This window comes from Ornithodoros turicata, chromosome 2 (assembly GCF_037126465.1).
Source record: "Ornithodoros turicata isolate Travis chromosome 2, ASM3712646v1, whole genome shotgun sequence".
In the NCBI taxonomy this organism is placed as follows: domain Eukaryota; kingdom Metazoa; phylum Arthropoda; class Arachnida; order Ixodida; family Argasidae; genus Ornithodoros; species Ornithodoros turicata.
In genome coordinates this window covers 38,877,828-39,022,006 of record NC_088202.1, presented here as the reverse complement: position 1 = coordinate 39,022,006, position 144,179 = coordinate 38,877,828, and the positions used below count along the sequence as shown (strand labels likewise).

General features: G+C 46.4%; 4 protein-coding genes across 6 annotated transcripts; 2 read left to right on the top strand and 2 right to left on the bottom strand.

Moving 5' to 3' along the window:
* Nucleotides 1–27,623: 27,623 nt before the first annotated feature.
* Nucleotides 27,624–30,524, bottom strand: LOC135384547 (uncharacterized). The gene has a single exon (XM_064613744.1). The coding sequence runs from the start codon at nt 30,522–30,524 to the stop codon at nt 27,624–27,626; it is 2,901 nt and encodes a 966-aa protein (XP_064469814.1).
* A 17,892-nt stretch (nt 30,525–48,416) lies between these two features.
* On the top strand, nt 48,417–51,275 carry LOC135384546 (uncharacterized). The gene has a single exon (XM_064613743.1). It carries the CDS (start codon nt 48,417–48,419, stop codon nt 51,273–51,275), a length of 2,859 nt encoding a protein of 952 aa, XP_064469813.1.
* An 18,821-nt stretch (nt 51,276–70,096) lies between these two features.
* LOC135383377 (peroxisomal biogenesis factor 3-like) lies at nt 70,097–72,536 on the top strand. Its single transcript, XM_064612857.1, has one exon. The coding sequence runs from the start codon at nt 70,255–70,257 to the stop codon at nt 71,341–71,343; it is 1,089 nt and encodes a 362-aa protein (XP_064468927.1). The 5' UTR covers nt 70,097–70,254; the 3' UTR covers nt 71,344–72,536.
* A 1,053-nt stretch (nt 72,537–73,589) lies between these two features.
* Nucleotides 73,590–113,385, bottom strand: LOC135385294 (uncharacterized). 3 transcript variants are annotated; one of them, XM_064614518.1, is made up of 10 exons: nt 113,078–113,385; nt 109,467–109,509; nt 104,773–104,934; nt 102,134–102,240; nt 101,802–101,940; nt 97,432–97,776; nt 95,636–95,722; nt 94,338–94,687; nt 82,331–82,536; nt 73,590–81,829 (listed from the first exon to the last, which is right to left on the bottom strand). In XM_064614518.1, the coding sequence occupies exons 1-10, from the start codon at nt 113,291–113,293 to the stop codon at nt 81,763–81,765; spliced, it is 1,722 nt and encodes a 573-aa protein (XP_064470588.1). In that variant the 5' UTR covers nt 113,294–113,385; the 3' UTR covers nt 73,590–81,762. The 3 variants fall into 3 exon arrangements, with proteins under 3 accessions (XP_064470588.1, XP_064470589.1, XP_064470590.1); XM_064614519.1 differs by having other exon boundaries at nt 73,590–81,768; XM_064614520.1 differs by having other exon boundaries at nt 73,590–77,166.
* Nucleotides 113,386–144,179: the final 30,794 nt, after the last annotated feature.

The window sequence follows — 144,179 nt, the reverse complement described above, 5'->3', positions numbered from 1 at the left end:
GAAACGGTACAAGTGCACTGGAGTAGTCGGTTCCACTTGTGGAGCCATATCCATACTATTATTATCATTATTTTAAAATCAAATCAAATCAAATCCAAATGAGAAACACAAATGTTCCGTTCATTAACGGTACGCGACTATTACCTGGAATCTGGTTCCTAACAGGCTCACAGTGCGAACGCGTCAAAGCACGAAATGGGGCTGAATAAGCCAGAATTTCAGAAGAGAACGTCAGTACCGTTGCCGTGGTGAAGATTTTCTCACCGTCTCTACACAACGGTAATTTCATAGTTTCGACAGTTCAATTCGTGACACTACCAATGAAATAATGCGGAACACAATATGTTATGGCCGCCGAGTGACCTGCGCGGTGCCTGCAGTATGCTTCTGCAAAATCCTCTTCGTCAACAATAACCGGTTCATCGTTTAAATAAGGATATCTGAAAATCAGAATTGACACTCTGCACGGATGTTGGATTAACGCAACTGACGTGCGGAATACTCTGGCAACGTATTACGTTCATTGCAATGCTGTCAGGAACGTACCGAGGCTTACCACTGCGCAGGTATAACACGGCGCCGCAATATAAATTGGATGTCGCGAACAGGTGACACTGCCATGATGATGCGCTATGAGACACCGAATTAGGTTTCGTGGTGCCTAAAGGCGTTTCGAGGCGCCGATAGCGTAGACGGGCAACACAGCGACGTTTCATCCCACTGCATTTTGTTGTCTGTCGTCGCCAGGTGTCTTTTTGCAGTTAAAGTCTTTGAACGCGGTGCAAATACTTAGCGTATACGTCATAGAGTGAACCTCTTTAAACGTTTGTAAAGTTGCCTGCTACACATTGTAGCCGAAGCCTTTTGGCGACATTAGTACCTGTCACGCACCGCTTAGTTTTGTTTCTTTCTGTCATTAGCTTCTGTGCCTTAGAAAATGTTTAGAGGGCAGTTGTGACAGGTATGTGCAGATCATTACATCCACTTCGTTCCAGAGTATTGAAGAAAGGATAAATATTTTCATTCGTGTCGGGCTCAGCTGTCGAGACACAGGACCTTGAACTCATACTCGCTTCAAGCTCTGACGTCAGAGAAGCGGGAGCTACGGTCATTCCCATTGGTAAATGCAAGCGCGTCGCGCTACGTCACTGGCGGAGACGCATGCAGTGATGGCAGAGCCCGATGAGTTCCGGTATTCGCGTCCCGATTTTCTACACTTCTATTTCCTATTTTCTGTGGAACTCGGAACGCAGGTCCACATCCTTGCAAATAATTATAACAATTTATCCCCATATCTTGGGACGAAGTGTCGCAACCCATTTCAACGTTCCGCTGTACCACGTCCCAAGACCGTATAAGATAACGTTTCTGTAACCCCACTATAATTTGCCTGGTTTCGTCCGTTGTAACTGCTATACATTTTATACAAGGGTTGTCCCGTCTTACTGCTGAACAACAACAACAACATAGATGAATGGATGATGATGATGTGGGATGTTTCCCTGCGTTGAGTGCAGGACCCTACCCCATTCCAAAAAGGTTCACATGAAAGGATGACGAGGGAAGGAAATCCCTACAGTTCGTGAAGGAGGCTGCTTACCGCTGAAATGCTATCGAAACACTACGAAAACATTAGTATGCATTAGAAACGCAAGTGAGCAAGGCGTGCTTTCGGCTATCTAACCGCGGCTGTTGTGCTAATGCCAATCAATAGAGAGTTTTAGCAAACCGTTAATAGCGTGATTTGCGACGAACCAATCAATGGATAAGAACCTGAGTCACGCACGACTGCAATTGGCTCCGATAAGCATGGTAGCTTTACCAATGGTTTGCTAAAGCTGCCTAATAGTTACACTGTTACAGACGGTTGTACATGTCACGCAGTCATGTAAGGCTGTCTTTTGCCTTACCCACGGTTACACTCGACTGTCCACCTGTCGGGCTAAAAATACCTGCATATATTTCGTATTTAATCCCATCCATCACAGGCGCCATACGTAGCGGGTTTTCGACGGTCGTTTACCGCGATTCATATCTCCCATTAATGCTCAAGATCGCTCACATGTGGTGCACTTGAGGAGGGCGAAGGAAGCAAGCTATCGGTCAATCTATCCCCGAACTGGAAAAACCGGCTGGAACTGGAACAGATTTTTCTATCAGCGTGCAAACACATGCGGCTGCTGACGGGAAGTGTAGGGGAGACCGGGGAGGGCTGTGACATTTTTTGCTTGTGATTTTGCCGTGATGAAAGTACGTTCGTCAGGAAGACGAAACCAATTGTGGATTTTAGAGCAGTTCTTTGGCTGCACAATTAGATATTAAACTAAAGTTGGCTTCAAAAACAGCCTGTACAAAACAACACTCCGCGTGGAGGTCGTCAAGCGTGACAATAGATTTCTACCCGAGAGACGTCATCATGACGTTGGTAGACAGACCGAAACCGAAACAAATCGGAAGGGGAGGGCACGGTTCCACGAATGTGCACTTGGTCGCGTCCCTTTCAGAGACCATCGTAATCCCCTCGAAACCACGGCTTGCGGGCGCGACCTTGTTCGCCACTAGTTTTGAACGTAGTTCAACTCTACCAAATTGGTGGCGCTGTCGAACACTATGGCGTCATTTGTTTACAAACAGGGAGATGTCTATACGTCCCAGGAGCGGGGCTGAGGTTGCCACACGGACTGGGGAAGGTTGCCTCATCTGCGTTCTCTCCTAATGTTTATTGTGGACATGTACCGAATAGAACGCCTCTTTGCAGTGCATACAAAAAGCAAGCTAAACGAGAAGACAGCTCACAGCTCATGAACACCTGCAGAACTCTATGCCCATTCCCTTCTGCAGCACATAGTTCATTTTAGCCCCCGAGAATGGACAGCATCCACCGACTCGAAATCTGCATTGCAAGCTATTGAGAACACAGATATACGAGGTTCGTCCGCACCTCTATTGACGGATGTGCTAATGGCTTACCAGCATGTGCACGACGCAGAACACAGTCTGGCGTTCTCCAGTGGGTTCCAGCCCATTTTGGTGCGTGGGGAATGAACAGGCTGAGAGCGCCCCTGAAGCAGCTCTCTCATCTAGTAGGCGCCCATATTAAGCAAAGTGGCCATCTGAATAAATTCGAGCGCCACCTGAAAAAATCCAGGCGCCATTCAATTTAATGCGGGTGCCATCTGAAATAATCCATGTGCCATTCAATTAAATCCGGGTGCCATCTGAATTAATGCATGGTGTTTTTAAGCACTATAACCGTGTATTCACACGAGGGAGATATCCGCGGAATATTCCAGTGGCAGGAAAAGTAAAAAAGCTGCTGACGGGACTGAAGTTCTGCTGCGTCTTACGTTGAGCATTCGCGCGGCGCCGAGATATCGGGATTTAGAGCGGAAGTACACTCTTAGAAAGAAAAAAAAAAAGGTTTGGTACTTATACCCTTGAGGTGGTAACGGGCTGTCACATATGTTAGTCCAAAAGGGTATCAAAGTTAAACTCCTTGAATGGGTGACAATATTAAACCCTTTTGGCAGGGTGTAACATTACCACATTAAAGGGGCACTAAATTGCAAAAACAACTTGTTCTCAAATGAAAGTCCGTGCTTCAATTAGTACAGTGCAATCACACAGCGATACCATTTAGAAGAAAAACGCAATGGCAACCAAAGAGATCTTCAGGAAGCAAAGATTGGCGGCATCCAATGAGACAGCAGAGAAGCGCGCGCATGCCTATCGTGTGCGTGTGGATTTGGAAAGGGCCGGTCGTAATGTTCCGTACATACGCGGCATGATGCGCGTTGCTGCATTTTTCAACACCGATTTATTGAATTGTAGCCCACAAAAGTTATCACAAATGTTCCACTGACAACAATTATCTTCACGTCCTTAGGACAGCGACACCAGTCCCCTTCGTAACTTCGAACTGCTCCAATGGCGTGGCACGCGTGTGCACGCGCAGCCAGTGCCGCGTGTATGCCAAAGGGAGTCTGGCCATTAGGAGGAGCCTAAAAAAGAGGCTCGACCTGTCAATCAAACTTGGGCGAATTTCATTGGCTGCTGTTTTCTACGCGGGCCGTGACGACACCAAAATTTTCCCGAAAATGGCGGTGTAGTTTGGAACGGCAAAGCGAGAATTTCATGACAATTTTTTTCACAAATTAAGTCAATTTTATTCCGTAAATGTACATTCTGTTGCAATAATCTTGCAAATCACCTTTAAATTACGCTCCAGTGTCGATGCTTACCTGAAAATACAATGTTTCGTCGTCCCTGTTAGGCCTAGTAACGACAGCGAACACAGGCAAGTAGCAAGAAAAACGCTACGGATGGCCAAAAATATGCATTGTGTGACATACTTTTATTCATATACACACCTTTGCCCGTTCTTGAATCAATCTTGTTATGTTTCATAGTTAAAATACGTATAATACCGGCAGTCTGTTCCAAGTTGCGGTTCTGCTGGCTAATCAGTTCTGATAGCAAGCACTTCTGCTTCTGCTATACTTCTGCCCTTCTGCTATTCTGCGTCTGCCCGACATGCCCCTCTGCATCCAGATGGCGCCGTGAAAAGTGGACGCAAAATCCATAATGTTGCTAGGTCGTCAGGGGATATCCTATTCAATCTAATCCAGCCAGTTTCCCGAAAAAGTCGGCACCCAGTAAATACAGGTAATATATAGCTTGGATAGCTTGGGATTAATAGCGAACTGTATTTTGAATCGTGATTGGCCAGAGAGCTCAAAAAGTGAGTGGAGCTCCAGGTAGTATATATATCCGCGGATGGCACCCTTACTGCTTGCCTCTTCCCGGCGCATTTAGCCCTTTAGAGCTACAGTCTGGTATGCAAATGTAACGTATTTAGTTACTATTTTTTCGAAGGAACGAGTAACGTATTTAGTTCCTTTTTTTGGGTAACGTGTACTGCTCTGGTTCCGTTAACGTTGCTCCAGTTGACATCGTTGAAGTTGATACTGCGAATTCGCACTGGTTAATGGCCTGACTCTCTCAACTGTTATAGCGTTAATTCGTTAAGATAATAGAGGCCATGTGCCCTTTTCCAAGTCGTACCCATCAAGAATTGAAAATTTACGCTTTTGCAACCCAAAACTGAAAGTAGCCTAACGAATTATTGCAGTCCAGATCTCTAGGGGAATCAACCAATAACCATACAAAACCACAGTCCATAGTCGTATTTGCGTTGTCGCTATATTCTATTTTCGAAAATGACAACCATCAAGCAGGTACTCATTTCTTGAACAGAAGAGTAGGTTACAAAGAGACAGCTCTATTGGTTAGGTTCCAGGAGGATGTCTTTCACGGACATTAATAGCTTAGCGGATATTAATAGCAATGAGCTTAAATATCAAGAAAGACGATCTGAATCAGATAGAGTCCAGTCTCATGACGCAGCGGCTTTCTCCGACAGCGGTTTCAAGCGTGGGTTTCACATGCACCCTTTGGAACATGGTGAACCGGTGTAAAAACAGTGACATCTTCGTTTCTGTTACCAACTCTGACCACAGGAGCTTTATTCTGATTTGTTAACAGGCTTTATCCGGCCAACGTTTGATCTGGAAGCGCTGGAAAGTCACGTAGAAAGTATAGCTGTCTCCTGTGAACCTGAGACATACATAAAATTCCTATCGCGCTGACCAAGACAATGGCGTCGCCTCTGCTATATTCAACACCCGATTTCCCTTGTTTGTAGAGGCGGAGTGCTCAGTCACACATGTATGTCAGTCTCAGTTTGCTTCTGTACATATACTTATACACAGGGGCGAATGTAGACCCTCGGTTTCGGATCGGCGGTTTCTTTGTCGCAGCGCGTAGCGGGCGAGGGAAGAAAGGAAAATCCAAGGTATAAACTGGCGTTTTGGAGGGAAATCCTCCATCCCCCCCCCCTCCCCGCATCCGCCACTGTACTTACAAGGCTCTCTGCTTGTTGGACGGCTGCATGTGGCCTTCGTGCATCCTCCTCAGGGAATGAATGCTGACGCTTCCCTAACAGCTACCGTGGAGAACGCATGAGAAACCACAGTCCTACATGTTTTGAGTCTCGCACCAGTTCATATCGTGGTCAGTGGTTCTGTCAAAATCTGAATTTGCTGTTTTATTTCTCAGGCATAGCCTCCGCAAAGACCGTACCCCAAGAAAATGGCATCGACAGAAAGGATGTCGATGCAGCTGTTGTGCCCGTGACAGCAGTGCCAAGACCTCCACCCTTGTCGCTAAGTCCTGGCACAGAAGACACTGCCGAAGACCACGCGATCGGACTGGGTCACGATGAGTCAACCTACAGGAGACTGTGGTATCCGCCAAGACGCCCGCCTGGCTTCGTCATAAGGCCTGGTCCAAGACGTCCATGGTGGAGACGTAGATTTGGGTGTCGTGTATAACATAAAGAACACTGGCGCTGTTGACTTCAGAACATGGTACTAGCCACCACTAGTATAGTTATCCGTAATCCGTAATCATTATTTATGCTCACCAACAGCTCATACCTTGGACTGTGTTGCACAGGTACAATTTACACAAATACGCATAAACAGCCAAATAATATAACATTTTGTCATCAAACTGCGTTCAAGTAAAGCCCCAAACAAGAACCAAAGCCACGAACTAGTAAAAGTCGTCATAATAATAAAATTATAATTTCAGCACATATCGTACTGATTGTTATGTTAAGTGAGACAATTTTATGTAAAATAACTCGTTATATGTCCCAAACATTTTCGCACATTGCCCTGTTCGTGCGATGTGACTGAAAAATTTGAGTTTATCCGTAGAACACGAATAAAGTATTATGCACGCCATAAATGTCCGTCGTAGTCTCTGTTACTGAGAAAGAGCAGCACGTGAAACATACCACGTGTACTACGTATGTATTTGTCCCTTCTATGTTGTTCCAGCCTCAGAACATCAGTTCTTTCATGTACTACGGACTACACGATTCTCAACTAAAGGCAGAATGACTTGAACATATTCGTGACTAGCAGTGCTGTAGCCCAGAACGCACGAATACGTCATTATTGGCTAATATCAATGAAAAATCAACAGTGTTTGTTCGAGGCAAAGCTTTGTTTGAAGGTTTTCTTGAAACGTGCACATTCTTCAGAGCTAAGAAATGAGAAACAAACAGACCGGGCAATAGCAGGAAGCACGACGAGCAACTAAGGACCGAGACCAGAGTTGAACCTGAACCGAAACTGAACTGCATTGAACCCATACCATCTTTCTTTTTTTTTTTCTACTGCTAAACCGAACCGGAACAGGACCGAAATAAATCTAACGCGGTTGTTTGTTTGTTACGAGGCGTATAGAAGTTAGCCTTACTAAACTGCTTGCTACTGGCTCGCGAAACGGTTCAGAACAAATGTTTGCTCTATTAACAAGCCAGCCCCCAGTGTTTCCATAGCAAAAAAAAAAAAAAAAAGTAACGGAGCTTCGATTGTTGTTCCACTTCGTTTTGAAAACCTTATTTCGAGACAAATTAGGTGCTCTCACGAATTAACGAGCCGAAACGCATATGAACGATGGCTTAATGCGGTACTAAAATCCTAAAATCCTTCCGTTCCTCTAGTCTGAAGAAGAGCCTTCGCTCGAAACGACACTCTCGAAACGACACTCATTGCTCCCCTCTTCGGTACCCACCCTCTTTTTTTTTTTCGGTGTTTCAATGTGGCACTGTTTTTCTTACAGCGTACCTAGATCTAGAAGAACGTAGTGGGTTGAGTCAAGATCCACTTTGCAAAAGTAACAACAAAAATATATAACACTGAATCCTTCCTTTACAAGCTCCTAAAATTAAAGAACAACTTCAGTAATTTATATTTTTGTTGTTACGCATACTAGATCTCATAGGAATTCCTTTCTTTTTTTTTTTTTTCTGGCAAACTTCAAATTCCGTAGATCTAGGGAAATTTTCGTAGAGTTGGCAACACTGATTTTGTGTCATAACCGTTGTCGTCTATGTTGATTCGGTAGTTGGCTATTTCGACGTACGGTGGCGTCCTTATGACGGTACCTGCAGGCAACTCCCCGGACTCCGCCATGTTGACACCTGTGTACACCATCCTGGTGTACGGAAGCCCAATTTGCGTGGCGATGTTTATCTTGATACGCAAGGTTTGATTTCCACGATTCGTCTGCAGCTTCAAATCCCGTGTAAAGGCGTTGTCGTGTACCACTTATATGTACTAATAATGATAATGTAGCACTCTATAGCAGAATCGCATTTTGTCAGACGCAATTCTATGTTCATACTCGAAAAGTAGATATGAACCGATAGGGGCACCACCGTCCTGATGAAGCGATTATTAATATACAGCACTGGGTGAAGCGATAACCATGCCTCCGTGCGTCGAAACAGCCAACTACTGAATCACCATAGACAATGAAGGTGACGACACGAAATGGAAAACGGGATTGCCAAACAAGCGTTGCTTTGCAACTGTCTTGCCTTGCTGTCTTGTCAGCTTACTGTGCTTGTCAGCTCTCTTGCTCTCTCGCTCGTAGTTGATACTTGTGCTTGATTGTACTTTGCTCTTTAGCAATGGATAGCTTCCTAGGCCGTGTCTACCGGATCGTATGCTTAACGCTAGCTACGTTCATTATCATCTGTGCTATATACGAAACTAACGTCGTATACCTCGTAGTATGGTGTACTTGCGCTATCGCTCTAGTGCTACTAGCCATATTGGACTACTGTTGTTGAGATAACGAGCTCTCCGAGGATCTTATCCCGCAGCTAACTGTAGATCACAGTGCGTCAGCGTATCCACCTAGTGGATGGGAGTCTTCTAACACTAGCACTAGCATCACGATAGACTAATGTCAAGTATTACTACATAATACTACTAATACTACCATAATAATGATATATAATACTATATGCTATATTATTACTATATGATATATATTGCTATATATTTTCTACTATGGTATATATTATAGAATAATGTCTGATACTATAGGATATACGACTATATAATATGATAATAATTATGATAATACGCTAACATATCCTCTGTGATAGTAATTATCACGACGGACTCTTGTCTGATACTATAGGATACTGCAATGTAGTACTACAGGCATGTTGAGTCTAAGAACGGCATTGTCAGTGCATCCTTTTCTCCCCATATTTAACTAACAGTATAAACATAGGTTTTGAAGTGCTATATATAAATACCTCCTTTAGCACCCGAGATGCCGTTCTTAGGTTCAAGACGACTATGCATATGCCAATTCCCTATTCCTATTTCTTGGTGGGTAAAGAGAACAACGAAACGCATATTTGCAGCATATACGCTGCTTGAGCTTATGGCTCAAATGCTGCTCTTGTTCTCTTCCACCAAGCCCCTTGAACACTGAATTTGGAACACCAAACTGAACACCTATGCAATATGAATAAGATACCATGATGGCGTATTCGACATAAATATATATATATAAAACAATAAATAAATAAATGGGTGTTTACGTCGCGAGACAACTGAGATCATATATATATATATACAAAGCAACAAATATATAAAAACATATATGAATAATATGAATAAATAAAATTAAATATATATCATAAACAACAACAACAAATAAATCGTGACTATGACCTGATGGGGTGAGTCGCCACTACAGAGCAGTACACTACCCCATTACACGCGAAACATTAGATGTGAGATATGAGAATGAAGTTATAGTTATGTGCAAGTACATGAGCTCTCCTCCACTGGCTGAGCCGCGTTACGCCACAAAAAGAAAGGAATAATTCAAAAAACACACACATGAAAGAAGCACCAATGGTCATTGAGATGCAGAGGAGTACACTCTACAGAGTCCGGAGGAAAAGTGTAGAAACGAGGAACTCCAAGAACATCAGAAGACATGGACGGTGTTTCACATGGCTCTGACATGGGCCAAGCATTGCAGCCAGGTTGAACGTCTGTCGGCTAGCAGTATTCAGCTGAGCACAGAGTTGCCGCCCGTCTGTCAGGGCTCACATTCTGTAACGACTTGCTCTATGTTCGCTACGACGCCACATTTGGAGCATAGGCTGCTGTTACAGTATCCGATCCGGTACTTGAATTGCGGAGCGAAGGCTACGTTGAGACGAAGCCTGTGCAGGGGGGACGTAAAATAGCGTGGTAAACGGTCTGGGACTGAGAAAGACAAAGTTGGATCCACCGAATACATGAGAGGCCTGTCAGTGATGTCCCGACTCCACGACCTGTGGAGTACGAGAAACATATAATGTACCAGATATGGTGTAAGCACATTAAGTGCATGCACATGGTGTAAGCACACATACATATGGTGGAACCACACCATCCACCGATCTCAACCAAGCTGAGATAATGTTTATCGATACTAATTTCTAGTGTTCACTGGTTCGCGATATGCCTACGCCATGGAATTTTGCTATTTAAGTGTGTCAACAATAAAAAATTTCTGCAGTTGTGAGTACGCAGCCTTCCCGTCAGGTTCTCTGTCCTTGTCTCTATGCTGCGTAAAACTAAAAAAAAGCATGCTGTATGAACACACGCGTTCAACACGGCCACCGCCGTTGCTAATATGTCAGTAAAACTGGGAAACATTCTCCTGAGCAAACGTGCCACAATGTTTCTCAAAGAACCCAGTTACGCTGCAACATGTATTTCCAGCGCGTTTCTAGCTACGTCAACACAGACTTCAACGTCACGTAGCGGTTCTTACATGCTTCAGAGCGACGTCTAGGCGAAACAAAGTGTCAATCACCACCGTTATCTGATACGAATTGCCACGGTATGTCTCTTTCGTTTCTGAACCGAGAAATCCCCCCCCCCCCCCCTCTGTAACGCGCACGCCGAAGCCACTCCATAAATACCATAGGCTCTTCCCCTGGGAACCATATCGTGCCACCGCCATGAAGACCTTGTGCCTTCTGCTGCTTGCAGTTTGGGGTAGGTTCCGTTAACTTTTTTTCTGATTCCGTGTTAGCGCCGCGAAGCAACTGTGGCTATGAACGGCGTACAGATGTGGACAGACGGAGAGAGGACAGCAGGAAGGAGTGGGGGACAGGAGGGTTAGTATGCGTCCTGGGCCGACTTCAGGGGGAACTGTGCCGACATTCGTCTGGAAAGTCTTCGGAAAACCCAGGGAAAACCTTAGACAGCACAGCCGGTGGTAGGATTGGTTCCGTTCAGAGCTGTACGTAACGCGTTACAAGGAACGCGTTACTGTTTTTGTAACTAAGTAACGACTTAGTTACTTGCTAACGAATATAGCTAGGAACGTACTTAGTTACAAAAATTGGTAACGCGTTACTGCAAGTTACTCGTTCCTTTTCTTTTCCTTTTTGCTCACTGTCACCAACCACGGCCGCCAGTTGTGGTTTTTCCAGCGCGCATGGCGGTATTCCACGAGTCTCAAGCATGCGGAAAAATCTCCAGCGAAGAGAAAAGGATACCAGAGAGCAACGCCCTTCTCATTGCTCTATAGTGTCCACAGTGTTTCAGCACACTCAATGTGTTCCTTCTTTCAAGTATTCACTGAGCTCAGGGCGTCTAGTGCTTTGTCTCTCTGTCCCGTACTCGGGAACTCATGTCAATGATCATGTGAAGGCCTCATTGTGAATGAACTCCGTTTTTTTTCTCCTGAAAATCCCTCTTACGTATCATCGCCTCCAACTCTGTTCTTCGTATGGTGTACATTTAGCCTTGGGCTTATTTGATGCAAGCCCGAGTCGACAGTATACATGAGACAATACAACGTACAAGACAACATATGTAGGCGATATAGATAGGCGATGCTTTCGTATTACTGCTGTCTGGTATGCAAATGTAACGTATAGAAGTAACTCGTTACTTCCAAGTAACGAGAACGCGTTCCTTTTATTTGTGAGTAACGGGTAACGTATTTAGTTACTATTTTTTCGAAGGAACGAGTAACGTATTTAGATCCTTTTTTTGGGTAACGTGTACAGCTCTGCTCGAGCTCAACTCACTCCGCACGACGGTGCGCTCTTTCTTCCTATGCTAAGAAACATGGTATTCATTCGGAAATCCAACGAATCGCTATCGTCACTTCCGGACCTTACGGGGCCGCGCAACAGCGAGCGTTGGACCGACATGCCGAGTTTGACAGTCATTTGCGACTATAGGGTAAGGTGGGGCAAGATCAGACAGAAATTTGCGATTGAACATGGAATTTTTATTTTTCGTGTTTCTAAAAAAGAAGAAGCAAAAAAAAAAAAAAAAACTAGCCATAGGTACATTCTCAGATGTCTAGAGCTTCTGAACTGTAAATCAGAATGGACGCAGACAGTTCTAATGCAAACACAGAACACGGAATTCAAAAATGCAGATTGTCTCATCTTGCCCCAACCATCGGGGCAAGACGAGACATCACGTGGGGCAATATGAGACATGCCGTGGTAATGAACTATACAGATTAGTGTTTGTAGTCTAAGCACTTACACATCAAGTTCATGAAAGGGGATGGCGCGCCCGTGACTGACTTCATAGGCCACAACGCAGCGTCATTTGCCTTTCAAGGATCATGGAAGCCACTTGGAACATATGTCTTTTTACTGCGTAACATGAGCGTAAAGATAGGGATATAGGGATAGGGACGAACTATAGGGGCTTTCCTTACACAGCCTCATTGATCCCACCGCCCACATGATGTGCAATAAAACCACACAGCACACAGAACGCGTGCGCTTCTGCTTTGCTGGAAATGTCATAGGAAACAGGAAAATTTGCTGGAAAATCCTAGGCAATATGCCAAAAAACAATCTCTGAGGAACAAGCAGAAATCCGCCTAATAGTTGACTTATCAGTTTCTAAATTACATTAAATTTCAATTGCTTCAAATTTAAATTACATTAAGTTGTCGCGTCATGCCCCGTGCATATCATCGAATGCATTAATGTTCCCGTTAAACACCGGATAACCAAGAGTGCCCATATTTTGCATATATCTAGATGAATGAATAAAGAATTAGGATGTGGACTTACACCGACAGAATAAGCCTGCGACACGCTGTTCCACAGCTAACAAGAAAACTGGCTACAGAAAATCGCGCTTTCTTTGTGGGTCTTTATATTCCAGGCAGAAGTAACCGATTTTTTTTCTCTCTTCAATGCAAACACCAATCGGGACAATTCTCACGTGCAATAAAGCGGGCATACAGAACCACCTATGAGTAAAGTTTCAAGCGCATGGAGCAACGCGTCTCTGAGACAGGCGGCGTCGAAAAAAAAAAAGAAAAGGTCTCATCTTGCCCCGTGTCTCATCTTGCCCCACCTTACCCTACTTCCGCCAGGCCGCTGTCGTGTGCGCGATTGTTTTTGCTGGTGGATTCGAATTTGATCCCTCCGTGCCGGATTGTGTTGTGTCTGTAGCGCACCGGGTGCTCGCTCCAGATCGACCAGTGGATTTTGTCATAAATGTTTGCTTCAAAACGGTACTCTCCGATAAGCCTATTGTCCCTGACGCATGTGCATTACATCGCTCAGAGGAGTGGGCCATTGCCCATTGCCAATGCAGCGCCAGTGGCAGCTTGTTCTGCACGCTGGTGACTATCGACCCAAATAATGAGCCGGGGCGCTACGGGAGCGGAGAAGGGCTCGCTGAATATGCTGAGCAAGTAAAAAAAGAAAAAAAAAAGAAAAAGAGTTTTATCGATGGGTGAGAGGGTGTAGAAAAGAAAGGAGGCGCAGGACTTACCCATCGGTATGCATGCATTAATGCGTTTCACCTTTTGTTGCTTCATCTAATGTTTGTATTTAAGAGCGCACCGAAACTCAAACATTAGAGAGCTGTAGTGCATCGTACGCTATCGCATTTGCGTACGCAAGGGATAGCGTAGTGGTTCTGTGCAATACGTAAAGTTCTCTTTATGTATTGCGCGTGCGCGCAGCCATTAACGCAATCCCTTACGCACGCAAAGGCGATAGCGTATTGTATGATGTACTAAAACTCCTTTATAAGAGAGTTTTAGTGTAACGTAACGCTACCGCCTTCGTGTACGCAAGGGATAGCGTTGGGGGTTCTGCGCACGCGCAAACGATAAAGAGAGCTTCGCGCAGTGCGCAGAACCACCACGCTACCCCTTACGTACGCAAAGTTTTCAAATGTTTCGAAGTTTACGAATGCTTTCAAACAGTGCACATTTATTGAGGTTTTCGTGAAAATGCACATGAATTCGACGTTTGACCAAGCAGGGAGCATCCACGGTTCCTCTACGCAGTTGCGATTTACACTTGAAATTTTTACGAGGGGGTGTTGATAAATAAAAACTCGGATATATAAAGGGGGGTATATATAAGTTTAATAAACAGGAGGTGGCGTCCACGCAAGGAGAGGTCAGCCAGACCTATGTCAGCTTGCTACGCCCTGGTGCAGCAAAAAAAAAAAAAGATAAAAACGAAAGTGAAAAACGGCCGTCTTCTTCGCAGTGGGGGGCGAGTGCCCAGGGCCGCGGTTCTCAGTTTACAGCGTAACAAAATAAAGGGCCTGCCAGGCTGCCTGGCCGTATAGCCTTACGTGAGCTATTCCTAGTCAAACGTTAGAGGCCCAGCTCAACAAAGAAGCCACGTCCGGGAGCTCGTTCTTTCCCACAAACCAAAACGCCCATAATTCACTTCGATTTCGCTGAAAACTGAAGAATAGCTCTGCCTACCGTAATACAAGCTACCACTGCGTGCGTGGTGACCGCTGGCAAACGTGCAGTTTTGCTGTGGTGAGCGAAGACTTTGCGCCACGATTCAGCACACTCGCTGTTAGCTTCACCGTCATTGAAGAGCGGCTTGACGAGAATGTTCCTGTTGCCGCTAGTATGATGTACGTGTCAGATGGTGCGACGAGGCATTTTAAAAGTCAGTATAGGATTTATGAGTTCTCAGAGTCTACCTTTTTCTGTGTGTAAGCGTACTGGGGTAGCCAGTTCGATTTCGTCGAAACTCACATCCATCCCCCCTTTTTTTTTCTTTATCACATCACCATCACTATCTACCTTTTTCTTTTGGTTCCGTGTTAGCGCTGCGAAGCAACTGTGGCTATGAGCGGCGTACCGACAGACGTGGACAGATGGAGAGAGGACAGCAGGAAGGAGTGGGGGACAGGGGGTTAGTATGCGTCCTGGGCCAACTTCCGGGGGAACTATGCCGACATTCGTCTCAAAAATCTTCGAGAAAACAAGGGAAAATCTCAGACAGCACAGCCGGTGGTAGGATGCGAACGCACCACCTCCCAGTTTGCAGCACGACCTTGGCTACCACCAGCGAACAGGACGCCTTAATCCGCTCGGCCATGCTGCTAGTCCAAGTGTACCTTTGCAAGTGTGACGTGGCTGTTTACAAGAACAGGCCACGGCAAAAGTGCTCGCGACGGCATCGGTGGAATAATCAAGCCCCATGCCCCGACATATAACCTGCGTTCACATGAGCAAGATGTCCTCATTCGAGCGCAAGGTATGGCACTGGTTACAGCGCGTCCATTTACTCCATCCATGCGCTGATGGCGTGGCTTCTTTTCGAATAAAAAAAAAAGAATGCGTAAATGTATTGCATCAACCTGGCATACAAAGTTTGAATGCGTGGCAAAGCAAGACATCGGAAAGTGGAGTTCGGGAAACTTCTATAGCGCAGACAACGGACAACAACAGATACACTGATGATGATGAATGGGGAAATTCGCCACGTGGGTTGTGGCCCGCTACCCCAATGCCGACGGGACTGCATGACATGTAAAATGACAATGAGTGGACGAAGGGGATAAATCGTGGCAATGCAGCACATCAGGATTAAAGAACATAAAGGAGACCACTGTCTTGCAGAAAATTCAGGAAAACCTGCAAGGCACGACGGTGTCGCAGGATGTCAGTCCAGGGTCCAAGGATTGTTACCAAAGTGAACGGAGTGACAGTGATTGGCTTTAGTCGGTTTCGCAACCTTTCTCGTTGAACCCTGAAGAGGACACAGTCCACGATCACGTGCTAGATATCTGCTAGCACGGCACACCTGGAGGATAACGTGGTATCAGAGCTACCAAGCCTGTATTTAAAGAGTGGGGTGAAGGCAACAACAGACAATCAACTCAGAAGAGTGTCATAGAAACTGAGTGAAATTATTTATCACAGTGAACACGAAATACTGCGTTCGTTTTCGCAGCCTTGTAGATACAGGTGCATAAACTAACACTTTTGGTTACATAAAGTTGTTCATCTTCTTTCTTGCAATACATGGACAGACAGCTGCCATCCTGCGTTACCGCCATTTATGCGTAAAGCACTGCCCCTTCAAATATGCAGCCACATCTGTTAATCTGCTAATCAATGCAAAAATCGAGCTCACATCAGATCATCCCGGGGGGGGGGGGATATATTTATTAGAACAAAGAAAAACAAGGGGAAGAAAGGTCAGCCAAACGACATGTCGGCTTGGTATTCCGCAAAAAAAAGCAAGAAGACCGACAAGGAGAAAATTAAATAAAAGTAAAATAAAAAGATAATAATTGGAAAATAAAGGATAAACTAACAAAAGGTGAAAGCAAGATGAGATAGATTAAAGACAAAGATGACTTTAAAAAAAGATTAGGGTAATGCGTATGAGGGTGAGAGGTGAGGGTGGAACACTGAAGAATGAGGACTTGAGTTTACAGGCTGTTCATGAGACGTGTGTCGCTGAAGGAACGTCACAAATGCTTTTGTAGGCTTCGAGTAGGCTTCGTCAGAGCGCGGCTCGCTCGAGGGATGTCGAATCTGCGGCACTCGAGGAGAAGATGTGGAATATCAGCTTCAACAGCGCAAGTGGGGCATTTGGGCGACTGGAGAAGGCTCATTTTATAGAGAAGCAGAGGTGTCCTGGTAGCATTAAGTCGTAGTCGGTGTAGAATGGACACTTCTCGACGCGAGCAGTGGTGAGTGGCAACGAAATCCATCGACGGGCCGATGGACCGGCGATGATCGTTTAATCGGACAGCGCCCTCTTGAAACTGCCGAGTGCCGCTGTGGCGGATTGGGCGTATCTGTAATCGACATGCTGAGGCTGAAAGTGGTAGTTGACAGTTATTGACGGGGACGTCCCCATGTGCGCGATGTGCTAAGGCGCCTGTGCTGGTGAAAAACCAAACCTGGTACGTTCAAGTGCGAGGCTCTTACCTTCCATGCTATTTCTTAGTTGCTTTCGTGAATACGGGAACTATTTCAGTGAATTGCTTCACACGGTTTCTTATGCACAATTTTTGTAACCTTACCAGAGCTTAGTGTTCAAATTAAGTGGTCGGTGACGTGTGTTGACACCACGGGAGAACGTTTCGTTGCTGGCTAGCTGGCTTATGTATATCTTGGTTATACATAGAAGCACTAGAAGAACACATCTACTATGAGTGATGTCACACTTGTATCCACACGATTCGCCGCCCAGAACACGACTGTCTCTTGCTGAGGGCCTCTGCCCTTCCCTTTGTTTCAACGCAGGTGGCGATTAACTACCAGAAGAAAACAAATACAAAAGCTCCAAAACAAAACCATCGCTATCTCGTGTATCAGGTAGCCCTCGTGATCAGGATGTAAACGGCTCCCCCGCTCATTGTCGGTGAATCAGAGTTGTACGTGGTTCAGCAAGACTTAGCCCGGAGCCGAATATCTCAGCATCTTACACGTGGTTATTACTAAATTGAGGAATAATCATTTTAAAAAATACGTTGAAGCAAGGCCAGCTGAGCTTCAGGGGCGGAAATCGGAACGACGTTCAGGACTGGGAAGTGCTTCCGAATTCAGGCGGCGCTTCCCCCCCCCACCCCCCGAAGTTCTTTTTAATGCGAGTTATGTCGACATGTACAAGACGTGAAAGACTATCATCTCTCTGGATCATATAAACTTCACGGTACGAAAAACCTGATTGTTGGACACAAGTAGAACTGGGGACCCGAAAGCCGTCTTCGATATCTGTTGATCTGCGCTTTCGTGTCGCTCGCTTTACTGGTTGCTCTCGCTCAGGCTTTTATCGTCATGGAAAGGGCGCATCTATCACATAGGAGCTCAGCCAGTCCACGGAGTAATCTCGTATAAGAGGTCTATAATGGCACTTCCGTGCCACTTCGTCGGGTGATGTGAAACCTAACAGGTAACCAAGGAAAATGACACGTGATAGTTATAATAGAAACTTGGGACAGTTGGTGATGCATGCTATAAGGAGAAGGTGCAACCGAACACAGACGTGGACGAAACGACAACACGAGCAAAAGTGCTCGTTTTGTCCACGTCTGTCTTCGGTTGCACCTTTTCCTTATAGCAGACACGTGATAGGACAGTGTGTATCACTGAACGACCCACAATGCATAGAGCCCCAAAAAGAGTATCCCAAGGCGAGTTGTTATTATGCCGGACGGGAAGAAAACGGGTGCCACCGGGACATTCGCAGATATTCCTTTTGAACATAGGCCTGGAAGGCGTCTCACAAGACAACAGCATCCGAACTACTGAGGAATGCGTGCTTCATCGCTCAGTCTTTTGGACAAATTGCGAATTTAAATTATTCCATAGCACCAATACTCACTTGTCGCGGGGTCAAGCACTTCTGGTCTCATCATGGCATACGCAGTAGGACGTCTGCACCTGGCCGCGGTGTGAACATTGTGTTTCACATACAGGGAAGAACAGCGTGTGTAGGACAACGTAATCCAGCAGTTTCAGGGTTTCTCGGATGTCTGGCAAACCGAACTAGAAAAAGCGAAACAACGTTTGCAAATCCTCTAGATGGCACGAACTCCACAGTCTTAAAAATGATGGTGGTGGTGGTGGTGATAGGCTTGCCGTTGTCGGCCTCACGTATGTGGGCAACGTCACGACTGACGCCCTGGGGGAATGTGCGTCCTGGGCCTTCTTCTAAGGGAACTGTGCCGACATATGTCTGAAAGCGTCTGAGAAAAACCCAGGGAAGACCCCAGACAGCACAGCCGGCACCGGGAAGTCTTAAAAATGAACTTCACCGCATAGCTTAGATCACGCGCGCATAGCACGCTCCTAGCCAACCATGATCTCGAATGATATCGTTATCCGCCCTGACATGTTGGAAACGGGGGGTGTACGCCTTTTTTATGACACTTATGAACAGCATAAGTTTCACAAAAAAGGCGTACGCCTCCCGTTTCCAACAAATCAGGGCAGACAACGATATCATTCGAGATCATGGTTGGCTAGGAGCAGCTATGCGGTGAAGTTCATTTTTAAGAGTGCACTCCTCCTCTTTAAGATGAGCCAACATCCATCACCTCTTTGCCCCACCTGTCATGTATAGAAGATGACGTGCCACACATACTCCTTGCCTGCCAGCGGTACGAAGATCACTAGTCCATGCAGTCTCCGGCGCCCTCTCGCTCATCTAGGTTACCGAGAGCTTTCGCTAGCGGTGCTACTTGGCGCTGCTCAGCACACTGAAGTCACGTCTGCGCTGATACGATTCCTTCGGGAATCTAAACTCTTGGGCACTCTTTGATGCCTCCTATATGACTGTCTGCACAACGATTAGTGAAGGAGCTGTCTTTTTCTGAATTTCTTCATAATTTTCTGTATCTGTGCTGCTTTTATCTTCCTCTTGTTTGTTGCTTTTAGGAATAGCAAGCCGACATCATGGCTAACCTTTCCCTTTTCTTTTCTTTTTTTTTCAGCATTCAACATATCCCCCCCCCCCCCCCCCAGCCACTCTCTCTAGATTCTAGAAAGTTGAGAGTCGAGAACACTTTGGTGAGACTGCTACAATCTGCCAAGAAGACTTCGCAGTTTGGATTTCTCTATTGCAGTGTACTGCAGTGCATGCAGTTTTTGGTATGATGCTGCTGTGTAATAGCTTGCAAATTCCAATGTTTCACCTCGATTACGCACGTGACCTTTGACCTTTGCGTACATTGACCTTTGCGTACCTTATGGACCTTTGTACACATTGATTTGCATGTCACCAAGTTCCAGGAGTAAAGGGCCGATAATCGAAAACCTAGTAATCACTTACGAAGATAAAGCGTACACGAGCCGCGCGCGCGCCCTCATCCAAATGAGAGATTGCTCGTTCTAGCCATATGATACAAAGTATAACACGAAGCAAGGAAAGTGGAGCCCGGGACGGCGCCGGTCTGAAACACCGCACCCGTTGATCAATGCCTCTGTGATGACGTCACATAAATGGCGTCACGTGTCCGATGACGCGCGTCGTTTCCCCGACGATGCCCCGGGACGGCTGAGCAAGTGAAGTTGATCGCCCCACTTTCGACACAGGCATCGAATAGCGTCGAACGGCAGCATGTGCGCTTCGTGCACCAAATGCAGTTCAGACAAATGTGAGGATGGGGTGCGCTGCACGGTATCGAAGAGACTGGGCTCGGAGAGCAGGCATCCAGTGCGAGAAAGATTGGTGCGATTAAGTTCTGCGCCTCGCACGGATACAATTTCCTGTGCACGCAATAGCAACGTTAGCTCGTTTGGGATGATGAATGATGAAATCAAATTTATGCACCCTTAAAGGGAACCAGAAAGAACTTGTCAGTGTTGTATAAAATTGTGGCGGGAAAGTCGCGTTGCGGTTGAGAAAAAGCTCCAATCGAGGCAAGCTTACTTACAAATACTTCAAACGCGTAACTAAATGCTCACTCAATAAAACACTGTTCTTCAGAAATAAACCTCTACCTGAGAAACGTCATCATGACGTTGGTAGACAGACAGAAACAGAAACAGCTCGGACGGGGAGAGCTGGGTTCCACGAATTGTCAATTATTTGTTGCCTCCTATTGAAAGAAAAGTAGGACCGAAGGTCGCGTCCCTTTCAAAGACCATCGTAATCCCCTCAAAATCGTGGCTTTCGGGCACGACCTTGTTCGCCACTAGCTTTGAACGCAGTTCAACTCTACCAAACTCTTGGCGCTGTCGAACACTATGACGTCATTTGTTTACAAACAGGTAGAGGTCTATTGCTTAGTCCGTAGCACTGTTTCGATATATTTTTTGCAAAAATGGCTAGAAAATGCAGAAAGTCGTCGAAAGACCATGCACCTTAAAGGCTGATGTAGCCGAACGTCTTTTGAAAACTTGTAAAAATAAGGGAAAAGGAAGTATGACGCAATAAGTGCTGACAGGAACAGCAGATGGCCGGCTGTATACGCATTGATGATGAAGCGTATGACTTGGTCTCAGATCCCAAATATCCAACGCCTAGCGGACTCAGCCATCACTGCCGTCACTGCATTCATAATTTCCTGATTTTCCTTGGTACTCCTGTATAGGTCGCAGTACGCCGTTGTACACAGGCGCAGCCGCTTGCCGTCAGCGACCCTGTGGTACATCACACAGATTATTTCAACAGGCGTCCGTCCCGCTATTCCGCTTCAAGGAGGACAGCGCCCTGCCGTCCCGACCTATACACCAGGCCGCAAAGGGACGGTGTTCCACCGCAGACACGCAGGGGAAGCAAATCTCGCGGGAATACCTTCACCTTCTGCCGCATCGTAATCCCGGCGGCCTCCTCTCTATATCACCACGCTTCTCAAAAGCTGTAGCTTTAGCCATTGCTTCTATCCTCTCGCAGCTGATGCCTCAGCATTCCATTGAAAAGCTTCCCCATCACATCAAACCCTCCGGGTGGTTGGTTGGTGGCGCGGCGCGGCGTCTTATTGCCGAGCAATCTGCCTGCCGATGTGGCAACGTGTTGCTCGGGAAGGGGGACCATGCGTCCTATAGGTAGACTTCTCGGGGAACTGCGCTGGCATTTGCCTAGGAGCGCACCGAGGAAAACCCAAGGAAAGCGCCTATAAAGCGGGGGGGGGGGGGGGATCAAGTGTATGACTTATGTTGTCACTGACTATAGGCAGCAGAGACAGGACCCACTAGCAGCATGGCCGAGTGGGCTAAGGCGTCCGCTCGTTGGTGGTAACCAAGGTCGTGCTGAAGACTGGGAGGTGGTGGGTTCGAATCCTACCGCCGGCTGTGCTGTCTGAGGTTTTCCCTGGGTTTTCCGAAGACTTTCCAGACGAATGTCGGCACAGTTCCCACTGAAGTCGGTCCAGGACGCATACTAATTCCCTTGTCCCCCACTCCTTCCTGCTGTCCTCTCTCCATCTGTCCACATCTGTACGCCGCTCATAGCCACACCTGGATTTCGGAGGTACATGGCGACTATCGAAAGCCCCAAACAGCACAGACGCGAAAGCACTCCAGAGCATTCGGTAATGGCACTCATGCAGAAGACGACGACCACGACTTTGTGGATAATATGGACCTAACTCTCAAGGGCAAGCTAATCGCATTGGCAGAGCGCAGGTGAAAGATGAATGAAAGATAGCGTTACGTTCCCCATGTATTCACACGAGCGACATTCCCCAAATGCGCTACAGCGGAAGACGCAAAAAACGTCATAGCTTTCTGCTGTCACGTGAGCGCGAGCGCTCAAAGTCGTGTCTTCACGTATACCGCTAACCGTGGGGAATATCCTGCGACACAACCCCAATATATTTCGTAGCAAACGACAGGGAAAGACGCTGGCGGTGTGGCCTTCTAAGTGCGCAATACGCCGCCTTCGATATTCCGGCACCGTGTGAATGCCCACCATGGGGCGGAACTTCGGCTCCGTGAGCAGTGTGTTTGCTTTTTCTACCACTACAATCTTCCGCAAGGATGTCACTCGTGTTAATACACGGTGACAACCACACAAAACGAACGCGATTCATTCGTTGCGTCGTGCGCAAGAAGAATAGGAGGCGTCCCAACGTCTCTTCGACAGATGAGAGAAGCGCTGTGGTGGTGATGGTGGTGCTGGGGTGACGTAGGGATTCGAGGGGTCTGCCTGAAGCAAGGTCGGCGGCAAGGTACTTAACAACGGCGCCAGAGAGCTCATTTTTCTTCCGAAGTCCAGCTTGGTATAGCTCGTTGTGAACTTCAGAAATTGTCCAAGGCGGCTCGTTCCGGGGCATTGCAGATGGCGTGGGCACTACCTCGGTGAAAGGGCGGATGGTGGCTACGAAGCGGGATTCCGTGCGGCTTTTCAGTCTCCCGGATGAGGGCCTTGCCAGCGATGGTTCTGTGTAAGCGCCTAAGTTCTTTGAGGAGCTGCTGAGTGACGAGCAGAAGAAGAGGTAGCGTTGGAGCCTCCGCATACACGGCCTCGTTACGCGGAAAACCAGAAGGGACGGGGGCGTTTCGAAGGCCTTTTCCATGGACCTGCTCCAGGCTCTTAAGCGCAGATGAGCTTGGGCGAGCGAACGGGAGGCAATATAAGATATTGGCAACGGCCGTAGCTTTATGAATGGCCTCCACCGTGTGCTGGGGCCATCCATATGCGGGGCATTCAAGTCGTCGGACGACATTCTGAGTCGGCAGACGTCGAGATTTCATTCTTTTGTGAAAGGCACCCACGGTAACCGGCTGTCGATCACAATGCCGAGGAACTGGTGGGTCATAACGCTTGGTAAGGATGTATCGTGCAAAGAAGGCGGAGGTAGTGGAGGCCACCCTTTTCCGCGCCCTAGGAGCATGGCGTGCTGTGAGCCTGTGACCGGGGAAAGCTCTAGCCCGCGTGCGGTGACGTAGTTATCCACCGCAGTAATGCCATCTTGAATGGCTTGGCTGAGCTGTCCAGGGTTCTCGCTTGAAACCCATACGCAGATGTCATAGGCATAAATGGTGTAGTGTAGTTGTGGAATAGATTCCGGTAATGACTTGGGTAGGCTAGAGGGAACCAGATTGAAAAGAAGACGGCTGAGGAAAAAGCCCTATGGTAAACCGAGATTCTGGCGTCTGGGTAGGCTGAGTATAGCCCCCAGGAGCACCCTAAAAGGCTCATTCAGAACACCGTGAATGAAGGTGGCAGGTCTCCCTCCAATCTCAGCTGCTTGAGAGCCGGCATCACGTGTTAGAAGATACGGCATCAAAGGCTCATTCGATGTCAAAGAATACTACACTGGCCTTCTTTCTGGACTCTGTCGCCTGATCCATATCAGAGATAAAGTCGAGTAAAGTATCTGTTAAACTTAGGTGGGCTCTGAATCCTGTGTATAGCATGCGTTCAGTGAGCTTAGCCAAGCAGGAAGTTGCTGAGACCGGCTGGTAGGAGCGTATGTCGCTGACCGGTTTGCTTTTCTTCAGCACAGGAACAACGACGCTCTTGCGCCACTCAGGTGTGGTGTTGCCTGATGTCCACACCTCGTTGAGGTAGCCCAAAGAAGTCGAAAGCCGCACGGCGGAAGGTTTAGCAGGGCCTGATAATAGGTAATGCCAGCGATGCCCGAGGACGACTTCGCCTTTAGGTGATGTAAAGCATGTTGTAGCTCACTCAGTGTAAATGGGGAGTCAAGGTCGGGCGCCGACACCTGTGGAATGAAGCTGGCGGCAGGGATGTCCCTTCCTTCGGTGAAGTTGTTTGCGAATTCTTCATTGAGATCCTCTACTCAAGAGTTCCTGGCCATGGCCAAGGAAGTGAACGGAGTTTGCTTACTGGTGCGCCCCATTACTGTGTTTGCAACGACCCATATCTTCCTGGCCGATGTGTATTCATTTAGCGACGCGGAGAAGGATCTCCACTGCGCGCGACGAAGCGTATTTGCATAGCGGCGTTAAACTGCGGATACTCGACGATACTCTGTCCTGTTCTCGAAAGAAGGCCTTCGCCGCAGAACGCGCTGAGCTCTTTGGCGAGATGCGCATAGGTGCAAGCATTTCAGGTCCGGCTTTGGGTCATGACAACAAACGTTGCGGGTCACCGATGCACGAGCTAAGCACTGCCCTATGGTGCTGCATATGTCCATGTTATCCGTGGAGAATCCCGCGCGGTATCTGTGCCAGTTTATGACTGTGCACCGCCTCTTAGATTTCTTTTTCTTGCACGCCAACGTGATCTCGATGGGAAAATGGTCACTTCCCCAGGTGTCGAATAAGATGACCCAGTGTGCCGGGACGTCGGAGGAGTGTGTGATAACGCCGATGGCACTAGAGACACTATATAAGCTTCGCTTCAGAGTATCGACACTGAGGTCCAAGGGAGAGTAGGGGCGCCATCTTGTTTCCGCACCACACCGGTATCAACCCCATTTGAGGATCAAAGACGGCTAACTCCCTGTGGGAAAGAGAAGCGTGTACGATTGTTGTGCGATAATCCATGTATTGTCAACCAGAGCGTCCCGAGGACGTCAAGGTGAGCTCAAGGCCGTCAACTGCTGCTTGCAAACGAAAGGAACATTTCACCCGCGCACGATAGATGGCACCGTGCGCATTGCGCGTGCGCGTGGGTAGCGTGGCGCGGAAACAAGATGGTGCATGCTCGCTCTTGGAACTCAGTGTCGATACTCTGAAGCGTAGCTTATTCAGTGACTCTAGATGGCACTAGAGTGAGGGCGACAGCAGAGCCGTATATTAAAAGGGAGTCTGGCCATTAATGGGTCATGCCTATACCTGAAGCTCCGCACACTTTTTCAGCTTTCCGACCAATGAAGTCTTGAAATATGGGGCGCTATCAATCAGCCTATCTTCACTATTTGCCCCCTTATCCAACATGAGCAGCGCCATTTTGGGTGGCAAGTGGATTGGATGGGATTGAAATGAATAGCTCTCGCAATCTGCAAAATTGGTGGATTTTTGGTGCAAATTTGATGAGCGCCACCTAGGGAGTGTAAGGCACGTCGGGAATTGTCGTCTGCTTCCGTCGTTGTACCGCTGCCGGCAGAACCACCTGCTGGGACACACTCTGTTGTCGGTATGATTTTTAATCAAATCTACATGAATAGTTGGAATATAAGAAGCAAGAATGTTTATATGCATGAAATCCAGCAATTAAATATAAGATTGTACAGCACAGCGCCGTTCTTGTTATGATTTCGTTGTGATGTTGTGATCGCCGTGTTCACTAGGCCTAACACCGGCGACAAAACGTATTATTTTCAGTTAGATATCGATGAATGAGCATAAGTTGAAACTGATTTCCGAGAAACTTATATTAGGATGTACATTTGCAGCATAAAATCAGGTTAGTCTGTGAAAATTTTTTGTCACGAAATCCTCGCTTCACTGCGTTTGTCTTCGTCGCCATTTTGGGTGGCAGTATAGTGTCATGGCGACCCCCTTGGTAAAAAGCAAACCAATCAGAGGAGCGAAACTGTGATTGACAGGTCGAGCCTCTTTTTGTGACTCTTCCCAATGGCCGCTCTGGGCGACAGAAGAATGTGGCTTCACCGGTATTAGCTACCACTAGGTTCGAGTCTCCAAGGCAAGCGGCAATGTCCTTGCCGCTGTTTTCGAACCCCAGAGCGGATGGTGGGCATTGAAGTCGCCGCATATAATTATGGGTCCACTAAAAGGCTGTCGTTTGTTATGTACGAAGGAGTGAGGTGGCGTCCCGCTTCCTGTGGCCTGATGTAGATGGACACTACGTTGATCTTGTGGTGGCTGCTACACGTTCCGCCGTGGCTTCCGCACACATTCCGCCGTGTCCTCAGTCGGATGTTTGGATGGTAGACGATGATGTGGGATGCCTCGGAGGACGAAGATGGCCGCACCGCCGTGTTCAAAGCTGGGGATGGCGGGTGAGGTGTACTTGACGAAGCTCCTTATATCGCATGCGTCGGGGACGGTGACTTCCTGTGCAGCCACGTTTTCCTTGGAGTTGCTGACAGCTTGGGACGCAGCCCGGCACAATTCCATTACAGTATTTTGTGGTGTCCCTCCATATTGCTTCAGGACGTCACTGATTGCTGACAGCTGGCAGACTACGATGGGGTCCATTTACGCCACTACTGCGTTAAAAGGACGGTCAGGGTATTTTGTAGAGGAGTCAAAAGTGCTAGAAAGTCCCGTATCCCCTTTGGAACCCCCACACATTGGGAGAGATGATGAATCGCTCTGAAAGCGAAATCGATTATAGTGATGACCACGGGAGTAGCGAACGTCTCGACGTGCTGAGTTTTCGACGGGTTAGTCGCCATTGATTCCAGCTTTCCCTTGGGTGAGCCAGCGTCCCCCTTGGTGCCAGTGCGAGTACGGGGCTGACGCTCATGTGCCTGGTCTGTCGGAGGACACAGGGGATATGGCCCTGCGCGTAGGTTGGACTGTTAGCTAGTCAATGCGGATGCGTATGAACCAGTGGGCGGAGAAGGTGAAACTGCAGAACGATTAGGTTCTGATACGCTTGATTTGGTCGCTTTCTCAGCCTTCTCTGTGCAGGGTTGTACCGGTGGTTGTGGCTGTGATTGTGGCTGTGTCAAAGTATGCTTAGCATTTCTCTGGCGCATTGTCTTCTTGGCCTCCTTGATTGATACTTCATTGGAGCGGCTGAGCCCGTATGCCGCTGTCTCGAGTTTTTGTACGGGACATGTCCTGTCGGTCATCATGTGCTGTCCACCGCAGTTCCCGCACTTGATACAACTTACATTTGCGCGATTGTGAGCCCCGTGATCCCCTGCACACTTTGCGCACACTTGGTCTCGATGACAGGCAGCTCTAACATGGCGTCTGTTGCAAAACTCGCAGCCTCGTTAATTGGCGCGAAGCACAGAAGCAAGAAGCGTCTTTACCAGTTGGGGTCTGGGTTAGAACTGTCTTTATTTACAAAGCGAAAAGACTGTACAAAGAGGGAGAGAACTGAAACCCGATACACGTATATACAATACACGGCGTTACAGTGAGGAGCGAGCGTGGGGGATCGTCCCGAAACGGTCGGCCATAAATTGTCCACCGTCACTGTCCGCTCCTCCGTTCGCGTTGAGTCCGTGTTCTGTTACATCCTCCCGGCCGGCAAAATGGGGTGTTGGAGTTAAGAACTCCTGCATTCCAATAGATACATATGTTGTGCTGCACGGCGCAATAGGGCGCCACCTGGCAAACGCAGGGTACACGAACATATATGGCCGTCCCTTCGTGCGTGATGAAAAGTGCCGTCTTCCCTCGAGTCGCCGACCTAGTGACGATGTCTTGTACTTGTTTATAGAATTTTCACGAACCACCATAATGGCGTTAAGATATGCCTCATGTTGAGCCCGTTTTTTCCAATGCTCAGACGTGTCCAAAGGCCCTCGTCTCCTGTAGCCGGCTGCGTTGCGGCAGTTCGACGTGAATCTTCGAACCCATGCGGTGACACGGATGAGCCTTTGTGGCTTGCTGGCTCGTTCGTTTCCTAGAAGAGATGCTTTCCCAGGGATGAGGTGGACAGCCACTGGCTTCGCGATCTGTCGTTCCTCTTCGACTGCTTTGTAAATCGCCTCGGATGTTGCGTCGTCCGTTTGCAAAGTCTCAGGTGAAAATTTGATCTGCGTTGACGCAAGCCGTTCCGGTCCCCTGAGCCACAGATTACTGTGAGATATGTTCTCGATTGTTGTAAAGCGCGTTAGCACGTCTGCTGGGGTTTGTGGATCCGAGCAATATGACCAGCTCTGGCTGTCATGAAGTCTCTCGCGTCGTTCATTACATGGTAGGGACACAATGTAACGGTCTTCGTTGCGTTTGAGGCTATCTGTGAAATGCCTCATTACTTCAGCACCAACTTCAGTTGGAGAGTTAGGGTCGTCTGTGATGGCGATAGCTTCTAGATCATCAAACCTTGTTAGGCACGCTTCAGCTGTGTCCACCCTAAGCACACAAATGACAAGATTGGCGTTTTGCCGCACGGCAGCTCCTGTATATAATGGGCCCTGGAATGTCCATCCAAATGTAGTTTCGATGGCTGCTAGGCTGTCGTTCGTTTGAGATTTTCGCACATGGCCGGTAAGTAGTTTCCACATTTGATCTGAGCCGAGGAGGAAACTAATGCCGTGGATCGTTGGACAAGCTGATGGTAAAATCTGATCGGCCAGGAAACCTCCGTCGCCGTGAACTTCTTTCACAAGTTCGTTCTCCATAGCTGTTTGAATCAGATCATTGCATATGAACGGTATGGCTATGGCTTCAAGTGTTACTTCGGCCAGTGTGTGTTGGCTTTTCATGCACACTTTGACAACGTTGTATTTTTTGCTGTTTGCAGTTTTGGAGTTGGCAAATGTGTTCAGACGTAGCGTTATCGTACCAATTACGTCCAGCTTGAGTAGTTTAGCGACGTCTTCACGAATGAAGGTTCTCTGGCTGCCTCCATCGATAACTCCGCGGAAGTAGACACTTCTGTCTTCGTGGACACCAAATGCCCTAAATGTTTGGAGCATGACTTCGTTTCCGTTTGTCGGTGTAGCCATGTTTGCTGATAGCACGTTAGCTTCCGCGGTACTCTTTGTATCACCTGCAGAATCTTCGTTATTGTCAGTTGATTTTGTCCAAGTTGGGTCACATAGGGAAGTCGCGTGTCTCCCGTGGCAGGTAGCACAAACAATTCCGGAACGACATTCGCGTGATCGGTGTCCGATTTTAGTGCATCTGAAGCAGCGCTGTTCTTTTGCTAGTTTCCTTTTGCGTTCGTCTAGCGGTATTGAACTGTTGCACTTCACTGTGGTGTGAGCTCCTGATCTGCAGAAGACACATGCTTCAGTCCTTTTCCTAGTGTCATTGTAGAGTACATGCGATGATGGTGGATCTGCTTTGTATGCGTCCTTGCTGTGTCCGTCATTAACGTCCTGCCTTTTATCGGCCATGTTGACACCTTCCATGCTCTCGATTTCTATCCTGACAAAGTTAAGGATACTTTTGAGCTCACCGGAGGCGTCTCCTTCAGCTTCTGACGATGTTTCCGTGCTGCCTGGATTACCCCTTGCGTCGTACAGAAGAAGTCTCTTCTTTTGGCGTTGGTAATCCAGTGCCAGGTCTGTAGGCAAGCTCGAGAGAAGAATCTCGCACATCATCGATGCATAGGTTTCGCTCGTTACACCCAGCGCCTTCAATCCTCGGACGTGCGTTTGAACATGGTCGTACAGCTTGCGAAGCCCGTACACATCACGTGATGATTTGATGTGCGGGAGTGTCCGAAGCCTTGACAAATGTTCCCTTTCGATGCGTTTTTTGTCACCAAAACGTTCTGTCAGCACCTCGATGGCATCTGTATAACACTCCTCCGTTGCTCGGAGACCAGAAATTGCGGTAGCTGCAGGCCCATCCAGCAAAGAGCGTAGATAGTAGAATTTCTCCGCCTTGGTGAGGGAGTCATTTTCATGAACGGCGCCTTTGAACTGTTCCCAGAAGCTTCCCCACATTGACAGCTCGCCGCGGAACCTCACAAGTTGCAACTTGGGAAGTCGGATACCGTTGGATTTCGTTGTGTTGTTGGATTGAGGCGACGATGCAGTCACTTGAGCTGTCGTTGCTATTGGAGTAGCACCAAGGCCGGAGATCTTCGTTCGCAAATTTGCCATGGTGCATACGGCGTTGTCCTCATACTGCAATGCGATGTCCAGCTCGGATTCCATCTCGTCATCCTCCAGATGCTGTTCCAACTCGTTATTAAGATGCGTGAGTTCTTCGTTATTTACCCGCAACCGTTCCAGAAGACTCTCAAGTAACATCCGGTCCGTCGATTCGTTAGCGATAGCCGTAGATGCTTCGCCGATGAGTTTCGTCACCTGACGTCTTCTGGATGCACGCTTCTGCTTTGCTCGTTCCATAACTGCAAGATTGCTCGTTGAGGTCCGGAGAAATATATCCCGGGTTTCGGCACCAGAAATGTGTTGCAAAACTCGCAGCCTCGTTAATTGGCGCGAAGCACAGAAGCAAGAAGCGTCTTTACCAGTTGGGGTCTGGGTTAGAACTGTCTTTATTTACAAAGCGAAAAGACTGTACAAAGAGGGAGAGAACTGAAACCCGATACACGTATATACAATACACGGCGTTACAGTGAGGAGCGAGCGTGGGGGATCGTCCCGAAACGGTCGGCCATAAATTGTCCACCGTCACTGTCCGCTCCTCCGTTCGCGTTGAGTCCGTGTTCTGTTACAGCGTCCACATAGGGTAGATTCGAAAGGGAGTCACCGGGAAGTTTACTACCTGTACGTTGTCAGGAAGTGGGCCGTGGGAGAAAGCCACCTTCACCCACTCTCCTTCTTTCCCAAGTCGATGAACACCGATTATTGGTATGTCAGAACGCATGCGCGACGCAACACAGTTGTCGCTCACGGCTGTATCGTATACACGGATTAATCCCATTACCCACCCTGGTGGTGGAGGCACAAAGTCTTGAACACGGATGGCGCATAGGTAATTGCGGGACAGAAACTTGTTCACGCCTTCAGAGGTCTTGACGTCTGCTGCAACAATGTTTTTGTTGCGGTTAATGCGTATTTCAGTGATTTCATTTGGTGCCTCCGATTCGAGAAATTGCTCGAGCTTGATTACACGAAGAGATGATATGCTATTTCTGGTATCGATTGGTCTGAAGAGTACTGTACGTGTTTCCGCCGACCAAATAGCTCATACGCCTGCCCTCTTCACTGTCTCATCGCTGGAGGTGCTGTGGCGCCGGTCCTGCTGCTGTCGGCGCTTCCGTTGTTGACGTGGTAACTGGAAACTGACATCGGAGTGCGCGGAGTTGTCTTCCGTGTTGTACAGATGACTGGTCAATGTCTTGGTCTATTTGCATAATTATTTAACCTACATTTATAATCAGTTGCCTTCGTTACAAGGATGTTGTGTGGAAGGAAGTTGTGTTCCTAGGAGACGCGCTCATGTGAGGAAAATAAAAAATGTTAAACAAATTTCCTCGAAACAAAGTCATTTGGAGCTGCCGCATCATCAAATACCCTTGCCAGTGATCTATTTCGTTGGTGCATTAAAATAAATGGCGCGCGGATTAAATGATGCACGCGGATTAAAATTTTTGTACCCGGATAATTTGATTTGGAACCCGGATTAAAAATGTTGCATTCGGATTAAACGATATATGGTACCTGGATTAAAAATTCGGCAGGTGGATTATTTAGTCTGGTGCCTAGATAAAAAATTTGGCAAATGGATTAACTGGAAAACCTGTAGATGAGCTCTTCTTTGGAGCCACGCGAGCTAGGTCACGTTTCCTGAACAGCCCAATGAGGTCGCTTTGCACACGCCACTTGGGGACCACTTCGGCGGGATGCCACCACACCTCCCCAAGTATTCCGAAATTATGCCTTGGGGTCCCAACCACAGGGGTGACGCAAACCCGCCATTGTTGTAACTACCCTCAAGCGGGTGCTTTTAGCAAAACCCTCATCTTGTCGTGGTCACACGTCATAGGCAACGTCATTTTGAGGTCATGTGACTTTGTGACGTACGGTTTGTTTACATGTCGTTTTAGCGCTTGCCGACATATTCCAGTTAGCATAACGTCAAGGGTTGAACGTATTTTGCAAACGTAAACTATACAGTGCTTCTTCCGTGACATGGTATCCCATTTCTCCTTAGTATAAGTACGTCACATCGGCTCAGTGTGTCTTAAGGCGGGGTCGTCATCGCACCTTTGGAAGTGGTCAACAGTACAGCTTGGGACAAAAGTTTACGGAACACGGCACTCGCGTATTTCTTCATCGGAGCGGCCCCCTACTAGATATCAGGAAGATATCGAATAAGAAACGGGTGACCGGCTATCCTATCCATCTCCCAGTATGTGTGGCCGCTCCTGTTTGCTTCCAGGGTGTCACTCCAATGGAGATACGTGACACCCCGGTGTTCCGTGAACTTTTGTCCCAAGCTGTACGAGCCCTCATGCACAAAATGCGCGTTTTGCTACGAGATTACCGGATAAAAATAATTATCGAGATCGACAAACGTCCAAAACGGCGCACAGAAAGAGAAAACGAGGTGTTTATAAAGGGTTTGGCCGCCGTGTGCGGTGGCGTTTGGTGTAATGTGAGACCATGACCTGTTCAGAATGCATTGCGTTCGTTCAGCACGCGTTCGTCCATGGAGCAATACATTGGATGGCTCCCCTGTGGGACGCAGAGAGATGTATAGTATAACCGAAACCGGAAAGCGAGTCGTGACGTCGTAGAAGTGGCCCCCAATCTCGACTTTGTGGCGACCACCTACCGTCGATGACGACGATGTCTATCGCAACAGCGGGCACGCGCTACGCGCCCGAATAAACAGTTGACCTCTGGGCTTCCTCCTGTGTGGCTGTCTGCTAGCTAGTTCCCACAGTTGGTGACCCGAACATTCGAACACCTCGGACTATTCGGCCTTCTTACCACCCTAAATTCTCCATCTTCTGCACCAAGCTTCCCAGGCACACTCAACGTCATTCCCAGGAGGAAGCTGCCTTTTCCACCCGGCAACAGAGGTGACTCACCGCACGGCCCACCACCACCATGCGCCAATTCCACCTTCGGCAGCCATCGCCGTCAGCACCACGTCATCAGGTCAGCTTGGAAGGTTCGCACCAACGCCACCTCATTACCACCGCATTACCATCACCTGCCGGCCGTGACACCAGAGCCTCGTGCTCGCCGAGCGGTCCCGCTCGTCACGGCAGCCGACGTCACCCTCCCTGCAGCCGACGTCTCGGCAGCTCATCAGCGCGGCGAACAACGCCACACACGCGCAACCAACACGGCTTTCAACCTCTCTACAACCAACTTGTCAACCTCTCTTCACGGCCCCGCAAATCTCTCTTCACGGCCTCGCAAACCTTCTGGCGCACATCGCCAAGCTCTTCCAAAGCGACTCAAAGCCACTCACGCGACTCAAAGCGATTCAAGCGACTCAAAGCGACTCCTTCAGCACCGCACCTGCCTCCCATCATCGCATCACCCATCTGCGTTCCATCCCATGCTGCGTCATCACCACCTTCCTTTCGGAAGCTCCCACCCGCCTGCACAAGCGCGGGCTCCTGCTTCTGCTGCAACCTGCCCCCACAACATGCAACCTGCAACCACAGCTGCCGCTGTGTCTGGGCGGGGGAGTACCTGTGGCGACCACCTACCGTCGATGACGACGATGTCTATCGCAACAGCGGGCACGCGCTACGCGCCCGAATAAACAGTTGACCTCTGGGCTTCCTCCTGTGTGGCTGTCTGCTAGCTAGTTCCCACAACTTCACTTCTCTGCGCAATAGGGCCCTTCCTCTTTTTTCGTTCCGCCATGGTCGTGCGTGAGGATTCCACGTCAAGAGATCCAACGGGTCAAGAGACCCACAGACGGACCTCTTGACCCCGTTGGATCTCTTGACTCGTCTGAGGGTTCACCAGGCTTGGATCTTTTGACCCCTTTGTGTTAAGTCGTTAACTCTAACATCGCTAAGCTGAAATTACTCGTATCGAAATACGAGGGACTCGGTTTACGTGCGGTATAAATAGAATACAAATGCAGGTGGCAAATCAACGTCTCATTTTTATTGACTTAGTTACTTACTTTGTAACATAGCGCAGTCAAAGAAAATCCGTCAGTTCTCTTATGTCATTTGTGTTAAAAACAGGTGGTTGCATTGTAGGATCAACCTTTTGTAACACAGGATTTATAGGAGTGCTGTCGGGAATCTGTCGGGAATCCTGACCAGTATGACGCTTTGACTGGTTGGATCTCTTGACTCGCCTGTCACGTGACCGGTTGGATCTCCTGACTCGACGGATCTCTTGACCGGGATGGAACTCTTGACGCTTTGGATCTTTTGACTCGCCTGTCACGTGACCGGTTGGATCTCTTGACTCGTTGAATCTCTAGACCGGAAGCGGTGCGTGAGTTATGCGCGAACGAAACCGCAATTTACACCTTCCTCCTCCTCTCTTTCTCAAGAAGAGTGGCAACGCCGAGCGGCCTGTCATTGGTCTCCTCAAACGATTTGCCCAATCATCGCGGGAGGTCGTTTGAAGAGACCAATGAGGGGCCCACTCCGCATTGCCGCGCTTGTTGAGAAAGGGAGTGCGTCTGTCTCTTTACTGGCGGACGTAAATTTGGCCCACAATTTATTCACTACTTCAAGTGAACGCCAAGTCCCCATTTTCGCATTTCCTCGAAGGCGTGCTTCGAACTGCCAAACAAAATTTATTCAAAAGTGATAAACGGCCGAGGCTCGAGGTTCCGGGAAAAATATTGTGATAACGAGATTCTACGCCCTTCATCCGATGAATGTTAGCCAGGCGAAAGTAATAAGACAGGATATCGAGTACCTGGCAGTAAATAAAAGTTGGAAATGGAAACGGTAACACGAAAACTCCGACGCCGATGCACACTTCGGAGGATGAAGAGGCATCCTCCAACTGGAGTCATTAGATTTCCCCAAATTGCAACGTTCTAGCAGATGCACGTGGCGCACCTTGGGGGCTATAACGGGGAAGAATCCGGCATGTTTCTAATTAATTCCTTATCAGCACCGGTCCCATTAATTTGCAGTTTTAAAAAAGCAGCTCGTGCGGGATCACCGATGCGGCTGCACGCAGATGGATCAATAACGGTTGTGGTCTGGTTATAGCATGCTATTCCTGAACATTACGGAAAACAGCACTGGTCATTGGGGTCACGAGACTGATTTGCGGCATCTGAAACTGCAGAACACTATCTTTTGCGCTCCACGCAAAAGAGATTTTGCCACGTTCCGCTTTTACTGTGGAGTATGGTGACGCAAATATTTCGGTGCCCAATCGTCGACATCGTAAGATACTTGGAGTCGCTGCCGGCAGCGCACACAAAGTAGAAGCAGCGGTCATTGTGGATTGCTGAAATAAATTTCTAAATTTGGATCCGTCGGTGCCGGTTAGCTTTCGGTGGCCCAGACGCTGGGAGCATGACTATCTTCCAGACAGTGAAAGCAGGACTCCGCGTACCCATTCGTGAGCAGTCAGGAGTGCTCTCGCGGTTGGCTTACCTCGACTCGGCTGTTTGATCATGATCAAGGCGAGTAGCACACCAAGTGGCACACCTCGCTAACTCTGGGCTACGTTCCAAAACAAACTCTCGAGTAGGAGTTGGTCACGTGACATAGTGGCACCACGTAACCAAGAGGGTAGGCGTTCCTCGAGTTGGTTGTGGAACGGACGCAAGTACGATCCTATCAAGAAGGCGACAACAGACGACAGTGATATTTGGGCCTCGGGACATCAGAACCTCTGGCTGCCGCTTCACCTTGCTGTGATGGCTCGTAAAAGAGTCATGCCATGAGTTAGGATAGGGGTATTTACCGCGCATTCTGAGAAATGGTAGCGCTGTTCTGGTTCGCGCAGCTAGCTATAAAACGCATAGAAGCAGCTTTCGACCTGCACATGCAACGAGCTGATGTGCGTTGTACGTATGGTTCCGGGCGTCCTCCATGGTGCAGCCGAGACAAGCAGCAGCAAAAGCAGACGACAGCTCTGACGTCACTATACTCTTAGCCACCCCCATCTGATAGGGAGTAGCGTGGGATGATCTGGAGTCGCTATACCCTCAGGTAGGCGACCCGTTTTAGAAACTGGGGTCGTGACGTAATCAGGTTGATTCTGGAACAAATAGAGTAGCACTAAAGTTTCGTCCGGCGACCGCAGCGCCAACTGTCCTCCTCTAGTGTAGAGCGCTCTTACTAGACGGTCGTGTCCGTCGTGTTCCCTGCCCTACCGCCGTACCGGGAGCATCATCTCTTTTGTGGGAATCCTTGCGCCACGATTTTTCAGAGCCGCAGTGTAGGTGATCCATGCCTGTGTACGGAAAAGGCTACACGACCACAAATGGCGCTGCAGAATACGGTTCGGAGTGCCCCCAAACAACGTGAAACAGCCTTAGACATCTACCCGAGAAACGTGATCATGACGTTCGTAGACAGGCTGAAACCGAAACAAATCAGAAGGGGAGGGCTGGGTTCCACGAATGGGCAGTGTTCGCTGCCTCCCGTTGAAAGACCAGCTCCGGTGGCGCAGCGGTAACGCGTGCGCTTGGAGACTGGGAGGTCCGCGGTTCGAATCCGCGGGTTGGGTTTTTCCTGGGTTTCCCTCAGATGTGTAATAGGCGTATGCCGGCACAGTTCCCCTGAAGTCGGCCCATGGACGCAGCTATCCTCCCCCCGAGCGGATTCCGCTTGGTCTTCCACTTCACCCTTTCCTCTTACCCTTTCTTCACCCTTTCCTCAACCTTGCGGTTTTCTTAATAAACATATCCCCCCCCCCTTTCCTCTCCTCCTCTCCACCACCTTTCCCTTCCCGAGAAACATGCCGCCTAATCAGGCAGGCAGACCCCTCGGGTTCCTCCCAACGACACTCCTCCTCCTCCTCCTCCTCCCCGTTGAAAGAAAAGTAGGACTGAAGGTCAAATCCCCTCAAGATCCTGGCTTTCGGGCGCGACCTTGTTCCCCTCCCCCCTATAGCTTCGAGCGTAGTTCACCTCTACACTGGAACACTATGACGTCATTTGTTTACAAACAGGGGAGGTCTATTTTTGGGTTGACCCGGACGACTCTGGAACGCAGCCTTCAGATCTGTACTGCCCTCCGTAGCAACTCACCCGGGGTTTCAAGATAGTTCGCGTGGACACGTACAGAAACTAATCTCCCACTGGGGGCGTTGTTATCCGGCATGCAAGATGGAGTTCGCGTCCGTGTAAAAGGAAACTACCTCCATAGGCTGGTGCCTTGAAAATATTAAAGTGTTCGGGATAAGGTGAGTGTGTTTTCTGTGAACATGCGTGATCACTATTTCCAAACAAAAAGTAAAGAAACACGAAAGTATGGACTTGCATGGAACAGCAGCAATAACAGCACAGCACAACGACATATTCGTACCTTTGCAAGAGTAAAGGTATCATGCAAAAGATAGGATGCTCGATATTGTGTAAGGGTGATTGTGATGGTGTACTCGACAAGTAGTTCGACTTTGTCAACTGACAACAGCAAGCATACTACTTTCCTGCGTCAATTTACCAGAGACCAAAGCACAGACGCGCACTGGCGAGGATGCCATTTCCTCGTAGAAAGAAAGAAAGAAACAACTTCCGAAAGGTCGACACTGTTTCGGTTTTCTCTTTCGTTAAAGAAGGAATTCCTCTATCGATAAACGGGTTGACCTTTAAAATAACTCGGCAATTCCGCCCTCATTCAAGGAGAGTGATGCGAAAGTAATCTTGTTGCCAAATCGATTTCACTCTGCACGAGATTTCAACCTGTGCTCAAATATAGGGGCTTTCCATTGGAGGTACGACAGAGACAACGTGGACATCAACCGTCCGACGTCGAGGTAACGAGAGCGAGAAAGGGGCAAGGTCGAGAAGGGCAAAGGGAAGAAGGGCTGCCCCCGTCCGTCGGCTTCGAAAGTGGGTCATTGATCGGTTCTATTTCAGGCGCTCGACGACTCGATGCCAACTCTCGCCTCTCGGTGCCACTGCAGAATTACGTGAATCCATTGGGCTGCCTGCCTCGGGCTTGTTTCTTCATTGCACACTCAATCTATCGCGGCACACAAGCGCGGTTGCGAAGACTTGCTCTTCCCGTGGCTTTTATACAAGCCGTTCTCCGCCGAGTCGAGTGGCACAAATTGGATTTCGCTCGCACGAGATGCATCAGTGTGCTTTAATGCGAATGAAGCGCGCACCTCAACAAGTATGTAGTAAGTGCGTGCATAGTTGCTTCAATATTGCTAAAAAGGAAGAGAGAGAGAGAGAGGAAGAAGAACATAGGATTAGTTATCGATAGTCATCACGTTTTCTCTTTTTTTTTTTTTTTTTTTTTTTTTTACGAAGAACAAAAACAGGTTCAACGAAGACATCTGCACAAAACTTAGTACGACGTACGGATTGTGCCTTTCCGACGCGTTCATTACTTTGTTAATACAAAATTTCGTTTCGGTTTAAAAAGCCATAAAATGGCTCGCAACCATGCTAGAAAGGTTTATACTGGATCCGCCTGAGCTGTTGTCGGAGAAAACTGTACGTTTGTCTATGGCACGACACGTCAGCAGTTGCGGCCGAGTTCCACGTCATACACATGGCTGTTACTTTCATTGGGTCCTGCTCATCTCGCGCTCTGTGGTCGACTCCAAAGGGGTGCGGTACAAGCATTGGATCGGATTACAGGAATAGGCTTCCTGTCTCCAGTGGTGCAAGACGTCTCAAGTGTGTACACTTCACCAGTCGCACTGGGACATGGCATCCAGCTACAGTGGGTCCCTGGCCAGTACCGTGTACCCGGGAACGAGGCAGCAGACGCAGCCGAAAGACGAGCTCACACGAGGATCGGGGTCTGGACATGCTACGCATACTTTACTGAAGGTGACGCAAAGAGAACCATCGGTACCCTTGTGAAAAGCGTACACACGACTGGCGAAGAAGCATTTCACATGCTTCACTCCTGCACAGCGTTTACCCTGAGCTCAATTTTCTAATGCCACCAAGACTGCCTCTGCCGCTTGCATCCATCATCTATAGGCTGCGCCTCAATGTTCTCTACGGCGGCCGTCTCCTGTTTAAGCTCGGAAAGGTTCCGTCGTCGAATTGTAGCGAATGCAACGTTGTGACGCTGCACACATCATTCAAGACTGCACAAAATACAGAAACCACTGCCGTATCTTAGAATCATCGTTGGCCCACCTTGATAACCGCTTTTTCAGCACTGAAAAAGTTCTTGGGTGCTGGCCTGTAGGTCACCAAGTGCAGGCCACACACGCAGGTATATAATTTTTGTTATCATGTAACCTTTTACGCTCTGAAGTCTTCGTGTTTCTCGGCTACTGTCTTAGGGACAGAGTACATTGTGCCGTGTGGTGAGGGCCAGCGGTGTATTCATTCTACGGTCATTTGAACTATTATCGCATTTACTGGACTCATTCATTAGTTGGACCCTGCTTGCTCTTTTTTATGCCTCCTGGCCTTCTTGGGGTCGGTTTTTTTACTTTCTTCTCACGTGTTCTGGAGCAGTCAGGTCCCCACATCTCCGTACTTCTTTATTCTTCAATCAATCATTAATCATGCTTTATACTCTACCGAGTATTTTCCCCGAAACTCCGATCGGCAGCGAGACATGTCATAGCTGAAGAACGTCGCCCTGGCCCCCCTCGACCAGACGACGTTCAGTTGATCGCGAAAACAACTAACGGTGGCCAACGGTGGTCGGTTATCCCATAAGCGGAGGGCATCTGATTGCCATCGGCAATGGACCGTCGAACAGTCACGGCGCATGCAGTCACACCATCAGGAAGAAGTGCGTGCCACGACAGTGGAGTTTGCCCGTTGTCGGGTAATACCCAGGCTGTCACATGGGCAGTCTTCAATGATAATTGAAACCATGGCCATTGAACATGTGCGTAGCGCTATCAAGAGTATCACGTGTCAAATTCTGAAAGGACATTAGATCCAATGCTCCCTGACAGGTGTGTGACAGGGGTAAAAGACACATTGTGGCACCCATGAACTATGCACGAGTGGTCCGAGAACCAGAGCTTGGTGAGCCCACCATTATGGGGCTGATAGAACACGGCAAGAACAAAGACTTAATCAAATTCAAGAGAAACAAACGCTGCCGCGTGCTTTCGTATAGTTTCTATCCGTGTATCCACACGAGAGACATCCCCGCGGAATATTCTTGCGGAAGAAAAAGCAGAAAACTGCTAACGGGGCGGATGTTCCACCTTGTCTTATGTTGATCATTCGCACGGCGCTGGAATATCTGTAGTGGCGTACTGCGCGCATAGCAGACGACGCCATTGACCCTGTCGTCTGCTACGAAGTATTTTGTGGCTAGCGCTCACGTGATAGCAGAAAGCTATGACGTTTTGCGTATCTTCCGCTGGAGTATTTTTGAGAATGTTCCTCGTGTGAGCACACGATAAAGTCAGCACCATAAGAGGAAGAAGAACACATACACAAAGTCTATGTAGGGTAAGGTGGGGCAAGATGAGACACGGGGCAACACGCGACATTTTTTGCTCGACGCCGCCTGTCTCAGAGAAGCGTTGCTCCATGCACTTGAAACCAGGGTGTCGAACCGAACCCGAACCCGAACCGAAAACCGTACCCGAACCGTTATTTTTGCCGGAACCGAACCCGAACCCGAACCGAAATTTTCATGACACTGTTGAACCCGAACCGGTGCAGAACCGTAAAAAATAATAGCGGTAACCGGTTCGCAACAAAACGGTTCGGACATAAAAGAAGTCAGCATAAGAGCTCCTCTCTATCCCCGAACGAAGACACATTGGTATCATCATCACGCGCATATATCATGGATTTCAGAAATTTTCACCTAGCAGTCAGACGACGACGTATAGTAAGTATACTTTCAGCATCTTTTTAACATGTTAAAGCGCAGCTGTCCTTGTGAGCGCCGCGGCTATAGCGCCCTATACGCACGCGGTGCGGCGTCTACTCTTCAGAGACGAGGTGCCACGCGGACGAATGAAACAGGGACGGAGTAGGCCTGTTATGTAGCTCTACAGGACGAATATGTGATCAAATAAGAGCCCAAGATTTCCCTTTACACGTGAGCAGTAAAAATTAAACAAGTCAGAAACATGAGAAGTAGAGAAGGAGCGTACGCAGAACGGTGCCTGTTTGACTGGTCGTGGTTTGAAAAGTAAATGTGGTTCTGCTTATTGGTAGTGCAGTTGTGTCGTGACACATTGCCTTTGTGTTGTGGATTAACTAGTACACTGCTGTGAGCTCGGACAGAGTAAGGCTGGCAGGCTTATTTTCGACATGCTTCAGTACGGTTTCAGATCGATTCACGCTGCGAAGACAGTGTGCCGGCAAGTACTGTCGTCTATGTTACGCTGTCCATCTTATTAGGCTTGCTTTAAGTGTATCTTGCTGGCACTGTGTGTGTGAAAAAAGAGATTTTGGGAACAGAAAGTAGGAGGACTACACCGCTTCATCAGCGTGGACTCTATTTGCAATAAGTGTTCATCCATTTCTCATTTCTCTCGCTAAATGGCTACCTCACCGCTAAAGACGTCAATGCAGACAACAGCAGTAAGCTATTAGCCACGCATTTCCTGATAAAAGCAGTTTTATGGAACATATAAAACGGAAGCGTTGAACCGGTTCGCGAACCGGTTCGGGGCTGCGAACCGGTTTGCGAACCGGTTCGATTTTTGGCGTGGCCGAACCGGAACTGAACCGGAACGAAATCAAAACAACGCGAACCCGAACCCGAACCGAACCCGTATTTTTTGCGGTTCGACACCCTGCTTGAAACTTTACTCATAGGTGGCTCTGCATGTTCGCTTTATTACACGTGAGAATTGTGCGAATTGGTGTACGCGTTGAAAAGAGAAAAAAAAAAAGGAAAAAAGAAATCGGCGCTACTTCTGCTTGGAATGTACCCGCCAAAAAGGCGCGATTTTCTGTAGTCCTTTTACTTAGCATCTGTGCAGCAGGGTTTCGCAAGCTTATTCTGTCAATGTACGTTCACATCCTATATCTTTATTCATTGATCTAGATATATGCAAAATACGGACACTCTTGGTTATCCGGTGTTGAACAGAAAAATTAATGCATCCGATGATATGCACCGGGCAAGACACGACAATTTAGTGTAATTTAAATTTAATCTAATTTAATGGTCACCAATATGACCTAGCTGTCTGCCATTTTGACCAAGGAACGTCCGCACTCTGGATACAAATAGCTTCGTGTCGGTCAACCGAAGCGGCAGTGCTTGGTCCAAGGGTGGTCCTTGGTCCTTAGATGGTCCTTGGATCAATGATGATCATGGATGGCTTAATTTATATATATATATATATTTAAATTCCGTGTTAGCGCCGCGAAGCAACTGTGACTATAAGCGGTGTACAGACACGGACAGATGGAGAGGGGACAGCATGAAGGAGTGTGGGACAGGGGAGAACAGCGCTTATATGAATGCGTACATATGTAGAGAATAACATTTATTTTTCAAATTCGGAGCCCGAGTCTTACGCGTCGCGTCCTACCGCTGCTTACTTGAATCGATTCGATCGATAACTGGGTCATTTTGCGTGCGTACGTAAACGCACATGCAGTCGCCGTAGAAAACACCGGCGCAAAAACTGATCAACGCTGGCACCTTGATCACACTAGACCAGTGGCGGATCTAGGGGGGGGGGGGGGGGGGCTATCGCCCCGCAAACGTCAGATTATACTTTGGATTTCCCTCTCTCCCCTCCCCCACCACACGCCCCGACAAAGAAACCGCCCCCCCCCCCAAAAAAAACCGATGGTCTGGATCCGCCACTAGACCTGTAACAATTCCGTTCTGGCAATATTACCCCCACCCTCCTCTTTCCTGAGTCTACGTCCGTCATCGGCTCAAACGAACACTTTGGGGCACTCGTCACGTCCCACAGGATAAAGAAGGCTTCTCTTATGGTGTCTTCTATAAGTTGACCAGTCCTTTGGAAAGAGGAAATTTTCTTCATGCTGGGCCATGTGTGACATGTGTCACTTCGTCCGGTTGAACGTACCTCATTGTCAAATCGTTGAGCGCTCATTGTTTAATAAATTGCCCGTAAAAGCTCACACATGACTCTGGTTATAGAATACTGCTGCAGAGGAAAATGTGCTCGAGGCACAGTGTACCAAGAACGGGCTTTTCACTACCGCGCGTTTCTTAGGGATGAAGGCTAATTGTAGAGCAGACGTTATGTTTCAGATAAATCACGAATCAACCGGAGAGATAACGAATTCGGAAATAAGAGGCAGTTAAGAAACATGAGAACGTCCGAGAAGGGCGGGGCACAACCTCGAGAGCTAGTAAAACACCCAAGAATTTTGTGCCGGTGAAGAGTGGAATATAATTTGGAAGTCGAATAGATCTCAGTAAGCTTAAATCGGGGATTAAAAGGGCACTAAAATGCAAAACCAACTTGCTCTCAAACGAAAGTCCTTGTTTCAGTTAGTACAATCAAAACAAAATTTGTTCACTCAACGTTACAGTTTAGAAGAAAAACGCAATGAAAACAGCGCGCGCCGTCTTTGGCGCCAACGAATGGGACCCCCAGGAGTCAAAGGTTGGCTGCATCCAATCTGACAGCAGGAGATGCGCGCACATACCTATCGTGGGCGTATGGATTTGGAACGGGCCCGGTCGTAGTGTTTCGTATATGCTCGGCATGATGCGCGCTGCTGCATTTTTTCAATACCGATTGAATTGTAGCCCACAACAGTTCTCACGAATGTTCCACTGGCAACATTTACCTTCACATCCTTCGGACAGCGCGCCCGTCCGTTTCGCAACGCGCATTATGTTTGTCACTGGGACAGCTTCATCGCGTGGCACGTGCGTTGGAGTTGAAGTTGGAATAAAAAAAATATGGAGATGGTGGCTCCTACAAAACACAGAAGCCGGCTACTCCAAAACACTTGAAGATTTAAAAAAAAAACAGTAAGTCTAAAAAGTTAGAGGCGCTGCAATGTCCACAAGAAATGTCATTAAAAGCAGCTGTCGCACGCTGTCTAAGATCCCTCGGCCATTCTCCGAGGAGCTTCCCTAAGTCTAGAGTACAGTGGTCCAGTCTTTCCAAGGCGGCTCTGAGGTCTTTACGTTGGACACTGTATCGGGAGCAGTTAATTAATATATATGCTCAGTGTCCTCCACTTCATCACACGTGAGGCAGTTCGGCGAGTTTACTTTCCCCGTCTTGAACAACAGGGCACGGATGAAAGGGAGGTCTAGTTGGCACCAGGGGCGGATCCAGGGAAGATCCTCGGGGGGGGGGGGGGGGGGGGGGCAGCCCCCACCCTGGATCCGCCCCTGGTTGGCGGCTTGGACTAAAACACGCATGCACCAGCGATGCACCATCTGAGAACATCGCTAAAAAGCGATGCACCAGCTGAAGCGTCGTTCACCGCTTAGAGCCGTGTCAAAAAAGTGTCTAGTATAATTTTGATTGTAGCTTCGTAAATGAATCAAAGTTTTGAATTAAGGTAGCAAGTATTTTACAAGGACAAGTCACATTGCTTGGCTTTTTCCCCACTACCCTGGGCTTACTGTAAAAGGAAGCAGAACAAATAAAAATGAAATCAAATGAAAAAAGGTACGAAATTAACATAGCGTGTAACGTAATTTAAAGTGAACTTGTTTTTGCATTTTAGTGCCCCTGCAAGATGCGATTTCTCATCCTGTACTGAATCTCCCATTTTCAAGGTGATTGCTGAAAGGAGAGAAGAGCAGAGGACTGGGCGATGAACCACGAGGGAAGATACGGTGCGGAAGGCTAGGGAAGGACTGTACAGGGTGTGTAGAGAAGGTGGTATTCCTCTATATGAGTCCTGACCAGAGGTAGGCGTTTGTCCTCATTAGCCTCGCCCTCACCTCAATTTTCTGTGGGAAAAATTTTCCTCACTTCACCTCAAAATTTTTCTTACAAGTTTTCCTCACCTCACCTCAACTTTCTATTGAAAAATTTTCCTCACCTCAAAAATGTTTTTCAAAATTTTCCTCACCTCGCCTCACCCCAAATTTTTTTAAATTTTCCTTACCTCACCTCAATTTTTCTTGAAAAAATTTTCTCACCTCACCTCAAATTTTTTCGAAATTTTCCTCATATCACCTCACCTCAACTATTTAAAGCTATTTGTGTATTCGATGTGAAGATTGTGTATTCGATGCGCGTTGGCTTTGAGTGACTGACTACCAATGTAAATGCATATACCTCAAGCGTGAGTGCATACAGGGTGCGGCACGAAACGTGTCATTTGACCATTATAAGAAAACGGCTCAATGGAAAAATATGGGATAAACAACTTTCTACTGGACATTTAGTTTGTCACCAAATACAAATAGTTTCATCAATTTGCCATTGAAATCCATTTTCGAAATTGAGCTCATTAAATTGCTTAGTCAAAGTAACGTTCTTTTTTATTATATTTTTTTTTCTTGCTGGAGGATTTGGCTTAGTCAATCACAGAAAACGCTTCGTGGAACGATTGTTATACCGATAAAAGTTGCGCGGAAATTGAGGTTCAATTGCGGGTATGCGAATGGCGCGCAAAGTCGGGTGTCAGATCAGCGGCGAGAGAGGAGGGCACTCCCCGCCCAGATGAGAGACAGAAGCTGCAGAAAGAAGGAAAGATATCCCGTGTACGCGCGGGAAAAGTTTTCATAAAGTGTGCTGTAGAGGTCGTTAGAAAGCTCAGGGTGGACGACACTCGCTGGCTACTACGGAGGCTACGCAGCTGCAGCGGGGGCGACAGGGGACAATTGTTTTCCCCGACACTAAATCAGGGAAGAGGCTCCCGCGTCTTGCACTGTTCAAAACTATGATGTGCACGACTTGACAGCCGGGACCGTTACTCGTAATTGGGAATGAAGGGCGGAGAACTCCGAGGAACTGTTGCTGTCAAAATTTACACCAGTCCAACCAGGGGCTGATGCAATTTGAACCAGGGCTGCCTGGCTACCCCAAGTTAAGGTGGTGGCCCAAGTTGGCACCCTTTTAAGGGGAGGCAGAGGCTGAGAGGGGGATGTGAGCTGGACAACGGAGTCGGAAAGTCAGGTTACTCGACTTTCCTCCGTCATGTGTTATATTTGACTCTTGTAAATATAAGTTGTAAATAAATCCCTCGTACATCACGGGAACTTCAGTCTCGGCTCCAGTGCAGTGAAGACAGGTAACAGGTCCAGTATCAACCGGACCCGGGAACGACGATTGGGAAGAGATCATCAACGACTCCTCCAGGTTTATCATCGTCGGGGACTCCGGCTGGCGAACTTCATAAAGTCATCATCACTCCCATTTCTACTGGCGCAGTCGACGGGATCCTGTTAGGAGGTCTTCACTGGTGGATGTGCTCGAATTCCGTTCTTCAAGTGAGCACCCCGAGGGAAAATTCGCCTGTCTGGTAATGAAGGCAGCGACGAGGGAGTGCTAGGAAGTGTGCTTGTCTACGAGACGACCGCAGGCGCATCTTCAAGGACAGCGACAGTTCATCGCTGGGGAGCTTCGGGAACAAAGCGGCCCGGGAGAAGCTATAAAGGAAGATTGCGGCGGACCGTGTAGCCAAGAGCCTTTGTGAAGTCGGTGAGCACCGTTTCTTGTTTGTTTTGGGGGCATCGCCACATCAGTGTACGATTAGTGATGGGTCCCTCAACAAGGAGTAGCAAGAACGGGAGCGGGGAGACGAAGGTGATGGTGCGAAGGTGGACAACGGTTCAGATGTCACGGATATCGCCGAAACGGACTTGCAAACTAAATTGGCGATCGAAAAAGAAAGGACGCAACAACTGTTGCTACAGGTTCGACTCGCGGAGCTTGGGCAAGCGGCTGGCACACGGGACGGTGACCGAATATCACTGTCGGGAGGTCAAAGTCAAAATTCCGACCCATTAAAACATTTTTCGAAGATGTTGCAGGGCGCAATTTCAAAATTCCCGGCAGACGCGGAGGCACCCGTGTGGTTTGATACGGTCGAGTGTGTGTTTGAGAGGTACGATGTGCCAGAGAATATCCGCGCGCACTTGATTTATCCGGCGGTGGCCAGCCGGATGGGTTACTTATGTTCTCAGATGAGCAAAGACGACGAATTCGCATTTGAGACAATTAAATCGGCAGTACTGAAAGAACTACGGCTGTGTCCAAGCGAATATAGGAGGTGTTTCCTATCGTTGACGAAAACAAAAGGCGAGAGCTGGAAACAGTTCGTGCGACGACTGAGTATAGTTACCTCGCGTATTACATTGAGGCGAGAGAAATCAAGGATTTGGAGTCGCTCAAAAATCTGTTCGTTGCGCACTAAAGGCAACTATAGGGTCCGACGCTCTCAAGTAGTGACACTGAGAGAGGGAGATGATTGGTTTCATGCATTCGAAATCGCGGAGTTACTCGCCGTGCCGTGTACGATGAGGCAGACGGGAAGCGTCGCGCTGGCGCTAGTGTCTCCACGGAGACGAAGCGTCCGGGCGACACTCTGTCGGCGTCGTTGGGCCCAGGTTCAGGGCGTAATCAAACAGCGCCAGTCGCGAACGTCGGTCAGGCAAAAAGGGTGCAGGGACGAAGCCGTGCAGGTAACTCGGGGAATGGATGCTCCAGGTGCGGCGACACAGGGTACAGGAAAGCCCTGTTTTGCGCGGGAACTCTGATGCAGGTGGCGCCACGACCGCGTCTCAAAACGCATCGTCGACCCCAAAAGCGGGAGTACTCCTGGCACGTGCGGATATCGGGGAAACGAGTGCGTAACGATTGTCGGCACTGCAGCGCGTGGATCTTGCGTGCGCTGGTCGCCCCGTAAACGCAATTCTCGATTCGGGAGCCGAGGTCACAGTGCTATGGAAGTCGTTGGTTCCGCAGGAGTTACAAGAGCCCAGTGGGTCGATTCAGCTAGTTTCGGTGTTTAACCACAAGACCCCGGTAAAGCTGGTAACGTTACCCTTGTCGTTATCGCGCGAACAGAGTCACGTCTCACGCGAGATAGACCACCATACTTCCGTCCTGTGTGCGTTGACAGACGAGCTATCCCCAGGAGTAGATTGTTTACTGTCGTTGGAGGACTGGCAGACGCTTCACGAGTGCCGAGGCCCAGATAATGGCCAAGGGGGGACGCGGTGTGGGGTTAACGAACAATCTAGCAGGTCGCAGGGCGTGTGTTCAATGGATTACCACGTAGCGGGTAGCAGCGTGCGTTCCGAGGACGTAACAGAAGCCGTCACATAAAGGGTCACATAAATGCGAGGCGAGAGACCGCAGCCAAACGGAGAGCTTCCGTCGCCTCAGGCTTGGGAAGAACCGTCGAGTACCGATGGGGAAGAAAGCATAGAGAGGGAAGCGGATGCGGTGGCTCAGGTTTGCGCGGTCGTCACAGATTTGGACTCGGGCGACTCTGCTACAGCCACGCTAAGTAGGTCGGAAAGAGCGGAACAGATGAGGAGCGCGCAGGTTGTCGACGCGACACTCGCCAAGACAGTTAGGGACGCGGGAAACGGCAAAGGTGGGATGTACATACAAGATGGTATTTTATACCACCGAGACAAGATTAGGGGAAGGGTGGTCACCCAACTGGTTCTCCCACAGTCGCGAAGGACTGAAGTGTTGTTGCTTGCGCATGAATCGCCCTGGGGTGGGCACCTTGGGGTCAAGAAAACAATGGCACGCATCAAGTATAGCTTTTATTGGCCCGGCATAGGGGCAGATGTCAAAAGTCATTGTACGTCGTGTCACGGTTGCCAGCTGAGATCCGTCAGGCGGAGAAACGATCGCGTACCCATAACTCCATTGACGCGACCCGAGCGGCCGTTTCAGCGTGTGAACGTTGACATCATCGGTCCGATCGAGCCGCCGTCCTCTCGTGGGCACCGCTACGCGATTTGTGTAGTAGACCTACACACTATGTGGCCAGAAGTAATTTGTTTAAGATCGCTCACTGCGAAAGCAACGTGTGAGGCGCTTCTGGAAGTGTTCAGTCGAACAGGAGTCCCGGAAGAAATATGCAGCGACCAGGGGACTAACTTTACAGCCGCTCTCACACAGGAACTCCTTAAACGAGTTGGGTGCACACCGAGGTTTCGACCCCTGATCACCCGGAAAGCAACGGTTCTGTTGAAAGGTGGAACCGGGTGTTCAAAAATATGCTGCATTCACATCATCCAGAGGGAGCAGAGAGGTTGGGACAGATTCATACCCTATTTACTGTGGGCATACAGGGAAGTCCCGCATGACACTATTGGCATATCGCCCTTCGAGATGCTATACGGTCGCACACCGACGGGTCCCTTGGCTATCCTGAAGAATACCTGGACCGGGGAGGTCGATCTGCCTGACACTTTGCGCGAATCCCCAAGTGAATACTTGCGGGAGCTCAGGGAAGAGCTTCACCGAACCGCTGAAATTGCGCGCGTGACGGGTGAAAATCAACAGGACATTTACGCAGGCTATTACAACAGACAGGCGAAAGCGAAGGAGTTCGCGGTCTGGACGCAGGTCTTGCTGCACGATTCTGACCCACCCAGTAAGTTACACCCAAGGTGGAGCGGTCCGCACACGGTGGTGGCAAAAGAAAGACAGCACACATACGTCATAGAAGACGCGGAAGGGAAACGCAGGACGATGCATGCGAATCGGTCAAGGGGATACCACGCTAGAGTGAATCAGGTCGGGGTGGTGTTCGAGGCGGACGACGAGTTCGGGGAGATCAGTTACGCACCTCGCGTATCAACGCGTTCGAATACCGCAAGCGATACCCTAGGGACCATAAAGGTTGATCACTTGGCGAGAGAACAACAAGCAGCTATTGGAGCCATGTTCTCGGAGTTCAGCGACATATTCGAAAACCATATGGGAATCGCTAAGGTGGGAGAACACCGCATAAGCTTGAGGGAAGGTGTAACACCCAGGAAATCACACAGGTACCGCATTCCCGAAACCTTGAAAAGTGAGGTAAGCCGCCAGGTACAAGAGCTGGCCGCGCAGGGTCTAGTCTACCCCGTGGAGAGCGATCACGCTCACCCGGTTGTATGCGTGTCCAAGAAGGACGGTAGCGTTCGAATGTGCGGTGACGACCGAGCATTAAACGCAGTCACGCGGGAGGACGCGTTCCCGATGGCTCTGCCGCAAGAACTAATCATGCGTGTGGGACGGGCGAGCTACATTACCACCGTAGACTTGCGCCGTGGGTATTGGCAAGTACCACTGGCCAAGGAATCGCAATCATTGTCTACCTTCGTGACGCATGAGGGACAGTTCGCGTGGCGGGTTATGCCATTCGGTTTAAAGAATGCCGCCGCGACTTTCCAACGCAATGTAAACGCACTACTGCGCGACCACGGAGAATATGCCGCCGCCTATCTCGACCACATAGCGATATTCTCGCAAACGTGGGGCGACCACCTCAAACATCTACGAGCAGTGTTTGGTGCACTGCGGAAGGCGGGACTAACGATAGCCGCCGAGAAGTGCCCCGTAGCACAGGGATCGATTCCGTACCTTGGACGTATAATTGGATCCGGACGCCATGCGCCAGATCCGGAGAAGCTGGCAGCCATCAGCGGTCTAAAGAGGCCTAGGGACGTGCGTAGCGCCTTGGGGCTGTTCGGGTATTACCGAGAATACATACCCAATTACGCGGAATTGGCCTTACCGCTGACAGCGCTGACCGGAAAAAGGGTCTCAAATGTGGTTCCGTGGGTAAAGGAGGCCGAAAAGGCGTTCGAAAATCTAAAAGACGCATTCTCATCGGCCACAGCTCTCGCAACACCAGACCCGTCTAAGCCGTACTGGCTGTACACGGATGCCTCGGATTATGCCGTCGGGGCATGCTTATCACAAGTCTCGGAGGGCAGGGAGGTCCCGATCTCGTTTGCCAGTCACAAACTCTCGCCAACCCAACAACGCTGGGCGACGATAGAAAAGGAAGCATTTGCGATCATATGGGGCCTCTGGCGTTATGACAACTGGTTGTACGGGGCGGAGGTATTCGTGGTATCGAACCACAATCCACTCTCGTATCTCACGGAAAGCACGCCTCATAGCGCGAAGCTTATGAGGTGGGCGTTGGCCCTGCAGAGATACCGTCAAATACCGAAAGGGTAAGGCCCACGGCAACGCGGACGCATTGTCGCGTCTAGAAAACGCGAGTTGGGAGCAGGTGAGTCATAGCGACGGACCCAGTTAAGCGCGGTACAGAACATGTGGCGGTGTCCTTGAGGCAAACGGGGGAAGGTATCGCCTGACTATGTGTGACTCTAAAAGTGCTCTTTGGAATTGTTTTAACCGTGGGGTCTATGACCGCATGGAGGACTTTTGCACGGAACGTGTGTGTCACGGTCAGTGAAGCAGTGATCACCATTGGACGTTGCAGCGTCGGATGCCGGCTACGAGTTCAGAGAGATCAGTGTTGAGGGACCATTTTTGTGGCCGCGATGGGTCCGCCAAATGTTGTGATGAGGAACTCTTCACTAACGACCAAATTCTTCGTGTGACCATTGCCGACCGCGCAGTCGAACAATGGACTTTGGGAAGGAGATGTAGAGGTCGTTAGAAAGCTCAGGGTGGACGACACTCGCTGGCTACCACGGAGGCTACGCAGCTGCAGCGGGGGCGACAGGGGACAATTGTTTTCCCCGACACTAAATCAGGGAAGAGGCTCCCTCGTCTTGCACTGCTCAAAACTACGATGTGCACGACTTGACAGCCGGGACCGTTACTCGTAAATTGGGAATGAAGGGCGGAGAACTCCGAGGAACTGATGCTGTCAAAATTTAAACCAGTCCAACCAGGGCTGATGCAATTTGAACCAGGGCTGCCCGATTGGCTATCCCAAGTTAAGGTTGTGGCCCAAGATGGCACCCTTTTAAGGGGAGGCAGAGGCTGAGAGGGGGATGTGAGCTGGACAACGGAGTCGGAAAGTCAGGTTACTCGACTTTCCTCCGTCATGTGTTATATTTGACTCTTGTAAATATAAGTTGTAAATAAATCCCTCGTACATCACGGGAACTTCAGTCTCGGCTCCAGTGCAGTGAAGACAGGTAACAGGTCCAGTATCAACCGGACCCGGGAACGACGATTGGGAAGAGATCATCAACGACTCCTCCAGGTTTATCATCGTCGGGGACTCCGGCTGGCGAACTTCATAAAGTCATCATCACTCCCATTTCTACTTGTGCGTTCATAAATTTTTCCTCGCCTCACCTCAAAAAATTTTCCCATAGTTTTCCTCACCTCACCTAAAAAAATTGCAAAATTTTCTCACCTGACCTCAATATTTTTAAAAAAAGATTTTCCTCACCTCAATTCAAAAATTTTAAAAACATTTTCCTCACCTCAAATTTTTTTAAAGATTTTCCTCACCTCACCTCAAAATTTGTGAGGCGAGGGTGAGGAAACCCTCACCCTCGCACGCCCTCGTGAGGGTGCCCACCTCTGGTCCTGACCGGCGATGATGGAATGTCCCAGAGGGCGGATGGACTTCGCCACACGCTAGGACGGTGCCGGTAGAACTGGCTGCCAGGCGCAGTAGCGCGCGGCAGCAAATGCGCGTCGTCGTCGTCGTCCACGGCCGCCACAGGTGTTTCATCTAAAGTGATAAAAAAATCTAACTGGCGACGTATTCGCGGGAGCATTGTGGGACTTTCGGCAATTACCTTCTTGGAACGTTTGCCGCCATTTAGGAAGGCTTTGGACAATTTTTAATTGAGGGAATTTTTTTTTCAATTGGGCTTCGAAAATTGTCAAGCGAACCTCACTTTTTTTTTACAGAAATATGAAGTCCTCCACGGATAACCACAGACGCAACAAAAACTATGCACAGTATCGCAACAGAAATAATCGGAAAAATTAGTAAAAATTCCGCTTTAGTCCCGCCTGCTTGATGGTTCCAAAGAAGAGCGCACGGAAGGTGCAGGGAGAGGAGGAAAGTGTTCCCATCTCTTGTTTTACCTTTCTTACCCTCGCTTTGACTTTGATGCTGGTGACAACCGTCTTATCACAAAGAAGGCAAAACAAATGAAGACGGGAACACTTCCTCAGACGCACATTTCGGGCGCGCTTCTTTGCGAAAATCAAGCAGGGTAGGCTAAAGCGTAATTTTTACTTTTTTTTTTTCGAATATTTCTGTTGCGATACTGTGCAGAGATTTTGTTGGGTCTGGGGTTATCCGTAGACGACTTTATATTTCTGTAAAAAAAAGTTAGGTTCGCTTGGCAATTTTCAAAGTTCAATTAAAAAAATTCCGGCAATTAAAAATTGCCCAAAGCCTTCCTCAATGGTGGCAAAAGTTTCCAGAAGGTAATTGCCGAAAGTCCCACAATCCTCAGGCGAGTACGTCGCAAGTTCGATTTTTGTATCCCTTTACGTGAAACACCCTGTAATGCATTCGGACTAAGGGAAATATTTGAGTACATTTTGATCTGAATTTGAGATATAGCGCAGCCAGAAGTTCCTCCGCAAAAGCTAGCTGCGGGCGGGTTCGAAACCTCCATTGGATGCTACCAAGGGACGGATTAAAGGAGCAAGAGGTGACATTTAACATCGCTCCAAATCCTGCCTCGTCTGTCAAGCTGTCCACCAGGAGTCACCATGCAAAATATTTTCGCTCTGCGGTGCGTTATAGCTGCGCAATCGAATCTACAAAAAAAAAAGAAACAGAAAAAAAATCGGAGAAAGCAGCCGCGGACGGCCGACACGATGCTCTCCGAGAAGGCTCCATGCCTTGATTCTTTGTCTTTTCTTCGCAGCTCACGCGCCGCTTATAGATGCTTGAGCTACGCCGCTGTACGTCACTGGTCCCGTGAGGGGAGTATAGCATACGACACAACATCCCCTCGTTGTGCGATGCGCTCTTTTCACGAGAAGGATTTTTCAAAGGCTGCGGAACAGAGCCTTCGCTCTCTCGCTCTGTGGGTCGATTATGTCCCATCGTCGTAGTCGGCCTTGGCCTGTCTGACCCCCCCCCCCCATCTTTAATAAACATATTCCCCCCATTTCGCCTAATGTGATTTTAAGGATTAAGAGAGCGAGAGGGGTACCTGCCATTAGGCGAAATGGGACGTGGGGATTCGAGCGGTCTGCCTGCCTAAATTCGCGGCACGTTGCTCGGGGAAGGGATGAAAGGGGTTTGGGGAAGGGGATAGGGGAAGGCTGACACGTCTGGTTCTACAATTTCCTGCACTACAACCGACCGTGAGGGTCCACTGCCTTCAGAAAGTTCAGCAGGGCTTTCTGTACGGATTTGCGGCGCTGGAGGTTGCCGCGCGGATGGACGATCTCCTCACTCTGTAGCTCTGGTGTTCCAGGGTGCTGCACTGCTTTCTGGAGTTCCCGTCTGGAGTCGGATGTAGCCGGACACATCATTATAATGAGTTCTTCCGTTTCTGGCTCACAGCATTGGACGGCCGGGTTTGAAAGTGTGGGCGCACGTGTAGGCACTACGAGACCAACAAGTGGGAGTTACTATCACTGACTGACGTTAGTAGGGAATTGTGTACAGTCCGGAAACCTTACCAAGAATCAAATGTAGTACAAAAAGCAGTGTTAAAGAAGGACCGGCTGATGCCGTTCTCCATCAGAGCCAGGCCCGTGGCGCCCGTGGCTCGACAACTCTACTACAAACGGCATATCAGGACCCTACACAGCACTGTATACGGTGATGATGCTTAGGAGAGAAACTATTGATTGATCCCAAATATTTGGAGGTACGTTGTCAGAGGAGGCAGCGGATGCGGTTGAGACAGAATTTCCACAAAGTGCAGTAAAAGGCTACCTGTTCCACTATGCACAGTGCATGTGGAGACGGAGATGAAGACAGACGACAAATAACACAGAGGGATGGCACCACAGGTTTAACGCGCGACGGCCCAGCGTTGCCATATGAACATATTTAAGATGACCTACACTCTTCACAGAGACCAGCGGATCAAAGAGAAGCAACTGGCGACGTTTTTATCCGGCCACCACGCAGAAGGATGACCTACAGGGTAGTTAATGAGAAGCTTCATCTGCTGAAGACACAGCTTGAAGTCGACGAACGAAGGCTGGTCTTATACACTCTAAGAAAAAGGGGTGTGAAAAGGTGGTAACTTCTAGTTACCAGCTAGGTCAACATAGCGTCATAGAAGGGGTGTAAAAGGGTGGTAAAAACAATTATCATATATCCAAATTGCTACAAAAAGGCGTACGCCCCCGTCGCTCACCGAATCAAAAGTGGTAACACTATCATTCGTAGGTAGCAGGTAGGACTTTGCAACCTTTTTGGGCACAACATATGCGACAACCACGGCCTGCAAAGATGGCAGAAGACGACTTTGAGAACCAGCTATTGAGAAAAGTCAAGCATAACGTGTGGACGTATGAAATACGCTGTCTTTTTACTGCAAAACTGTTCACGAAAGCGATATTTCTATGTTGCATCATCTTCATATCTCAAACAAAAGTATCGCGCAAAGTATCGCGTTACTTTTTTTTAGTAACGGTAGCGGTACTCCGTTACTTTAAAAAAGAAGTATGGATATCGGCATTTCGATACTTTATACTCAAGTAACGAGTATCGGTATCGCGATACCATATTTGGGTAACGGGTACAACACTGCAGAGGTGTGACCGTGTGGCGAATGATCTTGCAGCGCTGGCAAGGTAGGCAGGATTGTGTCCAACGTTGAACGTCGGTGTTCATGCCCGCGGCCAAGCGTAGCGTGCTGCGATGAGTCGCAGCGTGCGTCGAATACCCGGATGCGCGAGATTGTGTAGCTCGTCGGACATAGGGCGACAGAGGTCGTGTCGCAGGCAACTGGAAACGTGTGGCTCCAGGCAGTACAACGTCGTCGAATTTCATGGAAGCTGGTTTCAAGAAGATTTCAAGAACGTTTCATGGAAGATTTCAAGAACATGGCTTTACGCTCTAACAGTAGAAAGGGACGCAGTCCGCGAAGAGAACACAGCCAAATTCTAGAATAGGGCGGACATGCAGGGCGTTGGACCTTGTTGCGTGTGTCGTCTCTGGTAGCGTGGCAACACACCAATGAAAGGACCATGAGCTAATTCAGGGTACAAGCAAATGAAGCTAACTATTTACATAAGTCCAAGAGTTGGATGATACAGAGAAACTGTCGGCAATACGTCCAGCCTGCTCATCGTCGGTTGGGAGAAAGACGCCCGGGTCACTCTTGTCTCCGCTTATATCTCTTTGGTCGGCATCAGAAAACATTTCCCGAATCCTTTGTTGGGTGCGAGAAACTGTGGCAGTGTCCTGGAGTGAATAATGTCTCTCGGACGGGTGCCCCAAAACAAGGAAAGGCGACACCTTCGTGGAACTGAGAGCCATCTGCAGCCCCTCCCGGCGCCGAAACGTCTTCCACGAAGACTTGCGCACACGTACACTTCTCTGCTACAGTGTAGGAACGTAACAACCTACATTATAAAAAGGTCTAGCTGACGACGTACTCGGCCGGAGCATTGTGGGACATTTAGCAATTACCTTCTGGAAACTTTTGCCGTCATTTCGGGAGGCTTTGGGTAATTTTTAATTGATGGAAATTTATTTTTCAAACGAACTTTGGAAATTGCCAAGCCAACCTCAATTTTTCTTACAGAAATATGAAGTCCGGATAACCGCAGACCCAACGAAAACTATATGCACAGTACAGCAACAGAAATAGTTGAAAAAAAAAAGTGAAGGTGCTGCTTCAGCCCCGCCTGCTTGATTGTCGCTAAAAAAGCGCTCGGTGACGACCGTCTTATCACAAAGAACTCACCAGATAGGGGTAGCAGATCATATCCTCCAGACGCCCATTTCCACCGACGTCCCAATTCAACCAAAAGCTCATTTCCTCCAAAAAAATATTCGGAGGTTCTGGGCTTTCGGTTGATCTGGGCATGCGGGTGGCAGTGACCCATATCCCCCAAATGATCTTTTCGTCCAAGCACCCAGAACCACCGAAAGCGGGATACTTCAAAGGACACGAGTCCACCGTTTAACAGGGAGAGGTGGAAGGGTGAGCGGTTCCCAAGTATGCGGGAATCCGATGTACAGCTCGAGGCAGAGTTAACTGGAACGCCACTTCGACTGGCGGAGTTACACTCGGGGAGAGAGCAACCCTAGCGGCTCTTACGAGAAATAAAGGCAAATAGTGTTCCGACTGTCCCACTGTTGCTGTGTTGCTGTGGAGGTGTAAGCCTTGCCATGAGCTAATGATCGGCATTGCCGTTATCTGTGGTTATCGTCGCGATGTTTGTTTGTGTTTGCGGAGATTATGTGAAGGTGTATGCCGGCTGATATCGCACGGATACGATGCCTTTATGTCATTGATACACGCGAAAGTGGTCGCGTTCGCTCAGTGGGGCATTTTCAGATTTGTGATAAAACAAATGAGGATGCACGGGGTCTAGTGGAAAATTTATTGGAGTTGCTGTCCACCTTTGCGCGTATCAATGAGATAACAGCATCGTATCCGCGTGATATCGGCCAGCATACACCTTTACATAATCGTCTCAAACCCAAACAAACATCGCGATGATAACCACCGTTGAGAGTAATGCCGAGTCAACAACTCATGCCAAGGCGGACACCCTCGCAGCATCATGGCGAGTGGTGGTCATTTGGTGGCAACTTTTCTTTTTTTTCTTTTTTTTTGACGGATCCCGTACAGTCAAGCAATCTCGCATGTTCGCGTGGCACTTTCCGTGCGCACGGAATTTCCCAGCTATTACTTTTTTCGTCCGGTCTCGAAACGACAGAGCAGCGGGTTGCCCAACTATATCCGGTGTCGTCAAATCCGCACTGCAACGGTGGCGAGTGCTCTCATTGGACCGCACGTCGAAGTTCGCGTGATTTAGCAGACGACAGAACCCGAAGACCGGCGACCGCGATGGCCCTAGCGTGATCCAAGTGTACGAACTCTGCCCTGGTTCAAAAGGGATGAGGCGAGCCTGATCCTGATCCTGAAACCGCCAGATCCCTAGCACTCATTTCGGGTGGCAACTGTCACATGATCCAGCTCAGGAGCCGACCTAGCAATTTCCGAGCGCCAGGCAGTGTTGTAATTAAATGACCACCACAATTCGCCATATGTAGAACAGTGGAAACATTATTTCCCTGTATTTCTCCTAAGCGCCGCTAGGGTGATTCTCTTCCCGATTCAGCGGTCGAAGTGGCGTTCCAGTTAACTCTGCTTCGAGCTGTACTTCCTTCAACTCGCCAGAGAGGGTCACGTGGGTTCCTGACTGCTGCTCATCCGGTGCTCGAAATGTTCTGCAGCATGAGGTATGCGGTCCGTTGATTTGCACAGCTTCCTTTGTTGCCTTGCTTACTAATAATTATCTTTAGAGATGTAACATATATGACTAATATAAATATGAGAGCTGATGCACGAGATCTATATTAAAGAAGCTTGATCGTAGTTGGATAGAAATGACACGACACTCGGTGTGTACAAATGAGATCGCGTTCAAGAAGTGATCTGAACGGAGAGGTATCCCGAAAATAAATTTTATTGATATGCACGTTGCTGACGGGAGAAGCACTACCTTCGGAAGGTCATGGAAATCCGCGTCATGATTCACGGAAAAAGAGCATGGTGGGAGTGGTGTGTTCTGTGGCTGGAACATTTAGCGGGACGGCGGAAAACAAATAAACTTCAAGCGCCTTCAGAGGAGATCGACAGTTCAGACGATATGTTGGTTTCACGCATTCATGCTGTTTGCAAGCTTTTTCTAGGGGTTGTTTCAGCCGGTTAATAGCGTGTTTTCTGAACGTCTGAACTGTATTAACAGAACGCATAAAAGAAAAGTAAAGGAGGAGGTCCTTTTTGTAACCTTCTTCGAGACCTGTGAAGTGGGCGCTTTGTTACTATATTTGCTTTCCACGATGATGACCTACACAGTGCCTGGAGCCCTGTCACTCACATGGAAAATATCTCTCTGTTCGGATCGGATCATTTCTTGTACGCGATCGACATCAATAATACCTTTCCTTTGCAAACTTCACTTCTGACTCAGTTGCAGGATTGGATTCCCGCACACCCAAAAACCACTCAGCCTTCCTCCTCTTCCTGACAAACAGAGGAATCGTGTCCTTTCAAGTATCCCGCTTTCGGTGGTTCTGGGCGCTCGGATGAAAAGCGCTTTTGGGGGATATGGATCACTGCCACCCGCGTGCCCAGATCAACCGAATGCCCAGAACCTCCGAACATTTTTTCGGATGCAATGAGCTTTTGGTTGATTTGGGACGTCAGTGGAAATGGGCATTTGGAGGATATGAGGCCTAACCCCAGATAGTCCCTGCCAGTCACAAACAAAAGAGGGATTTATCTGGGAAGCTACTGTCGATAAAAGTGCTGTCCACGGAACCAAGGTCAAAGCGCAAAAATCAGCAAAAAAGAAGAAGGCGGGGACGCTTCCTCCTCTAGCCGCACCTTTCGTGTGCGGTTTTTTGCAACAATCATGCAGGCGGGACTAAAGCAGCACTTTCATTAATTTTTTCGACTATTTCTGTTGCTAAATTGTGCGTAGTATTTGTTGGATCTGCGGTTATCCGTGGAGGACTTCGTGTTTCTGTAAAAAGGTGAGGTTGACTTGGCAATTTGCAAAGTTCGATTGAAGAAAATAATTTCCCTGAATTAAAAATTGTCCAAAGCCTTCCAAAATGGCGGCAAAAGTTTCCAGAAGGTAATTGCCGAAAGCCCCACAATCCTCCGGCGAGTATGTCGCCATTTAGAACTTTCATCACTTTAGGTGTTTAGATGTATCATGCGTGTTTACCTGCACACACCCTGTACAATGGTCACAATGTGTTGAAACGGATCTTAGCAAGATGTTGAAGAGTATGAGGCACGTATGATAGAAAGATCAGTCGGCGATGGAAACATTTGCGATACCAATCTGAAAAGATGAGGAAGACGACCATCAGGAGCCGAGCCGTGATTTCATCGGCACCTGACGCACAAGGGCAGAGAGCATGGATATACAGTAAGTCATCAAAGAACACAGGAACAAAGTCATATGCGGAGGGGAGAGAACGCCACGGAAACGCGTTCTCGTCTTTTCCGCCCTTGTCACCTCTTCTTATTGTCCTGACGCCTTTTCCCGCGCCCGCTACGTACTGCATAGAGTCACTAAATAAGCTACGCTTCAGAGTATCGACAATGGGCTTTTATTTTTATTCGCTCGGAGGCGCTCCGAGTCGTGTATTCGTATTCGCTATGAGTAGCCCGCCATACTATGAATCCGAGCGGCTCCGAGCGAATAAACATAAACTATCATAAACGCCCAACGAGGAGGCAAAAGGGCGAGTTAGAGCCGCTATGTTGTTTCCGTTTGACCTCCAGCGCCATCCATGGAGCGCTCTTCGAAGTGTTGTCTTCTTCCACTGCCGAACTTCATCTTCATCTATTTCTACTGCCGAAGTAGAGGTATGGTGAGCTAGAATTCTAGAATTCATTCTAGCTCACCATAGTAGAGGTGGGACTGGAGGTCAAACGGAAACAACATGGCTGCATGGCGGCTCCAACTCGCCCTTTTGCCTCAGTGTCGATACTTTGAAGCGTACCTTATTTAGTGGCTCTAATACTGCATATATACAGTCATTGTTGAGGATCTTTCACGAGGCAAGTCTAACGAAGCAGGCGCTTGTACTCGGTTCGATTGGATTGGATATGAAAGAAAAATATAGAGAGGTTAGTCCCGTCCCAGTCAGGACTGGCTACTCCAAAACACGTTTGTGGGTGGAACGATAGAGTCAGAAAAAAGAGAAAAAACAACAAACAAACAGGAAAGAGGCAGAGTGGGTCAAGCAGAAGAAAGTATAAAGGAAAAGGGAGGAAATCGTTAGGCGTAGAGAAACACAGCTCGGCGTTTCGGGCCATCGAAACTCACAATCATAATCATCTGATAAGGCGTGAGTTCGAGCCCTGCTACGAACTCACGTGAAGGCCGACATGGCGTATCGGTGAGCTCGATCATACCGCATATTCACTCCCGGATAATATCACACTTGTAAACAGAGCAAGTGTGATGTTACCTGGTGAGTGCGCTAACATTCGGAATGATCGAGCTTACCGATCACTGATCTCGATTGTAAAAGGCTGGATCGCGGATGGGGAGCGCGAGCGTGAGGAAACCGGCCGCCATCTTACTGTACCCACAACAGTCGCCGCGGCGATCATGGCAACTTCTTGCAATTACGGTCGTACCAACCGTACTGGCAAGGATACAGGGCCTAAATTTCTACAGGTGAGTAATTCTTTATCAAGGAATAAATAGGCGTCCATTCTGTATATTTAGTTGACCATTATGAAGTGTTTTTTTGTTCAAAACGAGCACTGGATGCAGGTTGCTTGATCGCTCTTCCGAGGTTCAATCGAGCACACTTGCATGTTACCTGGTGGCAAATACAGTTTTGAGTGCATAATGTGCTTGAAAGAACATGTTATAGTACACTGGTAGTGTTGTCATCAATATATGTGCGAGCACTCGAGCGCTTTTTTGCATGCATTGCTAGCATGGTACACGGTGTTCTCTACGGAAGCGAGTGCACATTCATTTCTTTGAATTACCTTCGCGCACAAGTTCGCTACTACGTCGTAATTAGACCAAGATTGTCACCTTTTTTCATGTATTGGTATTGTTTTGTGCCTTGGTTTGATTTGTGACACAGAATGCTACGTGACGGTGGTGTGGCGCGACTTGGATAACGCCTTGTGTCTCACCTGTATCGTCAGCTTGTTACGATAATAATAATTTCTAGCGTGCCGTGCTATTTGTAGCAATTTTTAAAGCAAAAGTGGTGTCTCGTCAATACAGGTTTCGTCATGTGGACTACCCAGTGAATAATCTGTGCAGTGTGATACGACTGGGTGTACAGATAAGTATCAAGCTCCTCATCCACTGGTTTCTACTTTACAGGAAGGAACCACCTCAGTGCACGCACTGTGGTTAGCCTCTCTCAAATTTGCACATTTTCATACATGTTGACATCAGAAACACACCTTAGGCTCCTTCACCCAGCAATATAATAATTATAATTCTTTTTAAAAGAGTTCCCCATATTCTTTTTAGAATAGGTTTTAATCTTTTCAATTTTTAGAAGGTACAGGGATTGTAAGCCATGTTTTAAACTGATGTTTTAACATTTGTCCAATGCATTTATTAAACAACATTCATTTTTAACTGGTTGCACCCAAACCAATGTTCTGATGTATTATTGCCTTTGTTGTCGATGCACCATAAAAATTGGAATAATCATCAATACAGGTTACTTCACAGCTGCCTCGACATACTCAAGAAATGGGTGCAGAACCTGCGTAATGCCCACAAACTTTGACTACCACAGCACCTCCAGAAAGTAAAAGCATATGTGTCACATGGGATTTTTAAAGGCATTCACAGTATATAATACCTTGTGTGAACTGTTGTAGATCTAAGCAGCCTCTACAGTACACTCTCAGAAATTAAAACATGTCAGGGAACTGTGATAATCGTTTCAGTTAATAGGCATGCACATATATGCTATAAGACGAAATTTATTCATTGAGGATGCATTTCTCTGGTACTGATGTTGTTTACATCTACCGTTGATCACATTAAATTTAAAACTCAGCATATATGAGAAAATATCAGGAGGGAAGTTGCTATTCTTTGCTCATTCCAACCTAAAATTGAGTGCTACAAATTTAGAGAGTGTACCTGTCCATTGTCATCCCTAAAATATATATTGTCATTGTAGGAAGGTCACAAAACAATAAATGTAGTCTTTTGCGACCTCCCTGCGCGTTCATTGTTTCCTGAAATGCATAAGTGCAAGAAATAAATGTTGAACTTGAAAAATGTATACTCTCTTTACTCATCATCAGTGATCTTCTTTACAAAAGCATATCGTGTTAGACTTTTTTGTTTACGCTTCACAGACAGGATACACGAGGTCCAAAATGACAAAAGCACAACTGTTTCAAGCTCCAAATCGTTCTGTTGCAATTTGCAGACCATACGTGTGTAGTGCAAGAGGGCCCCTGCACATCAAAGGGTAAGATGGGAGTCATTAATGAAAGTGGTTCCTATGAGAGACTACGATGCTGAAGAAAATTGTGCAAACTGCGGAAAGTGCCATAGAAGATCTCCAGAAAGTGTGTCTGGTCTCACAACGGTGCCCCTTTTAGATGACGATGATACTGATTGGTGTTTCAGATGTGGAGCTGCATTTTTTGTAACGTGCTCCACATAACAAGCATGACAAAGCCAGTGCTGGATTCAGTTTGGCACAACCGCGCCTGCAAATACGCAGAACAAATGAAGGAAGCAACAAACAAACATAGAAGGGCTGTACTTCAAAAAGAGATAAGTCCTGTGTCTCTAGCAGGTGTCACCACTTCCTAAGTAAGTTAATTGATTAAGCTTACATCACTACCTGACTAACTGTTCTAACGAGCGCGAACGAATTGCGTGAAGTAATTATTTGAGCTGCTTGGCGGTGTGTCCATATGTGCGAGGCATGGCACCCATGTCGTTCACTAAAATACTCTTTCTGCGGCGATGCTTGATATAAATCATGCTAAACGCATACACGGCTAAAACAACGGCTGAGAGTCTACAGAACGATATCTTTCTGTCATGCGAGTATATCTTTTCCCGGACCGTTCGTGACGGAAAAATTTTTGTCCAGAACGCAGCACAGGATATTATATACATGGTTGTTGTTAACCTCACATCGTTTCTTATTGAAATATTGGCTGGGAAACGTGCTGTAGTACAATTCCCAGCGCTGCACTGCAGTGACAGTCTAGTTTCGGAATGCAAAACATAACGTTATTAAGAATCGAAAAGCAGGGCACCTGCGAAATACTGTTAGGATACATCAGTATACTGGCACCTTACAAAATCGCGTGACGACAAACAATGATCAACGCCTGTAGCGCAATAAATACTCACAATCTCTGTTGCCTCCCATTGTTTCCAATGGGCACACACAGCGTTTTAGGGCCCACCAACATGGCGGCCCGAATGCGCACCTCTCTCCCACGAGCCCCTCTCCCATACGCGATCCAGCCTTTATACATAGAGATCAGTGTTACCGATACGCCATGTCGACCTTCACGTGCCCGAACTCACGCCTTATCAGATGATTGTGATCGTGAGTTTCGAAGACCTGAAACGCCGAGCTATGCTGGTTCATAATGGATCGAGTAGCGCGGAAGGGTGCGTTAGTAATACAGGGGAACTGGCATCTGTTCGCAACGTCCTACGGCTGCAGTTGCTGCTGCAACGATAGGGACAGTCTAGTTCAGCGTTTCTCAACGGGGGTTCCGCGGAACCCAGGGATTCCGCGAACCCGCTGCTGGTCCGCGATTCTGCTGGTCCGCATCCGCGGGAGTAACTTAACCGCCTACCAAGACTCGCTCTCGGACAGTCTTGTTATCGGAACGTGCTCGACATTTGATCGTGAGCATTGGGATTGATATCGGGATAGCAGGACCGGGTCGCCGCGGTTGGCGGTTATTGGAAAGATTAGAGCCAGCAGCTGTCATCTTCATCGGTTCGGTCAACCCGCAACGTAACCCGACAGCTTCTCCGAACCACGCTTTTGCTTTTCTCTCGTGTTTCGAAAGCATTACGAGCACTTGGAAAGTCGGAACTACTACTCAGAGAAGTCTCGCGGCTACTCTCCTGCTTGCATGGGCTTGGGATTTGCAAGCATCACTGGCAACCCACAACCCCTTACCCGAAGTATTGTGAAACAGTTGAACGAATCCGGCAAACCTCAAGCGATATCTTGTGACGAAACAGTAAATAATTAAATAAATTGTAATTAAACAATTAAATAGTCAGTACAGAACAAAAAATTGCTTCTTGTACGACATCTCGTTCGCCTCGCCCACTTCTACGGAGTTGCCCCATGCAGTGTAGTAGGTTCCTTCAGGTCGTGCTGGCATCATCTCGGGTTCCCTCGAATAACACAAGTTGAGAACCAGTGTGTTGAACCGAAACGTTTTTCGTTCCGGTTCTATCATAAACGGTCCGGTACCAGTTCTGCTCCGGAGCAAAAAAATAACGGTTCATACCGGTTCCGCTTCTGGTGGACATATTCATTCCTAGAAAAAAAATCAATGCTGCAAAATGTAAACCAGTTTATATGCATACATCGTATTTAATATTAATAGGCAGCTGTGAAACTGGTAGCTCCTGGTTCCTGTAGGTGACTATGTCTGTTCAAATAGGCATTCTCTTTTCTTGAAGCGCATGGTACAGACGGAATTGTTTGTCGTGATGTCATACGTGAAGTACTTTCTTGCTGGATTGGTGCGATCGCGTCCCATCCGAATGCCTGTTGCTGCTTGCTCGCCAGCAAGCACTAGCGCACGAGTACGACGCAAATCGAGGAACACCTTCACTCACAAACGCGCTCGACGGCTCCGTTTTCTTTTCTTCGTGTCCTGTCCACAAAAGAGGCGCCACTTCGCACGCGCTTGCATCGCGGATACGTACATGTATTCAACTTCGCTGCGCGAGATTACCGATAGAGAAGCCGTTTCGCACATTGGTAGAGAGTCACAACCGGTCACATGTACATCTAAGTGTATGTGCGCGAACGATAAAAAGTTACAAAGGGAGCCTAAGGGTCATAGTATATACGGACATACATTGCACCGTAACAGTAACCCTCGTAAAGTATCCATGACATGGCTTCAGAACACACAACGACAATTTCATTCGCCTACTCGTAGTCTAAACCGGCGAAGTTTTTGTTTGGACCGAAAACCGTTAAATAATTTTTTTCGGTTTCCCTCCTGAGCGAAAAAAACGTATGCGGTTTCGATTCCGTTCCGGTTCGCACCAAAATAGCGATTTGTTTTTCGGTTTTCAGATCCGGTTTTCGATTCGCTTCGACACCCTGTTGAGAACCACTGGACTAGTTGCACTTTTCGAATTAAGGCAGTCGCGGAACCGGGGGGAGGCGCTTCCCCTTCTCTTCCAAAGGGCGGTTGGGTAAGGTCTCCCACTCCCCCACCGAAAGTGGGTGTCTGAATCCGCCCCTGAATTAACCGCCAAAGCACGACAACTGTCAGCAGTACACGCTGTTATAGCGACCTCGAACAAGGTGTCCACCAGTGATTTCCCCAGAAATTCATTGCTGGGGGGATGCCGAGCTTTCAAGGGGGCGGGGGGTTATGCTTGGTGAAGGTTCCGCTTACGGAATTTTTCTTAGACACGGAAAGAATCGTGGCACAATGGTGACATATCTGCACAGCTTTCCCGTTTTATTTGTACATGTTAGAACACAGTACATTAGAATACAGATTCATTATGAACGGCATTTCAACATTAAGATGCATAGTGACACGACCGACAAAGAAAAAAGACTAGCACCTTGTCTCACGAAGCTCAATGAATACCTGGCAACCAACGGTGAAAACCTTAGACGAAAAAAGCAGAATACCTCGCTTGATTGAGTTGGGCGCAAATGGTTCTTGATGATCCACATTGAGTTTGCGTGCCCGCACGCATTTTTGCTCGTATATGCGCGCAATATATGCATATTGAACAGTCACTTTCAAATGATGTTAGAGAAATGCATGCTACGATCATCTGCATGGCTGTGGTCCTACAGCCCAAGTTTGACAGTGCATGATGTAATTCGCTGCGCCGGACTCACTACCAGCTAGAACGTGCTGGTGGCGGAGTTGGTTGGGGTCGCCTGAGAAATTTCAGGGGGGTGTTGCAAAAATACAGGGAGGGTGTACACCCCCCTGAGGGGGGTGTAGGGAAGTCCCTGGTGTCCACGACCACGACACAGCACTGGCAGTGTTGCCACATCTACAGATTTGTATGGAAATCTACAGATTTTTTTACTCCATGATGGTACGAACATGAGCATGGGCTACGCGAACGTTGACAACGATCGTTGTGTATGGTCCTGTATGTTCCCAAGCTCAGGCTTGTATTGCATAATGTAAAAACCCCGAGATTAGGGAACACGAAGGGACAGACACAACACGAAGACTTCGTGTTGTGTCTGTCCCTTCGTGTTCCCTAGTCTCGGGGTTTTTACATTATGCATCATCTTCACCAGCTCGCTTGCTTCCTAGCCATTTTTTCATTGTCAGGCTTGTAGTGTCACGGATTTCATGTATTGTCAGCCTGTCTGCGTTTACGCTATGTTGTCAGATTTTTGGACATTCATTAAAAAAAAAAAGTTGTGACGAGAAGCCCGATTCACGATGCGCCACTCTCGGGTGAAAAAACAACTGATTTTTCATTCCCAGTTTTTGCTTCATGGTGTGCGTGCTAAACAATAACTGCATGTCAGTATAATCCTTGATATTTTGTGTCACTCGTGGCACGGAAGCTGTTCGTACTTAATCACACGATGTAGGTACTAATTATCATGGTTAGATAGATCGTTTATGTCGTATTGATTTGTCTGATGATGACGCTTGATTTTTTTCCCTTCTTATTCTTGCTGCCTCCATTGGAAGCAAATAGATCAAGCGCAGTCGCCGGAGCATTGGCACCGACGAACAGGTGGTGGTGGTGGGGTGCTATTTCAGAGCCGCTTGTCACTCGGTTTTTACCAGACAGCACAGCCGGCGCCAGGATTCGAACCCAATATCTTTTGCCATTACATATTTCCGTTGTTTCGATGCATAAAGCGAAATAGAAAATGTTAGATAATGAAACGCACAAAATCCTGGCCATCTACAGATTTTTACGGAAATCTGCATACTTTTTAATAAGTGATCTCCATACTTTTCCTCGGAAGACCGTTTCCGGCACCGATTCCAGGTAGAGAGAGGGCGAGTAGGCGAGGGGCAGTAAAGAGGGCAATGAGCGTGGCGTGGGACTCCGATGGGAGAGAGCTTTTTTTTAGCATGATAGCGAGAGGTGCCGTTTGCACACGTGTACTCCTGCGGCTGCGTTTCGCGGCCTTGGCATATCATTTGGCATGGCGAGTCAGAGACAGCATCATACATGCACTAGAGCACTGTAAAAGTTCTGTTTATTACTATCGTGATATTAACGAGATGAAAAATGTACTGAATCGGTTCGCGGAATGTCAAGCAGAACTGTAGGATGGCATGTCCAGATCGAACGGTCTGATTGTAAGAGGTTCTCCTACAAAGGGCTGCTCCAATCAGGGAAAACAAAATAAAAAATAAAAAAACTGGGCTTTAGCCTTTTCGATCAAACCTACTAAAAAGATATGCGCAAAGACGAGAGCACTGGACGTCACGGGGCCGTACTGGATCAAAGGCTACCGAAATGAGACTGACCTACCATGTCCCTGGTCCAGTAATTTGATGTAACGTAAAATTCCCTAATGAACTTTGTCAACAACTGGCTTTCAGTAATGTCATGTGTATTCCGCTGCAGTGATTTACCCAGACTGCCCTACGCCCTAAAATGTATGGAGACGTCCCCGAACTCCCCCCCCCCCCACCCCCCCAGTTTAAATGCCAGGCAGAATGACAGCTGAGCCTTAAAAGGACAGTGAAATACCCTAGAATTTTTGTACCCAAATTCCGTGGAAACCACGATAATTATGACTCCCCACACACATTTTTTTAAACATCCCCAATGCTCGGCATTCTGGACAATGAAAAAACGGCTAGGAAGCAAGCGAGCTGATGAAGATGATGCATAATGTAAAACCCCCGAGACTAGGAAACACGAAAGGACAGACACAAACACGAAGTTTTGATACTTCGTGTTTGTGTCTGTCCTTTCGTGTTCCCTAGTCTCGGGGTTTTACATTATGCATCATTCTGGACAAAGCACTTGCGTACCACTAATTTTACTACTTATCCGTACACGTATTAAATATCTCACTACGCTGGTAACTATGTTTTAGAATGAAAATAGGTGAATGAGATAACAACAGTCGTACAAGTTACTTAATTGAAGGGATATGTAGCTGTTGGGGATGGTCGACTTCGTTACATTTACGGTTCCATATATAATGCAATTTAGTTACACAGGCATCTGTATGAAGTTTTGAATTATCACATTAGCACCATTAATAGTGGTGTTACACGCTCTTTACATTATTTATTATTATGTATGACAGCAATGCACATCCAGCGTCTGCGCTAAATTCCTCGCTCGAGTACGCGTTACACACATAATGCAATTTTGTTTGATGTATTCGTTTCTGGATGTACTTATGTCCATTAATTGTCTCTTAACAACTCGGATATACGAAATTTGTAGTTATGGTGATAGGAATCGTGACTGCAGTTGCGGGCCATCACATACCAGCCGCCGCATACAGCAAGTCAGCAAGCTCACGACGCCTGGGAGAGAACGGCAGCATCGTTTCTCTAGTTTCCCTCTCCACTCTTTTCTTTGCCTCCTAATCCTATGTGTACCACAGGCAACCACAGGTCTGTACCCAGAATCGGCGCCCTGAAACGGTCTCCCCTTTTCCTCCGACGGGTGTGCCAACACTGCACAGCAGACAGCATCCACCTGCACTCTCGCATTCTATATAGCAGGTCACGAGGTGGCTCCACCAGCTCCACCGGTCAGAAACCTTTCGTCATTTCTGTTGCACCCTTCGTAAAATGGGGCAACGCCTTTGATGATGAAAACAATGTTGTTGCACGGGTTCTAAAATACGACTTGCGTTGCAAGCTCCCTCGCACAGCGCATTCGCAGTTTTGGTTTCGTTTCTTTTTCTTTCAGCATTAACGCATGAAAACATATTTTTCTCCATATGGAATGAGCAATGAAAAAGGAATCAAAAGCAACAGTAAAAATGGCTGTGACGCCCCTAAACTCAGCGCCTCAACGCTCCATGATTTGAAAACCCGAGACGAGGTATAGGGACGATAACAGACAAACACAAACACGGTCTCAGAGACCGTGTTTGTGTTTGTCTGTTGTCGTCCCTACCTCGTCTCGGGTTTTCAAGTCATGGATCGTCACCACCAGCTCGCTTGCTACCTAACTTTCCATTCGCCTCAACGCGATGAGGCTGGCGGGTGCGGTTTTGGGTCGTCTGGCGACAATGTGCATCATGGCGCTGGGAACAGGAAGTTCCGCACTATCCGCGTCATCCTGAAATTTCAATGCGAACCTAGCACGATTAGCCATGTTCAGCAAACTGTCGGGCTTCGTCCGTCAGCACAAGAAAAAGATATTGTTCGGTGGCGGCTTCATCGCGGGAGCGTATCTTCTCAATCATTTCCTTCGGCGTAAGTTGGATGAGTGGCACAACCAGCAAACGCAGAGCTATCTCGATCACTTGAAGCACCAACATCACTTCGAAGGTATTTTGCAAACCTCAGACAGCACAATACTTTCGCTGCTACCAAAAATACGTGAACCACTGCTTCAGATTCTGGAAACAGAGTCGCTTCTTGAAAAGTTGAAAGCTCGCCCACATAACCGCCTCGAGATATGGGAAGAGATGAAAGCTCGAATTTTGGCATTTGCCGTCTGCAGCGTGTATGCCGAAAGTTTGTTAGCGACACTCCTACGGGTCCAGCTTGGAGTCATCGGTGGTTACGTTTACGTGAACACCCAACGACAGGCGCAAGATACCGGGGGAGCGCTGCCGGCTCTCACAAACCAGGAAACCCACCAGCTTTACTTGTCACTCGTACAGTATTTCTTCGACAGCGGCATTGAAGAACTGGTTCGTGTTGTGAAGGTAGCCGTCGTGACAGCGTTTGGACATGTCAGTCTCAAGGAGCGAGTCAGTACAAATGACTTCGCGATAGCTTTCGATTATATCAAGGAACATCTGGCCCGTGACGGGAATCCGTTGCCGGGATTCGTTAGTTTCTTGCTCCCACCGCCCAACGCAGAACACGAAGCCGAAGTCTCACCCGTGCTGCGTAGTATGGTTTTGGAAACGAGAGATATTCTAGAGACGGAAGATTTCTCGAAGGTGCTCTCCGCTTGCATAGACATGGGATTTAGCAGCCTGCGATCTGAAGTAGAAACGAGTATTCGTATCATGCAAGACGCAGAAAGTGAGCGCCCCTCAACAAGTTTCCCACTGGCAAGACTGCTACCCGTGCTGAAAAGCTGTATTGTTGCAGGTCGAAGGGACACATTTGTGAAGGAAGTTTTACAGAGCGACTTGCTGCATAGCATGCTGGCAAATGTCTACGAAGCGTTTTGTCAAACTGAAAATGTGGACAGAGTGAATCACAATCTTGCACCTTTTTCATGATGAACAGAACCTTTGCACACAGGTTAGGGACGGTTTTTAATGCCAGGAGGAGAAAAGATTTCCTGGTGTGCCAGCTTTTGGCCCAGAAAAATGGGCAGTTAGCCTGAATGCCATGATACATCAAGTGCAACGTGCTTTGTTACTCAGACGCACACAAATGTTTTGCTGTTCTTATTTATTCGTAGTATTTGTCATGAGGATGACCTAGCGGCCTAGAGAAATGGAAGGTGGCCTTCTGTGACTAACTGGCAGCACTTCACACTTAGCTTGCCCTCATGTTTGTTATTGTTTCTCACAATGGTGATGGGCTTACATTATTGGGATATTATTTTCTGTGATATGCCTTAACTGAGATATGCGCAGGCACCCTTCAACGTATCACATCACCAGAGAAAAAATAACACAAAGGGACATAGAAGCGCATCATGTTAAAGGTGACATAATATTGAGCATATTTATACTTGTTTCAGAAAAGAAAGAAAAATACTGATGATTACACAGATATGTTGTCAGTAGCAAATGCCACCATGTTCTGTGGCATCACAGTAACGCTCAAGTTAGTTTTTCTCTAAAGGAATAATTAGGAAGGGTAATATATATGTACGTTATCCTTTAGAGTTCTAGAACGGCAGCAAAACAAATGTCATGGCAAAGCAGAAAGATACAGGTCCAACAAGGCACACATATACGACGATTGATAGGAATTCGATTGTTGGAAATGCATTTAGTTGTGATGTACGATGCATTATCAATCTTTGCTCTGGTTTGTTTTCTTACTGTGGCATGTCACTCACCTTTGGTGTTCCAGCACTTTCTACTGGTTGATGAATATTATTGTAATGGGGGATTGTGTGTATCCTGGTGATGCGTATTGTTGAGTATCGTTGTTTTCATACATTTTTACCAATCTAATATATCTAATATCTACTTAAGCCACTTTATGCAATATAAAATGAGGTACAAGTGTTGTGTCAAAGTTCTAACTGTAAAAATAATTCCTTTTCTTCACAAATGCCCAAGGACACGAGAAATATGCTGCGAGAGACAGTGCCCCTGAGCATGCTTGGTCTGTAAGAGTGTCATATTTAAGGTCAATACTACAAGTCTAACTCCAATGGGCATGGAATATGAATGTTACCACAACTTACAAGTACATTTTGTAACTTCAAACAATAAAAGATATGGTGCATTCAGTTCACTCCAATCACATTCAAAAGCGGAATTCTACTTCCTGCTGTCCTCTTTCCATCTGTCCACTTCTGTACGCCACTCATAACCAGTTTCTTTTCGGTTTTCAAGTTCGGTTCAGATCCGGTTCAGCAAAACATACAGGTGTCTAGTGGTTTTCACTTCGGGTTCAGTTTCGGTTTCGATCCCTGGTACTACAGTCAACCCTTGTTTTATGAACCCTCGATTTACGAATGTCCTCTGTTTATGAATGGCGTCACAAGGAACCAAACTCTTTCCATGTATTTCTCCCTCTGTTTATGAACCTTCAATATCCGAACCGTGAACGAATTTTCAGGGAACGAACCGCAAAAACGCATGTGTTCTGACCTCGATTGATGAACAGGGAAATATTTTTGAACGGGGGAAGCTGCCTTTGATAACACAGGGTTGCATCAAAAAAGGCTAACAAAGAATGAAGGTCAAGCACCCGTAGAGTGTCCCACAGTGTCTACCAGTGGTGTCGCCTGTTTTGTGGGTGGAAAAATTTTACTTCCTGGGTGACACGTGACAGCCGAATGGCCGTCAGTTGCAATCAAATGTAGAAGGTGGAAACACCTCGTGGCTCCAAGAGAAAGTGATCAGCTCTAATAGCCGATGACATACGGGATACTTTCCGTTGGAAACAGTTTCACCCCTCGGCTAACATGAACACCATCCTGGATTGGATTCACCATGGCCGTGGACTACAGATCGCCAAGTCAACACTCTCTGTTATCGTTAGAGAGTCCGACGTATGGCTTCGCGTTTCATCAGCCGATTCTTCATCGATGAAGAAGAGTATTTTCAAGAATAAATGTAATCTAGTGCATTTCCTGTCATGCTTCAACCCATTTCTCTTCCGCAAGCCTTGCACCTCGATTTACGAACAATTTTTCGAGAAACGAAGGGTGTTCATAAATCGAGGGTTGACTAATTTGAAGCTATTTCCGCATGAAGAAAGGGCTTCTACAGTATCAGAAAAGGATATTTTCTTCCGAGAAAATAAAAGGATGAAAAGGATGACACAGGCACCACAATGTATGTGCAACAAGTTTTTATTACAATGGGCTAGTTTCTAAACTGTACAAAATTGATTGGATATTTAACAGTATGCCTTTATCATCTAAAACTTGTAGCAGATTGAAAAGCACACAAACCCTCCACTATGCATCTCTAATCAAATCTGCTAATGATTAAAAAGAAGAAAAGATGTTTGTAAAGTTTGCAGGTGCCCATTATGGAACCCCAGCAGGAAGTAGACAGCTATAGCTTATTTGTGATAAAAAAACTAAGTATCCTGAGTGATACCACACCATAGACGTAGCACGCCAATTTTCCCAAGGCGGGGAGGGGGGGGGGAAGGACTCTACCTCGTCCGTCAAGAAGCTGTCCACCAGGAGTCAACATGCAAAGTATTTCTGCTCTGCGGTGTATTATAGCTGCACGATCAGATTTACAAAAACAGTCTGAGAGAGCAGCCGTGGACAGCCGACACCATCCTTGCGTGACGAAGAGACGGCCCAGAGCACTTTTTTTTTCTCGTCTCATGCACCGCTTATACATGTCTGAGCTGTGCCGTTGTACGTCACGAATGATGTGCCGGGGGATCACGTTATGTCATGACGTCCTCTGTGAAGTGCTATTTTAACGAGGAGAGGATTTTTGAAAGGAGTGCAGAACAGAGGACTCGTGCCCACTCTGTAGGTCACCTGTGCTCATCGTTCTTTCGCAGGAGCTCATTTTATTCGATGGAGAACATTCCGCAGGAAAACAAAAATAAATAAATAAAATAAAAAATTGGGGGGTCACCTCAGTGCTCCTTTAATGCAAGGCTGCACATTATGGAAGGAATGTGAAAATATGCAAACAAAAAAAAAAAAAAAAAAAAAAAGCACAGAGGACAACTTTGGTAGCAGAATATACATAAATCAATCTCGCGTGCTTCGCAGTTTCACGTGAGTAGTGTTTGCTATCACAGTTGTTTGTTCCACCTGTAGGAGACTATTAGCAACCACATAAAATGTTGACGCAAAGGACAGTGGAGGCATTTTATAGCTACATGCACATAGTGACCACACTCCTACAGCCCCAAGGCGGGACATCAGGGCTGAAGGGGGGGGGGGGGGGGGGGGGGGGGGGGGTGCTGTCAGTCAACAAACCAGGCTCTTTTTAGGTCACCTGCAACTCCTGCCATTATTTTCCTTTTATTCTTTGCATTCTATGCACTAGGTCGCATGCAAACAAAATGATACTTTTACTAGAATGTATTCTATTTAGTGTGCACCATCAGATACATTAAAAACATGGCTGCTTTTGTGCAATTCGCCTCCTTTTTGTTTGTGAACAGTGTTCCCAACCCGAAAAACAAGCTGTTGTCACCACTGCTCACATGCCCATCCATTGGCATGGAGTGGGCAGCATGTAGTCATGCCGCATGGCACCAAGACTGCCGTTGGCAGCGCAGTCGTGACAGAGCATCGTGCCCCTTTTATGTGTTGCACGATGCCTGTATTGCTTGCTAAGCCTAGAGCGTATGTGGGCTGGCACGCCTTCAGAGTAGTGGAAATTTTGTTAATCTTTATTTTACTGCATGTTTACAATATTGAGGCATAAGACGCACTTCCGTTGTACACTTCTACTGAATATGCCTTTTAGAATTAACTAAAAGTAATCACTGATGCCCTGACAGCTAAAAGCAAAAGAGAGAATAGAGTAATGACAATGTATAGGAAAGATGTGGTTTTAAGTTTTCATAATTTACTAAGACAGATCTGGAAGCTGGAAAATTGTGACATAATTTTTTACTCCATACATAGGGTCACAGTCTCTCAATACCCTCTCTGGTCAGGGAACTCCGGCAGAGAACACAAGCCAATAGAGATTATACACTTCTGGACATTCCTTGCTGCTTTTCGAAACACAACATAAAAAAATAACAAAAGAAAACATGAAGCACAATGTAATACTTCATTTTTATACGACTGTAATCTGGAGCAACGTAATCCAGATGTGACAAATTAAGCAAACGCGAAATGTAAAAATTAAAAGTATGTATTTTTCAGATTGTTACTTCACTTCACCATGTAATCCAATCACACATTGTGATATAGAATGATTATTAATTGCCAGTGAAGGAAACAATATTTAAAAAAAGCACTACAACCATGCATTGAGAGAACTGAAGTGACAATTGACTGTACGTCGCTTTTGATTGAAAATTATTTCATTTCTACATTCTTGGTGACCAAGTCATCATGCTGCCGTTCGCAATGTCACAATGTGTGCGGGTGTGTCTTTGCATAGAAGCATTGGTACTTTTTTAACATTTCACGTTTCTCAACAATTAATTTTCTTCATCAAATAAGCTTGTTTGGTAAAATGTCCGACTGGGACTGTTGGTGCTGCATCCCGCTAAAAGCGCCAAAATGATGGTAAAAGGAGGAAGACACACATATAGCGCTATCAGTTTGTTTTGTTACTGTCATTTTAGCGCTTTTAGTACGGTGCATTTTTAATACTTTTTTGTGATTTTTTGTGTGGAGTGCAAGTTTGGGTGCTTGAGTACGTGATCAGAAAGTACTGCAAAAATAGCACACTAAGCACAGTACAATGTACAAGATTTGAAATGTACTTAAAGTAAAGTAAAAGAATTGAGAAATGTACTTGAGTAGTTGGTACTTCTCCATCACTCACTAGCTAAGAGAAATGTGTGTTGCACGTTCGGACTTGAGTTGCTGCAGATTAATTCGCACAAATTCACGTCACCTCACTAATTCAAAAAGCAATAACTGAAGCCAGTGTTTACACATGCGCTGATTATTACGATAGGCCGTTATGCCCGTGGGTGACAGCTCCCATCTTGGAAATTTTGAGAGAAAAAAATTATTGGGCAGTAAGTTCAAACGGGATAATCAAAATCAGCACTTCAAAAAGAAATATAGTTATTATCGTAACATCTCGGTTAAGATGATCAGAGAGCGTAAACGTGAATATTATTGTCAGCTAATACGGACAAGCAGTAATCCCCGTCTAGTATGGCGGATTATAAATGAGGCTATGGGAAAGAAATTACCAAAGCAAGTATTGCCTACGACGACTGATGATCTGACCTTATTGTGCGAGCATTTTAGTGGGTTCTTTGTTAACTTGGGCTTTTCACGTGGAAACCAAATTGGTTGTGTCCCAGGTCATGCTTATAATGACAATGTGAATACGTTTGCACTGTTCGGTGTTACATGTGACGATATTCCCGAGGCTATAAATAAGTGCTCTGATAATACTTCGCCTGGCAGTGACAATATCACTATGAAGGTAATACGACAGGATAGAGATATCCTATGTCCAGTGCTGGCTACAGTTTTTAATTCTTCTATTGCTGAGGCTCGCTATCCAGCTATCTTGAAAAGTGCTAGAGTGGTACCAGTATATAAAAATGCCGACTATAATAATTTTACTAATTACCGCCCAATTTCCGTGTTAAGTGCGCTTAACATAATTTTCGAAAAAGTACTGTTCTCTAGATTGACACATTTTTTTGAAAACACAATGTAATCAGCCTAAACCAACATGGGTTTCGCAGGTTGAGGTTCACAGCTATTGCTGTACTTTCAGCAACTGAAATTATCAACAGTACTACATATTAATAGAGGTGAATAATGTGTTGGCATTTTTTTAGACTTGAAGAAGGCCTTTGATACAGTTCAACACAATATCCTCCTCGCTAAATTGTCTAAATATGGTATAAAAGGACACTTTTTAGGGTTTTTCTCCAGTTACCTCAACAATAGAACACAAACTGTATCTATTGCCGGACACCACTCTTCGTCACTCCCAATAGATACTGGCGTTACCCAGGGCTCGGCCTTGGGATCTTTGTTTATTTTGTACGTGAATGACTTTCCTAGTGGAACCTCTTCAAATTGCATTATGTATGCTGACGATACGGTGTTGTTTTTTACTGGCAAATGTATAGATACAATTCGAACCAACATTGATTCTTTTATGCCATTGCTTCTCGAATGGTTAGAAAACAATGCCCATGAGCTAAATATATCGAAGACAAAATACATAGTATTTCATTCGCACCGTAAAAGTGTTGACTTAACAAAATTTGATATTATGATCAAGGGCTTACCCATCGAACGCCTTAATAGTAATAAGTACCTGGGTGTTGTGCTAGACTCCCATCTTAACTGGAAGCCACATATTTCACAAGTATGTTCTAAGTTATCTCAAGCGCATGGCGCTTTGTACAGGGTGATAAAAAACTTCCCTTTGGCTGTCTTAAGAACTCTGTATTTCTCATTAGTCCAAGGTCACCTCTTATATTGCGTTGAATCATGGGGGCACACTTATAAAACTTACTTAAGACCCATTGAACTTCTTCAAAACCGTATAATTTGTGCAATATTGAATGCACATCCTAGACAATCATGTCTACCTTTGTATGAGACACTGTGCATTCTGTCATTTAACACATTGTGTTTTGAAAGGACTGTACTGATGATAAGGAAATGTATTATTACTGAAGGGCTAGCTCAAGGTCTTCATTTTTCCTCTGTAACTCGCACCAGCCGCTCCGTGTTTGGGCATAATCTCTTAGTGCAACATCAATAGAATGAGCATGGGATGCATACTGTACAATATCAAGGCATAATTAAGTGGAATTCCTTACCACTATCTGTAATTTCATCTAGGAACTTTAAATTAGCATTACTACATAGGCACTTACTTCACAGTACTGGTCATAAATCAACACAGATAACATTGTTTAGAATTTTTGTGGCTTGCATATTTTTAGTGTAGTAGTTTTGTGGTTCAGTGTATACTGCTGTCATGTATTTGTTTGACATGTTTCTACGGATTGTACTAGCTTCGGCTATGATCCGGATGGCCGTTCAGCCTTAATGTATCACTTTTATGTTGTCACTGAAAAAAAAAAAAAAAAGTGCCACGGTCTTTCTTTCAGGGGGGCTGAAATGAAAAAAATAAAACACAAGGAAAAATGAATGAAAATAAATATAAACTAAAATTTAGCATTTACATAGCGTATAGCAACAGGTACGCGGCTGCTCATCACATCCTATCTCACACACCTTGAATGGTTAACTGCTTATGTTTGGGATGTAACCGATCTCGGGACTTACTTTATGTTGACCTCTGATTGCTAGTTCTCCTATCTCTCTTTTACAAGGTCAGCATAACGTGCATGCCAAACAGCACGACATTTCCTTTTCTGTTCTTTTTTGTAATTTGTAGATACGGTGACATTGTGTCTGACATATATGTTATGTAAAAAAAAAGATTTTATTGTGTTTGCATGTACATATTGTTGTACCACTAGTTATGCCATGGCTGGTGGCGGGCACGGTTAAATAAATAAAAAAAGACAGTGTCCGCTGTTGTACAAAGTCCTCTGTTCAACAGACATGAGGCGGGCTGTACTGCACCACGATACACTGTATACGAGGCCAAACACACGCTCAAGTACTGCCAGGCACCTTCACAAAAGCGGGCGCGCCAAGGCAGCGGCAATGTGACCACTGCCGGGGAGTGCCCCCCAAACTACCAGAACGCCATCGCGCGGCTGTGGCGCACCCTAAGGAGTTTTTCGCCGGAGATTCTTGACTAGAGAGAGTACGTATTGAGAGACCGTGACAATTTCGCGCGATATTTGCACCCTGAACCAACTTTCTAAAATTCGGGTGTAACCAGAGTTCTCCCCGCATTCCGCGAGGTCTTTCAACTTCAGGTACCGCCACAGTAAGGCACGTAAGGGATGAATCACACCACCTGTGCATTTTGGAATGATGCTGTGGATCGCGTCCCAGATTTAGCCCGTGTTGCGCAAAATTTGTTGCGCTTGCTTTGCGGCAGCTGCGACACCGGAAGAACATTCTCTCAGCTGTGCTATGTTCAGAGGTCAGAGAGGCGTTGAACGAATGATGACTTGTGTCGCATGCAAGTGATTATGTGTATGTAAACAAGACGGGGTGAAACACTCGCAAATGTGTAGCGTCTTATCTTTCGTACTCTGTCAAGGTCAGTGCGTTACAATCGAGGTACGATAAAGTTTGTTTCTGAAATGCAATCCCAAAATTGCTGGGGCATCTTGGACATGCCTCTCTCGGAATGCGCAGTCACCTTGACGCAAGGATCCCGTGCCCGCAGGATCCCGTGCCCGCAGGATCCCGTGCCCGCAGGATCCCGTGCCCGCAGGATCCCGTGCCCGCAGGATCTCGTGCTTCAGCAGGGTGCACGCGGGTGGCAGTGCGTCTCTGCTGTGGGAATACACGTGTGGGATAGGCATGCGCGAAGCCCCTGTACGAGAGACCCGAATGTAACCTGGGGGTCAGCGGCCCTGCAGGGTGGTTGCCGGAGGATGCCGACAGAGAGGGCAACGTGGAGAACCCGTGGCAGAATGATGGGCAGCTTGATTCACACGATTTTAATTGCACCTCAAAACTTCCAATAACATAAAGCACCATGACAGAAAACGCTCCATTTTTCCCAGAATTTGCATTTGAAAAATTATGATTTTTACCCCCCTAAAGCAAAGAATCCTATCCGTACATCACTGACACACAAGTCTGGGCTCCTTCTGTTCCTGCAGTACCTTCTACGGAGTGGAAGAAATACTGTACTTGATCGTGGGTAACCCTGTACTACAAATTGCCTCCACTGTGCATGAGTAAATTTTGCTACGCATGGCGTTATTTTTTATCCATTACAGATTTTTAATAAGAAAGCTTTGAGAGCAGAACAGATGCCATTTTTGCAGGCCGATTATACAGGAAGGTGGACATTCTGTCAGACAGAGTATGTAACTACTAGTAACTAACTAAAGTAACTAGTAGTATGCAACTCTAACTACTGTATGACTAATTACCTAAAATCTATTAATTAACTTTACAATTAAAGGTTTTTGAGGAAATGTGAGATAGTAGCAGAATTTGGCTCTGTCATTACTCAAGTCACGCTATTCCTTCAAAAACCGAAACAGGCACGTATTTTAATGCATCCACGCCAAATTTTGCTGTGCAAATGAACCGAAACCAAGCGCACCGGAAGTGCAAAATGGACACCATATTTGACTTCCATGGCTTATCTGGACTGCAAAGCAGGTCATCTGGCCAGCAGATCAGCACTTACTCCAATCAGCTTCATCGCGAACGCACATGGCCCTCCAACGTGAAATGTGGCTTACCCTCATAGCGCTAAAGATGCACATGGTTTTGACTCACTTGCAATAGCAAAATCTGGCGATGGATATCTCAATGCATTTGCTTGTTTCAGGAATTTAAAAAATTACAGGACGGTTACGATTGTGTAACGCGAATTTGAGCGGTAGCTGTTGTGTGTGGATGTTGACACTTTTACTGCTGATATATGCACAACTACTTTAGAGTGACAGGTACTGCCTCGTGATCTGTGAAGTGAGTGGTGATGTGTACCGCAATTCCACGCGTATAAGCCGCACCGGAGCTAAGCCGCAGGACCCGTTTTTAGGAACGTTTTGAAAATTTTCGGGCAGATAAGCCGCACTCGCAGATATGCCACGGGCAATACGACAGGACTAATTTGTGCGAGAAAGGAGACCATAGAGATGGCCATACACCCTGTGGTCCATACTCCGGGGTCGGCATGGTGTACAACAAAGCAGGTCAGTTCAATGTTCTACTAAGATCGGATTGTGCCCTTGTTCGGTGTTTTTCATGGATTGATGGGTCAGTGGCCTCCCAGGAGACATGAATCACTGCCACCACTTTAGTTAAAGCTGCTTGGGAAAAGGCACCAGGAAGGTCAGTCTACTCGAATGTGGACGTGGCTCTGTTACGCATTGTTTGTGCATTGGCAAGGTGGTGCTGTTCCAGAGACGCTGTCAGCCCCTTCTTCGAAACTGGTGTATAGGGAAAATACCAGGGGAATATAGTCATTAGATAAGCCACACTGTGCCCATAAGCCGTGGCTAATATGCGTGAAATTGCGGTACAGCTGGGATTAGCAGGACAGAAATATGACTAAAATTGGGACAAAAGTGGGACAGGAAATGCTGAAAATTCGTGACAACGTACCCATCTCTGAGTATATCAAAGCTGCTTTTATTAGCTTTAGATTATTTTAACTTGTTTTGCATCACTGAAACCCAACCTGAAGCCGAGGGCTTTGTGATACAGCCACAGCGATTTCCCGAGACCTTCCTGTTAACAGTTACCTCTGTAAAAAATAGGGTGGCTTTGAGTAATGACTGGCTCCAATTCTGCAATAGCACATTTCCCTGAAAACATAAAAAGAAACATCAAAAAGGTTAATTAACGAATGTTAGGTAGTTAGTTATCTAGTAGTTACACTCTCATTCACAGAATGCCTGCCTTGCATTATAATAGACCTGCAAAAACAGCCTTTTTTATTAAAAATCTGTAACGGATAGAAAAATAAAGCACCCGGTACTTCATGGAATGATGGCAATGAAGCTGCGAAAGTACTTGTGGACCAGCACAAAACTATGAACAACCAGACACAGCATTCAATAACTTCAGATTGTCAAAACAATGCACGAGGCTATGAATGCAATGATGAAGGGGACTGGATTTGGGTTGTTGCATCAAAACGTCCCGGAAATTGACCAGGATATTGAATAAAAACTGCCCCACTCCTGTTGGTACGCAGCATCTCTACTGCCTTCAGCATAAAAACTGATGGTTTAGTGCTCAGCGTGATTGCTACCGAATAGTTCCGTCACAGGTTTCATGAACCTCTAGCTGTTGCTCTATCATACCTCTGCTGTATGGCAGCTACAAGCACCTTTTCTCTTTCACTAGTGTACCACGCTGGATGCCTTGCAACACAATGCAGGTGACAGAGACAGCTTTCATTGAAGAGGTGATGTACGAAACGATTCAGCTGTCGAGGAAGTTTAAACGTGGTTCCTTTTGACAATAGAACAGTCGGTATCTTTGAGTCAGCAGTGTTGGAAAATGTGACCTGCAATAAAAACATAACCACATGTCATTCAGGAATGACCTATAAATTAGTTAAGTTCAACATGGCATTGGCAGTGACATTGAACTCGCAAGTTGAACATGGCAAACCCCAATGCAAAGTAGTCTGGCTCAATTAGCTTGCCTGAAACATACTTTTGCTCTTTGCCCCAATAAACAGTTTGCTCATGACCTGGACATTAGTTTGTAACACCATCGTTTCAGACACTGTTGCTCATTTGCAGTACTGCACTTGATCAAATCCTCTTTAGTAACACTGTCTACCCAATAAGCAGGAGATTGATTCAGGGAAGCCATTGTAACACTTCTCACTTCAGCAGCAACATCCAATTCAGGCAGAGCTATGAAACAAATTGTGAACTGAGACCCACATACTGTCAAATGATAGCCCAGAAAGTAGAGACAAGAAACTTCATAGTGCAAAAGTGTGGCATATTTTTTGAAGCAGCCATGCTAGAAGTGATGCAAAACTATCGATAAATTGACTACCGATACTATTGATGGTTTCTTCAAAACTATCAATAGTGTCAAAAACTATTGATAGTACTATCGATAGTGAGAAAACCATCGATTGTTGACTACCGATAGTGTTGAAAAACTATCGACAGTTTTATGGTAATCAACCCCATCAATAGCTAGATCTGGTTCTCACTATCAATGCTTTTGTTCCAGTCTTCGTTTTCGCACTGGCACAGTGACAATGAAAACAGAATCACATTCTACACAAGTTCTTTCCGTTTAGCTGTAATGTGATGAACTGCAAGCAGCGAAAGAAGATGCTCATCATAATCACCACGCTCACGAGACTTCAATGCCGCAATCAATCCAAATCAGAGAGCATCACGTGACGTTGTGATTCATTTGGGTGGCACCAGAAGCTCAAGGTCAGCGTTGAAGGGAAAGCTGCTCAGAGTTATGTTGTAAAACTTATAGAAGTGAGACCTTTTCTTTTTAACGATGGAAATTGATGTTCCGAGGCCGGAACACAGAAGAACACAACACACAAGCCTCAAGTGCCTAAGAATAATGAAAGAAGGAAGTCACTGGAAAGGTTAGCCAGCAGTAGGACTCTAACCCACGTCTTCTGGATGTGGATCCGTGTGGATGTGTGTTTTGTGGCAGGGGCGTGGTGACCCTTTTTCCCGCCCAAGAAAAGAGGGATACCCCGTGGAATGAGTTTTGGGAGGCCCGTTTAGCGAGGTTATATAAGGGATGGTTGGATGAAATTGAGAGACTTGTCCTGTGATTTGTCTGCAAGATGGAAGAATGTGAACGCGAAGGGAGCAGCCGCGTTTTTTTCCGCCGGGGAAGTTCGAGAAGAGTGGCGGAGGCAGTAGTTTGTTTTAAGTAGCGGAATGGCTCGACGATCGATCTGTGTTATCTCGTGCAGGTTTCTGCACAGCCAGTTTACTTATTTGTGCGACGGCGAGAAAAACGTGAGAAGACAACCCACCGACAAGAAGACGTCTCTCAGGCATCTTCGAAGAATCCTCAGACTTCCCCCCAGACTGAGTCGATAGACGTCGGAAAGGAGCTAGTTGCGAGACTGAGACAAGTGTTGAAAAAAAAAAAAAAAATGTTACAGCAATGGAGTTGCATGAGATGCTTCCAGTCAGAAAGGAGTTAGGCCTCCAGGGCAGTACTCTGTGAGGAAGGGGGGACTTGTAGGTGAGAGGGAGTGAGGAGCGAGGGCCAGCTAAGCAAGAGGAGGAAAGGGAAGGAGAAAGGGCAAGGGCACGAGGTGGTGCCCTCTTCCCGACATCACGAGGAGGATGGGAGGAAAAAGAGGAAGGCACGTGGACAGTTCCGGAGTGTGTGTGCAGCGACATGGACGATGAGCCGGGTGTGCTGCAGCGTTGGAAGCTTGTGAATAAGGCGGAATAAACGTGTTCCAAGCGTGCTTCGTGACAACTTTGAAGGAGTGGATAGAGAAGGAACAAAGAGAGTGGAGAACACAAGCAAGAGAAAGAGAAGCACAAGACAGAGAACTCTTAAAGGGGCACTAAAATGCAAAAACAACTTGCTCTCAAATGAAAGTCCGTGTTTGAATTAGTGTAACGCAAGCAAAATTAGTTCACGCAGCACTACCGTTTAGAAGAAAACACAATAAAAACAGAGCAGGCTTTGGCGTCAATGAATGGTATCCCCAGGGGGCTAAGATTGGCGGCAACCAATGGCACAGCAACAGACGCGCGCGGATACCTATTGTCGGTGTGTGTATTTGGAACGGGTCCGATCGTAGTGTTCCGTATATGCATGGCATGATGCGCACTACTACATTTTTTAATACCGATTCACTGAATTGTAGCCCACAATGGTTCTCACGAATGTTCCACTGACAACATTTATGTCTCCACGTCCTTCGGACAGCAGCGCTAGCCCGCTTTGGAACGCACACTATGTTTTTCACCGGGAGTACTGAATGGGGTGGCACGCGCAGTATGGAGTAAAAACACTGATGCATGAGCTGAAACAACGTTCACTGCTTAGCGCCGAAGCAAGAAAGAGTCCGGTATAATTTTGAGTGTAGCTCCGTAACGAAATCAACGTTCTGAATTATGATAACAAGTACGAAACTAACATAGCGTGTAGCGTATTTGAAGTGAACTTGTTTTTGCATTTTAGTGTTCCTTTAAAACAGCAGACGCTTGTCAGAGAACAAGAGCAGATGCGTGAAATCAAAGCAGATAGGCAAGGGCAGAGGATGACCAACGGACATTACAGTTAGAAATCAAGCTTTTTCTGGGCCCGGAAGTGCTGTGACATTTATGCGTTAAATTATGGGTGTGCGAATATTCGAATTCTCGAATTCCAATCGAATATCAAACGCTCGAACTATCTGATTCGCGAATCGAATATCCAATATTCGGTTTTTCGAATATCCCACTATTCCACGAACATGAACGACATAACCCGAAAGTGGGCTTCACCTGATGCTTCCGTGCATGAGGTGAAGCCTGCTTTACGAAATTGCCCTAGCTGCAGGACCAACACAGGCGGGACGGTGTTTAGTTTAGGATAACGTTATCCAAAGTTAGTTTTGTAGACATCGTCTGTGGAAGGGGTGGCGCCCCTCCCACATGCAGTTTAGCGGTGCCGACGAGAAACTTTGATTTGATGTCTGTGAGGTTGCCTTCAAAAAGTTAGGACTCTTGAACAATGACTACAGCCCACGGACAAGAAGGGTGTCTTAAAGATGTCCTTTACATCTAAAGTTTCAGTAGTGCAACTTCCTAGGGCGAGTGCAAAGAAGCTAAAAGGTGTTCATTGCAAAGCTGTGCCAATTCGTTTGTTTCACAAATGGCCTGTGGTTGTCTGAAACAATTACAGCCTCATCCATATAACATGCTACTGCCTGGCATAAAATTTTGGAATGAAGGTAACCACTCCAGTACTCCAGTAAGTGTAGCCTCACCTGAAAAGCAGGAAGCACTCTCATGTAAAATTAAAAGAGTAGGGGCTTTAAACAGAAGAATGGCATGTCTCTCTTGTGACAGTTAATGCCAGAAAAATTACACTAAATCCATGGGCTACAAAATGGAAACTTTTAGTTCGAAAGTCACATTGTAAATTTTGCACGAATATTCGATATTCGATTCGGTATTTGGAATTTTCCCCCCCCCATTCGATTCGATATTCGATTCGACTTAAAATATTCAGATTCGCACACCCTATGTTAAATGTGTTGCAGCAGGGTCATAACGGTGGTGTGGTGAAAGTCGGGCGCTGTTATACGATGAGCGCAGTGTAGAACGTCTTGTTTGCGTTTCGTGGAGCGTTAGTATTGTGTCCCGCATTAGGTACGTAAGTGAAAGAAAGAACGCCGGAGCAGACTATTTGATGGATGTGTATGTAAGCTAAGGGGAAAACATGCATGGAGTGTTGAAAATTTTGCGTTGGTCTGGGTACGCGAGTGTAATTGTTCCACAGAGATGTAACTATGTATATGATGGCGAAGTGGAAATCATGTCAGGCACAGAGGTGAAAATGTGTATCCAGCCCGCAAGAAGTCAGGGTTTGTTAAAACATATGTCACTAGAGCATGTAGGAAGATTACGGTATAATGTTCTAATCAGGGGGCATCGTGTCACATCACCACAAACATTGCGCTTTAGAGGTTGTGTAAGGTTTTTAACGTACTTGGGTGGGTTGTATTGCAAATGTGGATTTTTGTGGAATGTGGAGTTTGTCAGGTATTATCCACAAAACGTTTGTCTTGCCCTGTTTCGGGTTTTGGAATATTATGTGATAATACCCTTAGTGACAGGGTCGTGTCACAGGGCAACAAAAAGAATGTGAACGCGAAGTGGGCAGCCGCAGTTTTTCCCGCCGGGGAAGTTTGAGATGAGGCGCGGCGGCAATAGTTTGTTTTAAGTAGTGGAACGGCTCAATGATTGGTCTGAATTGTCTAGTGCAGGTTGCTGCACAGCCAGTTAGCTTTATTTGTCTGACGTGCGCAAGTGTTGTGTGCCACGGGGTGACGGAGAGGAAAACGCCAGAAGACAACCTGCCGACAAGACGACACCTCGGGCCTCTTCCAAGAATCTTCAGACTTCCCCACCCCTACAGCTAAGTCAATTTGACGAGTGTGACGAAACCAACTGTTCAGCAAGGTAGCCTGTGTGGCGACTTTTACTGTAACAAGCAGATGTCACTTTGGTGCAGGTTGCCCCAGTGACAATTTCGAGTTCAATGGTTTGTGCAACTTGTTGGGTAGCCTGTGTGGTGATTTTGGTTATGTTTCGACTGGGAGTAAATATGTTGTTGATTTTAGCTCCGTGTGTGTGTCCAATCGTTAGGCCACTGACCGTAATCCGTTTCACCCGCTGAGTCCGGATCTTAATTGGCCACGGAGCTCCAGACCTTACTCAGTATCGCCTCGCTCCGAATCGAGCCCGTGACGGCCTCTTGTTTTGGGGTTAAACTCTGCAAAACCAGTTTTTACCCCATCCCCAGATTTGCATATTGGTAGTTGGAGAATGAAACCTGAAATTGCTCAAAAATGACCTCGCAAAGTGCAAAGTCAGTGACTACTACAGGCTGTACAGCACGCTAAGCACTGCGCATTGAGCACAGCCCTTTGACATCTCATGTTCATCTGAAATTATAAGACACACTCTTTATTTATCCACCCGGAAATTTGCTTTTCCACCCAGTATACAGGGTGCTCCACCAACCGTGGCAGAAATTAATAGTAAATAATGTACTAGGCAACGAAGAGACACGCGGTCAAGTGATTTTTGTCTGCCAGTAACATTTGCCACATATTGGTACCATTTCTGTTTCATTTCAATAGATGGAAATTGAATTTCTTGAATTGAACTCTGAAATTTCCCAAGTCAACCTGACGTTTTCCTTATCGAACTGGGCTCCTCGTGGTACTGGACGTGATCATGAGGGCCCGTAAGTTTATGTATTTGCCTATAAATGCCTAGATACGTCGTTTCCAAGTTTATTTACATTTTTCCTGACTTGATGCCGTAACTACCTATTTTCGCCTCTCAGAGGCCAATTACTTCTCTTTAGTTATATTTTTGTGGGCACTACCTCTGGAGTTCCGTACTATTTCATCGCTTTTTCACTGTATAACTTATACTCCCGAAAAACAAACAAAAACAAAAAATAGTGCGACCTAGCCAACAGCGCTCCGTCCCTCATTTACAATTTGAGACTACATGCTGCCGGCGAGACGCTTCACCTTCTTCGTTCTCTTGACTTAGACAGGTAAGCATTCAGCTTATCTTTGTGTGCTTTCCTGTACCTAGTTTTCAAACACAGTTTGTGTGCCAGCTAGCGCAAATCTCAGCCTCTTTTTATTTGAAGTAAGGTGTAGTTCTGTTTTTCCCAATTTCATCATGGGAACAATGAAAGCAGAAGCTGGCGGGAGGCCAATCTTGCTTAACACAGCCGCTCTTGAGAAAGTGAATCACAGTACTATTGCACAGTTCTAAACTCATCTTTGGAAATTTTATGGCCAGGAAATATGCGGTATGAGAGAGTTCTTTTATTTGGAACAGATGGAGCATCCTACATGTGCAAAGCGGGCAAAGGACTTAAGGTTCTGTACTCCAAAATGGTTCATGTGACATGTTTTGTACAATGCAGCACTATAGTGCGGGAGCACGTGGCTTGCTTGCATGCCAGTGCCGCCTTCCGTCGCCACTGGGGCGAGCTGGGGTGGAGGCTCTGGGGCCCTCAGAGCCATATATTAGAAGGGAGTCTGGCCATTGGGAGGAGTCTCAAAATAGGCTCGACCTGTCAATCACATTTCCAGGCTTCTGATTGGCTAGCTTTTTACCACGGGTGCCGCCATGACACCTGACTGCCACCCAAAATGGTGATGAAAACAAATGTGGTGAAGCAGGGATTTGGTGACAAAAAGATTTTACAGTCTACTCTGGTTTTTAGCTGCATGTGTACATCCTCGCATACAGTTCTCGGAAATCAGTTTTAACTGATGCTACACTATCGATATCTAACTGAAAATAATATGTTTTGTCGCCGGCGTTAGGCCTAGTGAACACGGCGATCACAACGACATCATAACAAAAACGGCACTGTGCTGTGCAACTCTGAATTTGTTAGCTGAATTTTATGGATATAAACATTCTTGCCTTTTTTATTCCAACTATTCACGTGGATAAGTTAAAAAATTGTACCCACGAGTGTGCCAGCAGCGGTACAACGATGGAAGCAGACGACAATTCCAGACGTACCTTGCACAGCCTAGGTGGCGTTCATCAAATTTGCACAAAATAATTCACTAGTATTGCAGATCGCAAGAGGTATCCCATTTCAATCCCGTCCAGAGCCGTATATTAAAAGGGAGTCTGGCCATTGGGAGGAGTCACAAAAAGAGGCTCGACCAGTCAATCACAGTTTCGCTCCTCTGATTGGTTTGCTTTTTACCAAGGGGGTCGCCATGACACCATAGTGTCACCCAAAATGGCGTCGAAAACAAACGATTTCGTGACAAAACATTTTCACAGACTAACCTGATTTTAGCTGCAAATGTCCATCCTAATATAATTTCTCGGAAATCAGTTTCAACTTATGCCCATCCATCGATATCTAACTGAAAATAATACGTTTTGTCGCCGGTGTTAGGCCTAGCGAACACGGTGATCACAACGAAATCATGAAAACGGCGCTGTGCTTTACAATCTTATGTTTAACAGCTGGATTTCATGGATATAAACATTCTTGCCTCTTATATTCCAACTATTCATGCAAATTTCTTTAAAAATCATACCGACAACAGAATGTGTCCCAGCAGGTGGTTCTGCCGGCAGCGGTACAACGACGGAAGCAGACGACAATTCCCGACGTGCCTTACGCTCCCTAGGTAGCGCTTATCAAATTTGCACCAACAATCCACTACTTTTGCAGATTGCGAGAGGTATCCATTTCAATCCTATCCAATCCACTTGCCACCCAAAATTGCGCTGCCCATGCTTGGATAGAGTGGCAAATAGTGAGGATAGGCTGATTGATAGCGCCCCATATTTCAAGACTTCATTGGCTAGAAAGCTGAAAAAGTGGGTGGAGCTTCAGGTATAGGCATGACCCATTAATGCCCAGACTCCCTTTTAATATACGGGTCTGATCCCATCCAATCACGAGCGCCCCCCTCTCTACGTGAACTCGCCAAGCACGCACGTATCACCTACTGAGATACCTGCTCTGTAGACACCTCAGCGACAAGAGAATCAGTATAACAATAAAAATATCAGTGTGCCTCTGCAGTATTTGTATCCATACAAATACATTACCATATGTTTCCTCAGCAAAAAAAAAATAAAAAAATAAAATCTATCTGATAACACATAGGTGTTTGCAGTGTCACAGTGCCTGCATATGACTCAAAATTATTTCATAATATTGCGCCCCTCAAGCTTGCCCTTCTGTAAACGTGCATTTAGATAAAGCGTGGTATAGAAAACACACACGCACGGTTGGTGTGCTCGTTCGACGATGGCATAAGTGACATCATGTGCATTAGGTAAGCATTGTTCCAAGGCAGCGCTGGCATGGAAGCAGGCTACGTGCTCCCCTGCTACGGTTAGGCGTGGTGACGCCTTACATGCCATGCACCGCGTTGCACAAGAGAAAGACAAATACAAAAAGGTGTTTTTGAAGGCTTCATCCAGAACTGCCGCTTTCCGAGAGGCAGCACCTGACGTTCCTTTGCCGTCCCTGCCTATTCTAATGCGATGGGGAACATAGATAAGTGCAGCGATATACTATGGCCATTTTCACGTCAGTCACGTATAGCAGAGAGTCGAACCGAATCAAAAACTGTTATTAACCGTTATTTTTGGCCGAACCGGAACTGAACCGAACCAGTCGACGCCATCTTGGAGCTGAACCTGAACTGAACCGTAAAAAAAAATACCGGTAACCGGTTCAAATAACTGTTGATACGGAACTAAGGGCAGAAACAACAAAACAACGAGAATTGGCCGAGGCAGACCACAATTAGGGACGACACAGACAAGTAAGCCTCAAACGCCCAGAAATGTTTGAATTGGTAAGGGCGGAACTTTGCATATTGTGCACAAACATGAAACTACTTTTTCTTCTTTTATTAGCTTCGTAGCCTTAATGTTGCTAGCCGAAAGTGTTGTGCCGTGCAGGAATGCTCTAGATTTGCTGGAGTCGCGAAATATATACAAATATGAACAGTACAAATTACAAAAACAGTATATACAAAAAACAGTTTACAAACAAATTACAAAAAACAGTATATACAAATGAACAGTACAATATTATTCCGATACCGAAATTCTACAACTAGGTATAAGCTTACCTTAACTTATTCAAAAAGCATCCGTGAAAATAAGACAACATTTCTAGAACTATGTCAGTTAACTACGCTGACATCTATGTATTCTTTTCGACATAGGATTTGGTGTGTCCCATTGCATCGAACAAACTACGGCAAGCAGTCATTGACGTATATGTCACCATTTATTTTTAATCAGTTTGTTGGTACGTCGCCGGACCCATTGTCGATGTCAAATGGAATGCTCTGTCGCTTTATGTTGGGTATTTAATTTTAATTGAGTCAATTTTGAACTGTTACTTCATTTGTTTGTATTATAGGCATCAGAGGCGGAGAGTTTTCATTTTCCCAGGGGGGGCAAGGGCGCACCGCGAAGTAAGTACTCTGGCACGGAGGGGGGGGATATGTTTATTAAGAAAAAAAAAAAAAGAAAGGAAAAGAAAGCCAGATGGGGGGATGTCGGCTTGTTATTCCAACAAAAAAGTGAAAGGGGGAAGAAAAAGGCAAAGAAAAGAAGAAAAAACAAAAAAAAAGGAAGAAAGAAAAATGAAGAACTCAAAACTAAAGTTGAAGAATCACACACTCCGGCGGGATCCTATGATGTATGCAGAACTGGTATAGGAATAAGAGGAAGGAAGAACAGAAAAAACAAAAGAAAAAGAAAGAACAGAGAGAACGTAAACAGTGAACATGTGCACAACTGAAGGCATCACGCCTTTGAAAACTGAGTGCAAAAGGAACAAAATGCATTGAATCCTCGGTGTTTGACCGGAAATGCGCGCAATATATGGTCAATGAAATGGAGCAGCGGGAGTTGAACCTGCTCCCAACGGATATGCGTTCCGAAGATCCTACCGTTACACCTCGCAACTGCTGGTACCTTTACGACTGCTTCGTTTCATTGATCTGATTGCTTTGGGCGAAATTCAGTCTATGTGTTGTGTCATCCTCTGTGTTTCTTCGCCTCACCTTCTACTGTGATAATGAGTATGGTGGGCGGATAGATATTTTACAAATTGCAAGATGCATTTTTGGGGTTGGTGCCTCTTCGCGCTTTTGACCCGGGCGCGCCAAGCCCCAAAGGCTGGTGTCAGTCTCTTAGCGGGACCTCCCGGGGGAGGCAGCGGGACCTCCCGGGGGAGGCGGCGCCCCCCCCCTAGTTCACGTTCCGGGGGGGCAAGGGCCCCCGCGCCCCCCGCAGTCGGCGCCTATGATAGGCATTATATTTCTTCTTTCCATTTTTCTCACTTTTTTCTCACTCTCATTTGGCTATTGTTACAATATTGGTTTCTGCTATGATCGTTACTGTATTGTTGCTGTAAATAGTGAACTTGGGGGAGGAGCCGGTGTCAAGCGTCATTGGCTTTTTGCTGCTCTCCCAACCGCAAGGAAAATAAATTGAAATTGAAATTGAAATATGGTAACCTAAAAGTGTTATGACTATAAACGTCTCGGACATAGACGTGAATGTATATAAGGATTAGGGATCAACAACAGCGTTGGGTAGCATTCATGAAGTGACACACACAGCTATACATGTGTCCACCCTAACTGCAGAACTGATCGTTGACACATATCGTGTGTGAGCTTACATAAGCCACTTACAAAGTAAAAGGTCAGCCACCCACATGGTGGTCAGAATGAACAACAACTTTATTTAAAGTTAAGAACATACCAAAGTTGGTTTTTTTGTGCATTTGAAATTAAAGGGGTGAAAAATATATGTACTGACATTGCATTTAAGAATCGCCAATGTGTCGAAAATGGGTCGATCTTCTCTGTTTGCACTTACTCTTGCCCGTGCTGTCTTTGTTCCACAGACACTTCACTCAGCGACATGGTAGCACGGCGGCGGTCAGTGATAACATGTTAACACGCCTTTTACATAAAGACCCTGGGCTCAGAATGGCATCGTTCCAATCCAATTTAATTAAACAACGTCAGCCCCCATGCCTGGGAGCTAAAATGGGCCAATACAACTACCATGAAGTGTCGTGTCATGAAGTATAGCGGCTGTCCTGAAATGTCACGAAGCGTCGTTTGCTGCTTAACGTGTATTCGCGTCTACTGACTGGTAATCAATAATTTCAATGACTTAAAAGACTTAGGCTAAGGAGGCAGGCTTGGTTAGTTGACTGTTATATTCCTGCCGAGATTCTGTAAACAACCTGGTGGGTTAGTTAACTACCGCGACACGAGCTATACGTGCTGTAGCAGTCAACCCAAAATGGTAATCCATGGTTATGCTCCTATCGTAACCACTACTAATCATGTCTTCCATATCGTGCAAATTCAAAATTGTGAACGACTGCTGACGCCTTCCTGTCCACTTCAAGCACTATACCACACAAACGGAAGTGTGATTTAACATTGTTGTGCTTTATTCCCACCCGCGGTCCCTGAACCGGTTCGGTTTCCCAACCGTTTGGAAAAAAATGGTCAGAACCATTACAGTTGCCTTCCGGAGCTGAACCGGAACTGAACCCTTAGCGTCGAACCTAAACCCGAACCGAACCCATAAACGTTTCGGTTCGACTCTGACGTATAGTGAAATCTGCCCTGCAGCGACTGGCAGACGAAGCTGCGTCTATTCGAGCAGCGAATGGGCTTGACAGAAGGGCAGACATAGAAAGAGATCTTCCTTACATAGACACTAATTTTTGCGTACTGATCACAAACATGACCAAGCTGGAGACCATTGGACTTCCCTGTGAGTCGCTGGACACAGTTCAGACCGTCTGCACAGCCGTTAGTCAGGTCAAACGAAAGGGCTCTAGTGCAACCATCAAGATGGAGCCTATTTTGTCCTTTTACTGCCTATCCTGGCAATTTTTGGAGTCTAAATGCCTGTCCTTTTCAAACTTTGTTAGTGCCTAAATTTCTGAGCCCTCGTGATTATAAGGAAACAGGGGAGCCCTGCAGACTATTTTGCACAAGCTGCCATGCCTGAATGTTTCCATCACTGTCTTCAACTTAACAAAGCCAATCTTGCAACCTACCTTCACAAGTCTGCCATGCAGTGTATAATCTTTCATGATGTGCAGGACTGATGGAACCACGTGGTCACCCCATGGGTGGTGCTCTCTGGTGGCGCGGAAATCATCCTCAACCTTTCTGTACACTCCACTTGAAATTACCAGTATGATGTGGTCAACTCTAGTTAAGTTGTTTAGCAGCCAACGATGGGGCACGCCCATGTCATTTGCTTGTGCCACATCAAATATCACATCAAGTCCTGGAATGGTGCAAAGGAAGTCGTAGAAGGCCTTGACCATGGCATAATGCTCAGCGTCATCATATGAATACAGCAAAAAGACCCGAGATGTGCGACGTGCCGATGGTCTTGTTCCTGTACAAAAAGTAGACACGGGTAGTGAGACACAATTTTGAAAAATATATATGTGAAAGTACTATGTACAGTATTGTAAGCAACCTGCACCAGGGAAAGGTAACAGAAATGGTAACATAAACAGAAACAGTATTATACTGTACTGGAAATATAGCAGGTAACGGTAACAGAAACAGAAACGGATATCACACACTCAAAAACAGAAACAGAAATGAGAATAATTTATCATAATGATTGGGGCACTGCAGGATGCGAATTATTACAATCCTTTACCATATCATTTAGATAAATTTCCGAAATCAAGCTGAACGAACTAATTTCTGAAATGGAGCGAACTACAATTAACTGAGGAACTAAAACTAAAATAATCAAACTGGAGAATATAAGTAAAGAGTATATACATGTAGTAAATGGAAGAAGCATTGCTCTTGTGAGGACTTGCAAGTTGCAAGCATGGGTAACATTCGTGAAAACCATGTTCATATTTGCTGTTAAAAAGAACCTCGTATGTATATTTTGAAAAAAAGAGAAAGAAACAGAAAATTCTGTTGTGTGCAGATATACCTACAGTTCTCAAAATAGATTTCAGAATATATACGCAGAGGTATTAAGTTTTGTCACAGTCTCAAAGCTTACTAAAAAAAAATAAGAAGGAAAACAACAAGCGGGTGGGTCGGTACTGAAAACCGAAATAAAAACATAACAGAAACAAAAACAACAATCTTCATCATGTTCAACAATCATGATAACAAACTAAAACGGAAACAAATATGGACCAGTAACAGAGGCGGTAATGGAAACGAAAAATATTCCGTTACGTTTCCCTGCACACAACTAAACGTGCACAATTTTTAGCTGCCAATATATATGAATTTCTTGTATATGTTGTCCAATGGTGGCAGCCAGAAACTAAATTTTTACTTAGAAAGCAGAAGATATGAGTCTTACTTCTAAGTATGATCCACATCACAAGGCCAGCTAGCAGCACTATGAAGCATATCACAGATAAGGTTACTGTAACAGTCAGACTTGTATCTGCGAAAGAATAATCATGTTTGACTGTAAGACCATGCTCAAGTTACAAAACCTTAGAGAGGAAAACGGGATTCAGTCACCAGGAAATTCTACCACATGGAACACAGGAACAAGAGTAAATGAGAAGCATAAAGAAAACAACATAAAGGTGCTGAAATGCATACTGGATGTACTGCAACGGATGGCAATCATGGAAATATGGGCTGCAGAACTACTGACAAGCGATTCCAGAAAACTGTGTCACGAGCAGTACAATAATGAAAAACAATCACAACCTTGATGTTTCAGAATCAAAGTGAAATCCAAAAGAAAACACATGGCATCACCCATTCAGCTACTAATTATTCCACAGCCATTTCCCCCTTTCTTTGCATGACATGCAACAATTCCACATGTACTTCGATATGCATCAAAGCGCTGCATGAAATTCGAATGCTGTTTTTAAGTTCACCCTTGATAATATTTGGTACATAAAATAGATAGATTAAATAAATAGAACTTAATCAAATAGATTTCAAAACCAGTTTTCTTTTGAAAATACAATCAGGGAATCCAGTCCAGAGTCCTAACCAAAGTCCTGAACAGGAACGAGGTACAGTAAAGTGACATTGCTAATGAAACAGGAAGGCAGACACAGAGCTATGTAAGCATGGAAGCGTGACAGGTGGCAGTTTAGCTTAGAGCACTGCACGGATGACATTTTAGGGGCAGGCCCAGTCCAAGCCAGAAGAATTTCTAGGTTTCCCAGCCCAAGCCTGAGCCCGATATATTTATGGGCTTCCTGGCCTAGCCCAGCGTAATGGGCTGTTAATGTTTATCGCGGCTAACTAACAGTAACTCAAGCCTGACCTAGGTCCGACGATGTATGAGTCCGGTCCCAGCACAGGTCCATAATGGTCGCACCCGAGCCCGTGCAGTGCTCCACGTGATGACCTAACCTAGACTGCTTGAAATTTTTGGAATATGAGGGGGCATTAAAGGAGCCCAGAAAGCCATCCAAAAGATTTTCTGTTTCTGGCGAATTACGAAAGGATGTAACTTGATATGACAACTAAAACAAAAAAATTCTCTGTACGCAGTATTTTCCTTGGAATAAAACGCCCCTGAACATCGACGCGCGTGTTCCCACTCAACCCGCTCAGCAGGGCGAAACGAGGAGGATTGTGATGTCATCATGGTTACAAGAGAGACCACGCTTCGATCGGGGCCGGCACTTTTCGCATTTTTTTAAATTTTTCGTTTCTGCTCCCATTTCTCTGTGTGTGTAGCAGACAACGCTTCTCCAAACAAGCAAACCAGCTAGCAGGTTGCACCGCGATGACGTCAAAACGACTCTGGCGGCTAGTCGCGGGCATTGCAGCCGTTGCGCGCGGTCGCGATTTTCCGAATTGAATTCCGCGATATGTATACATCTGTCGAGTGAATCACTTCGCATGGTGCGTTTTAGCAGTTGGGTTAACAGCCTGGTTTGAAAAAAATGGTCGTGACTGAAGTGCTTTCTGTGCCCCTTTAAGAAAATGGAAGGGCATATAGAAATGTACATTAGGCTGCTCTTACACTATTTAGTCCCTAGTAGAATAAATAGCGGATTGGCAAACGCCAACGCTTTCATTGGTTTTGATTGCCGTACGGCTGTCGGGGCCTTGAGCGCATTGAATAAAACGTGCACTCATTACATTTTGACACGCTTTAAAACGGTTTTCACTCACTTTCAATTGGGAGTATAGAGAATGTGTCTGTGGCTGTAACACTGCAGTTGTGACTGCTCCAGTCAACGTGTACAGGGTGAATCTGTATGTGATACTTCCCGGCCCTCACTGCGGGAATCTTGACAACCTGATACATCGTCTCATTGACTGAGAGTGTGGCTGCCTGCACAATCAGTGCCACGGATTCTTCAAGCTGTGTCGTGGTATGCCTTATTAATGAAATGCTGTACTGTTGAATCATGAGCTCTCTTTTGGCCAGGCTGAAGAGGAGCTCAACGTTCCTCAATGGCAATGCTTGCTTCAGAATCATGACCGTGCTCTCCCAGTTGCACACACTTTCCCCTCCTACAAAATGAAACAGGCATACATTGTAACACAGGGTTGATACATAGGATAACTAGGGCCTGATTTTTTGGGTGGGGGTACATATCGGGTCATGTTTTGCTTCAATAATTCGGGTGTAATCGGGTTGAACTGAACCTGATTCAGCCCAATTCTTGTTGAATCGGGTAGAATCAGGCGCAAGCCTTCGGTTTACTCGGCATAATACACACCAGTAGACACAGGGTCCATGCACGTAAGAGGCAGAAGGGTCTCTGTTTTGACAGTTTGTATGAGCATATTTATGCATTTACAACAGTTGCCAAAGTTCTGTGTTAGTTGTGATGACTTCGGATCCCCCTGGTCCAGCAGTTCTCGGGGAAATATCGGGTTGAATGAATTGAATTGAATTTTATTTCACATATGGTGTGAGAAACTATGGCAAAAAAACCAAGTGGTTTGACAAAGGCCATAGCTTCTCTACATTCGGACAGCAGTGACATAAAATAGACTACATAAACATTATCATAACGGCAAAGCATAATAGGTGAAAAAGCAAGCAATACAAACAAAGGAAAACAACACTAATTACATCAAAGCATAAGCAGTTTTCTAACAAAGAAACAATCTCTTGATGCTGACGTTATTTAACATGGCAATGTTGATGTTTCTGAATGCCCTATCATTCAGTAATAACGGCAGTCGATGTGTGACTGATTGCAGCCCGTATCCAGTCCGACAAAATGGAAGGGTAAATGAAGGAGGGGTCCTAAAACTATATACGCTTTCTGTGTATTGTAAAGAAAAAACACGCAAATTTGAATTCCCCGTCTTGGCCATCCGTGCATACAGCAGAAGTAGGCGGCAATTATACAGTGAGCCCACTCTTAAAATCTCAAATTTGTTAAACAAATGTTCTGCATGATCAGTAGAATTCAATCCCTCAACCATACGCATGACTCTCTTTTGGAGTACATCAAGCTTATGCAAATTGGTTTTTGATGTTGTGCCCCATACAAGGATACAATAACTGAGCTGAGAGAAAAATAAAGAATTATATAACATAAACTTCACGTTTGCTGGGAGGATTAGTCTACATTTACTTATTACACCGCTCACCTTACACAGCTTACTTGTTAAATATTGACAATGATCATTCCATGACATATTATAAGAAAATATTACGCCAAGGGATTTTACATTATTTACATATTGAATATTTAAGTTTCCAAAAAATAACAGTGACACTGACGAAAAAGGCTTATTTTTGGGTCTGAAGATTATACATTTAGTTTTATCAGTATTTACATGTAAACAATTTTTCGTAGTCCAGACTTTCAATTTTTCTAACAAAGTATTACCTTTCGATACTAACTCAGGCACTTGAGTAGCTGAAGCTAGTATCGTGGTGTCATCCGCATATATAACGAACTGCACCTCCCTGTCAATAGAGACAATATCATTAATATATAAAATAAATAACAAAGGCCCAAGAATACTTCCTTGAGGGACGCCGGCTTTCAGATCTAGTGTAACAGACGTACCTGCTTTCAAACATACCATTTGTTTCCTAGACCCAAGGTAAGAACTAAGAAGCTCTAGTGCTTTACCTCTAATTCCATATTTATTTAACTTAGTTAGAAGAATATTGTGATTAATGCAATCAAAAGCCTTACTGAAATCTAGAAAAATGCCTAATGTGAACAGGCGACTCTCAAGGTAGTTTAAAATATATTCTTTTTGACAGAGAAGTGCATGTTCAGTTGATAATCCCTTTCGAAAACCAAACTGTTCCTTAACAATCAATTTATGTTTATCACAAAATTTCAGAACCCTCGTATGGATTATACTTTCTAAGACTTTTGAGAATACAGGCAGTATAGAAATTGGTCTATAATTTTTTAGCACATTTTTGTCACCTCCTTTATAAAGCACCATTACCTTGGCTATTTGCATGGAATCTGGAAATTTCCCAGTGCTTAGAGCTAGGTTACAGATAAATGTCAACGGGAATACTAAGTGATCAATAGCGAATTTAATTGGTTTAATTTGTAAGGCGTCTATGTCCGTACATTTAGAATTGTCAAGATTAATGACGACGCTGCGTACTTCAGCTACGTCTGTAGGAAATAAAAATAATGAATTTACATTGTGGTCAATGTCAAAAGTGTCACGATCAGGAATGATCGATGATATTCCAACGTTAACAAAATAATTATTAAAAATGTTCGCCAAGTCACTCCCTGAGGCAACTTATCCATCTAACACTATACTTTCTATATCGTTAGTGTTCCGTGTGCGACCTATGATACCCTTCAAATTTTCCCAAACCACCTCCGAGCATTTACAAGAAGATTCGTCAAAGACACGATTGTAATATTCTTTCTTTGCCTTTCGCAACGTGATATTAACGTGATTTCTAAATTTCTTGAATTCCATTAGTTTAAGAGGTTCCCTTGTTTGAAGGAATGTGTTATACATCGCATACTTTTTTCGAATTAGTGCTAGAAGTTCATACGTAATCCATGGTTTTCTAGCACGCTTTGGTTTAAAAACCCTGTTTTTGCTGGTTTGAATCGGGGGGGTAAATATCGGGCGTCATCAGGTACAACCCTAAAAAGTCAGGCCCTGAGGATAACATTGTTCCCAACAATCGTAAATTGAAACTGAGAAATACCTAGGAATATCCTCGGAGATCTGCGAAAGACTGCAGGCTGAATATCTGATAGTATATCGCGGTACAGGTTGAGCACAACGTAGTAAAATTGGGAGCAGGGTTTAATAAGCAGAGATGAGCAGCACATCCTTCCTTCCTCTCTGTCTGCTTCACTTGAACTATATATGATTTTAAAAAGATGCTCGCTGTGGATGAATTATGATGCCAATAATCCGTCAGGTATGGAACTATTCACACTGATTTGGGACTTTTTGTAGCAAGACAATCGCTATCATGAGCGACACCACAACGGTCGGGTGCACAGATTAATTTTGCCCGCCTGAAGGATATTTAATGTGCTTTCAAATTTCAGCACAAAGCAGCCCATGTATTATCTCATATTACCTGTATCTTTTGTGGAGGACAATATGCCTAAGCATTTTGTAACTTGCAGTGAAATTACTAGCACCCTTGGTTGTGTTCCAAACCTGCAGTCCTGAGGTCAGTAACCATGTATCCACACAAGCGACATTCCCCCTGAAGCAGAAGATGCGGAAAGCGTCATAGCTTCATGCTGTCACGTGGGCGCGAGCGCTCAAAGTCGTGTCTTCACGTATACTGCTAACCGTGGGGAATATCCTGCTACACAGCCACAAGATATTCCGTAGCAGACGGCAGGAAAACACGCTGACGGTATCGTCTGCTAAAGGCGTGGTACGCCACCCCCGATATGCTGCACCATGTGAATGCTCAACATAACACGGGATGGAACTTCGGCTCTGTGAGCAGTGTTTTCGCTTTTTCTTCCACTAGAATATTCCGTGAAGAGGTCGCTCGTGTGAATACACGGTAAGTGGACACATAACCAGTTCATCCACTGAGGCCAGAGCCGATGGGAACACCACAAAATACTGATAGCACTTTCACACAGGTGTGTGATGTGGGTAAAACACTCTGACACTGTCTCTACGATTTTTCCCAGAGGGGGGAGGGGGGCAGAATGTTTGGGGTGGTGGCTTTCATGGTACTGGATCTGCATCTAATTCAGTGCGTTAACTGAATCTGCAACTACATTGTCTTGGCTCAGAAACCCAACATTGCTGGAATGTAGAGAGAAAAATGGAATCATAATTTGTGATTGTGTTGCAACGGCCCCTCTTGTTTTCCCAATTTCACAAGTGACCTTGAAGCTCCAGGGAGCCCCCTCTCTCAGTACGCCCATGAGCTGGCATAATATTCGAAAAAGTTCGAATTATTCGGACACATCTAGTGATGACATTGATGGGATGTGACGGTCCACCATGATACGATGTTGAATGAATTCCTGGAAGTGCCTACCTATGGTTGCAAGCTGCATATATCCAGACTAGAGGCAGCACATGCAGGTCCTTACCTACGTTTAGAGGTGACTTAGACAGCGTGACATAAAAGTCAGCAACATGGTTGGTTGGGAGTGTTCTTGTAGTCAGCAGGAAGAACTTGTTGTTATTATCCCCAATAATATTAAAGTAACAGTCATAAAACAAGGTGACCTGTTGAGAGAAGACAAAATCATGGTTTGTAACCATGCTGAATATGTTGTTTACCCATTTGTGCAAAGGAGCAAAGGGTAAACATTTAAACAATGTGGAAACACTGCAAGAGTGGACAACACACAAGAACACGAGTAAGGATATCATGGTTGAGAAAGAATGTGTCTGAGACAAACAAAAAAGTGGTTCTCACATTCTCTACATGATGAAACTTCCTAAAATCAAATATCCTGCATGTGTTGTATCTTTCCTCCTTTGGGAAGTTGTACTCCAACATTGAATACGAGAATCCATGCACGTCTACAACCAATAAAAAGAATACTTACATACAGTGACTAACCAGGTCCATCACATGTAGAACTGTGCAATAATCATGTGTGGCCATCAAATATTTGCATGATATGATTACACTGACGATTCGTAGACAGAGGTAGATTTCCGTAAGAGTTCACAAGGGGAAGTTGATGTGAAAATACATTGGTCCTTTGGGAGGAAAGATGCTGGCAATGATGTTTGCCATGAAATAAAAGGTCAGAATTTTACGAGTCTGAGAAATCGATCGGGTACTGTGTAAGGTATGCCATTTTGTAATTTTGTCGCTGGCTTCGGCACAACATCTCTGGCATAACTTCTCATGGCAACGAACAAAGCAAAAATTTTACGTTCACAAGTCGCATACTTTTGTCATCTTGTAGCAGACGACATTTTAAAACGAATGTATATCAATGTATCACCACAGTAAAAAAATTCAGCAAGCACTCATACCAAGGGATTGAGCAAATGCAGTGACAGTTGCAGTACACATGAGACTACTAGGGACCAGATCTTTTTGCATTTGCCTATACTAAGTGCCTAAAAGTGCCTAAAAGTGCCTAAACGCGACATTTTCCAGTATGCCTGCCTTTTTCTCGATCCCGCTCCACAATTGATTTTTTTTAACCATGCCAGGTGTTCCTGTCCACCTCTTCGTACTTGTAATGTACAGGGTGTCTTTTTTTTATACAGATTTTTCATAAAAAAACTATAAGGGCTATAGACATCCTGTTTTTACTTCTATCATCTCTGAGCCGCCGGACGTTCTTGGCCATCTGTTGCTCAACCATCGAATGACTAATTACCTAAAAATCGTTAATTAACTTTTTTATTATAAAAGCTACGAAGTTGTCCCAATGAGAACATCTGTTCCTTTCGATCACCTGATATCGTAGCCGTTTTCAGAACAAAAATCCGTTCGGTAGATCGTCCGCAAAAAATTCGTGAGGGAACACCCTTTATTTTGTTCATTGCGCATCTTCAGAGACGCGTCTTTCCTTCACCCCCAATGTGAGAGGGTGAAGGAGCACAGTGCCGTTTCATGCATTGAAGAAGAGCCTTAACTTGCGGAAACAAAAGAAAAACATGTATCAGGTGACACTATTGGAACTGCCCTTATCTTGCGTTGCATTTTCTGTTTCCTTTAATCTTTTTCCAGGATGCAAGAGGTGCCAGTGTGCTCTTTCACCCTCTCACATTGCGGGTGAAGGAAAGACGGGTCCCCGAAGATGCGCAATGAACAAAATAAAGAGAAAAAAAAAGGTGTTCCTTCACGAATTTTTTGCGGACGATCTACCGAACGATTTTTGTTCTGAAAACGGCTACGATATCAGGTGACCGAAAGGAACAGATGTTCTCATTGGGACAACTTCGTAGGTTTTATAATTAAAAAGTTAATTAACGATTTTTAGGTAATTAGTCATTTGACGGTTGAGCATCAGATGGCCAAGGACGTCCGCCGGCCCAGAGATGATAGAAGTGAAAACAGGATGTCTATAGCTCTTATAGTTTTTTAATAAAAAATTCTGCACTCAAAAAAAAAAAAAAAGAAAAAGAAAAGAATGACACTCTAGGCCCTTTGGTTTTCTTCAGTATTTTGGCTAGCTAGAAGATATTCAAATAGAAGAATGGATTAAGACATGCAGCCATTACTGGCTTCTCCAAACCTTGCAGGCTGTCTGGGATACTGAAAGCATGACTCGCTATAGTCTACTTTCAGGACAATGAGCGGCTAAAACATCTGTGTAAAACTGGCGGTGCCATCCTGGGATCGGCATCATGCATAGAAGTATCTTTGTACGAGACGTTGAAGCTTGCATAGTATCATACTATCGTATTTAAATGAGGCAAGCACCAGCACTGCATATCGTGAAAAGTTTTACACGAAAGTCAATATTCATCCTCAGGAGAACGTGCCTATTTTATCTTTTTACTGCCTAAAAATCCAGGCCCTAGTGATTATGCATGAAGAGACGGTGCAGTGCATATGTGTGCAGGATTTGCTCGCATTCAAAGATGGCAGTCTGGAGGTGATGCTTCTGCAATCTGTATAGTTCATCGCTGAGTTCTTAGTCGGTTTTCGGCACGCGGCTGCGGGTGAGGTACACTGCTCACCCCAGGAGTGAGGACTTAACAGCTGTCGCTGTAAAACCAGGATGTTAAGCGTATCATCATCAAAGAGGGGCAGTTACTGACATTTGTGAGAAATTGAGAAACATTGATGGTCATGAGAAAGGAAATCATACATGCTCTGTAGGTTTCAGCTGAAGCATAACACTATGCCATTAAGACCTGTAGTTTAACATTGATGGCAACGGACACGTTCAGGTTTAAGCTTAAGCGCTTAAGACATTGCAGTTACTATAATGTGTATGTCAATCTTTATTGCAGTAACTGCTTACACTATTTCGATAACAAATTAGGTTTTATCACATGCAAGGGTTAACTGTGACGTTTAACAGATCTGTTCATAGTGCTCCTATGCAATGTAAAAATTATGGAAAAATACTAGCAACATACCAGCAGATGATGCAGACAGAGAAATGTTGAGAGAGAGGGCGTAATTAAGATTGTATAAGTACAAATACGTCGTTAAGGAAATCCTATAGTCAAGGGCATCCAAGGAAGTGATTTCCTGAAGCGGTGCCATGTTCCAGGAGGTAAAATCATAAGCCATGCAGCCTGTAGCAATAAAAGTAGTGTTTCACAGGTATGTCACAGTACTCCTAGAGGGTGGCACTCTTGGACATAAGACTACTTTATCGTGCATCAACATCATGAATAACTCATCTTCTTTGAAAGGCTCTACTATTGTTATTGGTGAACAGAATTGATGACTTTCACGCAACTGTTTGCTTAAAGGGGCACTAAAATGGCCACACAAGTTTACTTCAAATTACATTGCACGCTATGTTAATTTCGCGCTTATTGTCGTAATTCAAAACTTTGATTCCACTACAAAGCTACAACCAGAATTATACTGGACTCTTTCTTGCCTCGGCACCACGGAGTAAGAAGACTAGGAGGTGAAACTGCCTATAGAAGCAAGTGCCGGCGCGCGACCAGAGACTGTCACGTTGGGGGAGAGAAAAAAGGCAGTTGCTGACTTTACGCGACAGATGGCACGGCGGCGCTGTCTTCCATTTTGCGCTTTTACATGGAAGGCTATGGGGAAAGCAGTGCTTTTCGCGAGTCGTACGGCAGCCTCTACGGATTATGACAAACTAATGAACATGAACGATGTTTGTCTTAGCAATAAATGTCACGCTTGTCAACTACGTAGCGCTTCTTGTTTATCAAAACCAACGGAAACAATTTCGTTCTCTTGCCTCTCGGTTCTGTTGAGCAGACAACAGGAGCACTATGATCGCGTAAGCGTTTCATCATCTTCTTCTTTTCCAGCGTTTAATTCACGTGCTTTCACGTGTTTTAGTCACGCCGCCGGACAAGCCACAGTATCACGTGACCGCATGCTTCGGAAATTCTGCGTCCTCGTGCAACAGATGGCAGTGCGGAACGGGTCGCCGAGCGCGTGCTCCTCGTACATTCTCTGGTCGCGGGAGAGAGTGAAGTTTCATCTCCTAGTCTTCTTACTCCGTGCTCGGCACTAAGCAGTGAACGTTGCTTCAGTGCGTGCATCGGAGCTTTTAGTCCATGCTGCACGTGTATCTGCGTGCCATGCCGTGGAGCAGTTCCAGCGAAAAACACAGTGCGACTTACGAACCTGACTGGTGTCACTGTCTGAACCATAGTTCGAGGCAACTCGTTACTGTAACTAAGTTCCTTTTTTTGGTAACTTGTAACTTAACTCTGTACTTTTGCGCCATGGTAACTTTTAGAGGAACTCGTTCCTTTTTCAGGTAACTTTGTCAAAGTAACTTAAGTTAAGTTCCAAGTTACTTTTAACTCGCTTTTCACTCACGTCCACATATTTTATTGCTTTCTCTCCAGTTCCTTCATGGCATTTTTTGCCATAAAAGGTGATATTCAATCAATGACAGTGTTTTATTCAGGAAGTAAGAACCGCTGCCATTGAAATGAAGCTGAACGATTGTGCGCCCACAGGGAGTAAGATGCAAAGCGTTTGAATAGACCTATACCAGCGAAACGTCATCATGACATTGATAGACAGACAGAAACCGAAACAAATCGGAAGGAGAGGGCTGGGTTCCACGAACAGGCACTTGTTCGCTGCCTCCCATTGAAAGAACAGCAGGACCAAGGGTCGTGTCCCTTTAAGGAACCATATCGTAATCCCCTCAAGACCGTGGCTTTCGGGCGCGACCTTGTTCACCTCTAGCTTCGAGCTCAATGCTACCAAATTCGTTGCGCTGTCGAACACTATGACGTCATTTGTTTACAAACAGGGAGAGGTCTATTATTAGACATAAACGAAAATGATCTAAGCGTGTTGCACTCCTCCGCAGGCAACTCAAGGTCTAACTCAACTGCTCACGCGCGTTGCACCTGCGTAATGCTATTTTGCGCCCGAAGTAACTTGGAAGTAACTCGTTCTTTTTTTTTAAGTAGCTCAGTAACTGTGAGTTACATTTCAGGCTGAAGAACTTTGTTATTAACTTAGTTACATTTTGCACACAGTAACTTAACTTGTAACGAGTTCTTTTTGACCGGTAACTTCTCAATCTATGGTCTGAACGATGTGAACAGTATAATTGTTGTCACTAGAACATTTGTGATTAGTGTTGTGGGCTACAATTCAGCAAATTGGTATTGAAAAATCCAGCAACACGCGGCATGCCGTGCATGTACACAACACTGCGAACGGACCCGTTCCAGATCCACACTGACACGATAAGCGTGCCCGCGCTTTTCCTGTTGTCTGATTGGTTGCCACCACAATCTGCTTCTTAGGGGGGTCCATTGGCTGCTGCCAAAGACGGCTGTGTTTCATTGAGATGTTCTTCTAAACGTTAGCGCTGTGTGAACTTAAAATTGTGAGATTAAGTTGTTTTTGCATTTTAATGCCCCTTTAATAATGGCACAACATATGCATGAAAGATGGGTCATGATAGTTATGATGAGTTAATGATGGGTTATGCATGTTAGTACTTTAGTCTTTCCTGAGTCATACTTAAGATTTATTGCTCTCAGGAGCAGACTATCAAGCTTAATAACAAGGGAGCATTGTCACCTGGAAAGTTCCAGTTGCAAACCAGTGCACACTCATTACTCTATTTAGGATAAATGCTGTCAAACCGAATCACAGTAGGGTACAGAGTTCAGGTGTGCATTAAAACAGACACACAGATGGATGTTTTTAAAATCATCTGCCAATTACGTAGTAGACAATTTTTTGCACAATTTTCATCATTTCGTACTTATCCCTTCTGAAATGTTGGAACAGCAGATGAAAGCAAACAGTATTCCCCAATGGTTCTGCTGTATTAAGTCTTGAGTATTGCCTCCTGTTTTGCTCAATAAGAGGGACATTTTGACTTGCGTATTATGTCCTTAAATGCAAAGCAAAATACACGAAAGGAGGACTGTCACGTTGGAGCTCAATCAAAAGCAAACAGAAAAGGAGCACAAAAGTAAAGATTACAACCATTGTTCCCTTCATTGTTCACACAAATAAAAATCAAACAAAAAACGACAAATTTATGCACATAAATAATATTAAACAGGAGTAAATTGTCATGGAGAAAAAAAATATGGAAAAAAGCACTAAACAGGTTACAACACGTGAAAATAGTACACTGTTAGTTTAATACGACAAGATCCTGCATGCCTGTATATTCCACTCATCCCAGTCGAAAACCACAAGCTGGAACCAGTTAGGGATCATGCTGGTTCTGAATGGTTCTTGTGGGTTTGAACTGGTACCAGCTTGCCACAGGCGACCAGTTGAGGTGGCCTAAGCAGGAAATCCGACCAGCTGAGATGGTTCCTGCAGAACTGGAGTCCACGTACAAATGGTTTACACTGGATAATATCTAGTTGAAATGGTTCCAGCAGAACTGGAGACTATGTACAACTAGTTTAAGCTGGATAATATCCAGTTCAAAGGGTTCCAGCTGGATCCATGAAAGCTGGTTTCAGGTGGACCCATCTGAGCTGGTGTATACTGAAATTTGTTCCATAGGCCAGCCTAGGTGGAGCCACTTGAGTTTGCAAATGGTTCAGCTTGTGATTTTCGACTGGGATGAGTGCCAGTGGTCAGGAAAGTTTTGCAACAAACAACGTTTTTGGCATTTTTGCAAGATAGAGCTATATGATGCAAAATTACTGTCTCAACTATGCATGGGAGTAGCTTGTCAAGAAGAGCAACTTGTGAAAACTAACGAAAGAAAGTCTTGGGAAGCTCGAGGTTTTGTATAACACTGCCTAGGCATGGGCTAGGCATAAGCAACATCTTCTACCTACCAAGTGCTTGCAACTTCTGGAACATCATTTGTTGCACCTTTTTGGTTCATGCAAAGTGGTCACCAATTGAAAAATTATATCAAGTTTTATCGTACACAGCAGAACAGGACAACTGTTAGGTCAATTTCAGGACTAATTTCAACGTCGGGATGATATAAGGACCTCTGATATATTATAAGGACATTCCTAAATTTGCCTACTTTTGATTTCTTACATTTTGGCTTCTACACATAATTATTTGGAGATGCCATTCTGGCTGCAATGTTCTTTAATATTCTTTTGGTTGGGACTAGGGAGCGAGGGGCAGGTAAAACTGCAGTGGGAGAGGAACATGACTGTACAATGGGATTTCTTGAGATCATCAATACAATCGTCTGTTCTGTAGCACATGCAGTAAAACTTCAAAACCGTTTTAAGCACAAAATCAAGGACAGCAGCTCATCTTTTAGGATATGACTGTGTATTTAGACTGTGTATACCCTCGCTATCGGATGCCTCTGAAAGCACATACAATTCCTTTCATTAAGAAAGCACAAGCCACATTCAGAACTGTCATGGGCTAAAGAATTCTTTAGTAATATAATAATGTAATAATAGTAAAGAAATTTTTGAAAGGCTAACTATGAGTAGCTATATGGTAACGTTCAAGACCCATGGACACACACAGGCCATGTTTGGTCATACCCTCCCAGGCACTGCAAAAGTCCAACAAGCCCAAATGGGAAGGTGAAAGTGTATTTGCATCAGATTCAATCATCTCTTTTGTCTACCACTCATCTCATCTTAAACATTGTTATGAGTACTATGTACATGTTCAAAACTGTACTTACTATTTGTATGATGAATTTGACACGTATTAAAGCCACCACCTAGCTGAAAAGAGAACAGAAAATACTTCCATATATAAGCAGAGCACAAAAAAAAAAGAAGTACAGGGTTTGAATGGCAAGAAACTGTGTGCAAGCAGACAACAACATTTATGGCAAACATGAAAACACTTCCACATCAATGCACAATGTGTATTAGTATTTGCATAGCACTAAAAATTTTGTAGAATATAACATTTCCTCGAGTTTGACGAGGTGAACACAGATACACAAAGAAGTGGGCAGGGCAAGACTAATCATGTCTTCTGCATCTACATCTGCACCATTACATCAGCTTGCTTGTATTCTATTATGTAGTACACATGAATTTCTAGGACAAAAAATTTGATGATCTTAAAATGAGCCAGGATTCTTGGAACAACATGACGGTACATGCAAACATTGCGCCCAGCTGGCAGCCATGCAGGTGCGAGACTGCTGCTTGAAATTGTGTGTGTTTGCAAATGATATCCAGCCATCATCACTGAAAACTGAGATGGTTCTTCATATAATTTTCACCTAACTTCATCTCAAACCAATTTTTGAGGCCTTGGGTTTGAAACACTTGGAGATAACAGTATTTGCAAGCAGACAAAACTGACCTTTGCCCTGCCACCATTTTCTTCACGAGTTCTGGGATGACTGTGCTAGCCATACAAACATTTCGCACTTAGTGGTGAATGACCAAATAAATATAACAAATATATAAGAGAGGATTGACATGTTAGAATGAGGGTGACAGATGAAAAGTGAACACTTTTTAAGAAGATCTAACGCTCTTGAGTTGTCGATAACATGCTGTGAAGAGCTTGTTACCATCCTCGATGAGGACGACAACGTGGAAGATGAGATGGACGGCTCGTGGCAAACTGAAAAGTGTGAGCTGGGAGCCATAATGGGACAGAATGACCTGGTACTCAAAGGTAGCCAGTAAAGAATGTGTACCTCGAGGCCTGAGTGGTACCTGACTCTGCCACAAAGGCAAATCTCAGGCAAGGAATGCAGAGAACAATGGAGGACCAATAGAGACCAAATCTCAGACCTGCACTGCAGAGTATTTGCTTCAATGAGTTGCTTCGACAGTGTGTGGTAAGTGCAAAATGTAACGTAATTCTCACACATCAAACATTTTTTTCTGGTGAAGATCTGCACAAGCATTTATTCCGTTTGCTTGAACTGAGAGCAGCATCCACAGGGAGTGCAGAGGGGACACCAGCCACTCCTCAGGACTGTACGACTTTTATGGGTTATAATTACGGTTTCGAGTTTTGAAGGTCGTATTTTTTGAAAATTCAAAGGGTGTTTACCGGAGTTTTCAACTTTTCCAAAATTCCGAGTTTCTTGGAGGATTAAACAGTCTGAAAAATGAACGCCGCCGATTTCTGAGTGTTTCGGAGCAGTCATTGCAGAGACAATGTAAGCAAGAATTACAAAAGTGACTGGGACCACCCAATGTAGCGTACGGATGTTTAACTACCCAGAGCTATTGAAGTATACAAGCGTATTTGCACAAATTGTGAATGTTGCCCAGGTGCAAAATGAGTGATGAAAGAAAAAAGTCACTGTTAAGGTTAGCCAGCTGCAGGACTCGAACCCACATCTTCTGGTAATCCAGAAGACGTGGGTTCGAGTCCTACAGCTGGCTAACCTTTTCAGTGACTTTCATCTTTCATTTCTTAGGCAATTTGAGGCTTTGTATGTGTTTGTGCCTTGCAGTGCTTGATTTCACCAGCCGAAGTAACACTGATCATTCATAGAGTTCTTCGGACAATAAATGTAAGCTGTCTTAGGTTAGTTTAGTGACAGGTTAGGTTAGTGTGGGTGTGGAAGCTAGCCTTGCGCCCCAAATCTGTTTCGATGGGAGGCGAGGCTAGCCCTCCACAGCCACACTAAGCTAACCTAACACTGAACTAACCAGCTTATGATGTCTCAGGCTAGTGTAGTGATAGGTTAGGTTAGTGCAGCTGTGGCAAAAAAAAAAAAAAGAAAAAGAAAATAATGGTTCCAATCCCTGGACTCACAACCACTGTACTTCCCACCACACAAGCGCAACTTATTGTAAGCCTGACTGCTCTGCGGCTTTCGGTAACGGCTGACTGCGGGGCCAGTTTGCATACAAGTTGAGTACGAGTCCCAGACTCATTCTCAATAGCCTTGGCAGTGCATTGAGCACCAGGGCTCTAGCTGTGCGTGTGCGGGGCCTATTTGACACCGGCGATAATGAAAGGTTAAGGCACGTGGTTAAGGATTTCGGAACACGGGAGCTGGCAAGACTGGAGAGGAATACAAAATTTTATGTCTGTGCGTGCAGGGCCGGCGAGAGAAACTATGAACGTCTTGGATGATGCCTGCCCAGCCCTGCCCGGGCAACTCTCCCGACGTCACGATAGCATAGTCCCATAGGTCTGGCAGACCCCTGAAGAAGCCAGTGCCCAGTCTTAGACCTTAATTTCGGCAGTAGGATGTAAAGAGGGTCGGAGTGACTGTGAAGTAAGACCCGAGACAAGGAGTTCAGACAAATTCTCGTCAGTGTGAAGCTTTTATTAGATGCCTATTTTGATCTGGGTGCGCTTTGCGCCACCATCCCCTCTGTGGGCATATGTGACAGAACTATTACTGAAAAGCGGCTCTTCATGCCGTCTTTCGCTGCCACCATGTAATGACACTTTAGGTCGAAGCAGAAACGAATCTTGCAGCGAAGCATCAGACAAAAATATAGCTCTGCATGAAAATGCCGCTGACCATACTTTAATTAGATCAGTACTTGGTTCCCTCACTGAGATCCTCTCAACTTCAGATGTGCACAAGTAAGAAAGTAAATGAGCCGCAAAGTAACTGATAGGAAAATAATAAACACGCTAAGGGATTACACTGATGGAAGTACTGGAAGAAACTCACGAACCTCGCGATATCTCGAGTTCCCGAATTTGACTCCACCAGCTAATGTACGTGTCACGCGATACTTATTGTGTGAACATGAAGGCCTTGGAAGCGACCAGGGCTGCTTTCTTTGGTCAATCACGCGACGTCTCTGTACTGTACTCTTCTGTCTATTTCTCTTTTTGTTGAAGATTGCGCGTGGCATTGAGTGTACGCCTGACAAACAAACGAAATGATAGGCGTTTTGCGCGGGGCATAAGGCCGTTGGCTTGCTCGCTCTACCCATATGCCGGCCCAGTTGAGCACGCGCTCGGTTCGCGTGCTGGAAGCGCTGCCAAGGCTATTAAGAATGAGAGCCGTCGAGAGGGTGGTGCAGCCGGGGGTGGCTCCCCGGGCTACTTCAGGGGCCCGCACGAGGCTGTCATAATCATATGAAGAAGAAACACTTGGACTGTGTTATGGAGACGTGGGGAGGGGGCCCGGGTATGATCCATTCCCGGGGCCCGTAATTTCTCTCGCCGGCCCTGCACACGGGCCCAGATGTCGCGTAACATGTTTGAAGCTGGGCTTCGAAGCTATATTTTGACATTTCAGAGCCAGGATATGAGATTTGTTGGAAATGTTTTCTAGTTCTTCACGAATTCTGCTACAAGACATGGAAACGCTTTAGTGCGCAAAATCACGATGAGACTCACCATGAACGAGCAGTCAGAAAGCAAGGACACGAGGCTTTTGTCGCAAAATGTCGTGCTCGCCGGATTCGTCGCCAAAGTGCGTGTACAAACAAAAACAAATGAGGAGAGCAAGATAACGGTTGTGTACATTTTGCTTTGCGAACCTATACACCTCTGCTTGCGACCAAGCACAGCAGCACGCTGACACAAACAGGAAGTAACAACACGGTGACACATGGCGTAGAGTAGGTTGCACCAAATCCTTTCGACGCAAGACGCAAGGAAGACTTCCAACAATCCTCCACAGTAGCAATCACAGCCAACTTTGTGAGCTTTCAGCTGTTCCCACTTGACCAGGTGGCGTGGCGCTCGACTGAGCCATTAGTAGGACGATGTTGTTACGGTTTCGTTTTCCCAGTGCAGCTTAGAGGATCTCTTTTGGTTTCGCTGTACGTTTTTGGGCTTTACATTCGAGAAAGAAGTGTTGCAGTGTCTCCGTTGCTTCCCCATGCTCCGTTAGTAGTAGTAGTAGTAGTAGTCAGGGTTGTCAAGTAACTTCGTAAAAGTATCTGAGTACGTGTACTTAGATGCTTTTTGTGTATCTTGGGGAAATATTGGATATACATTTTCAAACACGCACTTTTAACTGTAACTTAATTACTTTTTTCAGTAACTTGTATCTGTCTTTTTGAGTATTTTTTCAGTAAAAACGACGAAACACCGTCGCCGAGCAGGAGGTGGCGCGAAGGGCGCGCCGACACTAGGGATCCTCCATGCGCGTGAGAAGCTGCAGCAACCCGTCGAGGCTCCCTCCCAAGCCCACCAGGCACGAGCTCCACTCCTCCTCGGCCTTGCTGCACGTGCTCACGCCCCCGCACGTGACATTCCTTATTCCTCGTCACTCTTGGCGGCCTTGGCGGTAGTGAAGAGAATGGCCGAGTTTGAAGGCGTCGACGACCTCGGGCGCGGACGCCGTCTGTGAGGCTGTAACTACAGGAGGGCCACTGCGAGAGTTTCGCGGCCGCGCCAAGTGTGTCGCCACGGTAGTATCGATTGGGGCGCCATCACTTCGCAAGACTTCTTCATCACGAAAACAAAACCCGACTTAATAGGTGTACTTCTTCTACAACAACTGAACAAAGTGCGAGCCTACGTTTCTTTGAGTAAACTCGTTCTCTTCGATTTAGAATGTGTGTGTTACGTGGTCACATTCCTTCAACCGACAGCAATTAAGCAATCCGAAACTTTGGGCGCGAGCTTTGAACCGTTGACCGTTGGAGTGCCAGCAGTGGAAGGCGGAAGCTGGTGCAAACAAACAGTGTAAACCCTTTCTGAGCAAAAGTAATTAATTTTATGGGCTTACATTTACCGAATTTCTTCATGCGTATGCTTCCCGTGCAAGACACTAACCGTTACACATTAAAAACTACAGGAACACCGCTGAAGCACGGTTGGAATTAGAGCACTGCACGGGCCGACTTTTCCGGGCCCGACCCGGCCCGGGCGCATCGAAAAATGGCCCGGCCCGACCCGGGCCCGGACCTTCATATTTTTATGCGGCCCGGCCCGGCCCGGCCCGGCCCGGCCCGGCCCGGTGACCCAGTGACTAGAGCCCGGCCCGGCCCGGCGTCTAAGCAAATAGAGCCCGGCCCGGCCCGGCCCGGTGACCCGGCGAGTAGATCCCGGCCTAGTATTTCCAGCCGCGACGTACGCGTTTCTGGCGATTATCAAACAAATTTATAAGTAAATTTATAAGGAGAGAAGACAAACATACAAGTGATGGCGGTTTAACACCGTAACCGCACGAGACCAAATTAAATCCAGAACGCACGGGGCGTTATCGTTACACTGTCAAGATTTTGCGGAGATAGAGCATGCTGTCGACAAACTGCTCCTCCCAGTCCCTATCCCTCTCACCAAGCTTTGCCAGAGTGATTGTGAAATATGTGAGGAGTGAGGAGCAATGTAAAGTGGCTTGGAGAATGTTCTAGACGGTCGAATCATATGCATAATGCGGTACCCTTTGCTTGTCTTTGCAAAATATGCACAGACAGGAATGACGCAAGCGCATGATGATATGAACTAATGCATCTCCAATGTGTGGAATTAGCTGCGTGGCCCGGCCGGGCCTGACTCTTGGGAACATATTTGTCGGCCCGGGCCCGGCCCGGCCCGGCCCGCGGTGGTGGCGTGTTTTAACGGCCCGGGCCCGGCCCGGCCCGTGGTGCTGGCGTATTTTGTCGGCCCGGGCTCGGCCCGGCCCGGAGCACACAGCCAATAACAAGCCCAGCCCGGCCCGCGGGCCGGGTCGGGCCCGGGCCGGGTCGGGGGCCCGGGCCCGTGCAGTGCTCTAGTTGGAATACATCAGCACACTGACTGCTAAGTAAAATACGTACTAATCAGCAATGAGGAGCGTTTAAAGTGCAATAAATGCTCCAAATCAGATCGCTTCCCCTTGTTTCCAATGGGAGCAGCCAGCGCTGTTTGGCCCTCCAACATGGCGGCCGGGTGCCGCACCTCTCTCCCACGAGCCCCTCTCCTATGCGCGATCCAGCCTTTATAGGAACCATGCGACACCTAAAGGGCGCGCGCTGCTCCGTCGCGACAACGCCGCCAGTGGCGGTCTTGAAAGTATCCGACGTGATACCACACCGCCCGTTCTATGCATTATCAGTGGAACTGTAGCTTGCGTGGCGACCGCCGTTATTAGAAGGTTTAATTTTCGAAGTGCAAATAATGTGGAACCTTTCTAGGGCGCGAACGAAGAGAATGGAGACAAATTGCACAGAAGCAACCACCGTATTTATAATGTATCTAACAGTGCGGAAGGAGAACAGCCACTCACGTCTGTCTGGTCAAAACACCTGTAGGTGATACGTCGAGAGGATGGTTATTTGACGCCTGCACAAAATCCTGGCTTGCTAGCGAAGGCTATACACGTTTATTTCTCTGATTCCAGCCACTTGTAATATGTTTTTGACTGAGTCTTGTATTCCTTTCGACCTCTTTGCACACACATAGCTTCGTCACTGAAATCTACATCGTGCGTCCGTTTCATCCACACAAATAATCACGTGAGGTCACTACTTATTGTCTAAACTTGTACTGCAGTTTTTCTAGTATCTTCAGATACAATAACGCTAAAGAGATCCTCAAAGAAGAAATTATATGGGTTCTTACCTCGGTTACCGCCGTAGGCTTGCGGCACGACAGCTGTGAAATGGTTGGTGCGTAAATGCTAAAACTAAACCTTTTGGACAACGTAGAACTTCCGTTCTCACTGTGAGACTCATCAACCAGATTACCGGGAGCAATATCGGCTCTGGGCACTGGCAATGAAACACCTCAATCAGTATCACGATCCAGCGGCGTTTCACCGTCACGAAAGTGTAAATCATTGATCATTTTGCAGGTCCTCATTCAGTTTCATTGAAACTAGAACAAAAGAAATAGAATATATTCGCTCATGTTATGCACACCCCATGCAATGGCCGAACGCGCGTCACATACGCTATTCGCTGCGGGTCCCCGGTGGTATTGGAAGCGTAGAAATCACGAGAAATTAAGCATCTGGTCCCTAATGAAGAGTTCTTTTAGGTGCTGGCACAGTTAGCGATGCTGTGGCAGATAAAGATGCCCGCACTTCACATGTAAACAAAGCTGGCTACCCGGCGGCTATCACGCAAGGTACTTTCTCCGGAGGCCGCATCGCGGCGCCACCAGTTTGTCACACAGTCTCTATTTGGCGCTGCTGCTGCCCGAAAAACGTCCCCATTGCGATCAATGGGAGTGTACCATCCCTGCTGTAACTACGAGCAGCCCGAGCAAAGTTGCCTCCGTTCTGTCAGAGGTTCTGTCGAAAGCACTTTAAATTCCTCGAAACGAAGCCCAGGCAAAAATCTGGACTGGTTCCAGTTGAATGTGGATAGTCCCGGAATGGTTCCAGTTGAATCTTGATGGTCCCAGCTGGATTCGCAAATGGGGTGGCTGGTTCCACATTAGCGAAATCAGTGTACCACTCTGGCCTCAAATTGTTCCAGAACTTACAGTGGGAGCCTCACAGGTACCATTTTGTTCCCACAATGGTCAATTGAACCACTTGAGATTCCAAGCTGTGCAGCTTCCCCCTTTGAAATCTTCCCACTCTTGCCATATACCCTTCTGGTTTGTTTGAGCCACTATTTTGATGTATTTTAGCACATCTATATTTATTGCTTTTTACCCATCTACGTCTTCTATGCTGTAACTTCAATTCGTGAGAGAACTGATGTTCTGAGGCTGGAACAACATAGAAGGGAAAATTACATAAAAAGCCTCAATTTGCCTAAGAAATTAACATTGAAAGATGAAAGTCACTGAAAAGGTTAGCCAGCTGTAGGACTCGAACCCACATCTTCTGGATTGCCGGTCCAGGGCTCTACCAATTGAGCTAAGCTAACACGCCTTCTCAGCGACTTCCAGGGTGCGTCATCTGAAGGGACAAACCAGCCACTCTCTCTCACTCATCCTCCTTCCACTCTTACATTTTTGCTCACTCATACACACATTCATACGACGTGCACGACGCAGGCGGCAACTGTTGAACGTGAGAGAACTGATGTTCTGAGGCTGGAACAACATAGAAGGGACAAATACATACAAAGCCTCAATTTGCCTAAGAAATTAACGATGAAAGATGAAAGACTCCTACAGCTGGCTAAACTTTTCAGTGACTTTCATCGTTCAATTCGTGCTCATATTCTCATCTAAAGGTGAATGTCATAAAAGGTACTAGCAAACTGCCAAAAGACACATTCAAAAGATGACAAACTACGCCAAATAGTTGAAGAACTAAAAACAAAGAGGTAATTGCACGGGCTGACCCAAAGCAGATGCAATAATTATGAGGACGCCACCGTGCGGCGGGAGGCTTTCAATTCAAATTCGGACGGCGGGCCGCGGAAGGGCGAGAGGCGAGAGAGAGCAGACGGGGGCGTCAGTTGAAACTGGAACGCGTCGTTGTAAGTTCGTTTTTTTCTTCGGTTGCCGTGGCACAGATCGGGCATCTCCTGTGCAGTATTTACGTGTTTTAGAGCATTTTCTAAGACAACGTGATGACAATGAGTCATGTGAAACATATTGTCGATATCTCGGAGAAGTTTTAACGCAAAAAAGACACGGCGTCCGCAGAAGACCCTTACTTACTTAAGAAGTTACTTGAAAAGTAACTTTAACAACCCTGGACACACGCTTATAACATTGTGACATCAGTGCAGTGGCATAAGCACTAATGTAGTGCCCCACGAAAATGAACGAGGGGCAGTGGTTTATCCAGAATCCCCAGCATGAGAGGGGTGTTAGAAAAAATTGGGGGGGGGGGCATCATTATAGTTACGTCATTACAGCTTAACATATCATTAAAGACGTGTCTGAAGCTGAAATCGCAAGGGCGCTCCCTGTAGGGGGTGCACAGGCAAAAACGTCAGGGGGGTGTCGCTGAACATTTGGGGGGTGTAGGGGGTCTGGATAAAGCACTGATGAGGGGGACTCCTCCACCCAATGTAAAGCCTCATAAAACACCTCCTGAAATATTTTCCTGACTATACAGCTGCATCATTATGATGTAGTTGTCATTGTTGTCCATAATTCTTGAGTTCATGTTTTGAATATATGAAAAAAAAAAGTCTGCTTGACAGCATATGTCTTATGGTCATCATCAAACAAGAGCATATGTCATTTTGTTCAATGCCTTATGTACTTTTTTTAAATTTCAGGTGGACGTAAATTGTAGAAGGCAGACAGTGGGGGAAACGATCATGGTCATAGGTCATGTGGCTCCTGGAGCTCCCAGTGGGCTCCCTTGTGGAGTAACTTTTCAGAACACGCGCACACAGTTTGCTCACAGAACCAACGAGAAGGACGTTGCTCTAATACTGAGAGAAAATGGCGTAACACATACAAATATCGTGCGACACAGTATGACAATAAAAACATTTTTCACGAGGGATGCACTAAACACTGTCGCAATATTGTGTGCATGAACCATTGTGTGTGACACAAGCCGTGGGAGCACACCGCTTCGGACACACTTTGGGAAGCATAAAACACAGCGATTGCTAATATGGTGGATGATTCACTTTTCTTTTTGGCCGTGATGAAACATCTTCGGTCGAAATGAGACTACCTTCGGCCGTAATGAAATTTGGCAGTAACGAGACACTTGGGGATTAAAGGATGTTCGGCCGTAATGAGACTTCGGCCGTAATGAGATGTTACCTTTTTTTGGCGGTACTCAGCATTCCATGAGCACCCTTCCCAGAAATATCTGACAAAACCACCAATCATAGAAAGGTACAGCCACTGTGATGACTATAGTGTCTACATGTTTAAGCACGAAAAAAAGTTGGTTGTAGGGTTCCGCGTTTTCGGTTTTAATCGAAAAACATCGAATACACAGGATCATTCCAGGAACCATGACAGATAAATTACTGCACATGCCCAGCTTAAGATTCCAACATGCCAAGCAAGCTTTTGCTTTATTACTCTTGTTTTCTTGGTATTTGCTACGGTTGGACGACCTGCGACGACATTGACTGTTCCAGGGTCAATCCTTTTGTCCCGGATCGGGTGCGCTGGTCGAAATCTCATTCTTCTGCCATTGTAGGTGCCCCACGGTGCTTGTGAACCTTTTAGGGACGTGACGTCAAGTAGGATCTCGGTCACCGGCCTTTAGTTGTTTAGTGGAGAGGTTACGACAGTATACTCTTAGCTTCGTACCCTTCTAGTAAAGGCAAAAAAAAAAAAAAAAATGGCCAAGAAACTACCTCTGTTTAGAAGTGTTCAGTGTTCCCTTTCGTTTCTTTCGAATAAAACCTACGGTGTACCTCTTAAAATATCACGGTTACCTTGATGTTTACAGTACAGTCCCTTTTACAAAGTGTAACTCTTATGTAGAGGCTTGTGTGTAGCCTAATGGAATTATCACCGTTACCTTTCCGTTAAGGTTACTGTTGGCTTGAATTCTGTACCCTCTGCTTAGAGGCTCTATCGTAGCCTTAAGGAAGTATATTCCCGTTACCTTTATGTTGAGGATACAGTGCCTGACAAAAGTTTACGGGACGCGAGGTCGGCGTACCTTTTCTTCAGCGTGACAGTGAGCACAAGCGGAAAGCAGAAGCAGTAACAGATTGTTCTTCTGTTTCCACTTCTCCTGTCGTGTCGACGGCCACAGTATCACGCTGAAGAAAAATTACGCCGACCTCGTGTCCCGTAATCCTTTGTCGGGCACCGTACGTCAATTTCTGGGACCAGGTCGTTGTTAAATGCCAGTCACAAAGACTGATCTGTGAGACTGATGCGATTAAGATCTTTAGTTAGTCACAAAAGGACTAACTATAGGAGCCAGTCAGGTCCATCTCAGACGTCAGCGTTTGTGACTGGATTTCAATAGCGACCTGTCTAACGTTGTGATGACGTTGATGTCAGTGTACACAGACCACAAGAAATGACAGGCAGTAGTTTTTTTCCTTACATATATTTACAACCATTCTTCGGTACAAAATCCGAAAACGGTCTTTGGAACGGCACTGTCACACACAAAAGGCTCAAGTGACACTCAAGTTACTCACGTGACAGAATATAGCAGTCATCGGAATAAATTTGAACGCGTCCTCAGAGCGAAAAAAAATTTAATGGCGATGCTCAACTTTAAAGGTTGTTTTACTTTCCTAACTAAAATTAAAAGAAAAATTCGTAATTCCGGATTCTATCACACGCAATGAATCTCGCTTTCGCTATAGACCACCGCACCGTGAACTTTTCGCTTAAAGCTGCACCAGAAAGAACGAATGTAGCTACACTTTGGCGCCCGTGTTTTCAGTTCAGCTTGTCGGTAAATTCACTTTTAACGCATTAATTCAGTCAATAAAATCAACAGACAGAAACATTCATGGCGTGAGGGAAGATGCCCTAGGTCGCTTAATATAATCGGGAAGTTCGTCTCGTTTTGCGATCTAGTCAAGGGACGGCAAAATCGTTACGCTGCATAAAAGAGAATCTTCTAGAATTTCTAGAAGGACAATGAATTTCACTGAAACTCACCTGAAGCAATTTTCAAGCTTATATATTATATCCAATTATATATTTCCAAGGTACGATATTAAAACCTAGTTCTCTTTTTCCTTTTTGAGTTGTCGTTTGGTCTCTTGCCATTTCCTTTCGCTGTCTTTTGAACGTTATTTTATTTACTGTTTCTCCTTCTCTTTTTCTTTTTAACGAGCATCCCAATGTCTGTTCTTCCTTCAGCGACTGGCGCAGTGTTAAGCGTTGCTTTTATACGGCATGAGGGAACATGTTCATTAGGCGGACATGTTCGCTGCGTACATGTGCGCGCTGCTATTGTATCTCTTCACGTGTCAATGAAATTGTTCACATAAAAATTACATCTTCCTCTCCTTCTATTGAGTAAAGGTACAGCCTCAACTAAATCGACATTCCTACCGATTTCAGAAAGTGCCAAGTACCTTCCGGGTCTATGCTAGCAGTAACAGCACAATACGCGTTTATGATTTCCAGTTTCGTCTGTCTCAGAGATGTATTCTGGGCAGTTGCATTCATCTTCTGTGCACCTTCCATGGCGAACACCGCGAACGTCCGTACCTGAGAACGGCATGATACATGAAAAAGCAGTTTCTGCGTTTAGTGACATGCAGAACGTGTTGAATATAGAAACAGTTTACCTTTGACACATCAGCGCGACGGCCGTCAGCAGAGTTCGCGCTGATGTCAGCCGAAAACCTCAGATATGAATAAGCTCTACGACGTTAAAACTGGCAAATTTTACGGGGGTCCTGTCTTTCCGCGGCACCCGAGATGGGAAGAAAAAGGAAGACGGCCTCGGACTACGTTTCAAGATTTTGAGCTCTCAGGCAAGGAAGATGTCGTATGCAAGTATTGTCGCGTGCCAGTTAATGTGCGCTGTGGAAGAGGTACGGCGCGCATATCGGAGCACGTGCAATCGCGGCGCCACGTGAATCTGGAGAATCTTCGTAACGAACCGTGTCCTCCCAATCTGCCGAATCCCAACTCGCCGAATGCTTTGAAGGCCGGGAGACAGCCGCAATCCCTTGACCTCCAAATGTGCTGGTTCGACTGGCCGAATGACCGACATGTCCCTTCCCAATTCGCCGAGTTTACCTTACCACCGTGACTTAGTGGCTAAGACCATCGCCTTCCACATCGAAATTGGGAGGTGACCCGACTGCGCTGTCTGGATGTTTTCTCTGGGTTCTCCTTAGATGTTGGTAAGGTTTCCTATGAAGGTGGCCCAGGGCGCACTGTCCTCCCAGCAGGGCCGGTGAGAAAAATTTCAGGCCCCGGGGATGCAAGACTACGGAGTCCTGCCCGTACCCCCTCCTCACGTCCCCTGGTGTTTGCAGCTGTCGGGCATTGGATCGGGCAGGCCCGTGATGATGCCCGGGGCTCCATACCCCCTCTCGCCGGTCCTACCTCCCAGTGTAACTTGTCTTCCGCCGCACCGGCAGGCAGAACGCTATGTAACTAACACGCCGTCAATCAACCAATTCGATTGTTCGTGGGACGTTCTTCCTTCCTACGTTCATCTCTCATGGGGCTTTCCATTGCCTTGACAAGCATTACGCTTTCGCTGTAATCGGTTAATAAGCGATTATAGAGGGTTTCAAAACCATCCTCATAGCCAGCCACAACGTTACTACGACAGTAGTATACGATCAGCTCAACTGGCCCACAACTCACACAGTGGCCTGGACGCCATTAATTAGCAATTAGAGCTAATTGGACCCCCCACAGTAACCAGGACCCTCCAGGGAGTCATTACACTAATTGGGGAGCATCTAAGACGTGTCCAGACCACTGTGTGAGTTGTGGGCTAGTTGTGCTGATAAAAAATAAAAAAATAGACAGAAAATAAAATAAAAAGATAGAAATAGAGTGGAGAGAAACAAATTATTCGAAAATCGACGATGCCGCGACGAAGAAGCCGCTCCGGGGTGACCAGCGCCCGCCATGTTGGTAGTTGGCACCCAGCAGTTGCAGAGATCGACGACAGGTGGCCACTTAGTTGCCAGGCATCACACCAGATGGCGCCACCATCATAGCTCTAGGTGAGAAAGACAAAACAAGACACTAGCGGCAGGTAGAGAATGCCAACACTGCTAAACAAGTCTAGACATGCGAGAGAAAAGGTTTAACACACAGTACACACAGAAAACAGTACATATCGGGGAAAAGGCAATCGACTAGGCCTAACCACAGCGCCTCAACACTATGCACAAGGCGGGAACCACTAAACAACAGGCTTGCTCTCCGCTAAACAAGTCTAAACATGCGAGAAAAGGCTTAACACGAGCCTGGTCAAACATCGACAAATCACTCGTTGGGCACCGCTAAACACGGCAAACATGCGAGAAAAGGAGCGCGGCAAATTACTCACCTTTTCCCCCGCGGCGACTGCTCATCAGCCAGGCACTAACTGAGCGAGCGCGGAGCACCCGAGCGTACGTCTGCTCTCCGCGACAGCCAGCCAGAAACTGAACGAGCGCGGGGAGCGCACGTCTGCTTTCCGTGACAGCCAGAGAGAAACTGACTGAGGCGACGCGCCGCGGCAGCTATGGATGCGCGCGCGCTCCTAGCGCCCTCTGCTCCACCCGACCGCGCATGCGCGCGCTCCTAGCGCCCTCTGCGCCACCCGCGGGTGTTTTCGGTTTCGGCTCTCCGCTGCGCCAGGCAGGCAGAAGTGATACCCATACCTCGTAAGTGATACCCATGTCGTCATCATCGTCGAAATGTTTGAAGAGTTTCGTTTCCAGTTTACAACTTTTGCTGCGCGTGAAGTCGGTTTTTTCCCGCCTCACATATTTAGGGAGATTGGCAGCGCCCGCTTCTTCTGCACCAATTGCGGTGGATTGTGGTCCAAAAGGTACGCTTCCTCGTTATTTTTTAATACGTTCTATAATCGCTCACATTTTTTTGTTCAGAGCAAAAGCATTGGATGGACCGATTGATTCACCCGTTTCTCGGCTGTCGGACCGTACCATTCGACGTACGTTGCGAAGGGCTTCGACTATTGAAGGAAGAGGGAGAAGATGGACCATCAGTGTCACTCTGTGACTGAAGAAGATTGTACGTGTGTTTAAGATAAAAAAAAACACGCGTTTCTCACGTTCCTTTCGTTGCAGATTACGAATGGCTACTGACGGGAGATCTAACCTTCAAGCCTCCTCCGAAGACCTTCTTTTTGCGGATCGGCGATCAGCTGACCACCTGCCGTTGCGGTGGACTCTGGTCGAGAAACCCCAGCCAGACTCGAGCCTTCGTCCGTATTTGGGCTGTCTTCCCGGCTACGAAACCAAAGCTGGAGCCTAATTCATGTGTAACCTCTCACGATCAATAAAAAAGGTTGCCTACTCTCATTCCGTCTCAGTCATGACGCCCGAGCAGAGGTTTGCAACCTTTGTGCTGTGGAGACTATAGGGGGCGCCAGTAAGAGGCACCGAGGGCAAAGGAGCCGCCACGGGAGGGCGCGATTGAAAAAGGGTAAAAAGGAACGGCGGGGAGGTGGGGAGAGACCTGTGCGAGCGGCACGATCGAGGGAGCGGTCTTACTCTGTCCTCTGTCAAGGTACGAAATAAACCGTCTGATGTTTGACTGACCTTTCTTCGGTTCCTCCATGGGCAGGTTGGGCGGGGGTGGTCGGCGAGATAGGAAGGAATTCCCATAAATGGCGCGGTCGACAGGATTTTCTCGTTTTCTGCTGGTGAGGGTGCGAGGCGAGGTATGTTTGTAATTTTTCAATTTGGCTTTTCTTTTCTGGAGGCTGGAAGGAGCTTCGTGCTCTTGTCTCCGCAGCAGTGACCGTAATTTGCACAGTGCATTAGCGTTACCGCTGGCTTTATTTTTTGTTGTTTTGTGTGTTCGTTCTTTTCGGGACGGAAGCAACCTCGTGTTGTTGTCTCGAGGGGCAGTTAGCTCAACCTGCCCGGTGCAGCGGAGTCGCCCCGTTATCTTATCGAAATTATAGTATTTTTCACTGGCCTCGTGATTCACACTGCTGTAGCATGCAGACAACGCCCGCCACCCCAGGGACCCACTCGTGTGCCCATCCGCATGGAGGAACGCAATAGGTTGGTTTCGACGTGTTCCCCCTTCATTTATGTGTAAAATCTCAGAGACCGTTCCCTTTAGTCGGCCGGACGCTCGACACTCAATGACTCGTGTAGTCTCGCCAATGGGGTTATGGTGTCTGCAGTGCCTTCCCCGTAGGACGTCTTAGCAGCGGTGCCTCCAGGGCCGTAGCCCGACTTCCTCCACGGCAGAGTGGTTAGCAGCGTGCAACCAACTTGTGCGTGCTAACGACGGTGCGCATTGATGCTAGGTTGGTTTTGCCGCCGTAAGCATAGCCGCACGCGCCGTTACGACTTGCATTCTGGTGCTTTCCTTTCAGGGGCACGCGGACGATAAGTCGTTGTCAGACTTCATAACCAGACGGCCCATCAGACCGACATAGGAATCGAAGTTGATGTCATAATCACGCGCATCCAGCAGGTTGCAGTGATAGGCGATGCGTAGCACGGGCTATTCCCGCCAGTGCCACACCCCCGCTTTCGCCCATATCTTCGAGCATATCGCTTACATAGCTCTGAAGCGATAGCGTGGAAAGATCGTACTTTCACGATATCTTTCTACTGAATCTCGTGTCTGCTAGATTGATTGCCGGCTTTCAGCTGGTTGGGACGAGCAAGCCATGCTTCGAATGTGTTGTTCTCCCAAGCATTTGATCCCTTCGTATTTGTGCAAAGGTTGATCACCGCAATTAGGGACCTACAAAGGCCCGCATTGCATCAGCTACGCGTGGATCCTTCCGGATCTGCTTTCAACTACAGCACTATGCGCATGCAGCGCACGCAGCACTTACTATTTTCGGTCACCAAAACCTGGTGCTCGCGATGTAGTTTATATTTCTGTGATTTCCGTTACGCGGACTTCCACATTTGTATTTGGGGAGTGCTTATCCAGGCACTCGCAGTGCGGAGTTTCCCTCTTACTGCTTTTCCCTCTAGTTTTTCCAGGTTCAGGATGTACCGACGCAGCAGGCCGCACAGAAGACCACCATCGGATCCGGCGCCAGCCAGGCCTTGCCCGCGGCAGAAATCAGCGGCTACGTGGACGGTTGTCCACCAAGGTTATCCAGTGTCGTGGGCCTCGCACTCCAGGTGGTCGTCCCAGCCGCGCCCGCTCACGAGCGCCGACCCAGCCACCGCCCCTCCGCCTTTCCGGGGCCTGACGCTCGAGGAGAGGCACCCTGTGGACCCGCTTCAACCCCTCACGCCAGACGAGCAGCGTCTCCTCTGCCCCATTTGTAAAGTCCCGGAGTTCCACCGTGCCACCCATCGACGGGGAGACCTCCACCGGTCGCGCACCGAGCGAGCGCGCCCAGAACCCGTCGACGTCGCAACTGCCCTGGCTACTCTCCGCCGGCTCCGCCCAGAGCTGTTACGAGAAGCGGAGGGAGTAGCTGCACCCCCCAACCCCCAGGAGGACGACGTCCTCATCGACCTGGACGCGAATGAGCATCTCTGAAGACCCAGTGCTCTGGACTTGTGGGTGGGGGGATGTGGAGACTATAGGGGGCGCCAGTAAGAGGCACCGAGGGCAAAGGAACCGCCACGGGAGGGCGCGATTGAAAAAGGGTAAAAAGGAACGGCGGGGAGGTGGGGAGAGACCTGTGCGAGCGGCACGATCGAGGGAGCGGTCTTACTCTGTCCTCTGTCAAGGTACGAAATAAACCGTCTGATGTTTGACTGACCTTTCTTCGGTTCCTCCATGGGCAGGTTGGGCGGGGGTGGTCGGCGAGATGGGAAGGAATTCCCATAGTGCAAACGCGAATGTATCGGGACTTGCTGCGATTACGCGATTATATTCACGGCGATAGCTGCGAGGGTGACTTTCGCTCGATTCTCAAGACGATACCCTTACGTCTGTTCACCGTCAGTGGGAAGATTGCAAAGAAAATGAAGCGTTTCGTAGATTACAAGCTCGAGCTGTTGGAAAAGTATAGGCGAAGAGAGACAGTCGACCCGTGTCTCATCAACGCGGGTTTCAACCGACCTTTCGTCCGTCACTACTGGATTCTCCACACATCCCTCGACGTCACGGTGACCGGCGACGACGAGCGTCGGGTCAGCACGTTGGAAGATCGTCTTGCAAGCGTTTTGTGTATGTCGTGAAAAAAAAATATAGACTATTTTACGAAACGAGTTCGCTCACGAGGAGACGTTTTATTGTTTCATCATTCTCTTCGAGGTTACAGGGAAATATGGATACACAATTTTTCAAGCTGTAGCGTTTCGACATGCGCGTGGCTACGTAGATACAAAAAAGCCCGCAGTAAGGCGAAAAGGGTGATTGAATACACTTGTCGTTATACTCGTCCACTGCAGGGAAGGTCCTTCGAAGGTTTGCTTCGATGAGGGGAAGTCCGTAGCTGTCGAAAAACACGGCAGACCCGTCGTAGTTTTTCAGGTAGAGCACCCAGTGCTGCCCGCGCTTTCTTCGCTCTTCGGTATTGATGATTAAATAGTCGGGCTTGCATAAAACGAAGGCTTCGTCGGAAGCGCAAATGCCTCTCAACATGGAGGAATCGAGGGGCTTCAGGGACACGAGTTTCAAGATGTCGCTCTCGTAATCTTTTCTATGGGAAGGTGACCGTACGGTCCTTGTCGACGCACATGAGCTTGGGACACTCGGAAATCAAGAGGACGGTGACCGCGTGCGGAAGGGCGTTAGCGAAGCGTAATTGCAGGCGAACGTTTCCTTTTTGCCACTCGTTCAAATGCGAAGGAGAAGAACACTTGTCCACGTCCAAGTTGAAGTAGAGAAGGAACTCGTTCGTTTTAAATCGCTCGTAGCTATAATTGAAATGTTTCTCATCCAGTCCCAAGTGGAAATTGCCGACTACCAACAATAGGCCAGTGGTCGGATTTTGGTCGGCAAGCGACTTAGTCGGCCACTGCAACTTGGACCAACGTTGGTATGATGTCGCTCACAGCGGTGGTTGGCGAACGACGTTGGGCCGAGAACATTGTGCAACGTGTTGTGGGCGTGCTGTTGAGAGATTGGCGTAATAAAGACGGACCGATGTCGGCCTGCACTGCAAGCAAGCTCGAAAAGAATGCAGCTGAAGAAAAGACGCTTGGGCGGTTGGCAAAAAGTCGGATGACAATTGGCAAACTACTCTTTCGGCCAGCCAACGTTGGCGCAGTGTTGCACAGAGCGAGGTTTGGCAAGCCGTCGGCCAGGCGGCAGATCTGTACCAAGAAACGAGCTCGTTGGCCAAGCACTTGCTAAGCAGGGCTAGGTTGGCCAGCAAAGCTCTTGGCAAGCTTGGTCTGATCTCGGTATGTTGCCTTGGGGAGAGGGTGTGTAGCACTGCATAAGTTCGACTTTCGATTGGCCAAGTGATTGTCTCAAACCAAAAGCAGTAAGAAACAGAGACCTTATCTTCATGGTGAGCTAATATGGCAAGCAATGCCTCATTTCAGTGTTCTTTGTGTCCGCGTAGAATTAAACTTAGGCACCTCACCCTTCAGTTTGACTCATACGCGAGCAGGACTCTCTAACTTGCGGAAGCTCGCGAGACAACCTATGTATAGTATCTGTTCTATCTCAGGAAAGAAAGAGCTGTTTGATTCTATTGGTCTCGGGCATATTGCAAGCTTTCATGACTCTCCCCTACGCCGTTACCGTACGCTGCGAGACAATTGAGTATGAATACGAGCGATGCCACAGGACTGCTTTGGCCTAACTTGGCACAATGCATGCTGGCCTACGCTTGGCAAGTCATTGGCCAGGTACAGATCTGTATCAAGAAACAAGCTTGTTGGCTGATAATACAACAACCAAGGCCAGGTAGGCCAGCCTAGCTATTGCAAAGCTTGGCCCAACCTTTGTTGCTTCGGCATAGTTGGCCCATCGTTGCTGTTAATCTGTGGGCCGCATCTAGCTGACAAAGAGACGGCTATTGCCCAGACTTGGTTCTACACTGGCCCTGTGTTAGCCCCATGTCTTATAGGTCGGTCTGCTACATTGGCCCAACGTTGGCAGTATTAATTCGGGCCGAGTAAGGCCAATGTCAATCCCCAAGCTTGGCCCAACCTTTTTCTGCAAGGACGGCCCAACGACTTTTAGGTCGGTATCACACGTCGGCCCGACATTTTGCCGACGTTGTTTTTCCCCTTGGGGTTCTTGCAAGAAGTTAAAGTAGGGAATTTTGACGAGGTCGTTCTTAAAGTCGTACTCGGCTCGCACTTGCTGACCGTCCACGGAGAGCATCGAATAAGACACGTCGTAATGGCGGAATTTGTAGGGGTTCAATTGGATGTCGCCGAGAAAGTCGGACGTGGCGAGCAGGGCGACGCATAATTTGGAAGGCACCCTTTTGGGGTAAGCTCCCAGCACTCAAGCTCCGCAGCTTGGTTTCCAATCCGCGTAACACGTAGATGGCTGGCGTGGTCTGAAGCCGCCGCTCGTATTCCAAAAACAGGGAAGGAGCAGCTCGCGAGATTTGGGCAGAGAAATCAGACACAATAGTTTCGAGACTTTGGGGAACCAGGAAGGTTTCTTCCCCGTCTTACGTTGCAACAAATAATTGACGAGTTCGTAAACGGAGGAGTGTCTGATGGGCTTGCCCGACACGGAGACACAACCCTCGCGATCCCAGGAAAGAACCTTCTTTAATTCCGAGACGACCTTTTCCGCTTCCTCTTCGTCCACCTCTGGAGAGAGGATCGAATAGTCAAAGTCATTTGTAGCGTCGGACGCCTTGTTTTTATTGTCGTAGGGGTCAAATCCGTACTGCTTGAGTATGCGATACAGTGCTTGTAGTATGAGTTTCACTTTGACGTCGTCACTCTCTTTCGAGGAAAGAATGTTTCCGATGGAGGAGGAGGTGGTCACTTCAATTCTCTTGGCCATTGGCGAAAAGGTTCAACACGGCGGAAAGCAGGAGAGGAACCACCGACGAAAGAACGCCCTGTCCTCGCTGCTGAGACAGATAGCGCTTCAAACGTTGCGGATTCTTGTGAATCTTTTTGTAGGCGAGCCGTCGTAAGAAGCGTTTGTGCTTCTTCAAACGCACGAACGTGTCCGGAGCTAGAGCCACCTTTCCGTTCAATACATTGAGGCAAATTTTGGAGAGGTGTTTCATGTCGGACGAGGAAGAACGTCTCAAGACGTCGCGACGGCGCGGAGGGGGTAGACCGGAGAGTACTTTGAATAAAGTGAGGTGAGGGCAGAGATTCATTTCGGAGCGTAGATATATTGACTTTCTCCTGGAAAGATATTGCTACGCAACCTGCGATCCTCGTGCGTATAGTTGTGAAGATACATGAGTAAATAAGCGTGGGGCGACGACATCGCTTGTTTATATGCGTCCAGAAAATACTCCAATCTTTTTCTGCCAAATAGCTGTTGCCCAAAATGTTCCATCTGGTGCACGCTGTGCACGGTGCGCCACAGGACGACGTAACTGGCATTGTAGGATATAGTTCTAAAATGGCTACTGTCGAAAAAGATGTTTTGAACGAGTAAGAAGATCGACGCATTGGCGTGCCGAGAACCCCGAATGAAAAGATCGGTCACCTCCTTCAAGGAACCGGCGCCGGTCATGTGATCGTCGACGACGATCAGCGTAGCACGCGACGTGTCCCACTCTCGCGGTAGCTCTTTGGTAAATTTTACGGAGTCCCCAAATTCGTCCTGCATGCTTGGCGAAGCATATTTCTGCACGTAGAATATTTGTGACGGAGGCTTGTCCACCACGTCGTTCAGGTTCCTCAGCACGTTAGCAACGAAAGTAGATTTGCCGCACATGGAGGGACCGCTTAAGATACAGCGAAAAGGATGACGGAAACGAAAAGGTTCGGGGGGGGGGGAAGACATGTTGCGTGCGTACACGTTGCACTAAGAAAAAGAAGAGACTGAGACTCGAAGAGAAATGCTCCACTTTTATTTACACGTCGTCGTCGTCCTCCTCTACATCGGAACTGCGTTCCCAATACAGATTATCCAGGCTAAAGTTGGACTTCTTTTTCGCCAGTCTGTCCGCCGCTAAGATGCGGTCGAGCGTCTTCATCTTGTCCTGACACATTTCTTGACGCGCTTGCAACCATTCCAGGCGGTGGACTTGAAACGCTTCCTCCATGATGCCGCGAATGAATTCGCGAAGTTCTTCGTTTTTTGTCTTTTCCTTGCGACAACGAGAAACGCAGGAGAATAAACCACACATGGCGTTTTCCACGTATCGGTCAGAATGAAGACGCGAGCGCGGTGCGCGATACAGATAAACGCGCGCGGGCAAAGAAAGGAGAGTGAAACCGAAACCGAAAACACCCGCGGGCGGGCGGCGCAGAGGGCGCTAGGAGCGCGCGCGCATGCGCGGTCGGGTGGAGCAGAAGGCGCGCGCGTATGCATAGCTGCCGCGGCGCGTCGCCTCAGTCAGTTTCTGCCTGGCTGTCGCGGAGAGCAGACGTATGCTCGGGTGCTCCGCGCTCGCTCAGTTTCTGCCTGGCTGATGAGCAGTCGCCGCAGGGGAAAAGGTGAGCGATTTGCCGCGCTCCTTTTCTCGCATGTTTGCCGTGTTTAGCGGTGACCAACGAGTGATTTGTCGATGTTTGACCGCGCTCGTGTTAAGCCTTTTCTCGCATGTTTAGACTTGTTTAGCGGAGAGCAAGCCTGTTGTTTAGCGGTTCCCGCCTTGTGCATAGTGTTGTGGTTAGGCCTAGTCGATTGCCTTTTCCCCGATATGTACTGTTTTCTGTGTGTACTGTGTGTTAAACCTTTTCTCTCGCATGTCTAGACTTAGCAGCTGTCTAGCAGTGTTGGCATTTTCTACCTGCCGCTAGTGTCTTGTTTTGTCTTTCTCACCTAGAGCTATGATGGTGGCGCCATCTGGTGTGATGCCAGGCAACTAAGTGGCCACCTGTCGTCGATCTCTGCAACTGCTGGGTGCCAACTACCAACATGGCGGGCGCTGGTCACCCCGGAGCGGCTTCTTCGTCGCGGCATCGTCGATTTTCGAATAATTTGTTTCTCTCCACTCTATTTCTATCTTCTTATTTTATTTTCTGTCTATTTTTTATTTTTTATCAGCTCAACTAGCCCACAACTCACACAGTGGTCTGGACACGTCTTAGATGCTCCCCAATTAGTGTAATGACTCCCTGGAGGGTCTTGATTACTGTGGGGGGTCTCAATTAGCTCTAATTGCTAATTAATGGCGTCCAGGCCACTGTGTGAGTTGTGGGCCAGTTGAGCTGATCATATACTACTTACGATAGGACCTCTCACGATAGTGACGCAGAGCTTACGGCTTCTAGGTTCAGGAGCCGAAATAAAATACCTTTAAAATATTTAAATGAAAAGCACAGAAAATTTAAGGGAGAGATATGTCTCGAAGATATATTTTTCTTACTCGAAATGAACAAATTACTAAACAGCACACATATTGTTAATGAAATAATGTCGAGAAGACATGCGAGCTGTTGGCAATGATTCAATACAAAAAACCCCCGAGACCAGGGTACACTCTCAAACCCGTACCTTTTATTGTAACTTTTAGATACATGTAACTTCTATATAGACGTAGATTTCGAGATTTCTTATAGGTTACACCACTGTAACGTATATTTAGAGGTTAAAAGCGACCAAAGTCATGTCTTTACAACGCGAATAGAAGTTACATCTCGGAAAAAACAAAAACAGCTTGTTGTAGCTTATAAATGTACCCTCTACTCCGACACTGTAACTTCTAAGCGAAATCTCCAACGATAATTTCTTTGTTAGTTTCTTATCGTTTGTTTTCCTTCTGTTTTTCAGCATAATGCCGCGTTTCAGCCTCCCATTCGAGACGACAGTTGCGAATCTACGCTGTTATTTTTTATCTGTTTCAGCGTCATCTATACGTCTACTACATGTTATCAATGCTGTATGAACACAGATTATAAGTTCGCAGTCTGGAATACTGATAGTATGTTTCTTTCTAAAGGGTGGAAAACCATTGTCAATGCCGCGACCACAGGGGTGACACAAACCCGCCATTTTTGAAGCCTCCCCCAAGCGGTCACTTCTGGCAAAACCGCCATCTTGTCGTGGTCTCGATCGTCCAATCGCATGCCTTGATTTTTTTTATCGCGCTTTGTCATCTGCTTCGCTTCTCCTACGGACGGATGCGTTTCCGCAGTTTCTGTTTTCATGTGTGAGTGGCAATCCTTTACCTGTGACGATGGTTGTGTGCTGCTATATTGGCTGCAATAATCGTTCAACGCGCGCCAGCAAGGAGTCTGGCGTAACTTACCACCAGTAAGTACTCTCACTACGTGCGTGTTCCATCACCGCTTATAGTTTCCGTTTCTGTATCGTGTTCGTTCGACGGTACCATTTAGCTTTCCCCGAGAACCCTGTCTGCGATTGCAATGGGTCAACGCGATCGGGAGGCAGGACTGGACGCCAACAAAGAACAGCGCTGTCTGTTCGGCACATTTTCGAAACGTGGACTTCGACAGAACATCGCTGTCAAGAGTCCGCTTGAGAGAAGGTGCTGTTCCGGTCACACACCCCTCGGTCCGAGCTCAGCAGGTAAATAGCTATGATGCGTGTTTTGCATGACGTCGTTTGTGACATCGTTGTAAAATTGGCAGGTGGTGGTGCTGCCAATAAGTGTCCCTGGACTGGGAGGGCAACAGCTCTCATTTCCACAGGTAAACAGCCATAGTGCACGTATTGATGTCGGTTGTTACAGTGTTGTTAAATTTGGCAGGTGGTGGGGCTGCCGGGCATTCCAGGGCTGGGAGAGCAGCAACTCTCAACTGATGTAAGCATGGTGTTTATAGCATTTGTGGTGTGATGAGCTTGACCCTGTTTATACAGGTATGTGGAAGTCTGGGTGCGCCTATTGCCCCTGTTGTAGGTGTCGCACATCCGTTGCTTCACATCCAGCAGGTAAATATCCAGCTTTTGCATTATCGCCTGGGAGCTCTAGTGTGTGTTCAGTTTTTGTGCAGCTAACCATGTACGTTTGTCAAATCATCAGGAGGTAGTCCCGTCCAGCAGAGCTTCAAGTGAACATATTTCTCCTGCTGTAGGTGTCACGCATTCCCCTGTTGACATTCAGCAGGTAAACAGCTGCAGGGTGTGTTCAATTTTAGCTTGACTCACGACGTTGTGAAATCTGCAGATGGTGGGCCTATCAAGCATCCTAGGGACAGGAGGACAAGATCTCTCGGCTGATGTGAGCGTATGCTAAAAAACATTCATTGTGGTATCATATGAACATGACCGTGTCATATTACAGGCGTGTGGAACTATGGGGGCACTTGTGGACCCCACTGCAGTTAGTACCACTTTCTAGTTATTTTGATATTAGTGTACTCCAATTTTTATTTCCTTCGAAATTCATATTAATAAAATGAGACAATTCATTCACACATGCCCATTTTGCAGCAGGGCACATCATGTTGTCCCCTTGATCCACAGCTCAGTGGAGTAAGTATTCTTAAGTTAGTTTAACAATGCTGTACAACTTGCAAATACCATTTGCTTATAGTTATCAAGCATTGGACAACTATCAGGACATAATGCATTTATAATGCAAGGCATATATGTCTTTGGGATTTTTAACTGTGCTTACCACAATGTACAAGACCCAGAGTATCACACACCTCTTTTCTAGGTGAGCACCGGACTTGGCCTCGGTAGCACTTCAGTGTCCAGTGAATGGCCTGACACAACAGCACCAGTAAGATGTTTTCTGGTTACTGTCTTCATGTAGTTCGTATTCACATTACTGCTGGTTGGCCCATAATGTAGCCACCTGAATTGGTTTGAGCATGTACTATTGTGTCCTGCCTTTTCAGAGCTTATTCAATGAAGGTGAAGCTAGTCCCGAGAGAGAAGGGCAAATGTTGTCTACAGAGTCCCCTATGGTATGCATATCAAAAATTTTTGCTAATTGCATGCTTCCAAAATCTTATATCAGTACCATTCATATGAGGGCCAGCAAAGGACAGTCAGAATGCATGTTTGCGCATAGTTATCAAGTGACGATGATGGAAACTCGTCGAAAACCCTCAATGTATTGTACTTCACTCCCTTGTCCCCAGCCCCAGGGTCTCAGATGGATAGAGATATCATCTTGCACATTCTTTCGTAGCTACTCATTTTGCGCCTTTTTTGTTTCGATGCATATTTAGGGGACATCCACGTGCCGCTTCACCCATTCGACTCCAAGCACCAGCAGACATGACCCTGTGGTAAGGATAATACTCTGAGCTGCTAAGGATTGCATGTTTACAACTAACAGACTTTGTGCAATGGACACAGTGCCAGATGGGAGCCATTTAGGTATCAGATAGGAAATCAGTAAGCTGGTCCATAATGACACAAAGAGGCTGGGGGAATAAGAGGCAGAAAACAGCACACGGGGAGTGTGTTGTCTATCCTTTGTACAGCCCAGCCTCGATGTTTTGTTATGCACAACAGTGGGGTGCAGTTGTGTGAGTCCCCAAATCATTCATCTCTCGCGCAGGGTCGGCGTCTACTTGCGGTGCTGGGGGGGAGGTAAGCAGCGAAATTTGTGCCCCTCGTCCAGACATCAATAAAGCAAATGGCTGTTTGTGCCCCCCTTTCAGGCCAGTTCTGGGGGGGGGGGGGGGGAATGCCATCCTGTACCCCCGTTGACGCCAGCCCTGCTGTCACACTATTTAAAACGCACTTCAAATAAATTAATTACGGCCCATACTGGGGGTGGGGTTCTGTGGTAAGATCACTTCCTGCTGTTACTTCTGCAGTGCTTTGCGTTAGTGCTACATTTTGTGCTGTGTCTAAAGGATTCTCCAGTTTATTGTAGAGTTATGCATGCTGTTGATTATAACTAACCTACGTACCTGTCACAGATGAATTGTACTCAGTTCAAGGCAATAAAGATGGACTTGACCAAGTTTGATCACATTGTGAAGATCCTGTGATTTGCATGTCTGATTTCTTAGTCATCACTCATCAGCAAAGCTGCAATGCAAAATCAGCTCTTCCTACACAGTAAGTGTGTCACAGCAAAGTTCTGTCAGTGTTAGGTGGTGCATGTGATATGGTTAGACCCTGAAGCATAGGGTTTAACGCTTTTCTCCCCAAATTTGCACCACAAATCTAGGCTAGTCTGATTAGGGGTAAACCCGATTATTACCCATGACACTGTTCCTAAGCTTGTCACTTCAGGGTAGCAATATACTAATCCTCTACAAAATGCACACTTCTAAAGCTGCAGATAAACAATATAACAAAAGGTAGTTCCATGAAAAGCCCGGTTCCTCCTTGAATTCGGTCTGATACTAATTTTTCCTCCCGAATGTGCACAAACTTCTGACATAGTTATTTCTGCCCAATTTTTACCTCCCTGAACTTGGGAACAAAATAGAACCCAAAAACTTCAGGGTCTCGATATGGCACAAAATAGCCGGCTACAACACACGATGGCATACAAGTTACAAAGCGCATCTTTCTGAGCAGACACATAAAACAGGTGTAGCTGTTTGCAAGGCTGTGAAAAAATTAGCTTAATGACTGTTATCCTGTTGACAGCTGACAAGTCACCATCAGTAGTGTGAGGTGCATAACTGAGGTGAATTACTACTAATAATCATGGCAGTGAAACCCTTTCATGACTGACATCATTTTGTTGACCAATCTTAATATTATCTTAATCTTATCTTAACCAATCTTAATGTTAATTAGGTCCACAGTTGTGGCCGACAAGCATGCTATTTCAACAGAAGTGCTTGTGCGTGTGTGTGTTCGTTTTTATCCTTGTGTCGTACTGTCTTTTAGTCTTTCACACTGCTTTTATCGGTTTTAACAGATAGTGCAGTTTTGTTGCAAAGTAGCATCGAAATGTATACCTGATCTCCGCATGGGATGGATGGCATGACACTTCTTGTGACTGTCACTTTCCTAGTTATCTTCATAACAACTAATAAAGCTTCTGACTACATGCCATCATAGGAGAAACCGGCTGAGGACACACCAGTAAAGGCCTTTCTCAAAAAAGAAGTTGTACGCATTGCCAACCTCCATACCGTTAGTAAAAAGAAGATCAAAATCTTGCAACAAACACAACGGCGGATGAAGCGGAAGGTTGCAAAACTACAGCACGTCATATCAGATCTTACGTCCAAGAATATTTTGCTCCAAGAACAGGTGGACTGTCTTGAGAACCTGGCTGGGGCTAACAAGGACCTGCTGATGAGACAGACGGCTAAACAAAAGGGGACTAGCCTGCCTCACACTTATAGCCCTGAACTGCGGGCGTTTGCACTAACCCTGCATTTTTACTCGCCACGTGCATATGACTATGTACGCCAGGCCTTTGATACGTGTCTGCCCCATCCACGTACCATTAAGAGGTGGTACACGTCAGTTGATGGTGAGCCGGGATTTTCGAATGAAGCACTTTCAGCACTACAGATGAGAGCAACAATTAACAAACAAACAGGAGCACCAACAATATGTAGCCTTATGGTTGATGAAATGGCCATCAGAAGGCACATAGAATGGGACGGGCGCCGCACATATGGCTACGCAACTGTAGGACCAAGCTTGGAGGATTCCTGTGTCGTAGCCAAGGAGGCTTTTGTTATTCTGCTTGTATCACTACAGGAACAATGGAAGCTGCCCATTGGGTACTTCCTTTTGGATGGGATATCTGGAGAACAGCGAAGCAATCTTGTTCTTCAAGGGTTATCTCTTGCGCACAACGCAGGGGTCACAGTCGCATCCCTTACCTGTGACGGCGCAGCGGCAAACATATCAATGCTACAAAGCCTTGGATGTTCACTCCAGCCTGACAATTTAAGGACCAGTTTTTCACATCCAGACACTGCAGAGCCTGTAAATGTATTTCTTGATGCCTGCCATATGCTCAAATTAGTGAGGAATGCATTGTCACACTTCAAATCTTTTGTCGATGAAGACGGCTGTGAGATATCTTGGAGCCACATCGAAGCACTCCACTCACTGCAGCACAAAGAAGGGCTTCATGCAGCTAACAGACTGCGAGCAGCACATGTTCAGTGGAAGCGACAGCCCATGAAAGTGAGTCTTGCTGCAGAACTTTTGAGCATGTCTGTTGCAGATGCCATACATGAGTGTCGCGACCTTGCTGTACCAGGATTTGAGGACTCTCAAGGAACAGAGAGATTCCTTAGAGTTATGAACAATTTATTTGATGTGTTAAACTCGGTAAATATGCACCAAAAGTCCTGGAAAAAACCACTGTGCCCCGAAAACATTGACAGAGCTCGCGCAATGTTGCAAATCGCATCAACCTACATACATAATCTACGTAAAGGCCACTCTGGATCACTCCTACTGCAGACGAACAGAAAGACCGGGTTCCTTGGTTTTGTCATATGCTGCAAGAGCATCATTCAACTCTATGATTTCCTGGACTCCAAATCTGCAGTAAAATACCTACCAACACATCGGGTTAGTCAGGACCACCTAGAATTATTCTTCGGCCTAGTACGTGCACATGGGGGATTCAACAACAACCCCACTGCAAGGCAGTTTGCTGCAGCCTACAAAAAGCTCATCATCAACACAGAAGTGGATAGCAGTCAAAAAGGGAATTGTCTACCTCTTGAAAATGTATCTATACTTCACGTGAGCAGTGCTACACAACCGCGGTCAGAAGACGTCATCAACTGGACGTCAAGAGGAAGGAGTGCAGCAGGAGAACAAGAATTTGAAGAGGACGAGCTGTGTGACCACGACTATTTCGCGGACCCAACAGAGCCATCTGTTTTTGGGGACAGAGTAATTGTGTACATTGCCGGACATATTGTGTGCCGCCTTCAGGTGTACCTGAAATGTGAAGTGTGCATTTCCCAGTTGACAGTTGATGTGCCATCCCTTCACCACTCTTTAATAGAGCAAAAGGAGCGGGTTTACAAACTTCCCTACCCATCAGATGATGTCATCATCATCTGCAGGGCATCAGAGAAAATGCTGCGCAGGGCTCTTCTTCAAGAGGGCATGTCTTCAACGACCCTTCTACAAAGAATACTCCTGCAAGTACTGGAATCTATGGTGGACAGAGGCGTTTTCAGGTCTATACGGAACGATCACATGCTTGAGCAAACTTCACTAGAGAATCACTATTTCCACTTAATACGGTGCATCTCTCAGAAGTACTTGAAAATACGTATGCATCATGCTAGCAAAGCACGCACAGAGGAGATGCACAAGATGCGATGTCGGCAAATGTTTACAAAGCTGACTCAGTTTAAAGGACAGTAAACAGGGGTGACGCCTCGAACATGTACCTAAAGTGAGTATCGCCAGGTGTACCTGATGCTTACAACGTGATATATGTACATAAAGCAAGGGTCGTGGGGTTGTTTTGTAACTATTTGTAAATGCTATGATGAGGACTATTTGATTCACGTTTCCTGACAAAGAGCAGGGAATAGAAGAGTTATGTCCAGTTCCCAAAGACCTCTACTTTTCACAGGTTCCAGTTCCAGTACATGCTACATTGTCATAACGAAGTATAACCACCAGTCCTTTTATAATCAGATCATGTAAATTATGTAAATAATCAGGATTATGTCTATAATGGTTAACAGAGACGACTCAAGCTTTACTCCCCAACTTCAGTTCCCTCTTTCTCTGTCTGTACCTGCATTAAGTAATTACTACGAAAACCACACGATCAAAATCTTGTTAGAAAATGCAAATACAGCACGAGTAAGGCAAGGCACCCCAACGCTACCAAAGAATAAAATGTCCAGTTGCACAGTCGTACGCTGCGACTGAGTATCTACTGTGTATGTTTGCTTCTCTATTCTCTTGTCACTCCTGTTTTCTAATTCAAGGTGACAGCGTGTGGTATTTGTATGTTCTGATGCGGGTGTGGGCTATTTAGAAGCAAGTCTGCACTCTGAAAGGTGGGCCTGTGTTGTTCGACTGCTCCCTTCGTCTGTATCTGTTTTGCGCCATATGAATATGTTTACTCTGAAAGGACTCTGTCATGGTAAGCATGAGCCAAATAGCAAAACCCAATACTGAATCTATCAATCAACTGCACGACGCAGATGAGCATGAGCACATGTTATATTTAATAACAGCAGCTTGCCAAATTAAATCGGCGTTCGTCTAATGATTCACCCGAATCTGCCAATGTCGTACACGAGATCTGTCAAGTCACAGTTCACTGGATAATAAGCGAATAACCACTATGAAATGAAGTTCCAAGATTTTCTAACCACCGGCAGCACGGCAACTGTTTTGTTTACATCTTGCTCAGGCGAAAGCCATGGGCGCCGCCATTTGCATGGTGGTCACGTGGGATGCAGCTAGACCACGACAAGATGGCGTCCAGCGGCACGGTATTCTCTATGGGCCGTTGTATTATATGCCACCCCTGTGGCCGCGACCACCAAGATTTCCGATTTCGCTGCGTAGCCGAGCCTGGTCTAGGTCTATCCACACTGTGAGCGGTTTCCTTGAAACGCTTAACGCTCGTCGTCCGTCCGTTAACAAGTGTAATCTGTTTTAATCAGTGGTTTTCCTCGCGTTTATCATAGTATCGTCAGGAACAACGGAAGAGCTAGATGTCGCTAGCAAACAAGGATATTTTCGGTGTTCTCAGGGGAAAGTGTAGTGAGTGCGAAGATTGCAAAGAATATATAACCGAAAACGAACGTCACTACCGCAGCCCTAATTCACACACTTCATACACTGGGTAAGTGTACATTTTGTGCTAGGTACGTGCGTTATTTTGATAGCAAGAGCTCTTAGCGCATGTTTGTTGTGATTATGGCAAGCGTTTTGCGGTCCTGCATATGAACGCCACTTACGCTTGCTACTTTTCTGCTCTTACTTGGTCGCCAAGTCAATACACCGGTGTGCATTTTGCGAGCTGCGGATATATGCATCGAGATATATAATTCGCAGCTTCCTACTTGTTGTATTCTTACGATATTCTAAGACTCAATCGCGGAGTGAACGCCTTCCCGCATTTATGCTGCTTTGTACCTTGTGCTTTGTACATATTTGAATGGTTCCGTAAATGTTACTCTCATTGCCCAAACTTTTGTTCCCAGGATCCCACATGCAGGTTCATATACCGTCACCAGCGCAATGCAGTACCTCACAAACTCGTCCCAGAGCGCCTCCAACGCTGATGACGCAGTAATGTAGTGTCTCCTGCGTTACTGTACACTCATATTCCTCAAGGTTGTGTGCGTTTTATGTAATACTGTATTGCCATTTGCGCTCGCCTCTGCAACACGAATGTGGAATAAACTTTTTTCTGCTGCAATTCTCCATTTCGTTGGGTCTGTTCACCTTAGCAAACATAGGTCAGTTGTTTTGACTCGCTGGCTTCCTCGCACTTTTATGCATTGCTTCTCACTTAGAAGATACTTCTTTTTTCCACATACATGGTAAAGCGACCATGGTTTCTCCTCACATCAGAATCGCACTTGTGCACAATGCGTCACCCCTCGACAGACTTCTGTTTTTGTAATATACATATGTTCAAGATCTCCTTTTCTGCTGGTTCATTTTGGTACCTTGGTGTGTTCTGTAGATGTCTGTCCATATCCCACGCACAGGGTGTTTGTTTTTATTCGCATCACACCAGCGCTCGTTAACACCAGCTATGTTAATTTTCGCAAATTAACCCATCCGTAGTTACAAACATTTCCGACATTTCCTGACGCATGTGTTTGTAACTACGGATCGATTAATTAGCAAAAATTCACATAACCCACCTGCCAATTGAGCGCTACTCTATTGCGAATAAAAATGAACATCCTGTATAAAAAGCCGCACGTTGGCGTAACCTTTACGGGCAGGTGCTGGATTGAAGGCCATAACCTCTAAGTCGCGGGTTTCCTTGTAACTTGTATAAAAGGTACTGCTCAGAGGGTACCTGGTAGCTTCTGAAATAGAGGGTAAAATATTGCGATTTTTTACCCTTTACTAAAGGGTACCGAGTTAAGAATGTACATAGAAAGACCACACACAACAGAAGTTTGATCCAGAGATGTCCCCCAACTCTGGCCATGGATAAATTTATCGTCTCCCTATTAAACTCTTCAGCTGTGGCATTATCTGCATGTGCTGCTACGTTCCCTATATAGTCGGGGGTTTTCGTCATAAATATTGCTAATGATATTGCGATTCGTGGATGTCATCTTTCAACATAGTATCTAGTTCTCCAGCCACTGTTCACTAAGGGATTCAATGATTCTCGCACGTCTCCTATCTACAGGTCATTTTCCATCATACCCAACTCGCCGAAAAGCTCCTATATCATTTCCCAGCTTGCCGAAAGGGGTTGACCTTTCCCCTCAAAGATAATCCGCTTAACTGCATTAGGAAGATTGGGCTGTGACCGTAACGAACAAGGTGAGCAAACGCCTTCCGGTCATTTTTTGCAGCACTTACTCAACTGGTGCTTAAGAAACTGGCAAATCGCATTGGTTGTTGTTGTTAAGGCTGCGTTAGACGTGCACAGCACTGAAATTACATTGTAATTGCTATTCGCCGATAACTGTCGGGTAAACCATGTACACGCAAGGAAAAACATCGAAAGACTCCGATTCCGCGAAAATCAATAAACATAAAAAAACATACGCCGAATCCGCCCAAAAATAAACATCGAAAACACGGAACCCTAGAGGCGCCCATAAAAGGCAGAGAATCCTGTTGTAAGGCGCTTAAAACGCAGCGCTAAAAGCGAAACACTCTACATAGGGCCCAACTCTACGAATGTGGAAAGCAGAGAAAGGAGTGGATCGTGAATTCGTGATGACACATGAAAGACAAAAATGAGCCCTCCAACTATGGTCGCACTTCTATCATGAGGGCTTTTGGAAGCAACATAAATGACTCGTTACATGACATCTGTTTATAAAACTAGAAATGCTCGAACACATTGCTGTCAACGCCAAGTGATACGACACATCAAATGACGCTAGTAAAGAACCAAAGACTGACCTACAATCAAGCCCCAAACTTGCTATTTATCAGCAGTTTTGTCAAAAGCACCCCTTCAAGCAATAAGTGAGTCTGAGAAGGTGCGACCAGGTATTTTAAAGCCTCCCACAAGCCTTGCCTGGTTTTACTACCGTAAAAAATATGAATAAAGTTAGTGACAGGGGTTTATATCAAAACAGGCACTAACGCCGCTATTGAGATCCACACAAAAAGCAGCATTTTTGCGGCATATAGACATGACACGCTTTAGCTTCGCCATTTAAAAATAAGAGATGAAAAAATCTTTTTCCTTCCAAGCCATTCTTCTGTTGTAAACTTAGCGGGTTACTGCGCTAAGGCGGGGGAACGCGATGGGTGAATTCGTGGCGGTGGAGATGAGCCGGTTGTTTCGTGCCGGGGGAATCGGGACGGGGGAGAATAAATCGGGGGAATCGTGCACAATCCCCTCTGTACACCACAGTAGTTTTCTTTTACGTGTGCGGATTCTCATTCTCGTTAGTCATGTTGGGACATTGTCGGGATCATTCAGATCGTCCGTTAAACTAAAAACACGACATCCGCGGTCATTTATCCTCGTTTTGCTATAAATAGATCGAATAGAGATATTACAACTGCGAGTTGCCTCCGATGTAAACACATTCCTCAACTAAGCCTAACGCTTCAGCCACACAGAACACCCTCTCTGGCGAGAATACGAGTTCTGACTCTAGAGGTGTATGAACGTTCTGTTATACCGCTTATGGCTTCTTGTATGTCATTATCGGAGCGCAAGAAACAAAAATTTCGTTTACCAGACGTTTCTATTGTTCCGCTAAGGTTTCCAAAACGGCACATGAAACGATGCAACAGTCTCGGAGAACACCAAAAAGAAAATACGTCCTAATATGCCCCCACCTTTTGATAGTGCGAAGCTTCACAGCAGGTTACTATTACTCCTAATAGATGGAGCAACAGAATTTGGGGAGAAAATGGCGTAGCTCGGCTATTGCAAAAATAAAAAGAAAGAAAGAAGAAAGAAAGAAAAAGAAATACAGAAGAAAAACGCATGCCA

What these genes read in the sequence shown, in the direction of transcription:
- LOC135384547 (XM_064613744.1), bottom strand. Translation starts at nt 30,524, where the DNA reads ATGGAACGAGCAAAGCAGAAGCGTGCATCCAGAAGACGTCAGGTGACG.
- LOC135384546 (XM_064613743.1), top strand. Translation starts at nt 48,417, where the DNA reads ATGCGAGGCGAGAGACCGCAGCCAAACGGAGAGCTTCCGTCGCCTCAG.
- LOC135383377 (XM_064612857.1), top strand. Translation starts at nt 70,255, where the DNA reads ATGTTCAGCAAACTGTCGGGCTTCGTCCGTCAGCACAAGAAAAAGATA.
- LOC135385294 (XM_064614518.1), bottom strand. Translation starts at nt 113,293, where the DNA reads ATGTGTCACCGTGTTGTTACTTCCTGTTTGTGTCAGCGTGCTGCTGTG. An exon ending in TCAAATTCATCATACAAATA is followed by an intron (nt 104,935 to 109,466) that starts GTAAGTACAGTT and finishes TTATTGCTACAG; the next exon opens with GCTGCATGGCTTATGATTTT. An exon ending in AGTTTCATCATGTAGAGAAT is followed by an intron (nt 101,941 to 102,133) that starts GTGAGAACCACT and finishes TTCTCTCAACAG; the next exon opens with GTCACCTTGTTTTATGACTG.